The sequence below is a fragment of the Phyllopteryx taeniolatus genome, chromosome 9 (genome assembly GCF_024500385.1).
Source record: "Phyllopteryx taeniolatus isolate TA_2022b chromosome 9, UOR_Ptae_1.2, whole genome shotgun sequence".
NCBI classification, from domain to species: Eukaryota; Metazoa; Chordata; class Actinopteri; order Syngnathiformes; family Syngnathidae; genus Phyllopteryx; species Phyllopteryx taeniolatus.
Window position 1 is genome coordinate 10,160,901 of NC_084510.1, and position 102,443 is coordinate 10,263,343.

Consider the following 102,443-nt stretch of genomic DNA (forward strand, 5'->3'; position numbering starts at 1 on the left):
TCTGGTGTCTTTAGACAAAAGTTAAATACATGTATATCATTTATATATACAAATACAGTATGATATATGTAAACACGAACAAAGCCTAAATATCGAACATTTTAATCTTTGGTGGCTCTGTGGGGACCTCTTGTAGATATTGACATTGTAGATATTTAAAGTGCCTACAGGTCACGGTCCACCTCGCCATTCACTCGAGCCGGCGGGAGTTAGTGCTTCATACTGTTTTGCTAAATGTGGAAGTAGGTTGCGCATACACCAGATTGTCTCCAGTTCTATTGATGACATCACACCGAGACATCTATTTTATTTGGTTGTAAAAGAGGCAATTAATTATTTACAGATTGCTCCAAAATGAATTGATAATATTAGAAATGACTGCCAGTTTCATTTTCTTGAGCAAAAATTACATAAAGAGAACATGTTAGTGAAATCTAGGCCATCTGGATGGGATAGGTCCTTTTAAATAAAGGTGGAATGATCACCATAGGCAACCACACAATGCTCTCTCTCGGTCTCTGGCCACATGCACGAGAGGCACAGAGAGCAGGAGATTCAGCTGCAAGCAATTTGTCATATTGTTCAGAGAATATCTGAAATCTTATACACCGCATACATACCATCTACTCCAAGATGAAGTGCACGTGTATTTTAATGTAATATATGTATGTTCCTGTGCATTCAGGTTTTCGTGTGATGTAAAATAGGTATATGCATTTGTATGAATTGCTTGCAGTGCTTTTCACCTGCCTTCACAACACGCACACACACACCACAGTTTGGATGTAGATGCCCAACCCAAACAATGATAGCAGCTTGTTAATATGCATCGGTGTAGCTACCGTATTCGCCACACACACGCACGTGCACTGCAGGGCTCCTCTTTATCAGTACTATTCACATTGGCACTGACACATGCATTGCCAAGACTGTCAGGCTATGGCCATGTTAATGTAGCCAGTTAGTATAACAAAGACTCTGGTCAATAGAGCCTCCAGTGGCTAATTGCTTTCGAGAGATAAGTGAGTTTGACGACACAGCAAGGAAAGGCTCAGCGAGAGGAAGCAGCTTGGAGGAAGATGTTAATGAATCTCTTTTCACTCCACCATCAATATCAGCCCTTCACAGGCCTCCTGGAAAATTAATATTAACGACACTTTTGATTGTTTTCTCTCTTTTTTGCGCTTGGTTTCATTGAATTTTAACAGGCTGTGTTGTGGTGTTTTTGTCACATTCAGTACAGTGTAAGAGAGTGTGACTAATATAATTAATCCTCACACCTTCACCTGATGACTTTTTGCAGAAGCGAATTTTGCGATTCGCATGGCCGCTATTCCTTTACGCGAGCTGCACTTGAATGCTGAATGAAGGGGCCGACTGAATTATGCTCTTGAGTTAGTTGAATGATGAGAAAAGCTCTGAATACAATTAAATTTGGTTTAGATAATGTGTTTTTCTGAGCCTCAATGTGTTCCCGTCTGAGCACATGTGACTGTGCCACAGTGTTTGGGGCTTTAATAGTGGCACAAATTAGCTTGGTTTAATGTATGATAAGCTGGGCAACTAGACATGCTGATTATGTTTTCTCTCAACTTGTCTTCCCTGACTACATTGACAAAGGTATTAGGACGGCGAGCCATTACACCTACAGGAAGTGAAAATCGGAAATCAAATAATACGGACTTGGTCGAGAACAGCTTCCGCTTTCCTGGAAAGACTTTCAATTAGATGTTTGCGTGTGTTTGTGGGAACATTTCTGAAGCCGAAGGTCACTTATTGTGGAAAATCTGTTCTTGTTCGTCGCAAAGGGGTTGGATGTGGAAAAAGGTCAGGGGTCTCAACTTCTTGAGCACAAATTCCATAACGTGCTGTCGATGAAAACAAAAATGCAACTAGTTGTAGTCCCTTGGGCAATGATAGAGACAAATAAAATGTCCATCCATCCATCCATTTTCTGAGCCGCTTCTCCTCATTAGGGTCGCCGGGCATGCTGGAGCCTATCCCAGCTGTCATCGGGCAGGAGGCGGGGTACACCCTGAACTGATTGCCAGCCAATCGCAGGGCATATACAAACAAACAACCATTCACACTCACAGTCACACCTACAGGCAATTTAGAGTTTTCAATTAACCTACCATACATGTTTTTGGGGATGTGGGAAGAAAACGGAGTGCCCACTCAGGCACGGGGAGAACATGCAAACTCCACACAGGCGGGGCCGGGGATTGAACCCGGGCCCTCAGAACTGTGAGGCTGACGCTCTAACCAGTCGTCCACCGTGCCGCCACAAATAAAATGTCTTTAATAAAAATATATATATATTTATACAGTTCAAAAGTACACTGACAACGTGTTTATGGTACAATGTTATGGGCAGTTTTTCTTAGCTAAGTGACATTGACAACTCAAATCTCTATGGGGGCATGGTTAAATTAGCAAGTGCTGGCTTTGCGCAAGCGCCATTTATTTGCAGTCTGGACTTGGAAGGGTGGTGAACATCTCCTGTGCTGGAAGGAGTCTGAGAGTCCCCAGAAGTCTCCAATAACATCACAGAAAAGTATTAATTTGCGCGGTCGGAAAAGTCAATAAATATAGAGATAAGAGTAGCCACTAGCTTCATTGCATGCCCTAGCTCCGCCCCCGGTAATGGTAACTAAAGCCATACTTGGCAGTTAAGATAGAACCGCCCCCTAAAAACATAGTGATTTGCATGTGACAAGTGGATGTTAGGTGTGCTGAAAAATGTCAGGATTTTTTTTATCACAACACGCGAGGACTGTTTAAAATTTAGAAATATTTTTTATACTATTGCTCCTATGAGCAGACCAAACGATTTAGGGGGAAATAAGGGGTCCAGCCCATCCTATGGTTAATCATTTAATTAATTGTTCTCCAAGATTGCCCTTGATATAGTGTGATTTACAGTCAGTTAATGTCACGGAGTAGTTGTGCGTTGACGCTTCAGGCTCACAGATGACAATTTTCATGGTGGAGAAGCATTACTGGGATACAAATTGGACGAATGTGGTTATGCAAGTGCCCTCTTTGGAAGCTTAGAACATAAATAAAGACTCACTTGAATTAATCTTCTTCTGCCCTTTCTTTCAAACGCTACCACTGTGTGCTTTGATTTTGTTTACGTTGTTGCACATTTTTACGTATCCATTCTCATTAGCATGTTATTCCGCAGTCATATTCACCATGCTGTCAGTTTGCTTGTGTGGGTTCAGGATTCTGGGTCACACCACGCCCCAAACCATAAAGATAAAAGCAACCAGTCTGTTCGTTTTGAGTAAAAAACACATTTTTAACATTTTTATGACTGACACCGCATTTCAAACAATGAATACATTTTTAGTAAATTTTAATACATTTGTTCCTGAAATGGGTTTAAGGGGTTTAAAAGTGGTTCCATGTATAAGCAGTACCTGCATATAGCTGAAATTCACCTCCAATTAAGGGTGAATAATGCTAATATGATATCCCACGAGGCTAACTTATGAATGTGGTGTTCTTCTTTCTCATACAAATGGCAAAAACAGAAAAGGATGTGCATGACTTCTGCTGCAGTGGTGGCAATCCTGCACAAATGTTCTAAATGTACGTGTGCTGAAGATTTCCTTGACCTTCGGGTCGATTGCTAAAATCGTTCTCTGACACGATCTGTGTCTTTAAGACCTGAAGCCGAGGTTGCATCGTCATACAAGAGCCAACGGGGAGCAGTGCAAATTGTTCTCAAATATTGATTTTGCTGCAGAGAGCGTGTAGGACGATGGAAACGAGGCGCCAGGCTCATCCACTGAGCATCAAACCTCAGGGGGAGAGTAAAAGAGAAGGAAAGTGAGGTAAGACAGAGGAAGAAAAAGTATGGGGAGGAAACAGTCCTCGTATAGTTTGATCTTAATCATTTAGCTTCATATCCATTGTTGTGAGACTTTCTTGGGTCATTCTTCCTAAGTGGTGTGTCCTATGTGGGTGACCCTGAGACGAAATTGAATTGACTGTTGATACATGAGTGCACAACAGACTACAGAAAGTCATCCCTAGCATCCTTCTAGACAGACAATTGTTGCTGAGAAGCTGCTCAAGAAGAGAGACCACAGTGGCAAAGCTGCAGTGCTGCAACACGGGCCTAAAAATATTCCATGTCAGCGGTCCCGAGAGAAGCCAGGCGCTATGCTGGCCACTCAGTAATGAGAGTTTGGAGCTGCCTGCTACTAGTAGGCCTGCTTTCCTCCCAGCTCCCTCTGGCACAGAGCTGAGCAGAGGAGCAGGACAGGCACAAACTCAGCTCCTACAGATTTATCATAGCTCATAAAGCAGCATGACTGAAAGCAGAGAGTCTCATTCGGAGAGGCCCAGTCCCCAGCGGGCCAACCCTGAGACACAATGACCCGACATGTTCACATATCAGTCAGGCACATTTAGGGAAAGACACACAATTGGATGTGCGTTGAAGCGAAAAATACAATAGAGTTGGAAAATTAACTCACTAGTAGAGATTGTAAAGGTGGAAAGGGGAGACGAGCAAGGGATTAATATGAGCACATAGAGAATGAATAGAGAGGTTTAAAATGGTTGTTTGGGTGTACACAGCAACAGTGAGAGACCCTGCAGGGAAACGTCTGCAAAGGGTTGAACTGCCATTATCTGTTGCAATTATTTCACCATATCTCACTGAAATATTGATGCAGAAAAGCTTTCTGGGGGGAAATCAATGCATGCGCACAAACACCTCCAATTTCTCGTAAAGGTAGTTCCAAATGACCCTCATTCCGAAGGTTTATTTGCATATACGCTTGATATGTCCACAGGGAAAACTGCAAACATTCCATAATAAAGACAACACGACCGAATGCTTAAACCTTTTATGGATCTCCTTTTCAAAGATGACAATGGAGATGTCACAGAGCAAATATAACTACCAAAAATACAGGTTAATCCCAATTTGCTAGTTCATATTGTACCAATTTATACAGGAGTCATTTACAACCTCTCAGATGTAATGGGGCAGGATGTATACAGTACACCCATATAGTTGCCTACTTCAAATGTCAGATGTTCCACAAGATTTTTAAACTTCTGCATGGCCTCCACAGAATGATACAGGTGATGCTGGGAAAACAAAACATTACCCAAAGGTTTCAACTAATGCAAATATCATACATGAATTTTTAATATGTTCTTATGTTCCTACACTGCAATCCCTAATTAGAACTGCAAATTGGCTCACACAAAACAGTCTTTATGGTGGTGACTTGACCCACAAGAGCAATTTGATTCTAATTGGCTAGTTATGAGCTGCTATCTCTTTGCTCCAGTATATAAGCTCTACACGTTGACAAAAGGCCTGCATTATGTCCAGTGGTGCACTACACACAGCTTGGTGTGTTCGCATCTCCACAAATGCTTTGTTGAAAGACACACTTTGAAATGCTTAGTCAGTGTTCACAATTGATTTCCATCATCCACACCTCCAATGGTTGAAAATAAGAGTCATTTCTTGTTCTTGTGCACGCCGGGCAACCATTGTTGTAGTCTCCTCATGGCCACAGGTATGGATGGCATTGTAGTAGTTACATTTACTGTCTTCTTTTGTGATGGATATGGTGACATCATATTTCCCCCATTTTTTAGTAAATTCGTATGAGTCATCCACTCTTTCCACATGGAGAATTGCACGTTTCCTCTTGCTTCAGTGGCTCTCTTGTTATCGTGTGACCTAAATAAATAAATAAATAAATAAATAAATAATCGTGGAGATAATAGAAATTTAGCATGAATACACATTTCTCACAACTAGTTTATGAACATATCTTAGTTTTACTGAAACCAAAACTAACAGAGCATACAATTAGTTGAATATAAATTGCAAACATACATATATACATTTGACAAAGATGCCATGTTGATACAATACAATTGCTTAAACAGTACATACTGACGAAACAACCACACAGCTCAAAACACGTATTCTTCTGCTGCCTGCATACAAACATTATTTCTTTAATTTAATAAATTCCTCCAAAACTTCACTTAAAACATTGCCTGAGTAGTTCATAAAGATTATTATGACGACATTTTGATCATTTCCTATGGAAAAATTGTCTGTAGACCTCTGCGGCAGAATTCTCTCAAGGAACAGATATGGAGTAGGGTACAGAAGAAAATAATCTACTGCTTTGAAGGTCCCAATGAGCACAGTGGCCTTCATCAACCCTAGATGCAAGAAGTTCGGAACCATCAGAACTCTTCCTAGAATGTCTAAACTAAGTGATAGGTGGAGAAGGGTCTCTCAATGGTTATTCTGTTCTGATGTGGAAAGAGGAAAACCCCACAGAACAGAGATCTCTGCAGCAATCCACCAATCAGACCATGAGAGACAACATTCTCTGATGAGACAAAGATTGAACTCTCCGGTGTGAATGCCAGACATCATGTTTGGAGGAAACCAGGCACGACTCATCATGTGGCCAACACTTAGGCACGTTGAAGGGCGTGGGAAGAGACTCTGGGTTTTTGGACACTCTTTAAGCCCCCCGTCGACTAATCCCTTCCCGACAAATAATTTCCGATTTGTAAAAAACAGTCCACACGACCTAACCCACCCACCCAATGCCAACACCGACTCTACAGTGAGGCATGGTGGTGGAAGCATAATGTGGAGATTTTCTCAGTGGCCAGAACTGGAAGACTTGTCAGGATTGAGGGAAAAATTAAAAACAGCAATGTACAGAGACCTCACACTGGGGAAAGGGTTCATCTTTCATCAGCATACTGACCCTAAGCATGGAGCCAAGATGTCAAAGGTCTTCAGGACAACTGTGAATATCCTACAGTAGTCAGCCCGAGCCCAGACTTAGAGCCAATTTAACATCTCTGACTGAGATCTGAAAACGGCTGTGCACTGTCGCTCCCCACCCAACCTGATGGAGCTTGAGAGGTGCTACAAAGAGGACCAGGCAAAACTGCCCAAAGATAGGTGTGCCAAGCTTATAGCATCACATTCAAAAAGACTTGAGGCTATAATTGCTGCCAAAGGTGCATCAAAAAAGTATTGAGCAAAAGATGTGAATAGTATGTACGAGTGATTTCTGAGTTGTTTATTTGCAGTACAATTTCAATGTTTAGGTTGTCATTATGTGCTGTGTGCAAAATTTCAAGGGAAAAATGAATATATTCAATTTTGAAACAAGGTTGTAACAAAACAAAATGTGTAAATAAGCAAGCGTTGTGAATACTTTCCAGATGCACTATAGTTTTTGCTGATGCACTGGATCCCGTGTGGCTTAGTCTGCTTGCCTGCCTTTTTCTAATGTGCTGCTTAACATAAAGCTGCTAAACTGCTTTTCAGTGTTTCTGCAACAACGTCTTCATTGTTGTGATAAGATATATCATTTTTTTCTGCAAGGACCAGCAAAAGCACATTCATAACTGCCTATAAGTACCCTACTGCAGTAACAATGGTTAGAGTTCTCTCCAAAGCCGTGAAAAAAGTTGTTTTTACTATTATGTGCTAGCTTGCAGCACATCCTTATTCAAAGAGTCTTCCAGCGTTCCTGCGGGCAGTCAAATTCCATACATCTTTCTATAGCACACCAACGCCGTGTGGGAGGAAAGAGTTCTGGACAGAAACTGATAACCATGGTGAAAGCAATGATGAGGTGGTGAAGAGAGGGCATAAGTGGAAGGAGAAATGGAGGACAATAATGAGAGACCGAGTGCTAGAGCAGGGCCCTGCAAACGGTTGCCATGGAGTCAATGTCTCGTTGCAACGATCGTCAGTTACATCTGCCCGTCTCACAAGTAACAGTTGACTGATCCCAAATCACCTTGCGTATGCAAATGAACGACCACTGATGCAATCAGCCCTTCAGCTCCTCTTCCCCTCTCAGCTGATCGGTTAGTGACACAGTGGGAGTGACAAAACAGACAGATGTGGAGGGGAGAGGCAACAGGATCAGGATAATTGTTCTATTGGTCCCAGAGTTGTTGTTAGGCCTGGGGTCATTAAATCCTCTGCCTCTGGCTGGCTGAGCCCAGCAGTGCCTCTGTTCCTCAGTCTATCCTACTTACCAACTTCATTATGACCCTTAATTGTAAAACCTCTGCGGAAGGCCCCACTCATAATGCATTGTAATGAATGCGACAGATGTTGTGCTGTTATGCCATCTCTTGAGCAATTACTCTGATGGTGCCAGCGCAGTTTCCCTCGCAACTCTTTCTCTTTGCACCTGTGTAAATCAAGTGCACCTGCTCTCCTTTCGCCGGCATGCACAGACACGCTCACACCCGAGACGCCACTGACGCAAATTAACTTCCACACGTCGAGAGCTTATAAACGGCCAAGAAGGACCCCGCAGCAGAATCTTTATTAAGCCCTCAAAATACTGGTTGTGTGGAGTGCGCAGAGGTCTCCAACCTGACCAGAGAAGATGCCGTAACTTATTGAACTACTGAATTACTACTGTGTTACAAGTGTCATGTATACTGCTGTTTGACATCTTTTGACCTTTTGACTTTTTTATTATTATTATTATTTTTTTTTTTTACAAGATTAGCTCTCATGTTATATGATGTGCAGGTCATCAAATTGTGAAGAGGCTCTGCTTAATTCAGACAAGCTATTACTCTGTAATATATTTATGAAGTGTATTTTTTAGGGGATCTTGAGATGTAAGGTAAGGTTACTTGCCTGATAAGTAGGTCTTTACAATACAGTTATTGCAGTTGTATACATGTATTTGTGTGTGGCACCATGGAACAAAAGTTAACAGAACAGGCATGCAGAGAGTGCAGAAGAAAATTGTGCATCCGAGGAACAGTTTTATTGAAGTAATTTCTTGATTTAACAGGTCTGGGCGTAATCAATCTTGAGTGAGGTCAGTGAAAATGAACCCAAAAATCTGATTAGCCACAGTTCATTCATGAGTTAGCAAGGGGGGTCATTACCTTTTCACACAGGGCCAGGTAGCTTTGAATAGTTTTTTCCTTCATAAATACAATTACGATATAATAACAGCATTTTATGTTTACTTGAGTTATCTTTCTCTGATATTTACATTGTTTTGATTATCTTGAACAGTAACGTGAGGAAACTATGCAAAAATATCAGAATTTGTGAAGGGGGCCAATACTTTTTCACGGCACTGTATGTCTCGTCAAAGACTAAACATTCCTGATTTTCCAGTGTATATAACATCCTTTTTTTCAACACTATCGTTGACTTATTATTGACTTAGCTATATTGTACTGAGTAGCCAGTGTGTACTGTTGTCATCCGTCCACCCAGCCATCAACTATCCATCCTTCCATCCATCGACACATCCATCCATCTATTTTTTTACCCCACTTATCTTTAGGGCCACGGGGGGCTGGAGATCTCAGCTAACTTCGCGTGACTACACTTTAGACTAGTCACCAGTAAGTCACAGGGCACAAATGTAGACAATCAATTACACTGAATGAACACATGCCGCCTGCATGGAAGTAATGTGAGTGAACCACTACACTATCACTGACTCTACTGTTTTCCTACGTTGCACAACTTCTTTCAGAATCAGAATCAGAATCATCAGAATCCTTCTATGGTCCCACCTTATTTTAAGCCATAGATAAAGCATTACACAATTGTGAAGTTAGGCCTTTTATACTGCTCACTGAGCTGAAGTCTGATGAAATATGCTGAAGATATTTGGAGGACTTGCAAAATATGCTGAGGTCACACATGATGTCACGCATGTCGGCATTTCCACCTCTTAAGTTTTGTGCGACTTTAGAATTGTATTGTTCCACAAAATGTTAATACAATTTACTAGGCACATAGTTGCTTCCTTACATTGACATACATCGAGCAGAAGAGTGACTGAAAGGTAACTGCACACTTGATTAATAAAATGTAAACACAGACTCTCACCTTAGTGGTTTTGACTTTATTGCCAGTGCTGCAGGACCAGCCGGTCAAGTCAGGTAAGACCTTACATTCTTCTCCATCCATGCATGGCTGCATCTGGCACCACCATTTCTGGGCTACAATGGAGGCTGAGAAAGCAGATAGAGCCAAATGTGGAAAAAAAGACAGGAAGTAATTGAATGGACTGCATTATGAGATATGAAAAGGTGCGAGATTGGGGCATTTTTTCTGACATAACACAACAATACCATCACATTTATCCTTTCAAATAAGCACTTTACAGTGCATCTTTCGATCATATATTATGTTTATCTCGCTCAGAGTCATGGGGAGCTAGAAGGTATCATGCATTCGTCAAGTTGGGAATGATTTATGATTTACATTTTAGTATAAACAGTGATTGACTTATTTTTACATATTTATGCCACAATGTTGACATATTACAATTACATTTTCTGTGCTAGAATGCCTATACATAGGAAAGAGTCTGGCGGCTCAGTAGTTAATTAAATATCTATTATAAAAATGTCTTTTACCAGGCAGATGCCAAGTTGACCTAAGCAGTACGTACCGACGAAAGAACCAGATTGCTTAATATGTGTTCTTATAGTCAAAACACATTCCTGTTCCCAATCCTTTGTGTCTGTCAGGCATCTTCAAAGGGTGAGTAGTTTCACCTTATATCATTTTATTATATAGTATTTAATTTACGTTTGTAGCGTATATGGGTTAAATAAAAACGTAATTAATTTAGGAGAAAAAAATAAGCCGGAAGCAATGCCTGCGTTCCGGTTTAGTGTAATTTTAAGTTTCAGCGTTATAAATCAAGCTATTTTGTCTTGTAAAGGGGCACCATGTCACTTTTTATATGTATGAAATTTAGGAGAAAGGGACGACAAACCTTTTATCAGTCTCGTAATCTGAAGGTTGCTACACGAATTGGATAAGAGTTCTCGATAACCACACACAAATGATACAGGTAGTGAATTTTTATAGAAAATTTAATAAGATCTAACATGGGAACCTACAAGGGAACAATGCAGGAAAGAAAACACAAAGGCCAGACAAATATTGGCAAAGGAGACTAATTTGTGATATGAGGGTGGAAAGAGTGTGTATTGGCAATGCAGAGGGCTGGGTTTCTTGTTCTCGTTAAATTAAACCCAAATATGCACTAATCTGTACTTTTAGTAGACCGCAAATTGGATTTACGTGCGTGGAAGACAATTTAGGCAGGCTGGTCGATCTCCCGAATTTTTGGCTGGTCCGGTCCGCACGGGGAACAGGTGGATTTGGTGGGTAAGGAGGAATGAAGAAAAAAGAAGAGGAGTAAAAACAAAACGTTCCCAGGCAGGACGGCCGGAGCCCGTATGGCGCTGTTTGCAAGACGTTCGGAGAGGACGGGTGGTGCCCGCTTCATTGCCCACGGATTTTGCCCAGGCACCCAAAAGGGTAGCTCGGAGCGCTGGCAGGATGTCCTCCGGCGGAGAAGAGTCCGATGTGTCCTTGTCACCTCGTGGTGCGAGGTGTGGCGTCCTGGCTGAGCCAGTCTTCGACAAGTTGCTCGAACGAGAGCCCGCGCTCAACAAAGGGGCTCCGGCCTTTATGGCCAGCCGCCAAGGGGGTGGTCCCCCGCCGCCCCCCACCCATTACTTTTCCATTTTAGGATTATTTTGTGGTTTAAAACCAGTGTTATAAAATATTAATTATTGGATTTAAGATAACGAGACCATTTTCCAGCCTTGCATTGTCACGCGCACATCCTCTTTAATCCCTGTAACAAATGTTTCAATTGTATGTGGTTGTTGAGAACACTGTAATATTTGCAATGTGGCATTTGTGTGGTGTGGGGTGAAACATCTCATCCGGTTCAATTGACAAACAGATTTGACATCAGACATTCAAATTTGCAGAACTACAATCACTAGTGGCGCTATTGCGATGGTAACACTGATGGACTTCATGCAAAGTTCTTAAAATATGGTATAACATTCAAATCCAGTGAAGATTGTGATTAGTTAATCCGGGGTTGCAGTAGCTTTCCACTACCTCCGCCGCAAGCACTCCATCCATTGTCCCAGACGGAAGGAACAAATGTCACTGAAAACAGCGGGAAAAATAACTCTTTGTTGGTGAGACTCTTCAGGCTGGCTGGGGGTGGAAGTTAATTAATTTAGCGTCCGGGTGAGAAACCACACGTCTGTGTCTCAGCTTTGATGAGCTACTTGGGACTGGCTGGATTGTTACTTAAAACGTTCCCTTTTACATTACATTACAGTTTTATGATGGTGAGGCGACAGTTTGCCCATGGAACTAACTATTTCTATTGGGAGAAAAGGCTGACAGATTTAGCTTAATACTTGTGTTCACCAAAAACATATTTAGTGGCAAATGAGGAATGTGGAAAATTAAGAAGACAAACATGGTAATGAGCAATTGTTTTTCAGGATAGTTCTCAAAGAAAGGAGTCAAACTGAAAATAAAGCAAGTGTGGTTTCAAGCTGTTCGAGAGTCTGGGTACAGAATTGCAGTGATGAAGATAGGAAGCCCACAGAAAAAAGAAAAGAAAAGCCACATGAAGTTTACATGTCCCTATAAAAGTCACAGCTACGTGTATTACAAAGACGTTTAAACGTTTTAACAGGCTGTTATGATGCATGAGCTCAGCGGCAGTTAACGGTTCTAAAAACCAATGGCTGTGTAATGCTTGTTAATGTCTCCATTATGGTGCTGATGATGGTGCTTTGAGTGTTATTTAGAGCTAATGGCCTGTGAGCGCTATTATTTCCTTGCAACTTGTCGTTAACGTGTCGTGGGTAGGCGCGGCCAGCCTGACACGCCAATGGCTGCCCATCAAAGCCAAAAACAAACGAGCTTCAGAGCTCAGCCTGTGATGTCATGATTAGATCAGACACAGGCCTCATCAGATCGATGTTAAAGAGATTAGAGAAGCAGTGGGCAGCAGTTAATTCTGAGATCTTCACCTCAGGGAATTAGCAGGGGATGTGTAGAATGAGGAGTCAGATGATTACTGGTTTCACTATCAAATGGCAGCACTTGTTTTCGCACTTATTTTTTTTCATTATAACTACTGATAAGACTCTTGTCTTGTGCCTGCCTGAATCAAAATAGATTTTTCTCCTTTCATCTCCTATCTTTATGCTAAGCTGAGATAAGTAACCTCATGTTTTTAATTCACTCAGTAAGGAATCCTTTTATTTTTGTTTCAATCTAACCTTCTGTGTATGAGGTAATATTCTTCCAATATCTTTCTATATAATTTTGGTAGCATTGTCTCAACACATGACATATCCCTGTGACGCATCATAACGTCCATGTATTTTTTATACGCTTATCCTGTTTAGGGTCACGGGTTGCGTGAAAGGCGGACTACGCTCTGGATCGGTCGACAGTCCATCTCAGAGCACATAGAGACAGATGAGCACTCACACTCACATTCACAACTTCACTGAGTGGGAACTTAACCCATGCAGCCTGCTCCGAAGTCAGAAAACTATACCACCACACCATAAATTACATTACTCATTCAACAAGTAAATGTAATCACTTAAACTAATGTATATGTAAAAGTGAAATAAGCTGTTATGAATGTGGCATTTTAACTCGTTGCATTATAATTGCGCAAAATCTGTGAAATTTTAAATGGCGATAACCTGAAGTGTTCTCATTAAGCACCCTCCAGGTCAAACTGTAGAGCATTAAATATACTGTGTCACATTTATTAAACATAGAGGATCCTTTATGAGATGGGTCTCTGCCTTTACCTTTTCATTTTTACTGTTGTTTTCCATGGGAAAGTTAAGCGTCATTATGGCTGGAGAAATTTTTGTTGTTTACATTTGCTGTATCCACCGGCAAATAAATACCATCCAAAATATTTTGTATATCAGTATCAAGGAATGCAATAAAAAGTGCAAAGAATTAAAGCAATACAATAACAAAGTGCTTTAAGTAACATTAAGTACTGTATGCCTCCCATTTAACCAGTAAAAACGCTAATGAATGAACTATTTGTGAGGTTGAGTTTTAGGAACACACATTTTTGAGCTCGTTCTGAGGCCAAGGTTTACCCGACTGCGGTGTCTCAGTCTGAACACTACGGGCACCGTGTAAAAAGAGTACACAGATAAGTGATGTAGATCATATACAAAAAAGAAATAATCAACGAAGAAGAAAGTAGTGTCTTGTGGCTACTGGCTATACAGGTATATTTATGGATGTGAATAAGTGAATAAAAAAGAAATACAAGACTGATTGTTAAGAATATTACAGCGACTGAACCCGACGGTAAGGAAAGAGGTGGCCCAGCCAGCGACGGCCCTATCAAACTGTGACAACTCCTAACAGTGAATCGCTTGGCTCGGGCGTCGATGAAGAACAAAGCTAGCTCCGAGAACTAATTGCAGGACACGTTGATCATCCCCACTTTGAACACACCCTGACTCCATTGTCCATGGCTCAAGCAGCCGGTCGCTTCGCCGGCGTGGCTGCCAGTCGACCATACACAGATGCGCGTGTATGCAATCCGCAGCGATCGGGCGGTGATGGCCCCTCTCCGCTTGGCACAAGCACATTACTTAGAGGAAAATAAACTACAGGATTCCCTCAGTAGCAAAGAGGGAAGTCTAAAATAACGATATAAACAATAGAGGGATTTATAGTATGGTACAGGGTTTTATGTCTTACTACATTATATAGAGCACAGACATCCTCGATCATTTATGACGTAACCGAAATCGGTAAGCGAATCCTAGGAGTCAAACTACTGGGAACTGTTTTTTTGGATTACCATCCCGAGGCAGTGTTAACTTAAGATGTTTACTGTACAGTATGATGTATCAATCATACGAGCCCCATTTAGTGTTGTTCTCCATGTGGAAAGGGCACGGTATATGCCCATGTTTGAAGAGAGGATTTCTTTTTTAGTGCTGTCATCCTCGTATGTTGACATTGACCACCTCCAAAGATATCCTGAGCTATTGGTCGCTTCCTCAAATTCAACGCTGATTCAAACACTGTAACACTTGGTACATACACAGTCATGCTCAAAAACCAGGGGTGCCAATGTTTTTAACCTTAACTGTATAAAAAGACGGACTTTTTTTCCCTGGCTGTTTGAAACCAAACTGAATTCTGCCTGTTTTAGGTGAATTAGGATTACCAAAATTATTTATGTTTGCTAAATGCCAGAATAATGAGAGGATTTTTTTAAAGACAAATATAGCCTATATATAATACAGTGTTGGCTTCTTTTTTGGCATCACTGTAGACCGAAATCTGAAACTCCAGCCCTTTTTCTCCAACTGCCTCATGTTTAGCTACAATATACTGTATGTGCCAATTAAAAAAAGCTCACACCTCATCACCTCATTGTGATATTTTTTGCTGTGAAGGTGGCTCTAAAACAGCGCGGAATGAGCTGCGCTAATCAACCATGCACTGCTTTGTTAAGGGTGCAGGTGTTGAGGAAGCTCAAGGGTGCGAGTATAGTTTTCTCCTCAAATATCTCCAAGGTTCTCTCAATGAGGCCCGGAGACGTTTTAGGCCATGAGGCTGCCTCAAGCGTCATGCCTCCCTCTACTGATGCCAACATGTCAATCAGAGAATGATTTATTTTCATATTTATTTATTTATTTTGTGTGTGAATGGTTGCGTGTGTGTAATTTCCAAACAGTTCATTTATTGCAGCAGTTCTGCTGGCATTTTGATTGTAATGTTTGTGACATCATGTGGACAAAGTGAGGAGTGCATCCACATTCGAAAGAGGGCCGAGCCAAGCAGTGTAAAGTTTTAACCGAAGTCCAGAGGCACCGAAATAGTTGTATGTTGATTTGCGCAATTTGCATTGATTTGTGATTTATTTTTCTTTCAAACCTTTTATTTAACGACCTAGTGTTCAAATAGGATTAAACCAGGTATCCATACATTCTGAAAATACATTGTAGGGCATGCAACCAAATTTGGTAACCCTTGGTACATTATTTTTCCCAGCCAATAAGAAAATACTCATACTTTTATTGAATGAACGTAATGTAACACTGATACCTGTATTGTATAAATACAATGAAAATACAATAATATATATATGTTTTTTTAAGTAACCAAATGAAAAGTTGTCTTGATGCACTCCACTGTGCAGTTAAAATGTTTCTCTTTTTTTTCATCTTCCAATTTGAGCACTATAAAGAGTTTGTCATATGTGTGTGTTCCGGGTTTTGTCTTCCCCCCCTGTTTCACACACACCTGCTCATGTGAGCATCTTCATCACCTGTGCCTCGTTCACCCTAATTACCCCTTGTATATAACCTCGTGTCTCATTTCCTCTCGTTGCCAGTTCGTTGTACCTTGTCGTCGCGTTCCAGCATTCCTTGTTTCCACGTCATAGATTCACAGTAAGACTTGACCCTGTTCCGATTATCGACCTTGTCTCTTTGCCTCATGTTTTTGGATACTGTTGCCTCTCTTGGATTGCCTGCCTGTGTACCGACCTATGCCCGTCTATTAAACCTCTCTTTTTGGAAACTGTCAATTTGTTTTGGAGTCGTGCATTTTTGGGTCCTATCCTCTGTTCCGTTCATGACAGAACGAACTGGCCAGAACATGGACCCAGCAGACTCAGACCCGGTGCGCAAAGCCCTTCAAGCGCAGGGTCAACGCCTCGCGAAGCAGGATGAGCAGATTGCCGCCCTCCACCTTCATCTCGAGGGACTGTCAAGGAATCAGGACAATATGATGAGACAGGTGGCCTCGCAGTTTGAACTTCTTTTGAAATTTTTTCAAGAGAAGGAACCAGTTGGCACCACACCCAGTACTGCCACGGTATTTCCGTGTGAAGTAGTCACCATGCAGCCACCTGCCACCTCCGCTGCTGTCTGCCCACAGCTCTCTCGACCGGAGAGGTTCTCTGGAGAATCTGGGAACATTAAGCCGTTCATCACGCAGTGCGAACTCCACTTTGAACTACAGGCAACCGCCTTCCCCACCGAGCGGGCAAAGATCGCATTCGTCATTTCCCACCTGACTGGTCGTGCGGAGGCGTGGGCTACTGCTGAATGGAGCCGCAATTCCGCCGCGTGTCATTCATGGGCTTTTTTCGTCAAGACTATGGAGCAAATTTTTCAATTTTCCACTCCTGATCGTGAGGCAGCTCGCTCCCTTGTCACCTTACAACAAGGCAAGCGCAGGGTGTCAGATTACGCGATTGAGTTTCGCATTCTAGCAGCTGAGACTCATTGGAATAATCGGGCGCTACTCGATGCCTTTTTTCAAGGACTGTCCCCCGCCGTCAAGGATCATTTAGTCCCGCTAGACCTGCCAACCGACTTGGACACTCTCATCGCTCTCGCCCTCAAGATCGACAGAAGGCTTTTGGATCGCGAGCTGGATGGAGTTCGGCGGAGGGATGCTTCACCGCGCACTTGGAGGACGAGCCTCGGTGACAAGCCAAACCAAGGCAGATTCCCTGCTGCCAGTCTCAATCCACTGGCTAGCGTCACCACGGATGAGCCCATGCAACTGGGCAGGTTCCGTCTCTCCCCTGAGGAACGTCAACGCCGGCTGAGGGAAGGGCGGTGCTTCTACTGCGGTCAGTTGGGTCATTCCGTGAGCAACTGTCACGTCAAAGTTGCCGGTGCCGGTAGCCAGGGCACGGGAGAGGTGAGTCTGAATTTCATTAAGGAAGACCCTACACGGGTTCTTCCTAAAGTGACACTATGCTCTCCTGATCAAGAAATTCATACACCTGTTTTAATTGACTCTGGTTCTGATGCAAATTTACTCAACTCCATCCTTGTTAGACGTATGCACCTTAGAACCTTTGGAATAAAACGCCACCGCAACACCTATGCTGCAGACGGCAGTTTTATGGGCAAGATCACTCACCGCACCCAAACACTCACATTGACATTCCCTGATTCTCACTCGGAACGTATTAGTTTTCATGTTTTTGACGCCATGAATCATGACGTTATCTTAGGGAACCCATGGCTGAAATTACATAACCCCCACATTGACTGGTCCTCTGGGCAGGTTATGTCATGGGGCAGCAATTGCGCCCGGAACTGTTTCAAGCCGCCACGTGATGTTCAGGGTCATGTTTCTAAGGACACTCCACAGACCCCATCTGCGGATCCTGATTTATCTCAAGTGCCCACCTGTTATCAGGATATTAAAGATGTTTTTTCCAAGTCCAAGGCCAAATCCCTTCCACCCCACAGACCTTATGACTGTGCTATTGACTTGCTGCCTGGAACCACACCCCCACGAGGGAGGTTGTTCTCTCTTTCAGGGCCGGAACACAAGGCCATGAAGGAATACGTAGAAGAATCACTGGCAGCCGGGATCATTCGCCCATCTTCATCCCCTGCGGGAGCAGGATTTTTCTTCGTGGACAAGAAAGACAAGACCCTGCGACCCTGTATCGATTACCGGGGTCTCAATGAGATCACGGTAAAAAACAGGTACCCTCTTCCTCTCATCTCCACCGCCTTTGAGTTCCTGGAGGGAGCCAAGATTTTCACAAAACTGGACTTAAGAAATGCATATCATCTAGTCAGGATAAGGGAGGGGGATGAATGGAAAACAGCATTCAACACACCAACGGGACATTATGAATATTTGGTAATGCCTTTTGGGCTTACTAACGCTCCAGCTGTTTTCCAGAACCTTGTCAACGATGTCCTGCGCGACATGTTGAATGTTTATGTTTTTGTTTATTTAGATGATATTCTGATATTCTCCCCGGATGAGGAGACTCACATTATTCATGTCCGCTCTGTTTTGCAGCAGTTACTGCAGAATCAACTCTATGTCAAGGCTGAGAAATGTGAGTTCCACCAGGCGTCCGTTTCTTTTCTGGGTTTCGTCCTGGCTCAAGGTGAAGTCAAGATGGACCCTTGCAAAGTCGATGCCGTTATTAATTGGCCTACTCCCACGTCACGCAAAGATGTACAAAGGTTCTTAGGGTTCGCAAACTTCTACAGGAAATTCATCAGGAATTTCAGTTCTATAGCCTCTCCTTTGCATGATCTTACCTCGCCACACAAACCTTTTGTATGGAACCCGCTTTGTCATGCAGCTTTTCAAAAACTTAAGTCGAGCTTTACCTCCGCTCCCATCCTTACTTTGCCAGATCTCAAACAGCAGTTTGTGGTAGAAGTCGATGCGTCTGATGCCGGAATAGGAGCAGTGCTCTCCCAGAAGTCTCTCAAGGATGATAAGTTACATCCTTGTGCGTTTCTCTCCAAAAAATTGACCCCAGCTGAAAGAAATTATGACATTGGTGACCGTGAACTGTTGGCAGTCAAGGTGGCTTTGATGGAGTGGAGGCACTGGCTAGAGGGGGCACATACTCCGTTTTTAGTATGGACAGATCACAAGAACCTTGAATATATTAAAACTGCCAAAAGATTAAATGCGAGGCAGGCTAGATGGGCTCTTTTCTTCTCTAGATTTAATTTTACGCTATCATACCGACCGGGTTCTAAAAATGGTAAGCCAGATGCTTTGTCACGCATTTTCTCCGAGGAGAGTTCTTTGTCCGACCCTAGGACTATTTTGCCTAAGTCATGCTTCATTTCCGCTTTTGTTTGGGACATTGAGACTGCGGTTGAAGGGGCTCTGAAAGACACTCCTAGCCCTGAAGATTGCCCCGAGAACAGGCTTTATGTGGTTCCGACCTTAAGGGGAAAAGTCATCCACTGGGCTCACACGAACCGAACGGTATGTCACCCAGGCATTGCCAAGACGCTATCAGTGGTCGAACAGCGCTTTTGGTGGCCTAATGTTAGGAGGGATGTTAGCGATTACGTCAATGCTTGCCAGGTATGTGCTGCTAACAAGGCCTCTCGTCAACGTCCTTCTGGGGAGTTGCGACCCCTGCCAATACCACAACGTCCTTGGTCAGACATTTCCGTAGACTTTGTTACAGGATTACCGGCCTCTAAAGGCAATACCACCATTCTTACAGTTGTTGACAGGTTCTCTAAGATGGCGCACTTCATTGCACTTCCAAAACTCCCCTCAGCTAAAGACACTGCCGAGCTAATGATTAATCAGGTTTTTAAGTTCCATGGTTTCCCCAAGAATGTGGTGTCTGATAGGGGTCCCCAATTCATTTCGCAATTTTGGAAAGAGTTTTGTAAACTCATAGGTGCTACCGTCAGTCTGTCATCCGGGTTTCATCCTGAGACCAACGGCCAAACAGAGAGGCTGAACCAGGACCTGGAGACGGGGCTCCGATGTCTCGCTTCACAGGAGCCGCGATCCTGGTCTCAGAAACTGGTTTGGGTCGAATTCTCCCACAATTCCCTCCCCTCTGCATCCACTGGTCTATCGCCTTTTCACGTTGTGCATGGTTACCAACCATCTCTGTTTCCTGCCATAGCCTCAGAATCCACAGTTCCAGCGGCATTAACCTTGGTGAGACGCTGCAGGAGGACCTGGGAGCGAGCCCGCCAGATGCTGCTGCGCCAGGGACGGTCCTACAAAGCCGCTGCTGACCGTCGGAGGACACCGGCCCCGAACTACAAAGTGGGTCAGCGAGTTTGGCTTTCGACCAAACATATTCCACTCCGGGTGGAGTCCAAGAAGCTCGCTCCCAGGTTCGTTGGGCCCTTCCCCATCACAAAAATCATCAACCCTGTCACCGTGAAGCTGAGCCTCCCAAGGTCTATGCGGGTCCACCCTACTTTTCACGTCAGCCTACTCAAGCCAGCCCGGGAGTCCCCTCTGGTCCCGCCTTCCAGGCCCCCTCCTCCCCCCCGGTTTGTGGATGGGGGCCCTGTCTTCTCTGTGAAGCGGCTGTTGTCATCTCGTCGGAGGGGCAGGGGATTTCAATATCTGGTGGACTGGGAGGGCTATGGGCCTGAGGAGCGTTCCTGGGTACCGTCTGCGTTTATCGTGGATGATTCGCTCATTCGGGACTTCCACGTTGCGCATCCAGGGGCCCCAGGGCCGTCTGGGGCCGGCCGTTAAGGGGGGGGTACTGTCATATGTGTGTGTTCCGGGTTTTGTCTTCCCCCCCTGTTTCACACACACCTGCTCATGTGAGCATCTTCATCACCTGTGCCTCGTTCACCCTAATTACCCCTTGTATATAACCTCGTGTCTCATTTCCTCTCGTTGCCAGTTCGTTGTACCTTGTCGTCGCGTTCCAGCATTCCTTGTTTCCACGTCATAGATTCACAGTAAGACTTGACCCTGTTCCGATTATCGACCTTGTCTCTTTGCCTCATGTTTTTGGATACTGTTGCCTCTCTTGGATTGCCTGCCTGTGTACCGACCTATGCCCGTCTATTAAACCTCTCTTTTTGGAAACTGTCAATTTGTTTTGGAGTCGTGCATTTTTGGGTCCTATCCTCTGTTCCGTTCATGACAGAGTTAAGCACCGAGTCGTGACAGGTAGACAACAATCCCAGTTTACTTTTTTTGTGAGAGCTGGGTAGTAAGTTTAGTTTAGATCTATATGGTATACTACATAAAATAGTAGCAGTAACATTAAAATATATTACTGTTAATGTAAAATCACAGGAAAATTTCAGATTTATTATGGAACTTGTCAAAACACATTTTAACCCTTTAAAATACTGCTTGGCAAAGCTGAAGTGAACTAAATGTTTGAGGTATACTGTAATAATCGTTGTAATAATAGTAATTTTGCAGAGAACAATGGATTTCATTACAGTGTCACCATTTGCGGATGAGGTCCGGAACCTAACCCTCACAATAAATGAGGGATTACTGTATACGTATTTGGACTAAATAACAATGTATTCTCATCTGGCCTTTAATTCATTCAGTAACTATGAGGGAGTGGCCACTGAGTCTGTCACTGGTTTGATTCAATGTTCATTGCTTCATTAAATTGGCTGCCCTGTGACTCAACGAAGGGAAAGCATCGACAATCACAAAAGACAAGTGAAGCGAAGATCCATGTTGTCATTTCTGTCTTCATCCTGGTATGCAAGAATAAAGTACAGCTGAACAGTCGTGGCCCATCAGTACAAGTTGAAATCAATATTCAACAACACATTGCACAAGTGCCTTTGCGTTCACCTACACATAAAGTCAACATCTGTTTGAGAAGGAAAATTATACAAAGCAGTTTGTGTTCAACCTTGGCTAAGGTCTGTACCATTCTTGTTGAAGCTGTTATGTGTGCAACGTGAATCAGTTAACATAGGAGGATACATGTTGTTCTCCTTCTCATCTGTGACGCACATACAGTACTGTATGTACTGTATGCTCTCTGTATCAACATCCATCCCTCCATTTGTCACAGTTGAGCTGGAGCCTATCCCAGTTGAGACCGGGCAAGATGACCAGGAGAAAAAATATGCAAACTCCATTGTTGCATACAGGAGAGCCTCAGCCGAGATTCAAACTTATGAGGCAGACATGAACCAGTCATCTTACTGTGCTGCCTCAGTACAAATAAGCTTGCTTTATTTCGGCATGAAGTGCTTGATGTGAATATTTAAAAGTGAATTACTCATCTGAGCATGTGTAAGTGATTTAAGGTCAGACAGTTTGCTCTTGCTTCAAACAACAACATGATAAATGGAACATGTCATTGGATTTTCATTTGTTTTACAAGTTGAATGGGATTTCAGTGACCTGTAACCCTTATTATCACAAGATAGAGAATACAATAGAATGGTTTCGTTTATTCATAAAGTAACAAATTAAATGAATGGTTATTCCCTAGTTGGATGAGGACTTGTGTAAGGCATAACAGTCATCTGCACTAGGGTGCGGATGTCCTGAGTGTTTGTCCATTAATACTTTACAAAGGGCTTCACTCAATGGGCCAACGCAGGCTTGTGCGTGTGTGTGTGTGTGTCGTTCGAACTGTCGATGCTTGTGTGGGAAAAAAGGATCAGTTGTGGGCCCTTGCCACCAGGTCATTACTATTTAAAAGAAATATGATGCACTTTCACACACACACAAACACACGAACATATACACATGCAGACACAGATATACAGGACATAAAACAAGCAGTCTATCTAAAACCCTCAGGCATCGTAACTGGACAGCACAGGGATCCTGGGGTAATTGAAGATCGGTCCACTGTTGTTTCTATTATGATTTAGTAACATAGAGGGACCATGTGTGCACTATAAGAATACGCAAGGGTGGAGTGAAACCCAGCAAGAAATAGATTACAAAGCTACACTTAAGCACTCACACGAGGGGAAACGAGCAGAGTGACCAAAACATGACCTAGAGTAGATCAGACACTTTGGTAAACAACTGCAAGCAGACGTGCCACAACAGTTATTTACTGTAGATGTCTTAAATGACTGAAACCACTGAATATGTGTTGAATAGTAACTGTATGCTACTAAAATAAATAAATTCAATTTTTACTTTGCACATTGTATTTAACTCAGATGTTTAATGCACATAGTGTTTCATTGTTATTGATTATTATTATGCTTCACTTCTTTCAGTACATCCTTTACTTTTTGTCGTTAAATGGAATTTCTGTGTGGGTCGGAACACCGGACATGTAGCTAGCACATCCGCATCACAGTTCAGAAGTCGCGGGTTCAAAATCCGAGCTGTGGCCTTCCTGTGTGGAGTTTGCATGTTCTCCCTGTGCCTGTATGGGTTTTCTGCGGGTACTCCGGTTTCCTCCCACATTCCAAAAACAGGCATGTTAGGTTCATTGAAGACTCTAAATTGTCCGTAAGTGTGAATGCTTGCTTGTCTATATTTGTATTGGCTGGCCATCATTTCAGGGTGCACTTCTCCTCTCGCTCAAAGTCAGCTGGGATTGGCTTCAGCACACCAATGATCCGAGTGAGGATAAGCGATACAGAGAATGGATAGATGAAATGACTGTGTTGTTTTTTTGTACTAACATGCCAAGGTAAATTCTTTGTTTGTGTAACAAACATTCTTGCCATAAACATAATTTTGATTCAGTCATGTTAGAGTTGGAGCAAGACAGACACCACAAAATGAAGTAATGGCATGATAACCTGGAGACTAGACTCAGGACAGAAGAGAGTATTTGCGAGCAACAGTATGGTTTCATGCCTACAAAGAGTAACACAGACACATTATTTACCTTTTGGGTGTTGATGGAAAAGTACAGAGTACCTGGCAGGTGTTACAATGGACTAGTGGTAGGGTTAGGGTTTGCATGTTGACCCCCGTCAGCTCGTGTGGGCTTTCTTGCAGTACTCCAGCCTCTTCCTACATTCCGAAAACATGCATCCATCCAACCATCTTCTTCTGCGAGCCAGGAGACATAGTCCCTTTGGCACGTTCTGGGTCTTTCCCCCGGGCCTCTTACCGGAGGGACGTGCCCAAAACACTTCGCCAGGGAGGCAGATGCCTGAGCCACATCATCTGGCTCCTCTCAATGCGGAGAAGCAGCGGCTCTACTCTGAGCCCCTCCCGGATGACCGAGCTTCTGGTCACTCCGAGAGCGAACCTCAAAAATCTTCATCATTTCAGTGCCACTGTCTCTAATCCGTACCTCATGGCTGGCCTCACCACTGTTTTATAAACTTTGCCCTTCATCCTAGCAGACTCCTCTGTCAGATAACACACCTGACACCTTCTCCACCCATTCCAACCTGCTTGGACCTGTTTCTTCACTCCCTTAACACACTCAGGATTGCCCTGGACTGTTGACCCCAAGTTTTTAAAGTCCTCCACCCTCGCTATCTCGTCTCCCTGTAGAATCACTTTTCCCCCTTCACCTCTCTCATTCATGCACATATACTCTGTCTTAATTTGGTTAGTCTTCATTTCTCTCCTTTATAGTCCATGCCTCCATCGTTCTAACTGTTCCTCCACCGGCTCCCTGCTTTCACTGCAGATCACAACGTCATCTGCGAACTTCATGGTCCACAGTCATTCCAGTCTAACCTCATCTGTCAGCCTATCCACCACCACTGCAAACAGGAAGGGGCTCAGGGCTTATTCAGTCCTACCGACACCATAAACTCCTCTGTCACACCTACAGCACACCCCAGCACTGTTCTGCTGCCCTCATACATGTCCTGTATTATTCTAAAATACTTATCTGCCACTCCAGACTTCCGCATGCCGTAACACATTTCCTCTCTGGGTAGTCCATCATAGGCTTTTTCTCCGTCTACAAAGACACAATGTAGCTCCTTCTGACCTTCTCTGTACTTTTCCATTAACATCCAAAGGGGAAATAATGTATCTGTCTTTCCCATAACTTCATTGTGTCAACTTTATTCCTCTAAAGTTCCCACAGCCCTGCAAATCACATTTGTTCTTAAAAATGAGCACCAGCACACTTTCCCCCCATTCCTCAGGCATCCTCTCAACCGATAGAATTCTGTTGAACAAGCTGGTCAAAAACCCCACAGCCACCTCTCCTAGATGCTTCCATACCTCCGCGGGTATGTCATCAGGACCAACTGCCTTTCCATTTTTCATCCTCTTTAGTGCCTTTCTAAATTCCCCCTTACTAATCAGTGCTACTTCCTGCTCCATCACACTTGCCTATTCTACTCTTCCTTCTCTTTCATTTTCCTCATCCTAATGCCCGACATCACATCTCCACATATTCTTTTCTCCTCTCCTTAGTTCTCTCAGTGTCCCACTTCTTCTTAGCTAAGCTCTTTCCTTGTATGATTTCATGTACTTTAAGGTTGCTCCACTAAGTCTCCTACTCCAGTTTCCTACCAGAAGACACACCAAGTACTCTCCTGCCTGCCTCACTCATCAAATCCTCGAAGTATTCTTTCCATCTATCTAGCACACTACTGGCACCAGTCAACATATTTCCATCTCTATCCTTAATCACCCTAACCTGCTGCACATCCTTCCCATCTCTATCCCTCTGTCTGGCCAACCTGTATAGATCCTTTTCTCCTTCTTTAGTGTCCAACCTGGCATACATGTCATCATATGCCTCTTGTTTGGCCTTTGCCACCTCTACATTTGCCCTATGTCGCATCTCAATGTATTCCTTTCGCCTCTCCTCGGTCCTTTCAGTGTCCCACTTCTTCTTAGCTAACCTTTTTCCTTGTATGATTTCCTGTACTGTGAACTTCCACCACCAAGTCTCCTTCTCTCCTTTCCTGCCAGAAGATACACCAAGTACTCTCCTGCCTGCCTCTCTGATCACCTTGGCTGCAGTGGTCCAGTCTTCTGGAAGCTCCTCCTGTCCACCGAGAGCCTGTCTCACCTCTTCCCGAAAAGCTGCACTCGTCCTGTCTCAGCTTCCACCACATGGTTCTCTGCTCTGCCTTTGTCTTCCTAATCTTCCTCCCCACCACCAGAGTCATTTTACACACCACCATCCTATGCTGTCTTGCCACACTCTCCCCTACCAATACCTTACAGTCGGTAACCTCCTTCAGATTACATCGTCTGCACAAGATGTAATCCACCTGCGTGCTTCTACCTCCGCTCTTGTAGGTCACCCTATGTTCGTGCCTCTTCTGGAAAAAAGTGTTCACTACAGCCATTTGCATCCTTTTTTGCAAAGTCCACCACCATCTGTCCCTCCAAGTGCCTTTCCTGGATGCCGTACTTACCCATCACTTCTTCATCACCCCTATTTCCTTCACCAACATGTCCATTACAATCTGCACCAATCATGACTCTCTCTGTCTGGGTGCTCAGAACTACTTTATCGAGCTCCTTCCAGAATTTTTCTTTCATCTCTCGGTCACATTCTACCTGTGGGCCATAGCCACTAATCACATTATACATAAGAACCTCAATTTCACGTTTCAGCCTCATCAAATACTCTTTTGATAATGCCTTTCCGCCTGGTCTCCTGGACACACAATATATCAACCTTTCTCCTAATCATCATGTCAACCAACTCCCAAGCTTTTACTGTCATTGTCCCAACATTCAAAGTCCCCACATTCAGTTATAGACACTGTGCTTTCCTCTTCTCTTTCTGTCTAAGAAGCTGCTTTCCACCGCTACGTCGTCTTCGACCCACAGTAGCTGAATTTCCACTGGCGCCCTGTAAATTAACGGAGCCGGTAGCAGACGTTGTTAACACGGGCCACGACCGATTCAGTATGGAATTCTTTGGATGAACGCTCATATTTGTTTGTTTCCTTTCAGAATGAATACCGGTATCTAATGATACTGTATATTATACTGCAAAATATATGATTTCAAATGAGATTTGCCAATGTGCTGTGTACACATGAACAAATTTTTTTTTTTACATCAAATTCAGTTAATGTATCAAAAAATTGTCACACCATTGAAAGTCTAATCAAGCAACATTTTTGTAAAGGAAAATCTTAATCCACAATAATTCAACCATAGATAAGTCTAACTTTTAGCAAAATTCTGAAAATGGTTCTTGTCTTCACTGAGAAATGGATACACACATTTGTGTTGAGCATTGTATATAGTGGGGTTACATGTCATCTCTATATTCCACTGTCATGATAAGGAATAGGAGAAGAATATGAAAACCACTGCTAATATACACAGGACAAGTGTGTCACCAAACTCCACTTTTAGTGAGGAAAGCAGATCTAAAAAGCATGTGATCACAAACTCAAACTTCAACGAAGGTATTCCTTAGTGACATTGTGTACCTAACTAAACTTGGCAGGGTCAATTGGCACTGCACTGCCATGGCAGTAAAACAGAGCGTAACACAGTAGGGCTCACACATCTCTACACCAGTCAGAGACACCATCTTAAAGTCTGTGCTCCTCCGCTACTTGTTTATAGAATGTGGGCGGGGAAAACGATAAAGAGTTTTTTTTCAATGTTCTCTCTAGCTCACCGATTTTCACCTGTTGCGGGTGGCTTTGGAACATATCCCCTGCGATAAACTTGGGTTTACTGTACTTTCTTCCATCACACAAGCAGTGTTTTTCCTGCAGAATATTGCTAAATGTACCTACCTCTTGACATCTCTTGCTGACTGTCTGACTGACTTTCTGACTGTTATCGACTTCATGCTTTACCAATCTTACCCAGTTTTTTTTTTTTATGTGAGAAACCCTACACATGATGAGGAAAAAATATCACCATGTGTGCTCCTACTGCTCTTTTACGACACCACACACATAATAATGTGTCCACTATCAATGGCGACTCTCCTCCTCCAAGCCGCAACTCTGGTGTAGTACCACAACTGACCTCTCACAGGCAGCATGGTGCCAAAGGCATCAAGACTGCCAGAAAATCCAAGTGGGAGTCGGTAAAATTTTGGCCCGGGATTGGAATCAATCTCTGTGGGAGTGATATCTTTTTCAAAAACGCGGGATTAAGCGGGATTTTTTATTTTTTTTAAACACTTGGGATTTGGCGGAATACATTTTTAAACACTCGGAATTGGGAAGGAGTGCAGGATCAACCTCTGTAGGAGTAGAAGTGAGCAGGAGTCTACATCCACCCCCGTGTCAGCCTCTAATGTCAAACTTGTCCATTCAGCAAAAGACGTGTAAGCACTTTCTCCCGGCACAGGTAAATGGCAGAATAGGACTGGGACAAAGCACCCGTAGGAACTTTAAACATCCACCCATCCATTTTCTGTACCGCTTATCCTCACTACTACAGCGTATTTTATTTAACACAAGATGTCACCACAGAGCCACCAAAGATGACAATATCTGAAGTACAGGATTTGCTCGTGTTTATGTATAATATCATATTTGTATAAAATGATATACATGTATTTAACGTTTGTCCGAAGACAGCAGACATGAAGAGTACAACATTTTAGCAGGTTCACTTTCAAACAATCATGTCATCGACCCGTAGTTATGCTCGTTAGCGCAGCATAAACAGGAAATTTGCTAACCTGTTTTCCGGGTTTGGTTTGGTTTGGCTTCAGGGTTTGCTGCACTTACTTTATCACACAGCGCTGTCACTAGTTGTATTATAAAGTCAACATGAGGGCTTTTTGATTACTAGGAAAAATAAACTATAATAGAGTTATTTTGAAAAAAAAGTTTGATTCACAGTAATGATTCTCGCCAGGCTGCAGCCGGTAATAGCACCTGCTGCCATTTGCTCCTGTTTCTGCTGCATCAATAATGCAAGTCCATTTACACCACGGCCATTCCGCATTGGTTGGCAAGAGAGTGAGGTTTGTCTCTCTCCATCAGCGAAGGAGATGTGAGAGAGGTGTTGGCGTGCTCGGGTGTGTGGCTGAGGGTGGATCGTTTGGAACTGCGGACTCCGAGGTCGAGCATGACTCACGAGATGAGTGCTGCTCAGCACTGGATTTGCAAGTGAGAGGTAGCGAGATTGAGAGGTTAGATTTGAATCAATTGCAAGACTCAGACATTGGTGTCATGTGTGCATATATTGGAAAGGGAGCGATTAAGACCCATCCATCCTCATCTAAAATACTTTATCACTGAAAGACCTTTAGTCATCCATCCCTCTTATTGTTGTACTTGCTTTTAATCGGTGTCTTCCTTCCTATTGGCAAACTTTGTTAAAAATCTACACCAAACAGCTCACATTGTCCCTTATTTATTTGAGCTCCCCTTACAAAACAAATCATTGTGACTACGGTTGCTTGGTTTCATCATTATCAACGCATTGCTCCTATTTAGGATGTCATCAAAGAGGTTAAACAACAAATCTAGTTCTTTATTGCATGAAATGAAGTTCAATGAACTCGCAGATGTGGTAAATGTGTGATTTAAATGGGAAAAGCACCTTCTACTGGCCTGACGGTGGTATGGCATTAACGACACTGAAGTGTGCTGCATATATATAGATTATTTTATTAAATTTTTTTGCTTTCCTTGTTGAGTGATTGTAATTATATCTAAAAATATCAAATTTTGGTAGTGAATATAGACCATTATTCATATTTGTATTATGATTATTTTAAAATCATGATTATTTCCTGACTTCGTTATGAAATTGCTATGATCATGACCAGCTGTCCAAGTGGACCATACATTTCTGTGCAACACAGAATTGTGTCTCAAATCAAATCAGGTATTTTCGCCTGAAGCTGAAATTTCTGGTCTTGAGGTTGACAGCTGCTGTACATGATATGTGAAATGTCCTTCCAAATTGCACAGGGGACCAAAGAAGGCCACAAACACAATGATTACGAGTGGGGCCGAAATAAACTGATTTTGAAGATACACTTTATGTGAGATGGTTTATAGTTTGGTATATAGAGTAGCGTAATAGAGTAGTATATTTGTTTTAGTGCAATGAGTAATATATCCTGATACTAAATCCACTTTTAATTGGGCAATATTTCACTGCGCATGGGGTCCATTTGTTTGTTGCTACAAAATAGCGTAATTGGTTTTCTGATCCCTAACCCCCTAACCCTAACTCCTAACCCTCACCCCCCCAGCCCCCACCCCCATTAGGTTGGCTTTTTTCCCTATCTGTGTCAGCAGATTGTTATGTAAATGTTTTTCTTCTCCACTACAAAAGGCAATTAAATCATATACAGAATTGTTAAATTAATACCGCAGGACGGTGGATAGGTGCTTTGCATGTCTGTATGACTTTCTCACAGGTATGAGGTCGAATCTTGGCTCTGGCCTTCGTGTGTGGAGTCTGCATGTTAGCCACAAGCATGGGCTTTCTGCGAGAACTCCGACTTACCCCCCAGTTCTAAAAATATCCTTATCAGGGTGTACCCTGCCTCTCACACAAAGTCAGCTGGGTCACCCGTGACCCTCAGGAGAAGAAGCACTTGAAAGTGGATGGATGTTTTCATCTGAATTATCTTATTTGACCAGGATTGCACATGTTGTTACACATACTCCAATGGTGTTAACTGATTTTATTATTTTTATTTTTTACCTTCCACACATGAGGGTCTGACTCTGGTGGTGCCAGCAACTTGCCCGGGGAAACAGGAACACTTGACAGTTTGGGAACGCTCCTCAATCTTATTCTTATTACAGCAGCGATGGACAGCCACGACCTCACATGTTCCCTGCTTCACCTGGTAGGAGACTGGACACAGACACATCGATGGAGACAGATATTATTTACCTCAAACTCAAAGACATTCAGACAGTTGTTGGTGGTACTTATTTATTTATTCTTCCCTTGTTGATTCCAATAGTCATAAGCATTTCTAGTGATTTGAAACGTGAAAATAATAGGTGCATCACACAAGCTACACAGGAGAGTGTGAAAGCTGCAACTAAATTATTTACTTTTAAGTAAGCACCTTCAGTGTATCGCAGCCTTTGATTTAAAAGTTAACACGCTTATCGATACTTTACTTTCCTTCTGTGCCAAGGACTCTCATTAAATATATCTGTTGCTGTTGATGTCAGATGAAGGGAAAAAAAACAATAAAAGTGGCAAGCCCGTTTGCGTGCACGTGCATGCATGTGGTGTTGCATAAAGTCACCTTTTAAGAATAATTGCATTTCAGCTGAAACCCCTCTTCTCTAGCTTCTAAGCTACCTTGATTTTCTACAAACCTCCTTGGAGAACTGCAAGTTAATTATAACATTCTCCTGACGGTAATGAGGCAGAAGGGTGCATTTAAATGCATGTACATTTAACACAGAGCATCCTTGCCTGGTGAACACACTGTATCAATGTGTGTTTCTAAATTGGAGCTATTTATTTCCAGTCAGACTGTAAATTAGCCTTTTTTTTTATGATTTATGTACACCTGCTCAAATATGCAATACAAGAGACGCATAAAAAATTCAGACTTCATAATAATGCTCACATTTTCATTGACACTAGCAAATAGCTATTGTGTTTGGCAACTGTCAGGTTGGAGTCCTGCTCGGGAAATTGCAACTAGTGTAATGCTAGTCTGCATCCTGACGACTGTCAAGGTGCCCTTGAGCAAGGCACACCAAGCACTGTCACTGACATCTCTCCTTGCATGCCTGCATACTGCATGTGTGATTTGGTTCTCTGGGTGGGGTGCAACTAAATAAAATTGTGATTATAAATTGAATATAATCAGTAAACTGAATACAATTTGATGTGTCGCTGATCAGGTCCTGATTAGGGTTGTGGGTAATTAGTGATTATCCTCGCTGACTCCATCGCAGAGGTAGGCCTACACCCTGGACTGGTACAGCACACAGGACACATATAGACCAACAATCATTGACACTCGACACCTATTGGCAATTGTGCATCTTTAATTAACCTAACCTGATTTTGGAATGTGGGAGGTAGCCGGAGCACCCGGGGAGACGCCACAAGTAAACACCTCTCAGAGATCCTCCAACAAAAATTCAAACCCAGATCCCCTGACTGTCAGACACTTGTGCTAAAATGAAATGAAAATGACTTCCTCATTTCCACATAGTGTCTTGGGTGTTGATTGGCTCAACTGCAGAGAGGACCAGGTCTCTGTTAGGGGTGAAGCGTTTATTAGGTGGTAGGTCTTTATTTGTTCTATGCATTTTTTATAAAAGTCTTAAATAATATATATTTCTAATCTTTTTTCCTACAAATAAATACTGATTCTTGATTGAATAATACATAATTATATTACAAGATAAGTGCGTATACAAGTGAAATAAAATAAGTGCTTTAAAAGACAATGCAGAGAAATGGTAAGAACATAGACAGGCTGGAGAGAGGCGAATCCGAAGGTGCATAGCTCCCCAGAACATAAAAATCAACGACTGCACCTCCGACGGCATCTTCACACAATGTAAAATCATCTTTAACACTTGTTTACTGCATCTGAGATCATTACAATAACCACCCTTTATTTTTCCTCTGGTGAAAAAGAAGAACGATTGAGCTATGAAATCAAACATGGCATTACAGTGGAGGCTGCTATTTGAGGTAATACAGCCCTAGCGATGAGGGGAATTTTCAACACTGAGCACATGTGCAGACAGAAGATATGATGATAATGTGTAGACCACAAATGATTGGTCAAAGCTAATCTTCCATAATGGTTTGCGAAGGGATTTCCAAGGACTTATCTTTAGTTTTGTTGTGCACCTCTTGGCCTCTAGAAAATTTCCTGAGTAAACCCCGCAGGCGACACTGCAAAGTATAAGCCTCTTTGCAGCCCCATGAACACCAGGGTGAGACTGAGCCATGAGCTCAAGTGTCATTTATGTACGTGACTTTACACATACTCCAGAACTTTCACCGCTCAGCTCAATGGCCCTTGCAGGCAGACGCAAAAGCACAGACAAACACACTCTGCAGAGGATCCTATTTCTGCAGGCCGTGGCCCCACTCATCTTTTCTGATTTAAAGTTTGTTTGTTCTCTTCTCCACACAGAACCGTCATTGATCCTTTGCTCTCAGAGTGTCCCTGTGCTATCATACCTGCACTTCATTCACCCCCCCCCCCCCCCCCCCCCCCCCCACCACACACACACACATACATACACATTCTCCCCTGACTGAGGCTGAGACAGCAGTTGGAGTTCATACATACATGCAAACAAATATGAAAGACCTATTAATATTTTGAATAAAACAAAAACTTATGATCAACAAACTGGGGGAGATCCAGGTGGCGAGTAGGTAATTTAAATATATAACAGTCTAGAACGGACCCATATCAAGCTGCAGCAAAGCTTTTTAATATTACTTACAAACATTCACCTAACAAACATTTCTAACATATGAACACTTCCGAGTGAGTTAAAACTTTTTTTTAAATACTACCGCAAGACCAAATTTAAGAGTTGTGCGCCTTCAGTGTGATGTTAGCATTAAGCTATACGTTCGTTAGAGGCAATTTTATAATTTGGTTGAACATACAGTATATTGGTGTTTAAATACTCAATGTTTAATTCTAGTTTGTATGTGTCAGCTTAACAGTAAACTTGAACTGAAAGTGACAAAAAGCATACAACTCGAACTTAATCATGCAGACTATGGCTCCTTTTTTAGAGAACTATGTGAGTTACACCATAGTTCCCCTTTTCTTGACAGCAGGAGAGTCAAAACAGGGGCTAAGGAACACTTTAAAAATGAGGTTAAATGTGTGTATAAATATATATATATATATATATATATATATATATATATATATATATATATGGGGGTTCACTGTATATCATGTTTTATTTTACTGTAGGAAAGTTATGAATGGTCCCTGCCAGTTCTAATTGAGAGAAATTATATATTCGTCTGAACTACAGTGTTCAGCCGTCCAGTCTCCTGCTATACACACACTTAATAACAGTGTATCTAATGTTTCAATACTGCCTATAAACCACTTTGTTATGACCATTACAGAGTAATAGAGCATACCACACATAGATGAGGAGCTTTCTCAAGCATGGCTAAACGCGTCTAGTCGTGCAGTGCACAAAAGGAAAGTGGGAGAAGGGCAAGGGAGTGACAGCCACAACGAGACAGCGAACAAGACAAGAAACCTTGAGCTCAGCTGACCAATTCAGACACTGTACAGTACAGACACAGGTGAGCAAGAACATCATGCAGTTTTTCTGCTGTCAATATCTGACAGTCATGCCCACAAGACAGGATTCCCACCAAATTATTTTCAGAGAAGTCAGTGTAGTGCAACTCCTGAAGTGAACGTGCACAAGAGATCGCGATACAGTGATAAATTGTGCTGATGGATTATTTACACCTTGCTGGAGCCACTCTCTTAAATCCTAACAGCTTTTCTAGTCTAGTCCAGTCTTTGGGTTGAGGGGGTTGTGAGCTCCATCGTTGTTCTTATTGACACTTTAAGCATCTCATTCTCACCCCGCCCTTGTGCAGGCCATCAATCCTCTTGACGTTATCGCCATCTAACAGGCCCAGGTCAGACCTCATCTCACATTTTGCTAATTATCATTTGAGGTCACTGTGGTTGCCTTTAAGCGTCCCTGTATAACTATCAAATCTTCTATAGATCTTACCAATCTTTTTTGAATAATACATTTTAGTAGGCTGCAAGTATGCTCAGCTACAAGCGGTGGCCAGTCAGGCTTTTGATGCTAGTGAGGTGTCTATTGGGAACAAACGACAAGAGCCGGTTCCTGATTGTGATTTGTGACATGGGATTGGTCAAGATGTGTGACTTCTGTGTGTCCACAGTAAGCAGAAGGGGAAAGGGGGAGGTTACAGAAAAACATCACAGTGAGCACACAAACTGGAGCGAGGGAGAGACAAGAGCATGCGAGAATATAGTGAGAGATGCAGCTAAGGTGAAAAGAATGAGCGTCAAAAAACGAAGTCAAATTGGATGCATTTTAAAGATTTTATAGTTAATGATAGAGTGCAAACCACAAAATGAAAAGTTCATATCGGGCAGGCTCCACAAACAAACTGTGTTAGGTACTGTATATGCATAGTTCACTCATTATCTTAGAGGAGAAAAGACGAGCAAGGGAACCTACTGTTAATGAATGTGCAAGAATGTCGACTGCAACTGTTGCTGCTCCGACAATAGTTGAACGATACATACAAATATTACACGTTTTGATGGTCCTTTGTTTTTGTTTCAGTTCATTTTTTTTTGTCGCACTCTTGAGTATGTGAAGTAACAAAATAATATAAATAATGCATATTTAGTATAATGGCACGGTGGACGACTGCCTCACAGTTCTGAGGAGCCGGGTTCAAATCCGGCCTCGCCTGTGTGGACTTTGCATGTTCTCCCCGTGCTTGCGTGGGTTTTCTCCGGGTACTCCGGTTTCCTCCCACATGATTGAAGACTTTAAATTGCCCGTAGGTGAGAATGTGAGTGCGAATGGTCGTTTGTTTATTCGTGCCCTGCGATTGGCTGCCGACCAGTTCAGGGTGTAGCGCGCCTCTCTCCCGAAGACACAGTTGCTGCGAAAGGCTCCAGAATCAGTCAGTGAGAGAAGAGAGAAGAATAGTTGCAGCGTAGGCGTAGTTGTGTAGGAGTAACAGTTGTCGATTATTTTGTTGCATTGTATATTTTTATACAGTATGTATTTGTATATACTGTATGTACATGTTGAATAATTGAGTTACTGTATATAACCTGCTAACTCAATCAGAGCATGAAACTTCAAATTCAAGAGTTATGGGTTCGGTCCCACTACAAATTCTGACTTTTAATTTTTTTCTTATGTTCATATCTACAGTATTTGTCTGCTCTGAAAACAGCTGCCAGTGAATGAGTCAATTGCACATTACCTAGCAACAGATTCACGCTACAGATGTTTATTTTGTCCTTCAACTCAGAGATTCAGGACCCGAGGGGAAAAAAGAAAATCTCTTTAGGCCGCACCACTTGAAATTGCAGCATATTGAATATACAGTTTTCTGAAGCACCTGTCAATCGTGGGCCTTAGAATCATTACTTTCCGCCTCCTTTCGGTGTCTCGTATTCTGTACCTGTTAACTTGTAAGGCTATTTGTTTGCAAGCTGTTTACTTGACAATGGCTGATGTGGGGCCATTGAATTTACCAACCGTCAGTCAGAAACGGAGCATATTATGCAGTATGTGGCTTTCACAATCTGTCGCTTGCCAACCTTGTATAGGAAAGGTGACTCATAATACGTCTGCATGACGAGCTTGCATTTATTTCAATTTCACTCAATGTTGTTCGTAAAATAACAGAATGCCTCTTATAAATATTCCAGAATAAATGTGACTGAGCTAAAACAGCACAGCACAGCACAACGCAATAAAGTCCAGCGTAGCATTTTTTTACCTCTAGAGCCACCCTGTGGTGTCTAATAGAAGTTCAGCTGTGATGTGAACCCAACAAATGCTCACCATCCATTTCAGTTATCCATTTTCTTTACCGCTTGTCACGAGGGTCAAAGGTGAGTTGGCGCCTATCCCAGCAGATTTCGGGCAAGAGGCGGGGTCCACCCTGGACTGACCACCAGCCAATTGCAAGGTACAAACAACCATACACACTAACACTCACACCTATGGACACGTTAGAACCTTTGATGACAATGCCTCCTAAAATCTTCCCCAAAAATGAGCATATGGTTATATCTATCTAAAAAAAAAATCACCATAGACACAGCCAATTATTTTTTTTTAGGCTGAAACTATTTTTGTGTATGATGCTAATATTCACAGCCAACAAGCCTTAAACCTCAACCAATTAGAATAAACTCTCTAAAAAGCAGCAGTTGATTTGGGACCAAGTCATCTTGTTCCACAGAGAGGGCGAATAAGGTGGGGGTGGGCACCCGTGACCTTCACAATACACAAGGCCTGCAATTAGTGGTGTCCCTGCCGTAAGCAGGCTGCCTCCTCTCGATCAAAAGGAAAACTAATACCATCACTCACTGCCCAGACTGCAGGATGGGCGCATTTCGACTCCAAATAAAGGTCACCTTGCCAAACAAAACGGTAGGAGTAAAGAAACTGAGAGATAATTCAGAAAATTATCATAATTAAGTGTGCGAAAGAGTTGACTCGAGAGGTTTTTGCCAACAAGCCACAACCTATCCCTGTAGGCAGCTTTAATCATTATGATTCAACAATTAGCATTGTAGTTATTTATTGCCATTCTTCTCAGTTGCTTTTGGACATCCATTTTACGGACCGCTTACCCTCACTAGGGTAGCCTATCCCAGTTGTTTTCGGGCGAGAGGCCGGGTAACACCCTGAACGGGTCGCCAGCCAATCGCAGCGCATTCGCACTCACATTCACTTCTACGGGCAATTTAGAGTTTTCAATCAACCTATCATCCATGTTTTTGGGATGTGGGAGGAAACCGGAATACCCGGAGAAAACCCACGCAGGCACAAGGAGAAAATGCAAACTCCACACAGGCGAGGCCGGATTTGAACACGGGTCCTTAGAACTGTGAGGCAGATGTGCTAACCAGTCGCTCACCCTACCCGCTTTTGGACATTCATCCTCGAAATTTGAAAAACAGTAAGTGCATTTCTCAAAACAATTCATACAAAAACTGTGGATTACCTGCAAAAGCAAGTTTCCTGCTCAGAATCCTTAGTTCATCTCTCACAAGTAAATATCTGTATCGTTTAACATGTCAGTCATCAGGATGACAAGTCTTTGTGTCATTGTCTACGGATAACACAGTCAAATTGCTTAGTCATGTCAGTAAATAACTGTACTTTTTAGGAATCTTCTGATGTAGACTGCGCCTATAAGTTTGGATGACAATTAGTCTAAATTGCAAATTACAGCTTAGTGTACAGTAAATTGGAAATTAATTGCAAGAGACTGGAGAAGATTCACATTGACACTTTTACTGTTTGTCTTGTAATTTTTTGACAGACTATGTCATTGCAATACAGAAAGGAAAAGACAGCACTGTATAGCAAAAATGAAAAGCAAACAAACAAACACAAAAATAAAGTGCAAATGTGAACATAGTCTTCTTAGGAAAAAGTGTACATGCAGTGGTGTAGGAATTGCAGTGCAGTCTTCCTAGGCCTGCTGACTTTCCCGGCTTGTGGGCCACACATTCTCATCCACATTACATGCGACGAGCTATTTCAGAAAACTGGTGTATTAGTGGTTGATGTAATGCTGCACAAATTTCCCTTAATTAGAGAAAGTCAAGATTCACATGGGAATAAAGTCTGATGGAAAGTCTAATGGAAAGGTATATAAATATGCTTGACATACAGTATTATGACTTGTTCAGCCATTTTACATGTAAAGACTTTTGTGAAAAAAAATGATGTGGGGAGTGAGTCTATTTCACAGAGACCCATTATAATACATTTTGATCAACATGACATAAGCAATTGACAATGTTGGACCCAGCGGATAATTGTATAGAATCATTTGCAATTTCTGACTGGCGACCAGTTCGGGATGTAGTCCGCCTTTCGCCCGACTAGTCGGCTAGGATAAGGCTCCAGCGCCCCGCGACCCTAACCAGGATAAGCGGTGTTGAAAATGGACGGATCATTTGCAATTTGTTCAAAGAAATGAGAAACTGCTTTTTTGGTGTGCACACGTCACACAACGATGTGAAGATTGAACAAGTAGTTTCAAGAATTTCAATTCTGATCTGAGAAATGTCCCAAAGCGACGGACAAAAAGTATAATAAGCTGGTCTTTTGCAAGTCAATAGAGAATAGATTTCGTTTACAGTACGAGTGGCAGTAATTAAAGCAATTATTTGACTGGAGGGGGCTGTGGTGCATATTAATGTAAGCACTGGTAATAATGAGCCCCTTAAAATCACACGTTATGGGCTCATGAGAGATATTCTCAATCAGGGGCGCTGAGGGGCGGACGGAAAAACGTCAGCAGCACCCCTGAAGTGTTGGATGTCTCCAAGCACTTTCAGTAGATCAGATCTCACCAACGCTGACACATTTGTGTTGACATCACCTGACAGCTAAAGTGCCATTTGCATCTATACGGCAGACTCGATCATTGAGCGGAGCGGTGTTTGCATCAAAGCCCAAAAGGAGGGCTTGTCGAGATCAGTGATTTCCAACGCGCGCAATGGCACATCAGGTATGCCGTGGAAAATTATCCAATTTCACTTATTTGGGCCGACTGGTTAGCACATCTCCCTTACAGTTCTGAGTTTGGGGGTTCAAATCTTGGCTCTGGCCTTCCTGTGTAGCGTTTGCATGTTTTCCCCGTGCTTGTGTGGGTTTATTCCAAAAACGTGCATGTTAGGTTCATTAAAGAGTCAACTTTGTCCCTAGGTGTGAATGGTTGTTTGTCTTTATGTTCCCTGCAATTGGCTGGCGACCAGTCCTGGGTGTGCCTTGCCTCTCATCCGAAGTTAGCTGGGAAAGGCTCCAGCACACCTTCAACCCTACAGAGGATAAGCAGTACAGAAGATGGATTGATTGATAGTCCAAACATTATTATTTACTACAAACAATGTACGTACAACCATGATGACCAACAAAGAAAGTGTTCATTAATAATAAGAGAATATAAAAAGAAGAAAAATAATATTTTAAGCAACTGTAATATCACGCAAGTTTGAACATTTAAACTGTTTAACGATAACATTTTTTTTTAAAGTAAATTAATGACTCACTTAAAATATATTGCACCTGAAATACATTTAAAAAATGAAAACGTTCTTTAAGATTAAGAGCCAATGTGTAGAATTTAGACATTAAACACATCTCTACTTTACATTTACAGTAACTCTATTACAGTAGGTACCACCAGAGCATGTGTGTTGATCTCCCAGCTCGCTGATATATGGTATAGAAATAGTCCACTTAAAGTGCATATGGCATCACGTGTTGATACAGTCACTCAAGTGACAAGTGCTACCCGAGTGTAATTAATAGCATTTCCAATTTTAACTCTCAGTGCCAGGTTCAGTGACTAGAAATTCACAACTTTAACACCATGCCTGTAAAAAATAAATAAATAAAATAACATATTAAAGAGGCAATGATAACAGTCGAACGTGACAATTGTAACTACAGAAAAGCATGCTGGGAAACGCCACCTCCTCCGAGTCCCTACCTATCTTTTTTTAATGGTGCGATCTGACACGCTGATGACACACAAACTACAAATCCCATACTGCAGTACAATACGGGGAAAGATGTCTTAAATTATTTACACAAATATAGCCGACATTTACAAATCTAATTTTTCAAACCCACAAATATAACCGCGATTTACACTTGTTTTTTTTTTTTTAATGTTGTGTGTGCATTTATCATGACTTATCATTTGTAAATACTCAATTCTGCTTGTGAATTGTTGAAGGTGTGTTTGTGGATCAGCTAGCACATGCATTTATTTTTTAGACAAACCTAACACCGTTTTCAAGTTATCACGTGTGGGAAGGCCCGTCCCTCCATCCGCTAGGCGGCAGTGTTGCTCTCAACTTGTGTGCGTGTTGTTTTTTGTTTAAGTTTCTCCTTGCCGGGTTGCAGTGTTTAGAAGAGGGGGTGTCATTGATCTTTGTGACCTGTGGGCCTGTGCTGTCCTCAAGTAAAAATCAAATTGACTTGACATTATTTCAGTGTACTTTATATACTTTTTGTGTCAATTTTGTTTTGTGATGTGCAGTGAGAAACAGCAGCCTAGCTCACATTCTGTCAAGAGAGCGGGACAGGGATATAAGCTCAGCACGTCTCCATCAGGACTGAGATGGCTCAGCCTAAAGAAACATCTCAAGCCTCTGCGGCGACAGTGTAATTAACCTCTTGTGGTATTCGTGAAAGGTGTGTACCTGTCGATCCCCGATGGTTGCGGTTGCCAGCAGCCACAGGGTCAACACAGAGCATCGCCAAGGCAACAAGGTAGGCCACCTGCAAAGGCCAAGCTGACCTCCGCCACAGTTTCATCCTGCGAGAAGGGAGGAGAAAAGCGAGGGACAAGGATAGCATGGAGGAGGAAGCGAGAAGGGGAAAAGGCCATGTGCAAAGATTAGAACCTGAAGGCAGAAGAAAAAAACAGCAGAGGACATTGCTTTTTGAACAAGTAACAATGTAAGGGGTGAGTCAGCGGAGGTCAAAGGTGAAAAATGAGAAGGGCAGAGAAGCTTTCACACCACTCACTGTAACACAACTTCCTTGTTCATAAAACAACAATGGCTGCACTGTCCTCTCATTCTTTATGTCCATTACGATTAGTACTTCCAATTTCCTTTTGGCAGTAGCCAGTTATGGGCCATGATGACGATCATGACCAGTGTTCACAATTTAGGAAACATTTTATATTATATTATATTATATTATATTATATTATATTATATTATATTATATTATATTATATTATATTATATTATATTATATTATATTATATTATATTATATTGACGGCACGGTGTACGACTGGTTAGAGCGTCAGCCTCACAGTTCTGAGGACCGGGGTTCAATCCCCGGCCCCGCCTGTGTGGAGTTTGCATGTTCTCCCCGTGCCTGCGTGGGTTTTCTCCTGGCATTCCGGTTTCCTCCATCCATCCATCCATCCATTTTCTGAGCCGCTTCTCCTCACTAGGGTCGCGGGCATGCTGGAGCCTATCCCAGCTGTCATCGGGCAGGAGGCGGGGTACACCCTGAACTGGTTGCCAGCCAATTGCAGGGCACATAGGAACAAACAACCATTCGCACTCACAGTCATACCTACGGGCAATTTAGAGTCTCCAATTCATGCATGTTTTTGGGATGTGGGAGGAAACCGGAGTGCACGCAGGCACGGGGAGAACATGCAAACTCCACACAGGCGGGGCCGGGGATTGAACCCGGGTCCTCAGAACCGTGAGGCTGACGCTCTAACCAGTCGGCCACCGTGCCGCCCCGGTTTCCTCCCACATCCCAAAAACATGCATTAATTGGAGACTCTAAATTGCCCGTAGGTGTGACTGTGAGTGCAAATGGTTGTTTGTTTGTATGTGCCCTGCGATTGGCTGGCAACCAGTTCAAGGTGTACCACGCCTCCTGCCCGATGATAGCTGGGATTGGCTCCAGCACGCCCGCGACCCTCGTGAGGAGAAGCGGCTCAGAAAATGGATGGATGGGTTGCTTGTCCAATAGAGCTACAAGACATATCCGGACAATCGATTGCAATATTTCGCTGGAAGATTTAGTTATTACCCAACATTTTATAAGCTAAAAAAATCAATTGCGTCACTCAATATGATAAGCTTAATCATGAGCTCTATATATTACTGTGTCCTTTTCTATTTACCTGGTTGCCTTTTTAATCGGTCTATTCCACTGAGTAGCCTTTCTACGAACAACAGGCCATGGCCGCATCCATTCCCACCTTAGCTCGCCTCTTCTTCCTTGTCTCGCTTCTCTTCCTGCTCCTGAAACGAACAAGCACAAAGGTCAGAGAGGTCAGTGTAGCTCAGTAGCTTCGAATGGCCTTGTATGAAGGTACGCACTAAGCTACACACAGACACACACACTTGCACGCACACAAAGAGGTAGAGATGTGAAAGTCTAGATTCTGTCAGATCCATTGTTTACAATAGGTTCACCTAGCCCCAGGCTCAATGTGATCCCCACTCTAGACAACATAAAGGTTTGGCTCTTTGGCACTTTCTGTCATACACATTTGCACATACCGCACACGCGTATACTGCATATACTGTACATCCACAAACACATGGACGTGTGATTGTCCATATCTTTCATTTAAAAAAAAAAAAAGAGTTTAAATAATCCAAAACATAGACTAGCCATCGTTCAGCAGGGCCCCAAGACCCACAGATGGTGATGAAACTCTCATTCACATTTGGACATGGACACACACACATGCACACACGTTTGCACAGACCCTCTTTGCAAGGTAAATTCAAACAGAGAGACAGTAGTCGGCTGGAGAGATCCTCCCTAAATACAAGTGAGTGGCAAACTCAAACGGTAAATTAGCATCCCCCTCGTAAGTGTGTGTCAACACACCTCTCTTTACAAAGGGACTAACTCAGCAAACGGAATGAAAGACAACAGATTCGCATTAATAACAAAATGCCCTCCCCTCTTCAAACCTTCATTATTCATCATGCCTCATTCAAATTCAGCCCAGCCTGCTGCAAGTGCTTGGGAACTTACGAAGGATGTGTCAGCTTCAACCAAACATGAGCAGTCCACGTCGTGCCACTGACCCCTAGTGGTGACAAATATAACAGCGTCAGGGACACTCAGGTGGCCTTTTGTTACTTTTCAGTCCATATTTAGAACACTGGGGGGGAAAAAAGGTCTTCATTTTAGATTGCACGTGATTAAAATGTGGTAAACCGATGTAATTATCCCCTCTTTTCCTTTAAAATAAGCAAATAATATATGTCAGTATGACACGTTAGTCATGTGCAACTGATGTACATGTTCAAATTAAGTCAAAAAAAATTATTTTTTTCAGTATAGATAGATAGATAGATAGATAGATAGATAGATAGGTTCTTAAAATCCACTTCTTCTTCCTTGATCATGCATAAAGAGTTGCAAGCTTCGTGTTATATTTATTTCTTACTATAGTATTCACTGTTTTATTGGTTTTATGTTATGTTTTCTTGTTTTAATCTTCTGCGATGTTACTTAGTATTATGTCCTTTGTGTTTTAAAGGAATTCTACAGCACTGTGGTCAACCATGTTGTTTATAAATGCGCTCCATAAATACATTTGGAAAGGATGGAATGTATTTTTATTAGTTGATATTTCTTGCATTTGTGCTTCTACAAAGGAACAGGTGGGCTTTCATACAGTGTTATAACAAAATGTACCGGGCTCATCCTTCCATTTTCGTCAGCACTTGTCCTCATCGGGGTCACGGGTGAGCTGCATCCTATCCCAGCTGGACTGGACGCCAATCAATCGCAGGGCACATATAGATAACTAACTATTCACACTTACGTTCTCGCCTAAAGGCAGTTTAAAGTCTTCAGTGAACCCCACTTGCATTTTTGGGGGATGTGGGAGGAAGATAAAACCCATAAAAGCACAGGCAACATGAAAACTTCACACAGGAAGGCCAAGCCGAGATTGCAACCCAGAACCTCAAAACTGTGAGCCACACGTGCCGATCACGTGTTCAGTGTGCTCCCAATACATCTTTACACCTCATGTAATTTACAGTAAATCCACTGGTAGTCTGTGTGTAATCTTGCTGTCAGACAGAATAAAAGGACAACGTGACCTGAAGGTAAGAACAGATGTGTGTGTACAAAGTATTCTTTTAAAAATGATCATCAGCAGGAAAGTGACACAGCAGCTCTGGGTGAATATAAAATGTGGTAGTGTTTCAGTGCCATATTGATAAGTGACACCAGCAGTGAGAGAGAGGAAACGAGTGGGACAAATTGTGAACAGCATGACAGTGTCGCCATAGAAGGGGAGCGAGAGAGAGAGAGAGAGAGAGAGAGAGGTAAGGGTGAAAGCGTGTAAGTAAATGAGATGATGATAACAAGTGTAAGATAAAATACACGTACAGAAATTGAATGGCTTCTTTAACAGAGTCCCTCCCGCTCTGCTTTTAGCAGAGGAGCTGTCACATTTATTACAGGAAGCTGAAGCTTTTTCTCTACATTGACATGTACAGTATTTACATATTTCCATGTTCTAGATTGATGATCTAGATCGGATGTTCTAGATAGGGCTTGCATATGCTCCATTCCTGTGCATTCTGTAGAAATACGCGAGATGTGTACCGTATGTTGTGTGGCTGAGTGATTAGGCATGCTGCATGGAAGCACAGTAGCCCATTTCTTATTCTCTTTTTAAAGGCAGGGACATGGCTTGCATTTTTATCAGGTTTGTTCGATGATACACTCATTAAAAGAGTGCAATACAACTGTATGTGTGTTGCGTGTGTGTGTGTCTGTGTATGTGGGTGAACATCAGTTATTATGTGGACCCAGTCGTGTTTAGACCTTGGATTTGGTCAAGGCCACGTATGTATTTATGATGCGCCATGTATTTATGGGCGCTAGAAAATGTGTTATGTCATGACAGAGTTCCCCCAAAAATACAACACAAAAGTGAATGTAGAGGTAATGTCATAAAATGGTTTTTAGCTGAAAGTGACACAAGAAAGGGGGAAAAGATTGCTGGAAGACGTGTGGGTCTGTGTTTAGAGAACATTTCTTCCATCATCACCTGTGTTACAATGTATATAAATTGGCAACACCACACAAGGTTTTCCCACAAAAAATAGACAATTGGTTAGGGCTTACCTTTTTTTAAAACCATGCATTAATGAGAGTTTTTTTTTCCCAAGAAGCCCCGCTCTAAAAAAAAAAAAAAAAAAGCACTTATCCCCTCATTGAACGGAATTTGGTTTTGTATGAAATCCTACTAAATCATCATGAGAAAACATCGGTGTGCAATTTCAGCCTTGGGATGGTGGGAGTTTACTGGATGTTGGCAGCAATAAGAACACTTATTCCCTTTGTCTCTCTGTCACACACACACACACACACACACACACACACGCACGCAAACACACACACACACACACCCACACACTATAACAAAAAGTGATGCACAAACTATGCGCAGACAATTCTTGCTTAAATAAACCCTCCAGCAACATCACACTTCTCACTATGTGAGATGTCTCTATCTGTGTTTTTTTCCATGCAGTCAATTCACACGAGTGACACAGGGGCTCATTGACATGCAATGACACAATCCCACCTCGGCCACAAACATATCTGTGTGCCCTACATCTCAACAGCATTATCTGCTGGCACTCTGAGAGCACATTTGCAAAGTTAAGAACGCACACACTGCCTGCACACATCAATTCCCCAAATTAAACTTGTACTTCGCTTCTCCTCACGAGGGTCACGGGCGTGCTGGAGCCTATCCCAGCTATCATCGGGCAGGAGGCGGGGTACACCCTGAACTAGTTGCCAGCCAATCGCAGGGCACACACAAACAAACAACAATTCGCACTCACATTCACCTACGGGCAATTTAGAATTGTCAATTAACCTCACATGCATGTTTTGGGGATGTGGGAGGAAACCGGAGTGCCCAGAGAAAACCCACGAAGGCACGGGGAGAACATGCAAACTCCACACAGGGCCGGGGATTGAACATCAATCCTCAGAACTCTGAGGCAGACGCTGTAACCAGTTGTCCACCGTGCCGCTTCAGAAGAAATGTTTGCTTTAATTTTATCATCTGCATGTATGTTTACGGCACGGTGGTCGACTGGTTAGACTCTCAATACAGCTTTCCCGGTTCACCACAGCAGAGATGGGGATACGGTTGGGGGAGTCGTTGAATTTCAAAAACTCATCCCATTCCTTCTTCACAAAAGAATCAAAATCCGGGTCCTTCAATGGGGACGTGTTAAAGCACCATGTTGGTGGGGGTCCCAGACTTGACTAAATTTTTAGATTGAGACAAGATAGATTGGTACATGGTCGCTGACGATGATTGGCTGTATTTTGGAGGTAATTCTTTGAGTTGCCGAATTGTTTGAGAGAAAAAAAATCTATTCTTGAGAAAGAGTGGTGAACCGACAAGAAGATTGTGTATTCTCTTTTTGTGAGGTTTTTCAGCCTCCATATGTCAAGAAGACCAAAGTCGTCCATATACTGCTCTAGTATATTGGGCCCTTGTGGCTGATATTGGCATGCTATTTTTGAGATTTGAGCGCTCTATTAGGGGACTTAGCGTAAGGTTAAAGTCATCTCCCATGATAATTGTAGGATTGGCTGACAAGTTTGACAAGTGTGAAAAGAGCATGTGAAAAAAGGCTGGATCATCTTTATTAGGAGCGTACACATTGACAATTGTGTAAAGTTCGTTAAATATTGTAACCTGTATAATTATGTATTGGCCTTCTGGATCTGCTACTGTACTGTTTATTGTAAAAAGTAGTCTTTTATGAACTAGTATTGAGACTCATAAAATTAAATTTAGTGATATAATCCATAATTTTAATTCTCTTTGCCTGCGATCGAATGCCATTGACATTCCATGACACAAAAGTATAGTGTGACATATAATGGATGTGTGTATAGTAATTTTAAATAGATTGGGTACTATGTATTCTTTGTTCTTGTTGTTTTGACAGTTTTCGGGAGATTTTTTGGTATTGTGTTGACAAATGTTATTTAGAGAGGGTGATAGAGATGCTATATTTAAGTACGGCAAAGCCAGTGTACATAGAAGGGTAACGAACAAACACTGGACATAGAAAGCAAACATTAGTGACAAGGGGATAATATGGTGTGTGGTGGTTGTTTGTAGTGCTCAAGAAGAGTTTTGAGCGACTTGTGTGTTTAGTGTGTGTGGAAACAAGCAGATCGGGAAAGCAGACAGATAGGAGTGAGAATTCATGCTGGTGGCATGCGTGATTCCGATTTTTTTTCTTAGTTTGTCGAAGCAAAAGTGGAAAGAATGAAACAAAATACAATACGCTTTTGACAATTAATAACGACAACAGATGAAAAGAAGTACTTATCTAGAAGAGCCAGGGTGTTGGCATCACGAAACAGTTGGCCGTCGACATATAGCCACGCTTGTTTGCCTTTCTCACGATAATTCTTCATCATCGAGTACAAGATTTTACGCCTCTCGTTGATTTCTTTGGGGAACTGGTCGTTCATTCCAAACGAAGTCCCTTTGAGCTCACGAACTTTTGATTTCACAAACACTTTTTGCTGAAAGTGTTCAAACTTTGCAATGATGGGACGAGGGCCTCCCAATCGGTGAACACGGTGAAAGGTAATCTTGTTGACTGTATCTTGCTGTATCTTGAGCGCGGACATCATTAACTTTGTAATCTGCGCCACGGGGTCTTCCGGAGCATTTTGATTGCATTTTGAATTATTCAGTCTTCAACTAAGTTAACATGCATATTTTGGAAATGTGGGAGGAAGCCAGAAAACATGAAAACGCCACATAAGGTCCTGAGCTGAGATTTGAACCCAAAAACTCTCTCGTGTGAGCCAGACATGCTAACCACTGCAGAACCGCACTGACCGATCCGGTATTTATTGTAGAATGTTCTCTGGTTGTCAAACATACCACCTCAAAAAATTATTACCTCTCCATCATGACCAACATTAAAATACAGTCATGTAGCAGGCAAGTGTTCATCTTAAATAATCCAGAGATTTTATTCCTGTATTTATTAATGTAAGCCCACTCCTAACAGAATCCACAGTTTGAACATTAACACTATGCTTAAATATAGTAAAAGAAAAAAACACTACTTAATGATTACATTAAAAAATACTGCACATAAAGGTTAAATAGAAACATTTATTGTTTGAAAATAAAGAGTTCTTAAAAATTAAATGCAAATTTATTGTGCTATACTTCAAAGTTAAATACTACTGAACTGTGCTTTGCCTAGCTACAAGCTTCAGTGTAATATGTTTGAATGTATTTCCTGTTTTAAATAAATTCTTTAAATTGTATTTGCATTTAATTCAGTGATTATTTCACATACAGTACCACTATAGAGAGCCCGCGTACCACTAGTGGTACTCGTACCACACTTGGAGAATCACTGGTGGTCTCTTTCTCAAATGTTGTCAATGTGCATGAATGATTTATTAATTCATCCATAAATGACCTTTAGTTGAACATCACATATTTAACAATGTCTCAGACTAACAGATGCTTTCTAACCTATGTGGTCAATAAACATGCCATTTAAATTGTACAGCATTGGCTTGCCACAAAACTGCTACTGAATGAAGAGTGTGAATCCAATGTTGTAGCACAAAGATACCAGCAAGGTCGTGATATATGGGCTTTGTTTGAGCTCCACTACGTGTACATCTGTGGAAAGTAATAACTCGGTGACAATGACAGCCATCAACGAGTCACGCCAGTTTACCAGCAGTCTGATTCCCAGGCCGCAGATCAACCAGACAAAAAGCATATTAGTGTAAAACAAAGTGTATCTCCCTTTAGGTGGAAAGATATTGAAAATGAAACTGGCGAGAGCACAAAGCCCAAAGAAATGATATATTGTAGTATGTGAAGCGTTTCCCATTTCTGCAGATGTTAAGTTTGGTGGATGAATAATGCAGAGCCTACATACATTTGTTTGACCACAGTATCTTGGTTCACACCATAACATTGGAGGCAATGGGTTAATATAAAAACAGCCACTCTCAAATAGAGCATGTCCATACACAAAGTATTATTGTCACTCAAACTACTGTATTTACTTACCTAATTACCAACCCGAGTTAAATGAGTAGTAGAATAAGTAGAGTCTACTTATCCAGATTTACAGTATACTTAACATGCTAAGTTAAATAAAAGGTGGGCGAATGATTGTCATTACTTAGTCATCTTAAGGGAATGAGTTACGAGTATGAGTTGGGTTTTTTTAATCAAACACGACTTCTCCAGGTTTACAGTGATACACATATTTTTGCAAATTTTAAAAAAGAAATGTTTATTAAAGTAGTTGTCAAACGGAAAGTAGGCATATATAGTATATTCAAAGGTGTTAATGTGAACCAAAACTTAAACATACTTGGCGTCCTTGTTTTGTGCTTACTGCAGCGAAGTCACCTGCATTTATACATAAGAACACGCCGTAGTCATTAACCTACACTAACACCACAGTAAAGTCATAATTACAGAAAAAAAATGTTTTGAAAAATATTACTGTGTCATGAATACTGAACTGTCAAATGAAAACCAGTAAGTACCAAGGGGCGGCACGGTGGAAGACTGGTTAGAGCGTCTGCCTTACAGTTCTGAGGACTGGGGTTCAATCCCCGGCCCTGTGTGGAGTTCGCATGTTCTCCCCGTGCCTGCGTGGGTTTTCTCCGGGCACGCCGGTTTCCTCCCACATCCCAAAAACATGCATGGTAGGTTAATTGAAGACTCTAAATTGCCCGTAGGTGTGAATGTGAGTGCGAATGGTTGTTTGTTTCTATGTGCCCTGCGATTGGCTGGCAACCAGTTCAGGGTGTACCCCGTCTCCTGCCCGATGATAGCTGGGAAAGGCTCCAGCACTCCCACGACCCTTGTGAGGATAAGCGGCTCAGTAAATGGATGGATGGATAAGTACCAAGGTAAATGAGTGTGGCGTTTTTGTGCCGCGTCACAACGTATTCTTACGCCACTGCTGAAATTAGCTCATTGTATGCCGTTCATAACCTTGAAATGTCGAATGTCTGGATTGTCGTAAAACAACAATCCACAAACTGAATGTGACATGATCTACCAGGAATTTGTATTCAAAATGAATATCAACTGCCCAGAAAGAGAAAACTTTCACAATACATGAAATGTTGTATAAGTATCAAGTATTGTCAAATAATATCATATTTTGGTGTGTGTTCCAATTGATCAAAAGTAATCCGAGAGACTCATAACACCTGTTTTTCATGCCTCCATCTAGAGGCACACTTATACAGTGTGTTTCTGCCAATACGGCAACAAGCAATTAGCTAGACCAGTCTCCATCTGGTGAAATGGTCGCGTGGGGAGAACAAGGTGGGAGGCTTGCGAGTTTCTGAATGCAGGAACATTACCTGGCTGCGCTATTGACTTTCAAGTCTTGAGAATGGCCTTGGCACCAAGGTACCATTACAACTCAACTGAGCGGCCTGCACTTTCCATTCTTGTTGCGCAAGCTGTCATACATATCAGGAACTCCTGACATCATCAAATTTACATATACAAACCCTTTCTCACTAACCAATTCGGATTTACTCCAATGGAGACATTTGAATGGTCTTTACCTTGTAGGCTTCCACATACTGTATCATTCTTCAGTGTATTCGTATAATATACAATGGATTTCCATCTCTTCCGTACCGCTTATCCTCACTAGGGTCGCGTTACACCTTGAACTGGTCGCCAGCCAATCGCAGGGCACATAGACACAAACCACCATTCGCACTCTCATTCACACCTACGGCCAATTCTTAGAGTCTTCAATTAACCTATCACGCATGTTTTTTGGGATGTGGGAGGAAACCGGAATACCTTGAGAAAACCTACATAGGCACAGGGAGAACATGCAAACTCCACACAGGCAAGACCGGGATTTGTACACCGGTCCTTAGAACTGTGAGGCAGATGTGCTCACCAGTCATCCACTGTGTCGCCGAGTTAAAAACATGTTTCTTTTTAAATATTACCACAAAGAACCACCAGAAAGGAAAATATATATTGGGATTGTACACTCCAAGTTTATAATGCAGTACACTAGCGACCCCTTTGCTTCCAGCCAGTCGCCGTGAGGTCACTGCCCATGCACAAGACACATGAATTGGTCCGCTTGAACAACAAATAAACAAATCCTTCTTCTTTTACTTTCGGCTTGTCCCGTTAGTAAAGTAAGTAAAGTAATTGAGGAAAAGTAAGTAGTCATCCGTTTCCATGTAAGCTTATCTTCTGCATCCTCCTCTCTAACGCCAACTGCCCTCATGTCTTCCCTCACGACATCCATCAACCTTCTCTTTGGTCTTCCTCTAGCTCTCTTGCTGGCAGCTCCATTCTCATCACCCTTCTACTAATATACTATCTCTCCCCTGGATGTGTCCAAACCATCAAAGTCTGCTCTCTAACTTTGTCTCCAAAACATCGAACATTGGCCGTCCATCTGATGAGCTCATTTCTAATCGTATCCAACCTGGTCACTCGGAAAGAGAACCTCAACATCTTCATTTCCGCCACCTCCAACTCTGCTTCCTGTTGTCTCTTCAGTGCCACTGTCTCTAATCCGTACATCATGGCTGGCCTCACCACTTCTGTTACATAACACACCTGACAAATTTTCTTCACCCGTTCCAACCTGCATGGACCTGTTTCTTCACTTCCTTACCACACTCAAGATTGCCCAGGACTGTTGACCCCAAGTATTTAAAGTCCTCCACCCTCGCAATCTCTTCTCCCTGTAGCCTCACTCTCCCCCCCCCCCTCCCCATCCCTCTCATTCATGCACATATATTTTGTCTTACCTCCGCTAATCGTCATTCAGCGCCTTTCCAGTGCATGTCTCCACCTTTCTAACTGTCTGTCCACCTGCTCCCTGCTTTCACTGAAGATCACAATGTCATCTGCAAACATCACGGTCCATGGGGATTCCATATATATATATATATTACAGTACATACACAATACTAAGATGATGAATGTAACATCAATTAAATCCCCTTACAAACTCTAAACACAAGGTTTATCATTGTGTATCCTTTTAGAATTTCCTTTGCCCGAGTGCGCTTGTCACACTATCAGGCTTGCCCGTCTCATTATCGTCTTTTAATAACCTCTCCACTTAGCGGAAGAGAGGAAAATGTAGGCTGTTGTTTGTTTTATGGAAGGAAAAACACAGACACTAACTGGCTAATAAACACTGGCCCGCTAACACCACGAGTGCAAACGCAGCCAGGTCCCAGGTTTCCTCTTTACACGTTTGTCCATTAAAGCTCAGACAGCTGGCGTTGGTCGACATAGATCAGAACAAGCTTCTCTGACAGACAGAGTGCGGGCCCGAGCCGTAAATCCTGCACACTCTAATAAAGCAATAAAAGGCCTTTAAATGTCAGTGTCCCTCTACACTGCATGATGGATGGAAAGGTAGAAAGCAAAGAAGACACTATGAGATGACTATACACACATAGATTTTTCAACGAGGCTTCTTTCCTCAAAATTTGAGACAAATGCTCTCTCCAAAATTGATACTTTTGCCATGTTGTTACTCTTTTACTTTTTGCTGACTGCTACTTGCTGTTGTGATATAGAATGAAATGAAAATCTTATGTAGTGTTCAGTCTGCATTGAATTCTGCAGTGAGTCAGATGGCAAAAAGTATCTTTTTTTCTGTATTTCATGCACTCAAAGACGCCATTATACAATAAACGTCTGTGCCATGTGTCCGTATCAAATTAGCCTACATAGCAGACTGTCAAAAAGTTGGATAGATTTTTGATATTTTTTTGCGTATTAATTTAGCGTAATGGCAATATGCTTTTGTCAGGTGTTAAAACTATTTTAAAGTTTTGCAATGTTTTCTTTCATTTTGAACCAAATTGTGGCCGGATTTACAGGTTTCCATGGACGCAATGTGACCCAGTTCGGATTTCGAACTATGGCGTTATGAAACTGTAAGCTGAAAAGGTGCATGGAATCAGATATTTTTTTCTATCTGAATCAAGCCTCCAACATATGGGTATAAAGATCAGATATAAATCGGATAACTGGTAATGTGAGTGCAGTGTAAGTGCATGGATCGAGTAAAGCCTGTCACTGCGAGCCAGGCGTCATTGAAATACACCGATCAATGACATACTGTATACGGGGTGCGTCAGACAAGTTCCAAGAATGCTGTTTTTCCCCTTCAAAGTAATTCCCCTGCTAGAGTCCAACACAGTTTCCCAGTCTTCTCTGCCATGCCTTCATTCACTCCTGGAAAGATTCTTTCAAGATCCACCACAGCTTTGTCAACACAGCCATCTTGATGTCGTCCACATCTTTAGAACAGCTCCCCTTGATGACCCCCTTAGGATTGGAAAAGAAGGACAAAAAAAAACATCACACTAAGCCAGGTCAAGCAAGTATGGCAATCTTCTCGGCCAGGAACTGTCAGATGCTCAGGGCATTGTGAGCAGGCGTGTTTTCATGGTGAAGTAGCCACGCGTTGTCCTGCCACAACTCACACCCCTTACTGACGCATAGTTTTGAAGCTGCATGGCCAATAATTAGGAAAACGATGGCTGGCGGTGACCAGTGGAGTAATGCTGAGATTCATTCATTCATTCGCTGGAGCCTATCCCAGTTGACTCTGGGCGAGAGGCGGGGTAAGACCCTGAACTGGTCTCCATCGAATCGCAGGGCACATAGAAACAAACAACCATTCGAATTCACACCTACGGGCAATTTAGAGTCTTAAAGTAACCTAACGTGCATGTTTTTTGGGATGTGGGAGAAAACCAGAGTACCCGGAGAAAACCCACGGAGGTACGGGGAGAACATGCCAACTCCACACAGGTGGGGCCGGATTTGAACCTGGGTCCTCAGAACTGTGAGGCAGATGTGCTAACCAGTCGTCCACCGTGTCGCTTAAAGCTGAAGTTTCCTTTTAAATATATGGTGGTCAGAGTCAGTACAGGTCCCGTTATAAGTTGCGTTTATATCTGTGTTGTGCTGCCCAATGGCTACTTGCATTTTGGCAGTGGGTGCATTGATAGTAACAATAAAATCAATGAAAATTTAAGATCAGCCGTGTACATAAAGCCTTCATCGATATCAGGGTCGCTTCGTGACCATCTGGGGGCCCAAGGCAGGAGGGACTACCCCTCTCACATACATCCACAGAATAAAAAAGCCTACTAATAAGAGGTAACATTGGAAAGATTACTGAATCCTAACGTGGCATTGCAGATTTGAAATCTGAAAATCCTCTGCGGCCCACCAAAACCTTAAATCCCAACTCTGGTCAACACATGAGACTTGGATCAATAATTCCCAAATACTGCAAATAGTGTTTTATACCCATGTACCATAAACATGTACAAAGCAAACCAGTGAGCATAAATTCTGAGCAAAAACAAAGGAGTGGCTTTGTTTCTTGCCTAAAACAGCCACCGAAGAAGCAAGCAAGCATACAGTAGTTATCTACTGTAGTAGCCTTACTGTCAGTCCTCTGATTTAGCCCATTGTTTTCCCACAAAGGAAAAAAAAAGTGAGAGGTATTTTTATTTTATGACACAGAGTGTGCTCAAAACTTTTCAACCCAAAATGACCATGAGTGATGCTGAACCTCAGAGGGCAAGCTCTCCGTCGGGGGTCTGTGTTACCTCTTAATTTGGCGACATTATCAACGTGTAACAGTTTTACTCAACTTACATTGCATGTTTTGGAAAATGCATGCAAGGTCATTTGACTTTTGCAGGCTGGCTTGCTGAACATTGGATCAGCTCTGTCACCAAGACCAGCTGTATGTCTCTCATTTGCTGTCTGTGTGTGATTGCTCTTGTGTGTGCTCACCAATAGTTCATGATGCGTTCAAGTGGAATCTCGGAAAAGCGTGGGATGGCATGCTAAAAAGAAATGTCATTGTTTTAATGGCTGTAAAAGTGTGTGTGGAGTGGGGGTAGGGGGGGGGCATCATTGGCTCATGAATATGGGCCAATAACAGCCATCTCTCAGGTCCGCCTCAACCTCATAACCCGGGGAAATTTCTTTTTAATTAAATTTTTCCTTTATTAGACTCTTTATAGTCCCTCATGTATACTTTGTGTTGCTCACCACATATAGAACCTGTTCACACACATGCAAAGAGAGTCCAAGTGAGAGAGGCGCGCAAAGAGATGTGCACTACTTCATCTGGCGTGGTGGGGACAACAGTTGCCAGCAAGCAAACTAGCATCTCTCCAACAATTACATTTTTGCCCTTACAGGGGCTCGAAACCGTGACGCTTTGACTACAAAACCCAAGTTCTGACAGATTGAGCTACTATCCTCCCATTTGCCTGGTTTGCCTATCCATCGTGTGGCACCTCTGACTGATATATGATATAAAGTGTCTGCATGTCAGTAAATTTCCAACACCATCTGGTTGTTTGTGTCCGTATTTAAAGGCACTATTGTACAGAACCATTCAAATTACTGGCCGAGGCTGTAATGATGAATCTATTGAAAGTAGTAGCCAAAGGTTGAGCTCTGTGTTTAAAATTTTATGTATAGAAAATAAACAACCTTGACACAGAGCCTCTTATTTTTCTGATAGTCGGCTGTAATAACACTGAATTCCCTCCTATAGGCCAAATCAGAAGAACTCAAAGGCTATTTATCGCTTCACCTTGTGTCTCATGCACAAAGACGCAAACCCTCTCTTTTGCAATCTCTATGCATATACGTATAGAGACAAACCCACAACTTGATTATATCAATCCCTTCTGCCGCTAATGATGAGCTTGCACGTAATCGTATTGATTACTGTACGTGTCAAGCCTGTCAACTGAAGGGCCAAAGGAAAAGCCGATCCTGAGAGAAGGAAGAAAGGACTAAGGGGAAGAGAAAGGGAAGGGGGGAGTTGGATAGAGTGGTCATTTTGGTGGAACGTCAGTGTAGAGAGAGAGAGAGGTCAGAACGATTGAGTGTGGTAGACAGAGAGAGAGAGACAAAGACACAACGACTGAAACGGAGCGGAGAGCGATAGGAAGCCTGATCAATTGTTAATTTTACAAAGTCACTGAGACGTGTCACTAGTGTCAATAAGCGAATTAATTTGTCTGTGGGTCTGCCGAGCGTGACACCTTGTTCACATTGCTCCCCTGAGACACTCGGGTCCCCTAACTCCCTCTCAATCACACACAAACACACACACACACACAGTCTTACTAATGCACAGGGAAAGTGCTAAATCAGCAGTGATGAATGTGAAATAACAGCACACACAAAAACCACCAAGCAGCTTTCCCCAAGGGACGGTGCTACACACTGGTGACTGACATCAGTCAGCCACCTAGGGGGACCCTCAATCACTAGCTGCCTTCTGTTTTCATTACAAAGCCATCACCTCCAGCACAAACACACACACACACATTAGGAGTGCACGCAGACACACACTTACACAAACTCACTCTCTCCCCTGACAGATTTCCCCCTCAGTCCCGACTACCCATATTCGTCTCTGTTGAAGATTTCTCTCACACATCCATCCAAATGCAGCTCTCTCCTCAGAGCCCCGGGGTCCTTTCCTGCCCCTCTGTGTTGTCGTCTCACCTCCTCCCATCCACCTTTCATGCTCTGCATCTCACACGCTTCAACTCTCCTCCCCGCTCGCAAGGCGCCACGTTGTTAGAGGGTGGCTGTGATGGACGCCCTAGGCTCCGGCACCACTGCACTTTCCTCGTACCGGCTTCACAATGGAAAGACACACCGTGGTGCACGCTGGGAGCTTATCATAAGCCCACATGGTCGCACTGTCACCCACAGTTACGGACACATCTGCCAGCTGCCAGAGGGGAGCGAACAGAGTTGCGGCGTCACCCAGGCTGACACACACTTTAATAACTACACGGGCTGGAGGAGGTAGCAGATGTGAGCAAGGTGATAGATAGAGCACTGTGGGAAGAGATGCTGCCGTCTCAATTACAATCATTACTATCACTTAGGGAGATTTGTCATGGTCAAAGTGAGCTGGAGGTTTGAAGGAATTCACCTTGAGGCAGGTGAGAAGGAGTTTACTAGGAGGATTACGAAGTCCGCAGAGATGCTCCTTCCAAAATGACAACAGTCACTTACACATGCGGGACTCCCAAGTTGCGAAACTATTGCTAAGCATGACACGCCATTATCTGTCAAGGACCAATATTTCATAACGCGGGTGCTCAAAATGGACCCCGAAAGCCTCATAATGAAATAATGATTTTTCTCCAGGCGAATCAGCAAAAAAAATTAAATAAAGGTAAAACTAATTATGATTAAATATATACAATGACAGCACTCAGGCATTTGTTGAACTCAACCCCATATTTGGTGATATTTTATCTTACGAAGATAATTGTACAATTTTATGCGTCCAGCTTTGCGGGTACAGGTACTCATTTTTGCTAGTTTGCGGACTTATTTTTAGAAACGTATCACGTGACCGAGGCGGCACGGTGTACAACTGGTTAGAGCGTCTGCCTCACAGTTCTGAGGACCGGGGTTCAATCCCCGGCCCCGCCTGTGTGGAGTTTGCATGTTCTCCCCGTGCCTGCGTGGGTTTTCTCAGGGCACTCCGGTTTCCTCCCACATCCCAAAAACATGCATGAATTGGAGACTCTAAATTGCCCGTAGGTGTGAATGTGAGTGCGAATGGTTGTTTGTTTGTATGTGCGCTGCGATTGGCTGGCAACCAGTTCAGGGTGTACCCCGCCTCCTGCCCGATGACAGCTGGGATAGGCTCCAGCACGCCCGCGACCCTAGTGAGGAGAAGCGGCTTGGAAAATGGATGGATGGATCACGTGACCGACATGTGCAGTCTAGTGTTCTTTCATTCGCGAACGTTTCATTGAAAAGAATAAATCTTTTCAGTGAACGTAATGAACTGAATCGCGTCATGAAATAATTCGTCCTTTGAGCTTGGCCGCTGCCGTGAGCGAGTCGGCTGGCAGCGGAAACGGAACTGCTGCAGCACTCTGTGTCCATAGCATTGTGAATGTTGGAGTGAATGCTTGTTTGTCTATACTCCTGCCACTGGTTGGGTTTACCCCATCTCTCACCAAAAATAAGATGGGATGGCCCCAGCTCACCCGTGACCCTAATGAGGACAAGTGGGATAGATGGATGTTGTTTTTCTTCGTTTCTCCTAAAAAAAACATGTGTTCACGCATTTTGCGGTTTTCAGGAGAAATGTATTTTGATCGAAATTAAGGCTATGGGTACAATCATTGAGGTCAAAAATGTATACTGCCGCTAGATTACGTCGCCTGCTGTGAGACCACTTGGAAATATACAGAACAGGATTTGTTGTACAAGATGAGGTAACTAATGACTTTTAATAAAAAAATCCCTTAAATTTTCAAACAGTAAATTTATGGAGTCACATTCCTTTGGTTCATGACGGCTTTGTGAAATAAACCGAGCCTGTCACCAAAGTAGCACGTGTGGTCTTTATTGCCTGCCACAGCAAGGACTGAACTTTGGCCTTTTTACCCCCAGGAGCCACGACCTCTGTCTAATTAAGGTCTTCTTGGCTGCGCTAGAAAACACACAAGCGTAAAGCAGTCATTGATTTTTTTATCGGTTCTTCCTATATTACAGCCATGTGTCTCCTACTTGTGTGAGGATGTGAATGCTGTTCTTCGGAAGTACATTTCATGAGGATGAGCGAGGGTCTTATTGTCCACTACTGCTGAATGACACCCGTCTACACACTATGACTCAACACGCCGTGAAAAAGCTTGAGAGGAATGAGCGCTACGGGATGCTGCTATGGACAAATGGAAGTCTTGTCTCCATCTTTCATGAAAGAATCCCTCTGCTCTTTTTTCCCCCCTTCTTCTTCATCCCCTCTCAGTCAGGAAGTATCCATTCATCACAGTCATTGTGTTCATGCCAGTGTGTGTGTGTGTGTGTCTGGGTATGGAGGTCATCTCCAATCTGTCACGCTGCTGTCACCCTAATTCATCGAGCATCACCCACAGCATCTCTCACACACACGTGTGATCATCTTCTCACGTGCTTAGTGCTTGTCTCTCCTGTAGTTAAACATGCACAGGAACACACATACACGTACACACACACATGCACACGCACGCACAGCGTACATGTCTTTCCCAATGTCTCTTGGAAAGCTTATTTTTGTCTTTCCGGCTGATTTCTCTCACCCCTCATAACCTCCCTGCTGCTGCCTTGCCCTGCCTCCTCATGCACAAGCGCTAACACACACAACGCACTCATTGCCAGGCAGTCATCCCGCACAGCCCTCACTCGGGTTAGTAGATAGGGGGGGCTGTTGAGGCATGTAGCACCAAAGGGCCCTTTGAGGATAGCAAGCTGTCCCATTGCTGGGAGATTCTGCAAAATATGAGGGAAGTGGGGATGCAAATGAGAGTACAGTGAACCCACACATATTTGCGGTTCAGCATTCACAAATTTTCCAATTTGCTTTTTTTTGGGCGGGGGGGTCTTATTCTGTTATTCACTGAAAATTTCACCTATTCACTGTTTTTTCTACCCCATCTGGTGGCATCTTGGTGCCAAGGAAAGAATTTAAAGTGAGCTGAAGAGCTTCATTGACACAAAAGTAGTCCTTTGGCACACAATCTATAGCATTTGCAGGCAATAAAGTCAATTAAAGGCAGATTTGGAGAACTGGAGAAGGGTGAAGAAAAGTGAAGGATCCATCTACTGATGCACATACAGGCAGCCCTCTTACAGGTGTGTGTGTGTGGGTGCGTGTGTGACAAGGTTGGAGAGTGTAATCGCCCCAACATTAAGAGTGCTGCTCCCGTGTTAATGTGACTGTCAATGAGAATTAGGTCCCTGGACCGATCCTCTCCATCCTCTTGTCCCCCCCCCCCCCCCCAGGCCACCCCTCTCTACCTCCTTCCGCACTAATGACACCGCTCTCCGTGGTTGAGACAATGGGGGGAATAATTACTCGCGCTCAATACAGTACAAATTGCAGGGGCTAGCAGTAGGACAGCAACAATGGGGAGGAGGGAAAGAGGTCGGAGGGTGGGGGGTGGTAGGGGGGTGGGGATAACAATTAAAACACGATTACTGCGCACATTACCATGCATTGAAAAAAGAGGGTGAGAGAGCACAAGCTGAGGGAGGAAATTCCGTCCAATAGAATGTGACCGCCCCATTCTGCAACACGCCTTCATTTCAACAGCCTCTTATTCGACTCCCATATGCCCCGGCTCCGCGCTGCTTGTCCCTCCTTCTCCTCATCTCCATCCGTCCCCGAAAGCCCTTCTTGGTCCAAGCAAAGAGGAAGCCGAGTAGAGCCTGCTCTGCGGATCGGTAGCATCACCGATCACTCAATAAATGCTCAGCAGCATGGAAGTCCGTGCCGATCGTTTATTTAAGATGGGTGGCGTGGACACACCGCATTCATCTCGCCCCAGTCTTGTCCACAGAGCCGCGACACACGCACGCTCCACTCAAGCGATGTCACCGGTGCGCTTTTACGCACGGGAATTACGCGGATTTCTTGTTGTTTTTAATATGTATACGTTGTCATAATTCAGCAGACTGCGCGCACACAAATGCATCATTCAGCTGAGAGGTCACGTGAATGAATCTGTGAGCACTCCACACTAAAGTCCCCTTCTGACACGTTCATTGTTTGAATTGAAAAATAAAAAAAACTCACCCAAATTTATAAGCCGGATACCATGACTGCAGGAAAGTGGAAATTATCCAGGAGAGACGTTCTGCTTCAAACTCCAATGTATTTTCCTCACAATCCTTTCTTTGGTGTCTCCGCTCCGGTACCTGCAGAACCCAAACGCACCGAATCAGAGGGGAAGAAGAATCGAAGAGCCCGCGCAGAGCACCGGGGAGTTGGAGCCGCCTCTGACAACCGGGAGTTCTTGGAACAGCAACGTGCTCCAAACGGGATCAACTCGCAAAGTCCCATCTCAACATCACATTGAGGATAAAGTCACACAAATAAGTGCGGATATTAAACTACCAATTCAAAGGCACCGCCGGTGTGTGTTTTGTTTTAAGACAAACTCCGCAGAAGTTTGAGGCGCTTTGTGACAGCTCGGTGGAGCCGCCGAGAAGAGTGATGGCGGTACATTGGCGCAGTGGCGATAGTTGCGCTCCCGTCGCTCCACCCGGGCATGCGGGGATCGATTGGTCATGAGAAGTGAGATGTGTGCTCCGTCCTTCCCATTCAGAACACGTGCAACAGTGCCCGCCCAGTGCACCAGCGAGTACACCCCCTCTACCCCCACCCACATCTTTTTCCCGCTGATGTCATGGAGTTTGCAAGAAGTATTGGGATGGAGAGGGGACAATTCACTACAATGTCTAGAAAGCGAAGTGAATGCTTGATGCCTCTTACCAAAAGAGTTGAGCAGTCAGTACTTTATCTTCAAACGCATGATTGTAATGTTATTACGACTGTGGTTCTCAAACTTTTAACATCAAGTACCACCATCACAACCCTGTTCGATAACACTTTTTTCTTTTCAGACCGATACAGTACGAGTTTTCACTCTTGAGTTCTCAGCAGTACCGATTACCGATACCACGAGTACTTTTGATGCACACAATTCAAATGAACACAACGACCCATAATTGTGAACAAAGACCTTTCTTTTTTCTGACGCACATGATGATTCGCCGATGTGTCAAACTACCACAGTTTAGCGCCAACTACTGGTAAGGAGGACTTACTCGATGTCAGATTTGTTTGCTTTAAGTATCGGTGGATGGTATCGCCAGCCTTCACTTGTACCCAATACCTTGAAACAAGGCCGGTATCAACTACCTGGTGTCGGTACTCGCCCATCCCTAATTAAAATACAGTTGCATAGTAGGCCAAAGCGTTCCAAAAAAGTATGTTTTATTTTATTGTAACCCACTGACAATAAGCACAATTTTCATATTGACACTACGCTTAAGTACAGGAAAATGAAATACCTACTTAAATAATGACCCAATTAAAATGTATCGCACATAAAAGTTCAATCCAATCTCCAAGACAAACAGTTTGTGAGGAAGAAATGCAAATGTATTGAGCCAATGGTAAGCGCATCTTTTAAGGAATTTGGGGTCCAGCCTTTCTGTGTTGTTTTCCTGCTGATCACTATTAGACCATGCTGTTGAAAACACAATTTTATGTATTTGCTCAAAGCTGTGTGGCATTTTGTTCCTTTTTCCCCCCCAAAAGAGTCTCTTCCTTCGATGTGACTGTTTCTTTGATATACAAGCACAGAGGAGAAAGGCGATGAGTAGGAGTATGGGGGTTTCTCCAGGTACTCCGCCTCCGTCACACATTTTAAAAACATGCTTCCGGGGTTAATTGAAGACTGTAAATTGGTGTGAATGTGCCGTAGGATTGGCTGGCGACCAGTCCAGGTACCCTGTACCCTGCCTCTGGCCAATGTCAGCTGGGATAGGCTCCAGCTCACAAAGGAACCTATAGTGAGGAAAAGCGGTATAGGAAATCAATGGATTGTATTGCACTAAGAAGTTCAATTACAACCAAACTATACTTGGGCAGTGATTCCTTCGTGTACCACTAGAGGGACCCTGGGTTACGTGTTAGAAAGTTAAAAAAAAAAAAAAAGACATTCCATGTTAAAGGGGTGGTCGTGGTGGGGGTCATTCTGACTAAAGGGAGTCTTGCTGACCCATCATCATCATCATATCATTCACCACCTCTCTTCCTTCCACAGTTGGATCGCGTTCCATGCATATGCTGTGTGGATATCAATATTGGGCTGTGAATGGTGAAAATATAATCCATCCTTCCAAACCTCTTGAACAGGATTTAATGATGGTCGCCTCTCTCTTTCAGCGCCAAGAGACTTGCTGAACAAGTATCCCATCCCTGGGAATATTCTAGTGTGCTGATGCCAATTGATTGCATGGTGCTGTATATGAGGGCCCTTAAGACTGAGTGGAGTTCGATGCGTGCTAACGGCTGAAGGTGATGAGTATCCAATCTCATACATTTATTCTTATTGGAAAAACTGCTTGGTCCTGTGTCAGTACTTTCTTGTAGTGCATACATGAGTTTAGAGTATTTAGGTGATAAAAATGAAATGTAACCTTATTAAGTATTGACCCAATGCAGACATTTGACCTACATGTGGATGTTTAAACAGAGCTCACAGATTGGACCACAGAAGCAGTTTTGTTTACAAGAATTTACCCGACTCCAATAAATTTTGTTTCAGGACCTTGGATAGCGCGAAATTGTCCTGTCACTGTGCCTCTCTCCTCTGTGCTTGTATATCAAAGAAACAGTCACATCGAAGGAAGATTCTTTTGAAAAAAAAAGGAACAAAATGCCACACAGCTTTGAGCAAATACATGAAATTGTGTTTTCAACAGCATGGCCTAATAGTTATCAGCAGGAAATGGGCAAATAACGGAAGCTAGAGCCCATACCACTTATCTATGGCCAGATAAGGAAATCACATGTTATGTAACCACTTTACTCGAAAACAAAACATGATGGGGCAATTTTATATATATATATATATATATATATATATATATATTTATATATATATTAAAAACATGTGAATGCGAATGGTAGTTTGCTTATATGTGCCCTGCAATTAGCTGGCGACCAGTTCAGGGTGTACCCCGCCTCTCGCCCAGAGTCAGCTGGGAAAGGCTCCAACACGCCCGCGACCCTGGTGAGGATAAGCGGTACAGAAAATGGATGGCTTGAGATATATATATATATATCTAGGAGGTCTGGAGAGCCAATCAATGCGGGCTCATCGATTTGAAATTCATTGAGTTTTCAAGGAATTTAAAATATGATCATTAAGCTGTTTCAGCAAACGATGATGCATGAGAAATCTGGTCACAATCAACAACAAATGTGAGGGGAAAACCTGGAAATATGAAAGTTATTATTAGGACTAACGTGTGAACTAGTTTCTGTTCCGCAAAAGGTCAAATTTGTCAGCAGATACATGAGTTCGGTCTAAAAAGATCCACAAACAGTTTGACTGACACAAAACAAGAAGTCTCCTGAAGTTTTGGGGAGAAAAAGCTTATTTTGTGTGGGAAGGGGGAGAGATTGGATATATTCAGTGAGCAGATATATGAGCTACAAAACCTATTTATCGATTATAAGCTACCACAAAGGTTAATGAATGCAGACATGTCGGTTCCTGTGCTTTTGATTCCAACCCCGAATAGTGATTCTTCATTGTTCACGAGGTCACTGGCAGTAACCCAAGCCGGGCCATAAATAGTGTCCATCCACGGAGAAGCTGTCAATACACCCAAAGTTCAGACACAACATTCTCCGAGCGCACGCTGCTGCTTAGCTCCTCACACCAAACTTGAGGCAAATTGGAGATGACAATATTTGACAGACATTATTGTCCTGTTACCCAGTGGAAATGTATGTGTATAGTCATTATATTTACCATACACACAACTCGGCTTGATCATCACGCAGGGCAAGGATTTTGGCTCATCTGTGGGGTTGTACTGCCCCCATGTGGCTAATATACATCACGGATAACCGAGGCAGTTTTTTGAGGTCATGCAGATTTATTATGGTGGCAGTAAAAAACTGAACTAGTGCCCTTTTGCACAAAGTCCTTTTCTTCCTTAAAACGGAATTCACTAAAATAATGAAACCCGGCAAAGGGATGCCTGGCATCAGCAAAAACTGTCAGGGAAAAAGTTCAGCTTGCTTCCCCTTCAAGGTCAGACTTCAAAAGTATGATCGATTTAATGAGGATGGAGTAGATCTTTGATGCCTAATATGGTCAACACAGACAAGAGAACATTAGCGTACTTTGAAATTTTTTATTTTTTTTTATTGAAAATGTTTCATTTTTCACATAAAACTTCAGACCAGCAAACTGTTCCACAGTTGACTATTGCTTCTTTGATAAATACAATATCAAGGTCATGCAAAATACCAATATTATAGCAGTAGAGTGCAAGAAAATGGTGCTATTTCTGTGTGTAATGTGCCAGTTAACCTACATTTGAAAATCTCGATAGTACCCCAAAAAAAGGCTTTGAGAAAAACTACACTCCGCATTAACCATTATTTCAAAGACTTCATTTCTATAAATGGCTAAAGGGAACCAAGTGTAAAAAGACTCAGTATCTACGCCATATGAAAGAAAAATTACCTAAACAGAAAATAAATACACATAAAAATCAATTAAAACTCTGTCTGATACATTTAAGCACTAAGCTGACTAAATTGGGATTGGAGTGTCCAACTTTCCTTCCATCCATTTTCTATAGCGCTCATTAGGGTCGCGGGTGAGCTGTAGCCTAGCGCAGCTCACATGGGCTATCCAGTCTTCAACTAACCTGTCATGCATGTTTTTGGAATGTGGGAGGTAGCTGGAGTAGACGAGAAAACTAACTGGTGGAAACATGCAAACACCACACAGAAAGGCCGGAGCCCAGAATCGAACTGATGACCTCTCGACTGTGAGACAGATGTGCGAGCCCAATGTTCAATGCTTTAAAACAAATATTTTACTGGAGTTTTTTGAGTATTTACATTCTTAGTTTTTATTAACCTATCCGCTGTGATTTGCTTAAGAACTCACCTACTTGCTGTTTTTGTGCTTAGGCCAACGCAATAACAGTATTGCTCTGGCGCCATCTGGTGACATCTTGGTGCCAAGGAACAATGAAATGAGTGGAAAGCTTCAATTACACAAAAGTAGTCCTTTCCTGCCAACTTGTGACATCTACAGGCAATTAAAAAACATTTAGCTATTATCAGCAGGGCTTAGTTGCTGTCCACCGCAAATAGTGGGGGTTCACTGTCCTGATAAAACAGAACCCTTCTGTGTCACAATGTAGCACAATCCTATTCTATGACGCTGATATATTGCTAATGGATTCTTGTTTCTCAGGTGTCAACGTCAACAGCTCAGAGGAGTCTCGAATCAAGGTGACACGAATCAAAAGTAACAACAGGCCCCATGTTACGGGACACTGGAACAGCTGCTCATTAGCCAACTTTATCCATGTGGAATTAAGCAGTCATGGTAGAGTAATGAAGAAGTACTCCTTGCAGTTCTCCAGATGTGTCAACTGCTTACATCTCATTTGAGCTGCCTGGTGTACAGATTTCACTCATCAGGACTTACTAAAGCAGGCAACAGAATGTAGCAAATTCTTAGACCACAGAGAATTAGATTTTTTTGGGCGGGAGGGGGCAAAACTCTCAGGACCAATGTCACTATGTCCACTGATGTCAGCTACTTTCATGTCATTTATTTATTTTGTTTACCCACTCAAGGACTCTACAGTTCATCACGCATGTTACAACGCTGCCATTTGGGATGCTGTGTGATGTAATCTGCAGCGTCCAGCACAAGGCGCATGAATTCCTCCACGTCAAAGGAGTAGTTGGTGAACTTGGGATGGTCTCCGAGTGTTGGGTGGTGGCCCTATGGAAGACAATAGGGGTCAAATGTAGAGAGAGTTGAAAATTATGGCTTTCCTTTAATGCCTGCCTAAGCCCGCTTACACAGATAATTACCATAAAGTTCTATGCCCTGAGGAATCTGCCATGAGCCCCCTACACCCACTATACAGTTGTGCTCATCAGTACATACTCTGGCAGAATTGGGGGGAAAACAAAACAAAACAAAACAAAACATGAGTGGTCAGGCAAATCATTTGGAGTGCTGCACTCCAGGGAATTCCGCTCTGGGTGGCCGTCCATTTCCGAAACCGCCCCTGCACTGAAGGGCTGCCTTGGTCTTGTGTTTTGGATCACTGTCGTGTCAGAAAGTTCAACTGCTTCCCATGTGGAGCATCCAGGCAGACGAATGCTAATTGTCCTACAATATTTTCTGTAAACATGCGTCATTGAACTTGTCAAACAAGTTTGTCAATATTCCCTGTGTCGTTACAGCCCCCCCCCCAGAACCCCCCCCCCCCCCCAAAAAAAAGCCCAAAAAAAACAAACAGAAACATCAGCCATCCACCTCCATGATTCACAAACAGGATGGTGTACTTTTCACCAAAAGCCTTCTTGACTCCACTCCAAACATATGGTTTATGGTTGTGACCATCAAATTCAATTTTGGTCTAATCGCTCCAAATAACTTTGTTCCAGAAGCTTTGAGGCTTGCCTAGGTGCTGTGTACCATTTTGTAAGTGGGGTGTTTTTATGGCATTGGCACAGGAAGGGCTTTTTTTTCTATCAACTCGACCGTGCAGCACATTTTTGTTTGAGTACCTCCTTATTGTGCATCTTAAAACAGCCACAACGCTTTTCTTTTCTTTTTGCAGAGAAGCCTGTATTTCAGCTGAAGTTGCTTTTGGGTTTCGCTTTAGATCCTGAACAATCTTCATCAGTTGTGGCTGAAATCTTTGTTGGTAAACCTGACCCTGGCTTTGTATCAACAGAACCACTAATTTTCCACTGCTTTATCAGAGTTTGAATGATACCGATTGCCATTTTCAAATCTTAAGCTATGTTTTTTTTTAGATCCTTTTTTTCGGATTTCTAAAGTTCAAGTAGCTTTATGAAAAAAATTGCCAATATTTCAAATTCTGCCAGGGTATGTAAACTTATGAGCAGAACTGTTTAAGAACCGAGTGCCTTCTTTCACATCAGAGGTTACCTGGCGCAATTGCAAAATACTTAGAAGTAGTTATATTTACTTGGCTCATTTCTACCACTACACTCACTAGCTATACCTACACGCCAAAAATGCATCTGCCCCAGACGACCCAATTTACAAAACAGCTCGGTGTTGCTATTTTATTCCCAAGTGTTATGTATTTTATGTTACTCAGGCTACCATAATAGGGTGGAACACAGAGCATTGTGGGTTATATAACTACCTGGAAGTATATGTATAATGTCTGTCAAGTAGAGTGAACCACAGGCTGAATATTGCATGCCCCTGTGTTTAATGGTTCACTTTCCCTGAAGTGTCCCTGTTACGCATATGAACCCACACACTGACACACCAAGCAATGAGGTGACGCCGCCTGACAAGCCCGCTGCCCGTCCGTCGGCTAAGAGGAGCCCCAGTTAGCTCGAGAAATACCTGGTGGCGAGCGCCTCTCATTGCACCATGGAAAGCTCTGCGATGACCCGCTGGGATATATTCCAGCCCCCCATATTTTCGTGGCTCCAATGTGAAAGGATGTGAAGGCATAATGTGTGGTATTCGATTGACAGTTGACGATTGAGTGGGGCGTTCAGTTTCAGCGCATTCAGCGGACATGCTCAGAGTGGCTGAAAACAAAGACAAAGGCTTGATTTTTCATGATTTTGAAGCCTCATTTTATGTGCTTGATTTTTTTAATCAGTCAAATTTGACAGGGTTGTTAAAAACAACCACACACATCCAGATCAGTCTCAGATCTGCTCTGTTTAAGCGCAAAAGCTCATCATGCCGAAAACACAACCTAATGCCTACGACACAACCTTCGACATGGCCGTTGAAAAAATTCAATTCAGCTGCCAAACCCCAAGATTCTGGAGCTTATGTTTGTGGTGCATATTTAGTTGTCAGACACGCAGTATTTTTGCTTCTGTGTTACTTTGTGCCTATTTCCTTCCCTTTCTTTATTTCTATCCTGCCCTGCCTAAACGTGCAGTGTTTACTTGAGCAGAAAGCCACCAGTTCTCCATACGAGAGGCAGCGTTCTTGCTTCAAGCTTTATATTTGTCACCATAAATGTTCAATTAAAGTACTTTCAACACAGCATCACTGCCATTACCATTCATACTTTGCAAAGAAAGATGATTCTGAGTCTGATCAAATACAAATCTGCTAGCTTAATGTTCACATACAATGGAAAGCGACATAGATGGTGTAATGGAAAGTAGCATCGTTAATGCTGCAATTTTAAACCATCAAACAATGGTTATTTTAACATAAACATGGGAGTAACACATAAATAGAACATACAATAGTACTCACAGGCATATATTGTATTTTCTCTGCTCTGTGGAAACATGTAGAACCTCTATAGTTTAGCTTAAGCTTTAGTTTAGTTTGCTGTTTACTTCTCAGTCAGTTCTACCAGTGTTATACTACTGCTACCGTCAGGCTAAGGCACACACACCGGAGTGGGAAACAAACTCGTATACATATGTGTAATACAGTATATGCAGCTAAAGCAGAAAAGCTTATGTTAATACATTTGTGGGTGCGGCTTATACACTGGTGCACTCATTCGACCAAATTTGATGCCAAATACAGTACACGTGGAGAATGTTTATCTGTTAAATCATATGTTGGAAGAGTTATTGATCATGCAGTTTCCCTTACCTTGTCCTCGGGTAACACTTTGTCCATTTTGTGCCAAGTCACATAGCGAATGCCCCGCAGCCGGGCCAAATCTCGATAGCAACCCTCATCCTGACAATTATACCTGAGCGGGATAAAGACGCAACTTTGATCTGTTGCTGTCCTCAGTCTGCCTCTCTTTCACTCTTTCTTGCTAAATATTGCTCTTGCACTGCAATCACATGTATACTGTTATTTGAATCACTCCCTAACATGCAAAAACAGTCCCAAACACCTACTCCATCAGACTCTCTCCCCCCGGAAGAGCTGGATGTGAGGAGTGGCTTGTTTAATTGGTCATTATTTCACAGGCACACACTAGGTAGTTGACAGGAAGCTTTGAGCATAAATTGCTGCCAACCCCATTGCTCAGCCAGTTTCCAATTTTGTCTTTTCATATATGTCACACTAACAGATAAACTTACAGCTCAAAGACCACAGCCCAGTCGGGTAGGAAGAGTAGATGTGTAAGTCCTGCCCCGTGCATTCCGATGAAGATGTCCGAGTTGTGAGTGATCCTCAACTGCTCAGGGAACGGAACATCCCTAAAAGACCCACAGAAAAACACCTTTCGGTTATCCTTACCGACCAATCACTGTCACTAATTTAAAGTTGAATATCACCCCCCCCTCCCCCCGCCAAAGCTCACTCACTTGTATTTGTAGTCAAGCACGCTGACCTCCAGCTGCAGCACTGTTTTAAGCGCATTTACAAGCTGCAATTAAAAAAAAACAACAACAAAAAAACCAAGAATAAGTTATTTGATCAAACAAGTATGGATACCGTAGTCAAGATCAGATAATTGCCCAATACAATGACAGTGTAATTAACAAAATATAAATCACTGGTGACAAAAGGTGTTTAAGGCAGTGTTAAAATTATATGGTGTGGAGAAAGAAGCATGGGGAGGGAGGTGTAAGAATGGATCTTAACTCCTGGTGTTGCGGTATTGCAATTACAGCTCTAAATTGTATTATTTGGAAATGGTTGGGTATTCAACAACAAATGTTTTCCCTTCAACACAAATACAAAAAATATAGAATATAAAAATATCCAGGCGGCACGGTGGACGACTGGTTAGAGCGTCAGCCTCACAGTTCTGAGGACACGGGTTCAATCCCCGGCCCCGCCTGTGTGGAGTTTGCATGTTCTCCCCGTGCCTGCGTGAGTTTTCTCCGGGCACTCCGGGTTCCTCCCACATCCCCAAAACATGCATTCATTGGAGACTCTCAATTGCCCGTAGGTGTGACTGTGAGTGCGAATGGTTGTTTGTTTGTATGTGCCCTGCGATTGGTTGGCAACCAGTTCAGGGTGTACCCTGCCTCCTGCCCAATGACAGCTGGGATAGGATCCAGCACGCCCGCAACCCTAGTGAGGAGAAGCGGCTCAGAAAATGGATGGATGGATGAAATCGAAGGAAAAGATGAATGCGGCCAAGTACAGGGATATCCTGGACGAAAACCTTCTCCAGAGTGCTCAGGACCTCAGACTGGGCCGAAGGTTTACCTTCCAACAAGACAATGAGCCTAAGCACACAGCTAAAATACCAAAGGAGTGGCTTCAGAACAACTCAAAGGGTCTGAATACTTATGGCTGTGTGATATTTCAGTTTTTCTTTTTTAATAAATCTTGAAAAATTTAAACAATTCCGTTTTTTCTGTCAATATGAGGTCCTGTGTGTACATTAATGTGGAAAAAAATGAACTTAAATGATTTTAGCAAATTACTGCACTATAACAAAGAGTGAAAAATGTAAGGGGTCTGAATACTTTCCGTACCCACTGTATAATGAGAGAATTACAAGTTATTACAGCCTAAAATTGCTAATATATTATATTTAGCCTACTGCAGGTTAGAGCAACTGCAATTGATTATTGTCAGACCCGCTACCCAATATTACAAAACAATAACCTGTCGCATTTGGGAAAAGTCAACAGGCAAACGACATAAAATAGCCTCCTTACAGTAATTCTTGTTTCTTCGTTTTGTTCTCATAGAAATCACCGCAGCAGGCACAGCCATCAATGCGCTCTTTCAGACCTTGGTATGTTAAATTCACATTAAAAGTTGGAGTTAGGAGCTCCAAACAACGTAATGTCAAAGTTGAGGGCTTTCAGTGCTTCCCAGCTTTACAAATGTACAACAAAACATGTCACTATTTTTTTTTTTTTACGAGAGGAGCAGATTGCATGAATTTCTTTGTTAGGCTGGTGAGATTCCGCTGACTTTCCATGTTGGAGTTCCAACTTTAAGGGGAAGATTTCTGATTAATATTTTGACTCAAAGTTTGTATAATCCAAAATTTGTGCATAACTTGAGTGCACCACGTTTCGTCGCACACAAACGCCAGGCACAGATTATTTATTTTCTAGACATGGTAACACTCATAACTGGTTGCAAAAAATCATTTCAAGACAGTTCTCGTAAAAAAATGAAAACAATAAGTAAACAACAATAATAATAATAATAAAACACTTACACCACAAGAACAGTATGATGGAAACTTCAGCGGGTATGCAACTTTTTTTTAATTTTTTTTAACCGCACCATATTGTGAAACCGGTAACCCACCCATGCCGAGGAAGATGTTAGAAAAGGTGGACAAATGGGAGAACAAGGCAGGCGAAAAGGAACAGATGCCTCAAATAAATAGACAAGGAAGAGAAGGATAAAGGATCTTGACTCACCTCATTTTGGTTTATTATTCTTCTGTATTCTGTACTGCGTCCCAGCAAGGTGACACGAACACGTCCCGCCTACAAACATTACATTTAATTTAATGAAAAGAAAAAGAAATGTGGAACCTGAAAAAAAATGTTGAATTAAATATTGCAAATAGCTATATAAAAATTGTAAGCTTCTAAAATAAAACTTTTTTTTTAAATACCTCATGTCCCAGCAATCAGTCTCAAATTTAAACTTGCATCAAACTGGTAAAGTTTATGTGTAAATATGAATACAAATACATGTATTTATAGGTAGGACAGAGTTACGTCTGCTTCACGTTTGAGAGAAGTCGCTTGATGTCACAAAACTGTACTCAATCGTCACCAACATTTATTTGGACATCTCTACTTATGCCCACATCAAACTCTGAAAATATGAGAACGATCACCCCAATATTTTAGATTTTATGGACGTTAGGAGTTTTCCTCTTATATAGACGCTTAATGTCACAAAACTGCGAGCAATCATCACCAAAAATTCATATGGATATCTCAACCTAACCCCACTTTAACCTCTGAAAAATAGCAGAATGATAGCCCCAATATTTTGGGTTTTATAGACATTATTGGGCGGCACGGTGGCCGACTGGTTAGAGCGTCAGCCTCACAGTTCTGAGGTGCGGGGTTCAATCCCCGTCCCCGCCTGTGTGGAGTTTGCATGTTCTCCCCGTGCCTGCGTGGGTTTTCTCCGGGCACTCTGGTTTCCTCCCACATCCCAAAAACATGCATTAATTGGAGACTCTAAATTGCCCGTAGGCATGACTGTCAGTGCGAATGGTTGTTTGTTTCGATGTGCCCTGCGATTGGCTGGCAACCAGTTCAGGGTGTACCCCGCCTCCTGCCCGATGACAGCTGGGATAGGCTCCAGCACGCCCGCGACCCTAGTGAGGAGAAGCGGCTCAGAAAATGGATGGATGGATGGATAGACATTATTGGCTTTTCCTCATTAGAGGACCGTCCTGTTGTCTGCGGTAGGCTGGCGGAGTACGGACAGCACAATAGTAGAGAATATTATACAGTTGTGTTCACAAGTTTGAGTACCTTGGAAGAATTTGTAAGGTGTGTACCATTTTTTAAAGAAAAAACATGATGGATCCACAAAACACATTTAATTTTATATTTAATGGGATTCAAATCCCGTTAAACTCAAAGGCATTTCATAAAAGCTCAATCTTTGCAAAAAAACTAAAAAAAAAAAAAAATTAATGAGATGGCCCTTCAGTCATATATATATATATCCCCTCCCCCCCCCCCCCCCCCCCCCCCCCGTCAATATGTGGTGGCGGCACAGTGGACGACTGGTTAGAGCGTCATGCCTCACAGTTCTGAATATATATATGTATATATATATATATATATATGTGTGTGTGTGTGTGTGTGTAATATAATGTATATAATAAAATAATAATAATAATAATGATATATATACTCCCACATCCCAAAATCATGCATGGTAGCTTAATTGACGACTCTAAATTGCCCATAGGTGTGAATGTGTGACTGGTTGTTTGTTTGTATGTGCCCTGCGATTGGCTGGCAACCAGTTCAGGTTGTACCCCGCTTCCTGCCCGATGATGGCTGGGATGGGCTCCAGCACGCCCGCGAGCCTAGTGAGGAGAAGCGGCTCAGAAAATGGATGGATGGATAAAACTCCACCAACTGCCACTGCTTCGTTCGTTGAAGTGGGGAAGTGGTTTGCATCTAATGACCATCGTGCATTGAAGGGAATGTCCTAAGTATTTTGGGGGCCCTTTTCAAAGGGAAGAATCATGAGAGACACAAGGCCAAGTGAAAAAGCACTAATTTCCAGATGAGCCTACGCTATCAAGATGTGAGGGCCAAATCTCTAATATTTTAGAACAGCCATTGAGCAATAATGAAGAAGAAAATAGTCCTTACTGCTGCAGCTGTGATACTGTGACAAATGTCAACCCATAGCCTACTTAATGAATAATAGTTTAATTTATTAGGAGACCTCATCACTAATGTTAGGGGACTAATGAGGTTGTCCTGAAGCTGTGAAAAGCATAGGGCATGAACATGGCACCCTTTCTTCAAAAGCATCATTTTGTATTATTCATAGCTGGTCGGCCTATGACTGTTTCCTTAGGTTCTTACCATGGGTCCATTCTGCAGTATGTTCAGACGATGGAGGACATGTTGGGAGAATGCCCGAAACATCCCTTCACTGGAGCAATCAGAGACCTGCCGACAAAATACAGCAGGTAAAATAAAGTTATTGGCACCACAGTCATGCATGTAGGTAAGTAGGTACATTTTAGCAATTCACATAGAGAGGACTCACAAAGTGTTTTACATGTTTAAAGTATATAATCTAAAACAAAGAGTTAATACAAAAGAATCAGAAAAAATCAAGTTTTACTCTAATACCTGCCTAAACAACTGCTTTAAAAAAAATCTAAATGTCTAAAGAAGATTCATTCGACAATTTGACGACAACAGACTGCAAAGTTCTATCACTTTTTAATCTTGAGGAGCAGTAAGGAGCACACCGCAGTGAGTTAGACCCCTATCTCACTGACCTCGAGACTAGTTGGCGACCTAATGGCGACTCAGGTCTCTGCTGGTTGCGGAGACGTCTTCGTGACGTCTCTTGGAGTCTCCTGGAGACTAGCAGTGTTGCTAAGGAGTCGCGCTTAAATCGAACACGTTCGATTTTGGCCAAGACCTTTTGGAGACTCCTCAATACACACTATAGAGAAAAGGCTCATGAAGTACATTCATATCGCCAAACTGCAAGCAATCCTTATTCAAATTTATATGGACGTTTCTACCTATGCTCACTTCAACCTCTTAAAATATCAGAAAGATCACTCCATTATTTTGGATTTTACAAAACGTTAAAATGTGTTCCTATATAGAAAAAGCTCAATTTCGCTTTCATGTCACAAAATTGCAAGCGATAATTACCAAAATTTATATGGACGTCTCTACCTATGCTCACCTCAACCTCTGAAAATATCAGAATGATCATCCCATTATGTTGGATTTTACGGAATGTTAAAGTGTCTTCCTTTACCCTTACCGGGTATATAAGAAAAGCTCTACCCTTTTAAAGAAAAAGCTCAACATCACTTTAATGTCACAAAACTGTGAGCAATCGTTAGCAAAATGTATATGGATGTATCTACCTGTGCCCACTTCAATCTCTGAAAACAGCAGAAATATCGCCCCATTATTTTGGATTTTACGGAACATTAAAACATCTTCGAGGACTTGGTGTCTGTGCTGGACCAGCTGAGCGGGGAACACTCACACAGCACACCCTCACGGAGGCTCACGCACACACATGCACCATATGTATATTTGTTTAAATAATATATATATACTGTATATAAGCCTTTATCAGCAACTTCTGGGTTAATTGGTTGTCACGTTGTCTGGTGATATCTCCCAGACATCTTCCTGGTGAGAGCCCAAGCAATATTTTGGTCTCCCACCTCCCGGAGTCACCGCGACTGATCACTACCCGCACTCTCGTTGACATCTCCGCCAGTGAGATAGGCCTTTTAACAGAATGATAGAATGAGAGTAGATCCACAATGTATGGAGTAACCAACCATTGAGTGCTCTATAGTTATTGTTGCAACTTTCAGTTTGTCCTTTCAGGGGTCTCCACGACTCACTCGCATGATTTGTTAGGGACATTTTTTATGGATGACAAAAAGTTACTGTTTTCAAGGTATTAAAAAGTCAAGCTTTAAAAAACACAAAAAACTTTCCATCAGTAGTGTGGTTGCTTTTCATCAGAAGAAAGAGCCTTCTTTTCTCCATTCTGCATAAAAACTCTGACTTGCTTAATAATGTGGATCAACCTCTTTAAGTAGTTTCCTTCAGTAGTGTTAACTGAATATCAAATTCTAAACTGGCTAAGATTGATATCAGTGAAATGGATAGACAAGAGAAACACAAATATACAGTGGGTATGGAAAGTATTCAAGACCCCTTCAATCTTTCACTCTTTCTTATATTGCAGCCATTTGCTAAAATCATTTAAGTTATGAACTTAAATGATTTTTCCTCATTAATGTACACACAGCACCCCATATTGACAGAAAAAAATTGAATTGTTGAAATTTTTGCAGCTTTATTAAAAAAGAAAAACTGAAATATCACACAGCCATAAATAAGTATTCAGACCCTCAGTATTTAATAGAAGCACCCTTTTGAGCTAATACAGCCATGAGTCTTTTTGGGAATGATGCAACAAGTTTTTCACACTTAGATTTGGGGATCTGCCATTCCTCCTTGCAGATCCTCTCCAGTTCTATCAGGTTGGATGGTGAATATTGGTGGACAGCCATTTTCAGGTCTCTGGGTTTCAGTCAGGGCTCTGGCTGGGCCATTCAAGAACAGTCACGGAGTTGTTCTGAAGCTCGTCCTTCGTTATTTTAACTGTGTGGTTAGGGTCATTGTCTTGTTGGAAGGTGACCCTTTGGCCCAGTCTGAGGTCCTGAGCACTCCAGAGAAGGTTTTGGTCCAGGATATCTCTGTACTTGGCCACATTCATCTTTCCTTCGATTGCAACCAGTTGTCCTGTCCCTTCAGCTGAAAAACACCCCCACAGCATGATGCTGCCACCACCATGCTTCACTGTTGGGACTGTACTGGACAGGTGATATGCCTGTTTTTTCCACACATACCGCTTAGTATTAAGGCAAGAAAGTTCTATCTTGGTCTCATCAGACAATAGAATCTTATTTCTCACCATCTTGGAGTCCTTCAGGTGTTTTTTAGCAAACTCATGCAGGCTTTCATGCGTCTTGCACTGAGGAGAGGCTTCCGTCGGGCCACGTTGCCATAAAGCCCCGACTGGTGGAGGGCTGCAGTTATGGTTGACTTTCGAGAACTTTCTCCCATCTCCCGACTGCATCTCTGGAGCTCAGCCAGTGATCTTAGGGTTCTTCTTTACCTCTCTCACCAAGGCTCTCCTCCCCCGATTGCTCAGTGAAAACTTTAAGGGGGTCTGAATACTTTCTGTGCCCACTGTACATAAACATCCCCAGAAAAATTAAAATGTTTATTTAACATAATAATAATAACAATAATTTGAATCACACAATAGACAAATCACAAAATATTTACAGGGTTGTGTAATTCCACACTTACTGGGTGGACAAGCCTTCCAGACTCCCAACTATTTGTTTGCAAGCAATAAAAAAAAAAATAATTTAAATAAAAAGTCACCTTTCTTTTTATTCATTTTTTTTTGTTTTGTTTTTTTAACCTGTCCTGTTCAGCTGCATGGCCATGCAGAATGGTGGATCTGTATGCCTTTTGTGTTGGAACAGTTTTGCTGTGCAACGGGGGAGTTTCAAATACTCCCTCTGCTTATTTTTTATTTTTCTAATCATTATGATGTTTATGGCGGCACGGTGGCCGACTGGTTAGAGCGTCAGCCTCACAGTTCTGAGGACCCGGGTTCAATCCACGGCCCCGCCTGTGTGGAGTTTGCATGTTCTCCCCGTGCCTGCGTGGGTTTTCTCCGGGCACTCCGGTTTCCTCCCACATCCCAAAAACATGCATTAATTGGAGACTCTAAATTGCCCGTAGGCATGACTGTGAGTGCGAATGGTTGTTTGTTTCTATGTGCCCTGAGATTGGCTGGCAACCAGTTCAGGGTGTACCCCCGCCTCCTGCCCGATGACAGCCCGCGACCCTAGTGAGGAGAAGCGGCTCAGAAAATGAATGGATGGATGGATGTATATGATGTTTATTGAGGTGGCACGGTGGACGACTGGTCAGCACATCTGCCTCACAGTTCTGAGGACCGGGGTTCAAATCACAGCCCCCGCCTGTGTGAAGTTTGCATGTTCTCCCCGTGCCTGTGTCGGTTTTCTCCGGGTACTCCGGTTTCCTCCCACATCCCGAAAACATGCATGGTAGGTTAATTGAAGACTCTAAATTGCCCGTAGGTGTAAACGTGAGTGCGAGTGGTTGTTTGTTTATATGTGCCCTGCGATTGGCTGGCGGCCAGTTCAGGTGTACACCACCTCTCGCCCGAAGATAGCTGGGATAGACTCCGGCACGCCCGCGAATAGACAGAAAAGGGTTTAAGAGGATAGATAGACCAAAGGACAGAATGGACAAGGGGAATATGGGTGTGAACCACAGCAGAACAATAGTTAGACAGTCAAGATATTTGACCGCAAGTAACATTACAAAGTCAAATCATGTTCTTCTATGTGGACGGGCCGGACAGCTGTTGAAGACATGCAACAAATAAGCAATAGGACAAGATGAGCGAGGACAGAGAGGGGCCGGTAGGACAGGATGTAGGAAATGAGCAAGGCAGGGCTACTGATGAGTGGTGCGAGGGATGCTTTTATAGTGTCTAAACACCTGTAAGAACCTGTGAGTTGTTATCGTAATACAACCTGTGTTATTATTAGTGGTGCCAGCGCAAGCAATTGAAGCCCATAGCGTGTCTATGGAACTTATTAGTGAATGATCACCATATCACATGCATGTTAGTGAAATGGTGCACAGAGTAGTTGTGCCAGCACATCGAGGAAGGACCCCGTCTCCCCATGGCCCGACAATCGGGGGGATGACGCAGGCCCCAGGAGTCCAGCCAAGAGACGTGAAACCCACCCTTTTACGATGTTTACCAGGTCCCGAACTGTCAACCATTGTCCTTGAACCGTGATCATGTGTGGTGAAGTGTCGTGCATTAAAATTGGGGAGACTGGTGGGATGAGGTGAGACGGACACTGGGCAGTTATGACCAGCATCCCGTCACCCTCACCCAGACCAACCAGCTCCACAAGGATGTGTGAGTGTATGTGGTGCATTAAAAATCAGCGGGGGATAGGGAACAGGCTGGAGTGTAGGAACACCTGGCCGAGTGTCCTCCCCAGCCCAACACTGAACTCCCTCCACCGATGGGTGTATGATGCATTATAACCGGAGGACTGGCGGGGCAGAGAAGGGAAGCAACCATACCAGCACGGATGTCCCAGGACGCGGCACGGCATCCGCATCATCATGGTTCATGCGAAATATGTACATTGTGAGTAATAAAAATGTGCAGAGTGTGTGAAGTAATATGTACAGTGTTAGTAATAAAAATGCGCAGAGTGTGTGAAGTAAGAGGGTAGATCCCTGCGGGCCCACCCGGCCAGCTGGAAGACCCCAGAGAAAGAGCGGGCAGGCCCTTTCCCCAACACCCGCCCACGGGCCACCAGCGACCACCACTCAGCGACCAGCACAGGGCACAGAAGGCAGGCCTGTCCAAGGCGGGTGGCGCCGACAGCCCACCATAGGCCCCATAGTCAGCTGGGCACCCCACACAGCCTGAGCAAGAGAGGAGCGACGACCAAAGCGGAGTATCCCGGGGAGAGAGAAGAGGAGGACACAGGCCCAGGGTGCAACAGCATAGAAAGTTACCTTTCCATTGTATGTCCCCTCTAAGTATCCCCTTAATTTACTGATCTCTGTATCTACAGTATGTGTATTATGATGATTTTCTCCTAACCTCTAGATTTACTGTACAGCTAGAATTTCTGAATCGCACATATATTTCTCCAGCAGTCTGTAATTCGCACATATATTTCTCCAGCAGTCTGTAATTCAGTATCCATCCATTTTCCATACCGCTTATCCTCATTAGGGTCGTGGGCGTCCTGGAGCCTATCCCAGCCGACTCTGGGTGAGAGACAGGGTACCAGCCAGAGTCAGCTGGGATAGGCTCCAGCACGCCAGCGACCCTAGTGAGGATAAGCTGTCCGGAAAATGGATGGGCCATAAGTTAAAAATGACTTGAACAATAATGCTATTGGGATAATGGAATACTGTATACATACAGCAGTTTACCTAGCATTTGCACATTTTGTACTACTGAATTAATTACACTACATCAGCTTATGTACTCAGCTATGTTTATGACCAAGTACCGTTGACCATATTTGAATGAAAATTAATTCAGTACAGTACAGTCCATAACAGTTTTCATACCATTAGTACAGTACAGACGTAATACTTTTGGTCAAAGCAAATGCAATAAAGTGTTGCAGTCATACTTCACAGATACACACACAGATCAATTTATTGATCAACTTACAAGTGGTGTGTTGTAAAAGAGACCATATCTCATTCTTGGGAGAAGGGAGAAAAAGGCATCTTTGAAACATACCTATGAAAAGAAAGTATGATTTATGTTAGCATAAATGGAATTACATAAAGTTTAGTTTGTCAGTGAATATGTCACGGGATCATTCTTGCGAGTTGACTAGCCTTAACAAAAATGCAACGTCCATCCATCCATCCATCCATTTTCTGAGCCGCTTCTCCTCACTAGGGTCGCGGCGTGCTGGAGCCTATCCCAGCTGTCATCGGGCAGGAGGCGGGGTACACCCTGAACTGGTTGCCAGCCAATCGCAGGGCACATAGGAACAAACAACCATTCGCGCTCAGAGTCATGCCTACGGGCAATTTAGAGTCTCCAATTCATGCATGTTTTTGGGATGTGGGAGGAAACCGGAGTACCCGGAGAAAACCCACACAGGCACGGGGAGAACATGCAAACTCCACACAGGCGGGGCCGGGGATTGAACCCGCGTCCTCAGAACTGTGAGGCTGACGCTCTAACCAGTCGGCCAGCGTGCCGCCAAAATGCAACGTATTGATCTTAATAAGTTTTACTTACTTTTTTAGAATCATAGGTCTTTAGGTGAATGATATCAGATTGTGAGAAGACCTTCCATGTTTCCCTGAACAAATCTCCGTATTCATAAAAACTCTATTAAAATACACAGAACGAAAGGATCAAAAGAAAATTGAGCAATAATGGAAAATGTGATTTGTTTGTCTGTAGCTTCATGAAAATTGTTATCTAGCCTAGGATGAAACCCTGACTTTACTTAGTGTTCCATTTCAGAGAAAATGTTCATCATTCTCTTGCAGCTTTCAATCACTTTTCCTGGTTCTTGTGCACACAGTTCATCGATCCATCCTTCAACTGACAAAATCCATGTGGAACAGTCTCTCCACATTTCCAAAAGCTTTTATCTTTGTCTCACTCACTTTCATGTTTTAATCTTTCCTCTGTAAAGAAATTTTGGACCTCACTGAGCAATACTAACCACGTACTTGTCTCTCACTTTAAGTAAAATCCTGCCTTCTATCGCGTCTGCTACCAACATTCGCTTACCATTTTCCTCTGACGGTGTTCCTATCAGATTTTCAAAAACATGGTTCAGATTTAACAATTTTAATAACCATCACCATTTTCACCCAGCTTTTCTTTTCAAAATTCCCTTAAAAAAATTGCACCTAATTTCTATAACCACATATCTTACAAAAACATGTACGAACAGCGCTGGTCTTGTTACATCCCATCAATAGCACAGAAATAACCTTAGTCAGAATGAATTTCAACTCCAGACATTTCCTACCCTTCTTACCTAAGGCATTGCCAAAATGTCTGTCTGGTCTTCTTTTCATTATTTACCATTTGGTCCCACCCACTTCCCTCTGTTACTGTATTCAGGAAAACAAATCAAGGTTTTCTTTCAATGTTTTTGTCCACCATTGGCTGTAGGGACTTCAGCCAATCCCATGGGTTTCGCTCTCATCAGACACTTCCATCTCATTTTTAAATCACAACTGGTTACTTATTATTGAATATTTTATGTTGTTTTAACCATTAAAATAAAAATGTGCTTTATTGGTTTAAAACGTTCTTGTAAATAAAATGTGTTTCTATTATTATTAATATGTGTTACTGGTTCCATATTGATGGTTAACTTTAGATGAAGTAAAAATGAAGGCTTGTCCTAATAAATCAGGTACCCACCGTGTCCCACATAATTATGTTGATGTCAGCGCTGAAGGAGTTGTTAATGTGCTGGGATATGTAGAGGTTGACAAAGTCACAGAAATGATGGTACATGTTCACCCCTGGTGAAAAATACAGAATTATTATTTAAATAAAATAATGGAGATGACAATGAACAATGACAACAATGAAACACTAAGATGAATGGTGGTACATTACAGTATATAGCCTACCAGGGGTACTAAAATACAAATCCGAAAGGGCTGCCAAGAAATTTTGTAATGATAAAAAGGTCAACTCACTGAGTTCAGTCAGGCCAAATGCGATAATACTGTAAAATTAAAAATTTCTTGTCAACATAAATTCAAAACTGAAAACTCCTGTGGCCCCAGTGGCAGAAATGATCACCCGGTTTGCTTACAATATCGCGGGTATGAACGTGCGTGTGGAATCATGGTGACCCAGCTATATGGAAACTTATCCACTTGTTACGCCGATCGCTAGCCTTAACGTGGCCAAGGGGCGGGGGGGGGGGGGGGGGGGGGGGGGGGGGGGGGGATAAGTGTACGCCCTGCCACCAGAGGGTTGCTGGTCCACACCTGAGCGCATGGCATCATAAGTGTAATGCATAATTATTATTAGTTGTAGTAGTATTTTAAGTCCATTACCGGCCTCTTACCACATTAAAATTGTAATGCTGCAAAATAATATTTTTTTTACTAAAGGTACCTGTAATCTGATTAGGTGTTTTTTTCTTCTTCAACTGTAGTGGAATATAGTTACCTTTTTATTTGTATCCTACTTAAGTGACAATGTACATGTATTCCGTTACTCCCGAAGCTTGATGTTGGGAATAAGTCTGAAACAGTTTTCATTTAGGACGCAGCTACCTCATACATGCAAACCTCACATACACATTGACGGAGCTGATTGACTGCACACTGAGCTGTACGAAATAAAGTGTGGCTTGCGGCCATACTACTATGACAACGCCTGATCTCGTCTGATCTTTGAAAGGGTCGTAACAGTTTGGGGCCACAAACATGCAGCTGTCTATTGAGTACCCCTGGTATATTCATTCAGTGAATCCATAATAGTAAGGCACAGCAACTTTTGAGATTAACAAATTAGCTTGCATACTTCAAAATGCACATACTCTATAATATTAATATGTATTTTAGGTTTAATTGGTGTTACAATTTTTATTATTGATGTCATTAATTGGCCTAAAAGAGCAACAAAATAGGTATTTACCAGCATCCAGTTTCATGAAAACTGTGGGTTTTTCTATTATGACGTCACAGGATTCAGAATGTAAGGGATGAAACTCCAACTCTGTGTATGTTTGAAGCTCGGCATACCTACAAAAAGCATCAATGCACTGTAAAAATTTCAATGAAATATAGTAGCTGAGCATTTTCACTGAATATGATAAAGGTTACAGTACTGCACAATGTAGTCAGTAGTAGGTCATTGGCAACACTATTTGTGGTGTTACTATTGCAACAAATAGACTGAGAAATAATATGATTGCTATAGCTGTGCGAAAACAATAACTGACCTTAGCACTGTTCTGTACTTTCGTATTGTTATTGTTTACTATTGTTTCGATTTAAAAGACAATTCCCTCTCTAATTTTTGCATGTTACAATATTTACTGCTGAAGAGGATTCTGTGTTGAAGAAACGTGACACATCTTCAACCAAAGCACCAGAAGACATTAACAGCAACAAGCCCTAGTTTAGAAACATTGATTGAACTCAGCAGTGACTTCATCTATGTTGGACTGGTCATCTATATTACTACTATGTCCACTACTGCCCATCCCGATTGTCGTATGCATGCCAACTTGTCAAAAACAGGTACTACAAGATTTATGACTGCCAGAACCACGGCCAAGGTCCCGGATAGGTAAGATTGATAAGCTACTGATTCGAAGGAAATGCCGGTCATGTCTTTGAGTAGTTGATCGTGGGTACACGTGACTCTCTCACCAAGACTGCAATGGGCTCTTGTGCTCTCCTGCTGCCTCAAGTGCTTGCTTGTTGAGTCTGCAATGACCACCAATCTCACCTTTCTGAATGAAGTCCTCCTTGTACCTGCAGCATAAACATGAGTGAATCAATGGGTTGTCCTTTTCTAGCCATATTATTGGAAAAAAAAGTGACCTTTCATGACTTCTGCGTGGTTTCTGCAAGTCCAGGTAAAGGTTAGTTGCCTTACAGAATCTTGCATGACTAGTGCATCTCAAAGAGGAGTCCCCCTGGAAAAACGTTGGAAGAAATCTTTTCAAAAGTAAAACTACTATAACCTTTTTTTTTTTTCTTTTCTTCTTATGTTTGCACTCCTTTACCAATCCTGTCTAGGTACTTTCTGTGGGCACTTTCTGTGTTCAGAAATATGCCTGCTGTTTTTTTCCTGTTGACTCACTGACCCCGTGGGAACTAAGTACCGATAAATGAACAGACTTACAGGCTTGCTGGCCTTGCAAAGTGTTTTGAGCTCAGAGCGGCGCTCCTTGATGTAGCCAAAATCAGCCTGCTTCCAGAAAAGATCCTGCGCTGCTTCCAGTGAATGTACCCTAACAGTACATAAATGTATATACAACTCAAAAAAGTCACAGTACATACTGTATCAAAGAAAATTTATTTAAACAAATAGTGTGAAATATTAAATGAGGAGTAATACCAGCCAGAGTCAACTTTGGTGCAAATGGGATAGCTGAAGCGCTTCTCTGGATCACAGTTCTTCTCATAACCCCAACAGGAAGACAAATTCAGCAAGGCAAACTGCTGTTAAAAAAATAATAAGAACAAAATTGGTACTTTAACGTAGCGAGCTACAGTATATGCGTTCATGAGTTGTAACACTGTCATTATTAACATCAGACCAAATTTTGCATGGTAAAAAAGCATATGTATAATAAATAAGTCATAACCCAATAGGCTTGAGTTTGTCACGTGTAACGCAACTTAAAAGTTATATGAAGGGGACATATCACGGAAAATTGAGGGGGGGTTTTCTGTTTGGTGATTTGTCCGTGCACCACATACACACCGCTAACTACTGCAGTTAAAATTCAACAAGTAGAGGCAAAAAGCCAGCCACAGCACACATTTGATGGCGAGTGAACGACATCAAGCCCGCCCAGCGACACGGAAGAGGAGATGGCCAAACTCCAGCTGTAACACGCACATTCGCAGGCTACATCAAGCCCACAATTACGTACACACACTTGCCGGAGAGATGCAGCCTGCAGTTACGCATACATTTGACGAGAGATAGCCCACTAAGCATCTGTAATCTGAAAGCTCAGATGCCACACTCGATTGTTGTGATAATGAAAGCGAGACTCGCCATTGGCCCAGGAGAATATGGGGCAGAATGTGGGCTACCTGATTCCAGCAAGGCATTAAATAGGATGTGTAACATACACTACACCGTGTGCAGAATTATTAGGCAAGTAAGTATTTTGACCATATAATCACTTTTAGGCATATGTCCTAGCTCCCAGCTAGATAAACCAGAATGCTTAATGTATTTAAGCATAGCAGGTGCTGTATATGTGTGTAATGAGTGTGGGTGTGGCCTCAGGAGATCAACACCCTATATAAAGGTGTGTGTAACAGCTTCTTTTTCTTCGGAAAAATGGGACAAAAAAGAGATTTAACTGACTCTGAAAAGTCAAAAATGATCAAAAGTCTCTCAGAGAGATGCAGCACTGTTGAGAGAAAAAGACGCAAACTCCCACAGATTTAAGAAGAATCCAGCATGAAGCTACCAGGAACCTGGAATACCTCAAAGTACAAGATGTTCAGTGTTCAGAGACATGCCCAAGGTAAGAAAAACTGAAAAAAGACCACCACTGAACAAGACACATAAGCTGAAGCAGCGAGACTGGGCCAAACAATCTCTGAAGACAAATTTCTCAAAGGTTTTATGGACTGATGAAATAAGAGTGACTCTTGATGGACCAGGATGGGCCACTAATGGGCACAGAACTCCACTTCAGCAAAGTGGAGGTGGGATACTGGTACAGGCAGGTATTATTGAAGATGAGCTATATGGACCTTTTTGGGTTGAAGATGGGCTCAAAATGAACTCCCAAATTTACTGTCAGTTTTTAGAAGACACTTTCTTCAGGGAGTAGTACAGGAAGAAGTCTGCATCTTTCAAAAAGACAATGATCTTTATGCAGGACAATGCTCCATCACATGCATCCAACTACTCCTCTGCGTGTTTGGCCAGTGAAGGCTTGAAAGATGACAAACTGATCACCTGGCCCCCTTCCTCACCTGAACTGAACCCAAATGAGAACTTGTGGGCAGTTCTTCAACGGGAGATATAAAGTCAAAGAACACAGTACACCTCTCGGAACAATGACTGGGAGGCTGTGATTTCTGTTGCACAAAAACTCAAGAAACTGACAGAATCCAGAATCCGGCTTATCACCGTTATTGAAAAGAAGGGTAGCTATATTGGTAATTTTTTTACATATATTAGTTTCAAATAATTTCTACTGGACAGTTTTGAGTTGTTTGTTTATATTTCGCACTTAAACAAATACAAATAAAAAGTGAAATGGGAAAATGTGTTTTTCATTCAGTTGCATAATAATTCTGCATACCCAATAGTTGCTTAGTACCGTAATTTCTCGTGTATAATGCGCATTTGTTTCCCCCAAAAATCGTCAAAAGTCAATAGTGCGTACTATACATAGGTACAGGAAAATAGAAAAAAACTTTCACATTTTATACATGTATGCCGCCATCTAGTGATTAGGAAAAAGATGTACACTTTCAATCCAAAATGCCACCGCCACCTAGTGGTTATAAAAACTGTAGCCTACACTTTCATTCCAATATGACAGGGGTACGTATGACTGCATATGTGTACAGTTATGCTCATATATTTACATACCCTGGCAGAATTTGTGAAATATTTATTTATTTATTTTTTTTTTGTTTGTTTTTTTAATATGACTGATGACTGAACAACAACAATCATTAATTTCTTTATGGTTATGTTTTGTTTAATGATAATGCTTTTCTGAAATGCTTGACCGTTTAATTTGAATCCCATTAAAATAAAATTAAATGTGTAACACCTGGTCCTTCATGTTTTCTTTAGAGAATTGTACCTATCGTACAAATTCTGCCCGGGTAAGCAAACATATGAGAACAACTGTGTGTTTTCTAATTTACTCCGTAAAAGTAGGGCTGTGAATTTCAAAATAAGAGCAAGTAAATTAAAAAAAGGATTACGTGTTCAAATAAATGCATTATACATAGGTAGAAGGTTTTTCCAGAATTTTTAGGTCAACTTTGGGGGTGCGTATTATACATGGGTGCGCATTATACACGAGAAATTGCGGTAATTGTCCACATATTGATATTCCCCTAAGAAAGCCTAAACCTGACTTTTACTACTTTTTTAAACCTTCTTGCTTGAGGTTTATTAACATTTTGGATTAACCTAAAGCACTGTGGTTGGTGATTAATAAAAATAATCCTCAAAAATTAGACGCCTAAAAATTCTGCACACTGTATATTTCTTTCTTCCTTGGGGTATTTTCTTTTTTTTTTAAATACAGTTTTGGTGTTATTTACTACTCAGTTATCATGTCACCATTTGAAACGGACATTTCATACTTGTTTACAATTCAATCTCATCGTTACTATCTTATTTATAATTCATTGTGGTGGTTTATAAAGGCAAAATCAAAAACTAACTTTTGACGTAAATGTAGAATAGTCTTGCATTTTATCAGTTGTTCAAACTGAATGCATTTTTCTTTACCCAATTGAATTTGGTTCATTGTTTAAGAGAGATTAAACAAAGTGATTTGTTTTATATTTTGAAATTAAATTAGTACCAGTAGCTACAATTCAAATATTGTACTGTTGTTCTCTCAAACCTTCCAATATGAACAACCTCATATCTAACACATTTTTAAAAAGTTTTATGAAAAGACATTGTATGTTTTAGTTATTTCCAAATAAGAGTCACAAGAGTAAAGGAAATTAAACACATTTGAGAAATTGGTCTGCGTTAAAATATGGTTATTATGACAAAATACATATCTTACTTTAAAAGGACAGAGGGGGTCAAGCTTGCACTGCTTGGCGACCTTCTTGTTGTTGTACAGAAAGTAAGGTATGTGATCCGGCGCCAGGGAAATGCTGCTGTAGTTGAACATTGGTGCTGATTGCTTGTGGTTGCTGTTCTCACTGGTGACCACAGCAGCATAAAAGACTATATCCAACACTGTCAAGAGCAGCATAGCAGGAATCACACTGGCATGCATGTGGGCTGCTGAAAACTGAGGTTAAAAAAAAAAGAGAAAGACACAGTGACCGTAAAGTTTGGTTCGGAGGAGCATAACCCTCCACACCACACTGGAACAATATGTGGGCATGTGAAGTGTGTGGGAACTACATTCCAATCAGATATGAGTCCCACATAAGGAAACTGCCTGCTGCAGGAAGGTGAGCTCTTTCCGACTTTTGTTTGGGTAATCAGAATTAGGAATACATAAGCAAATAAAAGTTGAATGCTTCATGCAGCTACAGAGCTGATCTTTACAGACATGTAGTAATTCCATGATAAATACAAGTATCTAACAAGTGAATGTTGACTTGTGAATTTGCATATGGGTGCAACGTAGTAATATAATTTCAGTCATTAGTCCATTTTCTATAGCGCTTGTGCTCATTATGGTGCGGATAAGATGGAGCCTATCGAAGCTGACTTTGTGCAAGAGACAGGGTACACCCTGGACTGGTCACGAGTCAATCGCAGGGCACATATAGACAAACAGCCATTTATATTTTTGGGCAATTTAGAGTCCATGCAAAACCCTTGCAAGTATTGGGAGTACATGCAAACTCGAGACTGAGCAGAGATTCAAACCCAGAACTTCTACACCAGTGATTCTCAGCTGGTGGGTCGGCACTCAAAAGTGAGTTGCGCAGCCATTTTTGGTGGGTAGCGGACAGGCTGTAAAAATTACAGGGGGTCGGTCCTCAGTTTACAACAGTACTAACATACAGTCCCCTCCAAAAGTATTGGAACGGCAAGGTCAGTTCCTTTGTTTTTGTTGCAAACTGAAGACATTTGGGTTTCAGATCAAAAGATGAATATGAGACAAAAGTTCAGAATTACAGCTTTCATGTCACGGTATTTACATCTAGATGTGTTAAACAACTCAGGACAGAGCAACTTTTATTTGAAGCCACTCACTTTTCAAGTGAGCAAAAGTATTGGAACAGACATTATTAAATTAACTTAAAGTGAATAACATTCATTATTTACTGGGACAACCCTTACTTGCAATAACTTCATCAAGCCTGCAACCCATTGACTTCACCAGACTATTGCATTCTTCATTTGAAATGCTTTTCCAGGCCTTTACTGCAGCCTCTTTCAGTTCTTGTTTGTTTCTATGGGTTTCTCCGTTCAGTCTCCTCTTCAGGAGGTAAAATGCATGCTCTATTGGGTTAAGGCTCGGTGATTGGCTTGGCCAGTCTAACACCTTCCAGTATTTCCCCCTGATGAAGTCCTTTGTTGTGTTGCAGTGTGTTTTGCGCTGTCCTGAGTTGTTTAACACATCTAGATGTAAATACCATGAAATAAAAGCTCCACTTCTGAACTTTGGTCTCATATTCATCTTTTGATCTGAAACCCAAATGTCTTCAGTGTATAACAAAAACAAATGAATTGACCTTGCATTTCCAATACTTTTGGAGAGGACTGTACAACATTTCAAGGCTTAGCGTAAGAATATATGTTTTCACACAGTACAAGAAGGCATGCTCAATTAGTACTGTTTATCATTGGATTGTTTCATATTCATGACCTACAAATGTTTTTCATACTGTAATTATGACTTTAATACTGTGTAATCATAAATTAGTTTTAAGACTCGTACAAATTTGGATTATGTAACCACTGTAGTAGCAGTGAAATATTTCACGTGCATCGCAGGGTGGAGTTGCCATTTATTTGAAAAATAACTTGTTATATTAATATATGTGTATATATATATTGACAACCATGCACCAGAAACATTATTACTTGGGTGTAAATGACTTACAGCAGTGTTTAAAAAGCCTCTTACAGAATAGATGCCATTGGTGTTTTTAGTCATAATAATCTTGACTGTTAAAACTGCTATGGGTTGGTTTGGTCTGTATCATTTGTTCCCTAAAAAAAGACAAACTATTGATGTTGCAATTTTGTGGAAAAAATAACAGTGCCAAGATATTCCTTTTTGTATGTGCAGTTGTCTTACGTTTATCGCCAGTTCCTTAGGTGCTCTGAAAGGCACTTTGTGGGAATCTATCCATACATTTTCTGTACCGCTTATCCTCACAAGGTTCGCAGGCGTGCTGGAGCCAGCTATCTTTCGGCGAGAGGCGGGGTACACCCTGAACTGGTCGCCAGCCAATCGCAGACTTTGTGAGAACGTGTAGTTAAAATATAGATAGAAATGTGTTTTTCAAGGATATTTTTGAATAACACTTTCTCTTTATTGTTCTTAACGTCTAATAAAGTGGGTCATGACCTAGCAACAGGCACCACAGTGACCGACTGGTTTGCACATCTGTGTGGAGTTTGCATGTTCTCCCCGTGCCTGCGTGGGTTTTCTCCAGGTACTCCGATTTCCTCCCACATCCCAAAAACATGCATGGTAGGTTAATTGGGAACTCTAAATTGCCTGCAGGTGTAAATGTGAGTATGAATGGTTGTTTGTCTCTATGTACCCTGTGATTGGCAGGCAACCAGTTCAGGGTGCACCCCGCCTCTTACCAAGAGTCAGCTTGGCGCCAGCACGCCCTCGAGCCCAGTGACGATAAGCGGTACAGAAAGTGGGTGGCTGGATGACTTTAAACAATTGGTAAATGAGGGTACCAGTGTGACAACAGTTGAGAACTCTAAACTGTGAGGTAGACAGGCTAACCACCAACTACTTCACAGTGTTGCTGACCAATATCGATCTTTTGTTCTATATCGCTCGTCCTCATTAGTCACAAGTGAGCTAGAGCCTAGCCCAAATGACTTTGAGGCAAGGTACTCCCTGGAATGGACTGCAGGGCACATTATAGACAAATAGCCATTCAAACTCACATTCACATATATGGGGAATTTAGCATCTCCTAACTTGCATGTTTTTGGAATGTGGTAATAAGTCGGAGCATCGGGAGAAACTAAGGAAGACATGTAAGCTCCACAAGGGAGTTCAAGATTCGAACCCAGAACCCCTTGACAGAGAGGCCATGCTAACAACCACCACCACCGAGCAGCCAACTTAATATTACGTTGGTACAGTCAGACATGTCAGTACGCACAAACTCTCTTCAAGATCAGATAAAACGCTACTTCACAGTACGTACTACAAATGTCTTAACACTACCGTCTTTTTTTGTCCCAATTACATACTCAGTAGTCGCTGGTGTTGATTTTGAAGAGCCAATGTTGTCAAACTTTTAGCTATGCGTTAGTAATAAAGCATTCCTTAGGTAGTGTGCGCTTGCTTATCTGGATATATAATATTTGGTTACAAACGTTTGTTTGTTCGTGTTCCCAGGTAGTTTGAAATGGTTAACGTGAGTACTATCAGGAGAGCAAACAAAGCTACCAGGACGCTAATTCAATGGAACGCTAATGGGATGCACCATAGTGGAAAAAAAGAACTGCGCGTACAATAATGTATGCTGTACGAATAAGTGTTCATGCACACAGCTCAAAGTCAATTGTCACCTATAATGTGTTGCGATAAGTTGAAGGATTGTCACGTTTACCTGAAAACACAACTTAATTTTCGCCGAAGTGAAGCGTTGCCGGCGCCGGTGGTCGCCATAACACCGGAAACCGGTGCGTAGTGACGCACCATTACCGCAAGGGGCGCACGTTTCCACAATCTATTCTGTGTCCCCATCATTCCCATGTCAAATTCAAGCTGTTCAGCTCATTCAGAACATCTTGGGGACTATTTTACACATTTCAATATTTTCCACTTTTCCCACATTCCACAATTTTACCAGTAAAATTCCCAAATTTAAGATCTATTTTACACGACATCCTCCACAATTCTGGACCGATAACCCTTCTGTTTAGCCAATTCAGGACATCTTGGGAGCTATACTCTATACTCAAAATTCCCACACCTCCAAAATTTTGATGATAGATTTTTCCAAAGTTTTAGATATTTTACACATTTACCTCCTCCTTCGACATTTCTTCAAGTCTCACAGACTACATTTTAACAATTCAATTAATTTCACAGCATTTCAGGAGCTTTAGCTTTCAGCATTCACAAGCAATTTCTGCAGAAATTACATTCTCTAGTTTTTGATTTATACTTATAATCCTTCAACAGGAAAATAAAACAAAATTTCATTGTTGAAAATGTTCATAACTATACACTGCTACATTGATATGCTCTATTACAGAACTGTATACAGAAATATAAAGCTCGGTTCTGATAGTTCTACCACAACTTTCTAATTTTCATGCAAAATATTAAAATGTCTCAGTAGATTCGATTCATAACCAGAGTGCTGTGGGAAATTATCTGATTCCACTTCATTTATTTTCTTTCCCAGCGACCTACAGTGATGGAAAGCTTCCACTAGATGGCAGAAGGTACAATAAACCTTTGTATCCACCCGTTGCCATTTCATCAACAGAACACAGGTAACATATTCCAATAAATTAGAATTTGCATATTCTCATAGAGAAGTCAATTTATTTCAGACAGTACTCGTAGATTATTAAAACCCTTGGGAAAATACGTTTAAAGGGGCAAATTCCTGCCTCATTTCCACATTAAAAATAACGTTCATTGTTTGTTACATTACGTAATTATAATCTAGGTCCTAGAGATAGTCAATTTGGGGTTTTCATTTGCAAATTAAAAATTATTCAAATATATTAAAAGAAATGTAAAATATTTCACTGAGTGTGCATCTCTGTAAGTTTCACCTTTTTTAAATGACTACATAAATTAAGCTTTCGACACTAATTTATTGAGATGTAAGACAAGTCTTCCTGAAAGTTTAACAGCTCTGTAATTTTGATACATCTCTGGCATTAATTCTCATCAGTGTGGAGGTGGCTGAGTGCAGACAATCCATAATTTAGAACAGTAAATCCCAACCACTATGATCCAATTTCACTTAATTGGTCGGAAAATTATTCGTGGTGTCCAGACCAGCGCTGGGTTTGATCCCACAACCATACATCCCCACTTCTTATGGTTCGTAATTTTGGTGTGAAAGGATCTCACTGGAGAATATTGAGTTATTTTCCGCTGCCAAGCTGAGGAATTATTTTTTCCCCACAACTCAAGTGTTTATTCGTTTACATTTATAGTTTAAATGCCACACGTTTTGATTTCAACAAGATCACACTCTGGCATGTCTATGCTGTAAAGCAATATTAATATAATTTCTATTTACATCATTTAATATTTCATAAAAACAAAAAAACATGGAAGAAATTGTGCAGTATGAAAGCCTTCACCATCTCAATTGCAAAGATGAAATTGAGCGAAAACCTGGATAACAAAATTGAACGGGAAAAAATATACTGCACTGTAAATTGTCAGTGTTGGGCCACCAAGAGCTGTTAGAACAGCCTAACATTTTGTTGAGAGAAGTGACGAGAAAATTCTCTAACTCTCCTGGTGGATGAACGTCATAGCTCACAAATATTTTTCCCCTGATATAGTGTCAGAAGTAGTTTCCTGAAAAATACTTATTTTTTAAATAGCAGTTAAAATGAGATAAGCGCTGGATGTTGGCAGAAGCCGTAGCCAATTTTTTTATTTTTAAATCACCGCACCTTTCTGCGACCTCTGTTATGCCTGGAATCTTCAGTATCTTGTTCATTTGTTCTTTTTCATATTTATCATCTGAAAGCATAATATGTGTACAATCAGTGTATACTAATTTGGTACTAGGTAATGTATACTACGCAATTTCACCGACATCCCTGCTTAAATATTGCATTATTAACTGAAATAAAATCATTTATTATAAAGGTGATTGTTTTTTTTGTTTAAAGTTGAAAGTCTCACTTTGTGAATATCCCACACACAATCAAAGTGCAATAGATTTATTTCTGGTTCTTCAGCAGTTCATCAATTTGGGCTTTGAACATGCTTTTGACATCTTCAAGGTCCAGTCGCAGTTCCTGTGCCTCTTCAGCTTTTTCTCCATACATCTGCAAGATCGTGTTGTGCCTCTGCTCCAGATCCTGAAAAGCAAATAAATCCAAGTAGATAAAACTCTCAAAATCCCTAAAAAAAATACACTATATTGCCAAAAGTATTCACTCACATACGAACTTAATTGAGATCCCATTCCTAATCCATAGGGTTCAATATGACGTCAGTGCACATTTTGCAGCAACTCTTCTGGTAAGGCTGTCCACAAGGTTTAGGAGTGTGGGAATTTTTTACCATTCTTCCACAAGCGCATTTGTGAGGTCACACACTAATGTTGGACGAGAAGGCCTGGGTCTCAGTCTCTTCTCTAAGTAATCCCCAAGGTGTTTTATCGGGTTGAGGTAAGGACTCTGTGCAGGCCAGTCAAGTTCATCCACACCAAACGCTCTCATCCATGTCGTTATTGACCTGGCTTTTGTGCAATGGTGCACAGCCATATTAGAAATGGAAGAACTCATTTGTCCAAAATATTGGCTCCTTAGTTCCAGTGAAAGAAGCTCTGAAGGATTCAGCATACCAAGAGTTTATGGAGAATTCCATGCTCCCAACTTTGAGGGAGCAGTTTGGGGATGGCTCCTTCCTGTTCCAACATGACTGTGGACCAATAAACAAAGCAAGGTCCATAAAAAGATGGATGAGAGAGTTTGGTATGGATGAACTTGATGGGCCTGCACAGAGTCCTGACATCAATCTGATAGAACACCTTTGGGATGAATTCGAGTGCAGACTGAGAGCAGGGCCTTCTCGTCCAACATCACTGTGTGACCTCACAAATGGGCTTCTGGAAGAATGGTCAAAAATTCCCTACACACACTCCTGAAACTTGTGGAAAGCCTTTTCAGAAGAATTAAAGCCGTTATAGCTGTAAAAAGGGGACCGATGTCATAATATACCCTTTTGATTAAGAAGGGGATGTCACTTCAGATCATATGTAAGTCAGGGAGGTGAGCGAATACTTCTGGCAATATAGTGTATGCCATGGGTTTGTGTTTGGGGTATATTTCTGTCAGTCCTCACCTTGAGTTGAACTCTCAACTTGGGGATATCCGTAACCTGCTCCTCCATCTCATCGTTTTGACTGGTGAGTCGAACCAGCTCCTCTGCCATCACAGAACGACTCCTCTCCAGACTTGAAATCTCAAGCTAACATGACAAGAAAGCAAAGTGTTTAACAGAAAAGTTTACCATGAGTGTCAGCAGTTATTCTCCATGTCTATTTAGTGATGCCCTTCAAAAAAAATGCCAATCTTGTGTGTACTTATGTTGATTGCTACCTGTAACTGTGCTATCTCTCCTTCCCTCAGTTTGAGTTGAGACTGCATATTCTCTATGATGGTGGAGCCACCAGACAGCCGAGCAGCTTCATACAAGTTGGTGCCGCTCATTGACAAAGACATGGTCCCAGTCCCCACTGCCTGGTCTAAAGAGTCATCCTTTGGAGAGAAGAAAAAAAAAAAAAGTAGTACGAGTCAAATTCCACACATGCAACGGAAATGCTTTGACTACCACATTTCCTGAAGTAGTGGCTGGGCATATTGATTTACACAACTGCAGATAGTAAGTACCGGGGAGAACCAATTTGTACCAGTCAAAATTTGGACAGACATTCTTATTCAATAGCATGACAAAGTCTATCCAAGCCATTGATATTTTTTCCCACAATTGTGTAATTACTGTTAGTCAAAATAAAACTACTGCAATATATGTTAAAGGAAACAGCAGTTTGGAATTTAAAAAAAGGACTAAGTAGAAAAAAATGAAGCGAAATGGCAAGAACCTAACCAGGCAAAACCAATGCAGAACTAGTCTGAAGGCATGTAGCTCCCTGAAATACAAAAATGGACACATACAACTAGAGTTGTCCCGATCAGCTCTTTTCAGGAGAGTTGATTGACAGGAAAATAGGAGCTATATCAAACGCGTCCATCTGTTAGCAGGCGTGCTCATCAAGCGGCTATCTCCATGCAAGATAATTTTTTATGTTGCACACAGAACCTGTTTACAACACCCATGCATTTTCTTCCGCTGATCCGAGGTTGGGTTGCGGGGGCAGTAGCTTGAGTAGGGAAGCCCAGACTTCTCTCTCCCCAGCCACTTCAACCGACTCTTCCGGTGGGGGATCCCGAGGTGTTCCCAGGCCAGCTGGAAGACATAGTCTCTCCAGCGTGTCCTGGGTCATCCCCGGGGTCTCCTCCCGGTGGGAGGTGCCCGGAACACCGCACCAGCAAGGCGTCCAGGAAGAATCCTAATCAAATCCCCGAGCCGCCTCATTTGGCTCCTCTCAATGCGGAGGAGCAGCGGCTCTGCTCTGAGCCTTTCCTGGATGACCGAGCTTCTCACCCTCTCTCTAAGGGAGAGCTCGGACACCCTGCGGAGAAAACTCATTTCGGCCGCTTTCATGCGGGATCTTGTTATTTCGGTCACAACCCACAGCTCGGGACCTTAAGTGAGGGTAGGAACGTAGATCGACCGGTAAATTGAGAGTTTCGCCTTTCGGCTGAGCTTCTTCTTTACCACAGTGGATCCATACAAAGTCCGCATCACTGCAGACGCTGCACCGATCTGCCCCTCGCTCTGCCGTTCCATTCTTCCCTCACTCGTGAGTAAGACCCCAAGATACTTGTACTCCTCGACTTGGGGCAGGATCTCATCAGAGAGGGCACACCACCCGTTTCCGACTGAGGACCATGGTTTCAGATTTGGAGGTGCTGATTTGCATCCCAACAACTTCACACTCCGCTGCGGACCGCCCAAGTGAGAGTTGGAGAACCACATCATCTGCAAAAATCAGATATGCAATACCACCAAACCGGACCCCCTCTACGTCTCGGTTGCGCCTAAATATTCTGTCCATAAAAATTATGAACGGAATCGGTGACAAAGAGGAGCCTTGGTGGAGTCCAACCCTCACTGGAAACAAATCAAACTTACTGCCAGCAATGCGAACCAAACTCTGGGACCGGTCGTACAGGAACCGAACAGCCCGTATCAGTGGGTTCAGTTCCCCATATTCCCGAAGCACCCCCACATTACTCTCCGAGGGACATGGTTGAACGCCTTCTCCAAGTCCACAAAACACGTGAACTCCCATGCACCCTCGAGGACCCAACTGAGGGTGTAGAGCTGGTCCACTGTTCCACGGCCCAGACGAAAACCACACTGCTCCTCCTGAACCCGAAATTCGACTTCCTGACGGACCCTCCTCTACAGCACCCCAGAATGGAACTTCCCAGGTCGGCTGAGGAGTGTGATCCCCCTGTAATTGGAACACACCCTCCGGTCCCCCACCACCACCCCAGTCTTCCAATCCAGAGGCACTTTCCCCGATGTCCACGCGATGTTACGAGGCCTGTCAACCAGGACAGCCCTACAACATCCAGAGCGTTTAGGAACTCCGGGCGGATCTATCCACCCGGGGCCTTGCCACCGAGGAGCTTTTTAACCACCTCGGTGACCTTCGAACCCCAGAGATAGGAGAGCCTGCGTCAGAGACCCCAGACTCATTATTTTTTATGCTGCGCACAGAACCTGTTTACGACATGCAGGAGTAATTGAGTCATGCCACCTATTCAAGTGGAGGCCACCATTTGAGGAAACCGTATTGTTTGTGTAACTAGTGTGTACCTGTGAAAATATAGACGAGTGCAAAACAGCATTGTCAGCCCCACTTATGGAGCTGGAGCGGGACAGTGAGGGTGTAGAAGAAGCTGGGGGATCATGGGTTATGCTCTTCTGCTCCTCAACAGGAAAAACAGGAAAACACAGTAAAAGAACAGAACTAAGAGACCATAATGAACACTATTAAATTCAATAGAGCAATATTTAGCATTCTCTCAAACCTTTTCCTTGAGTGCCTCTTGTACCAAGTAGCATTTTTTCTTCTCCTGTTCCACCTTCATTTTCTCCATCTCTAGTTGATTCGTAAGCAGTAGCTGGTGGAGGAGAAAGGGGCACATACTGTAAGTAAAAATACACTTAATAAAGAACAACAGCAACAAGTGGAGGGAGTAAAACAATACCTTTTCTTTCTTTGCTTCTTCAAGCATGCGACTGTGTTCTCCTCGCAGATTCGCCAACTCAATATGCTCCCTACATTGAAATAAGTCATAAGTCACTAAAGCTGGTTTGTGGAAGTCAAGACTGACAGAAACAAGACACTTGTCACTACAAGTAGCATTAAGAGTGTCAAAACAAATACGCAATCTGTATTTAATCAGGTAAGTTAAATTTTGTTTAGTGGGCTCTTTACACATAATGCCGTGACGATATATACATTGCGAATAATATTACCACTTTCTTGTTTTGCGCAACATGACAGCCATGTATGGATAATCTCGAGTAAACAGCCAAGTATGAGTCTTACAAAAAGATCGATTTTGTTCTTCTAAGAGAAAAACAAACACGATGATAAAAGTAGTTGTGTTCTAATCCAATGTGCCCGCTGTCATCCTGAGTCAATGACGTTTTAAGCTACCTGGGGTCTCCCAGCAATGTTGAACTCACTATTGATCGTGTGCATTGCTCTGTCCCAGAACCTGCTTTATTGGACACGGAAGTGCATGGAAACAAATTAAAAGGCAAAATGAATGTTTAGGAAAGAGATCTGGGAATAAAAACTGAACTTTACATTTGGATTACAAAGTTTCGCTGGATCTGATGACGACTTTCAATTCTATACAACGTAAAGACAGAAACAAAGCTACCCCTAACGTTAAGTAGGCCTGTGTTTACACTGAGGTTTTTTGTGCTTGTTCATGGATCTGAAGCAGAAAGCCCAGCCACTTCCCCTGTCAGTAAGTCTATCTGTCTTTATTTGAGACGAATAATACATAACACAGACAGAACACAATTTTAGATATTCTCATCTCAAGTAACTGGAAATGGTCACCCATCTTAAAGCCTCTCTCTAGTTTGCTACTCTGTGCTTTAAAACTAGGACTTGATGTATGTCTGTGAGCGTTAGTTTGGGCAAGTCCTGGAAACATCACGTGTAGAATAATGCAATTTTTGAAAACAGGAAAAGACTGAGCTGTATTTCAGTAACGCAGGTCAAGTTATGTGCAAAAAGCCCATTGGTCATGTTTCTTACATCATGCTTTCTTTATCAAGTGACACATAAGCGTTTCGCTGACACTTGACTGTTTTAAATCTCAGCACCTAATCCTAATTAGGTTAATCCTAGCAAATCAACTATCCACGAAGCCATAGATTCATGTGTGAACAAGGAGGGGTGATGTCACAATTTCATTTTCAACAATTTAAACCTTCAGTTAAAATTAGATTTTGTTACTTCAATTGTTATGGTCGTGAAGAATAATCTGCACCTGGTATAATGTGGCATTACTGCACAACATGTCTGAGCCGCAAGAAATTATTTTAAGAATCTGATTTTATTCCACCTAAAATTCCGGGGGAAATTAGATATTGCAGTACACTACGTAATAATATGATTTGTGTACAACCAAATAATTTGTACTGATATTTTTGTGATGTTTATTGAGGCAACTAGTTAATTTCAAGAAAGCAAAATCAAACAAAAATGCTCACTGGCCAAAATGTCATTGACCTACTTGAGAAACCTTTGTATGTCGAGAAACATTTGAAAGGTAAATAAAAAAAAAAACAAAAAAAAAAAAACGTTTTGCTGGTGGCATTTTTAATCTGTACTTTGCTACCTGTTGCTGTCATCTTCCAGTTTCTCTCTTCTGCACTTCTCAGTCTCCAAAAGTGCCAGGAATCTGACCTTCTCCTGGCGAAGGAGGGAATTCTGGGACTCAAGCGAGACCAACTGGCACTTAATGGAGAGCAATTCTTCTGTTGCTGCACGTTCCTTCTCAACTGCAACGGCTAGTTGTGCCTCAGCCTCAACTGAGAGAGTGCAAGGGAAGAGAGAATGAGAATAAGAAGAGGTACCATTTTTACGCCAAATCAGTTTTCTATACTACAACAGAATTTCCCTGATGGATGAATAAAGTTAAAATAAGAATATAAGTTTATATCCCTCTATCTATCCAATCATCCATCCATCAAGCTTGACCGTAAAATTGATTTTTTCTGCATAACTGGAAGTTTTCTGGATAATTGAATCGTGGCAACAGCCAATTGACTGCAGCCCTCAACGATGCAAACCCTCCGGGGTTTGTGTAAGTTCGCAAACCTCGGGCCTGTGGTCACGGAGGAGGTCTCGTGAAGATTATCCAGTAATTTAAATTTGATAAGATTTTCTGAAAGGAGTGGAATCCTGTACAAGGCCTCTCAGCTTCGTTCCCTCCTAAATAAATAAACAGAAACAAAAGTGGAAAGTCCCGCTATCATTGCTACTATCTACCGGCCACCGAAACACAACAAAATATTTTTTAACTGACTTTGCTAGCTACCTGACCCATCTCTCTTCACTATCTCCAAACATACCGTCATTTCTCGTGTATAATGCGCATTTTCCCCCCAAGAAATTGTCAAAATTCAATAGTGCGCATTATACATAGGTATAGGGGAAAATGGAAAGAAACGTTCACATTTTATAAATGTATGCCGTCATCTAGTGGTTATGAAAAAGCTGTACACTTTCATTCCAAAATGCCACCACCACCGAGTGGTTATAAAAAAAGTGTAGCCTACACTTTCTTTCCAATATGACAGGGGGTACGTATGACCGCATATGTACAGTTGTGCACGTAAGTTTACATATCCTGGCAGAATTTGTGAAATATTGTTTTTTTTGTTTTTGTTTTTTAATATGACTGATGACTGAAATAGAACAATCATTAATTTCTTTATGGTGATGTTTTGTTTAATAATGCTTTTCTGAAATGCATGACCCTTGAATTTGAATCCCATTAAAATAAAAGTAAATGTTAAAAATGATTACTTGTTCAAATAAAGTGCTTAACTTCAGGATAATTCCTTGAAATAAAACTAACAAAATACAGATAATAATTCATGTTTTGATTCTATGGGTAGAAGCAAAATCATGCATTGTAAAAATGCATTATACATGGGTAGAAGAGTTTTCTAGAATTTTGAGGTCAACTTTGGGGTGCGTATTATACATGGCTGCGCATTATACATGAGAAATTACGGTAATACTGCTTGGCAATTTTAATATTCACATGGACATCAATATTACAACTTCCAGCCCATCGTGTCTCAACGACTTTGGCCGATAGGAATTAATAAATTTCTTCAATCACTGCAAAGGACACATACTGGATCCGTTCTGGTATCACTGCACCAATTCCAACTCACTCCCCTTTTCAGACGACATGCTAATAACATTTTCTAGCATTTTCCAAAGTCAATCTCCCCAATGTCATCTCATTCTGCAAAATTAAGGACATTAACACACTCTCCACTTTTGTGAACATTCTCCCCAGCAGTGACTCTCTCTCCACCCCAATGAACTGGTTACCCGCTACAATAATAATCTCCATCATCTCCTCAACACACTTGCTCCATTAAAAAACAGTATAGCTTTCACCACCTCTACAGCTTGGTTCACACCCACACTGCGACAATTAAAATCCAAACATTGTCAACTCGAACACCTTCATTAGAAAACTGAACGCACTATACATAAGGACATATACATTCACCATCTTAACTACTACAAAGACTGTTTAATTCAAGATCCATTACACAACATTTATCCATAAAATTGAAGGACAGCAAGGCATTATTTTTCCTGCTTGACAATATTTCATGCCCACCAGACTCAATTCCCTCTCACTTGTACTCATTTGTTTCTTGTAGTTCCCGCATGTCAATTTACCATTCAAAAAACAAATGGCTCCACCAGCAACTTTCTCCTTCCTCCTGCCCAAGTCCACCCTCACTGCCTCCCCCTGTCCTACCCCTTTTATTCTCCCTTCTGCCATGGGCATTTCCACAATCATCTGTCGTGCCAAGCCATCCACTTGCCAACTCGAGCCCCTCCTGACTGTTCTGGTAAATGCCTGCCACCCATCTCAGGTCCCCCTCATCACGGACATCATCTATTCATCTCTCTCTATTGAAATTGTTTCCACAGCCTTCAACACTGCAGCCATAACCCCAATACTGAAAAA

General features: G+C 42.2%; 3 protein-coding genes across 10 annotated transcripts in view; all 3 read right to left on the reverse strand.

Moving 5' to 3' along the window:
* Nucleotides 1-4,854: 4,854 nt before the first annotated feature.
* On the reverse strand, nt 4,855-61,482 carry tafa4b (TAFA chemokine like family member 4b). 3 transcript variants are annotated; one of them, XM_061786082.1, is made up of 6 exons: nt 60,992-61,482; nt 42,502-42,544; nt 40,965-41,080; nt 30,710-30,865; nt 9,917-10,041; nt 4,855-5,722 (listed from the first exon to the last, which is right to left on the reverse strand). In XM_061786082.1, the coding sequence occupies exons 3-6, from the start codon at nt 41,077-41,079 to the stop codon at nt 5,711-5,713; spliced, it is 408 nt and encodes a 135-aa protein (XP_061642066.1). In that variant the 5' UTR covers nt 41,080; nt 42,502-42,544; nt 60,992-61,482; the 3' UTR covers nt 4,855-5,710. The 3 variants fall into 3 exon arrangements, with proteins under 3 accessions (XP_061642066.1, XP_061642064.1, XP_061642065.1); XM_061786080.1 differs by having other exon boundaries at nt 42,424-42,544; XM_061786081.1 differs by lacking the exon at nt 60,992-61,482 and adding an exon at nt 43,293-43,326 and having other exon boundaries at nt 42,424-42,544.
* A 3,639-nt stretch (nt 61,483-65,121) lies between these two features.
* Nucleotides 65,122-92,030, reverse strand: eogt (EGF domain-specific O-linked N-acetylglucosamine (GlcNAc) transferase). 5 transcript variants are annotated; one of them, XM_061785907.1, is made up of 16 exons: nt 91,952-92,030; nt 88,237-88,470; nt 84,837-84,937; nt 84,621-84,729; nt 84,317-84,411; nt 84,143-84,247; nt 83,403-83,509; nt 82,167-82,270; nt 81,018-81,110; nt 80,433-80,504; nt 74,468-74,554; nt 72,311-72,379; nt 70,277-70,338; nt 70,049-70,168; nt 69,606-69,708; nt 65,122-66,755 (listed from the first exon to the last, which is right to left on the reverse strand). In XM_061785907.1, exons 2-16 carry the CDS (start codon nt 88,453-88,455, stop codon nt 66,609-66,611), a joined length of 1,593 nt encoding a protein of 530 aa, XP_061641891.1. In that variant the 5' UTR covers nt 88,456-88,470; nt 91,952-92,030; the 3' UTR covers nt 65,122-66,608. The 5 variants fall into 5 exon arrangements, with proteins under 5 accessions (XP_061641891.1, XP_061641890.1, XP_061641894.1 ...); XM_061785906.1 differs by having other exon boundaries at nt 84,837-84,940; XM_061785910.1 differs by lacking the exon at nt 81,018-81,110 and having other exon boundaries at nt 84,837-84,940.
* A 2,222-nt stretch (nt 92,031-94,252) lies between these two features.
* Nucleotides 94,253-102,443, reverse strand: part of tmf1 (TATA element modulatory factor 1) — a 26,175-nt gene continuing 17,984 nt past the window's right edge. Inside the window, exons 11-17 of one of the 2 annotated variants that reach the window (XM_061785140.1) lie at nt 100,056-100,248; nt 98,400-98,469; nt 98,220-98,312; nt 98,005-98,118; nt 95,655-95,813; nt 95,398-95,523; nt 94,253-94,409 (exon numbers count right to left, since the gene is read on the reverse strand). In XM_061785140.1, the coding sequence (XP_061641124.1) occupies nt 94,269-94,409; nt 95,398-95,523; nt 95,655-95,813; nt 98,005-98,118; nt 98,220-98,312; nt 98,400-98,469; nt 100,056-100,248 (896 nt within the window). In that variant the 3' untranslated portion in view covers nt 94,253-94,268. The remainder of the gene's footprint in view (nt 94,410-95,397; nt 95,524-95,654; nt 95,814-98,004; nt 98,119-98,219; nt 98,313-98,399; nt 98,470-100,055; nt 100,249-102,443) is intronic. The other variant, XM_061785141.1, reaches the window with a different exon arrangement.

Coding starts and splice junctions, on each gene's coding strand:
- tafa4b (XM_061786080.1), bottom strand. CDS start 42,491: ATGCGGCCATGGCCTGTTGTTCGTAGAAAGGCTACTCAGTGGAATAGA. Junction 30,866..40,964: donor CAACCATCGGGGATCGACAG/GTACACACCTTT, acceptor GTCTGTGTCCAG/TCTCCTACCAGGTGAAGCAG. Junction 10,042..30,709: donor CAGACCCTCATGTGTGGAAG/GTAAAAAATAAA, acceptor CTGCTTTCTCAG/CCTCCATTGTAGCCCAGAAA.
- eogt (XM_061785906.1), bottom strand. CDS start 88,455: ATGCATGCCAGTGTGATTCCTGCTATGCTGCTCTTGACAGTGTTGGAT. Junction 81,111..82,166: donor ACATAATTATGTGGGACACG/GTGGGTACCTGA, acceptor GTATTTTAATAG/AGTTTTTATGAATACGGAGA. Junction 69,709..70,048: donor TGGGCTGTGGTCTTTGAGCT/GTAAGTTTATCT, acceptor TATCCCGCTCAG/GTATAATTGTCAGGATGAGG.